Here is a 142617-nt window from a genome sequence, read left to right on the forward strand (position 1 = left end):
GATCTTCGATGCCAATAAATCCGCGGAATCAAGTGCTCACATCTCACAAGGGAAGGTTTTTAGGTGTTACACTCGGATTTCAAAAATTTTTTGCATGCAGGTAGGGAGGTCCCCAAATAGAAGAAAAAAATAAAAGTAGCGGCCCAAATGCATATTTGCGCGCTACGTGCGCTATTTTCGATGTTAGGTTAATTACTCAAAAATGCTATTTCCAATCGAATTCTTTACATTTTTTATTTCACCTAATGCACATTTATATTGCTTTGAATAATTTTGTGTGTGTGTGTGTGTGTATGTGTGTGCGTGTGTGTACTTGTGTGTGCGCGCGCGCGTGTGTGTTTAGAAAATACGAGCGTCTAATGTAATCTCGTGCCGCGCGAGCACAGTGCGCATAAAAGGCCCATTGCTCAAAAATGGTATTTGCATCGTAACTTTTTTAATTTTTTACTGCAACTGCCAATGCACACAATTTGGAATAATTGTACATTGCGCAAATCGTAGTTTGCTCTTTCTGCGTGATTTATTGTATGCGACTTTAAATAGATTTGATCAGAATCCATAACGAGGACATAAAAGATCTGGTCAAGGGAGGTTTTTAATTCTTTCGGTTTTAATTTTGGTTTTGATTTCTTTTTAAAGCGTTGTGCATTAGGTGAAATAAAAAATGTAAAGAATTCGATTGGAAATAGCATTTTTGAGTAATTAACCTAACATCGAAAATTGCGCACATAGCGCGCAAATATGCATTTGGGCCGCTACTTTAATAATTTTTCTTCTATTTGGGGACCTCCCTACCTGCATGCAAAAAATTTTTGAAATCCGAGTGTAACACCTAAAAACCTTTCCTTGTCAGAAGCGTTTCGTTTAAATGCCTCTTGTTTCTTCTTTTTTATCTTTTCTTTCTCTTTGTCCTTTTCTTGCGCGCTCCTTCTCTTGCTCTCTTGTATCTTCGCGCGCAGCACGCGCAAGGCTTTATCCGGTTAACAATCCCTAATTACGGGGTTCCTCATAACTAACTTGGTTAACGTGGAGGCTCTCCCTTTACTACCCCCCTCCGCCTACCGAACCGCGGTGCTCGCCTATCATCGCGATGGATGCAGATTAACCGGTCGCCCGATCTCTCTCTCTCGGGGCCTTCGCTTTAACTTCCCGGCACCCGGCTTCCTTCGTTCACCGTTCACGGCATTCGATTTCACGTATCCTGCCACGCCGCCTCTCGGAGAATGGACCGCCAAGTTTTAATAACTCGTTACAAAATTTGTTAAACCGAGGCGAATACAAGGCGTACACCATGCACCGCCACAGGGTAAAAAGGAAAGGCAACCACACAGAGATTTGACTTTAAAAAATCCGCAGAACGGAGGCTACAGGCTGTTTTTCTTTCCAGCGCAGCAGAATTTCGTAATATATCCTTTCCGTACTAACCGATTAAAATATTGTCGCAATGAAAATGCAAAGAAAAACTCACCGGTTAAACCGGATCCACGATTCCGCGAGCCACGCTCATATTAAACATTGGAAGAGCATCCTCAAGTCCCTGAAAGCAGAATATTAAAATTAAAATAAAATACATAACGTGCGCGTTTAATTACTTTCATTACGTGAATCTTTCATGTCGGCCGTTTCGATTTAGAAAATTAAAATTCACCTGACAAGGATTTACAAGAAAGGGCGAAACGCAATTCATGAAAAGATCGACTTCAAACAACTTTAGGTGCGGGATACGTGAAACGACCTGTACACTACCTTCAACGAGATCGTTTCGCGAAAAATCGCGCGCAAGCTATATTGCGAGACTTTAAGCTCCCCTTAAGACCCCGCGACTTTTAGAGGGCAGTTAAAATGTTGCAGTGATGTATTTTATGTCGCATTCTGGAAGGGAGGCAGCCACGTGAGATATTTGAGAATAAGGATATTATCGAGCCGCGGCATAATATATCCACCGTCACGCGCATGATGGTCCGCCAAAAATCTGCGAGGTGCATCGAAACGATCGTTACATTGCAAGAGGGTGTTATTCTCCAGCGTGGGCATTTTCGATCGCACCTGATCGCGGCGTGGCTCGCACGACGACGGCATCACGCATCCCGTTTATGAGCGAGATAAATTTCGGGTGGAGGGAGGGGGCCCGCTTTCCATCGCCAAGATTTAATCGGCAACAATGAGATAATAAGGAGGAACGGAGGCCAAATATAACGTTACGATATATAATAACGCGAGATTGTATTATATTATGGATATGCGCATAATGCGATGTCAAATCGCTCTCGCGTGGCGCACAGAATAAGATACCGTTTATTTATGCGATAACAACTCTTTCCCCGTTCGGACAGATTCTTCAGAGATATTTCTTACGAGAGAACCTGTTTAAAATGAGATTAAAACGAGCACGAATTCTTCTGATTAAATTAAATTAACTTGGATGACATCTCACATGTTCCATTAGAAAACTGTCTCTCTTACATATAATCACATGTATATAAGTATTTATATATTAAATTCACTCTGAATTTAAGTTAGAATTTAATTGCCAGTATACAGGGTGTTTCCTAAGTAAGTAGATAAACTTAAGGAGGATATTCCTTGGCTTATTTTAAGAAGAAAAGGTCATATAAACATATGTCCTAAACTGCTTTGTTTTCCAAAACAAAGTACATCACTGTTTTCGTTCACTTTTCGTTTATTATAGAACAGTTTGTATTATTGCAAATGAAACAAATGAAAAACAATAGTAACCAAAAAGAAAAATTATAACGAAAAAGAAAATAGTAACTAAAAAGAAAAATAATAGCATCACAGTAACTGCTGAAAATGTCCACCTGCAGCCATGATACACGCCTCGACTCTCCTTTCCATTGATTGACGTACACGCTCAAAAATACCTGGAGTGTTACGTATTCTTTCACATCCATCTATTATGCGATTTCTGAGATCTTCTTCATTTTGAATAGGTGTAGCGTAAATTAAAGATTTAAGCTGTCCCCATAGAAAAAAATCTACTGGATTTAAGTCTGGGGATCTTGCAGGCCATAAATGGTTTGGTCTTTGAGTACCTCGACCGATCCATCGATTGGCAAACTTCCTGTTCAAAAATTGACCATCCCCACTCCATCCCCACCGCTGTTGACTCGTACTGCAAAAGCACGCTATCCGAAAAGTGAACGAAAACAGTGATGTACTGTTTTTGGAAAACAAAGCAGTTTAGGACATATGTTTATATGACCTTTTCTTCTTAAAATAAGCCAAGGAATATCCTCCTTAAGTTTGTCTACTTACTTAGGAAACACCCTGTATATCTCATCGATAACACAAATATGTTCGTTTGATTAAAACAAGAATACCGAATCTCCTAACTGTTCCACGAGAGCGCATAATAAATAACCATTACGCAAAGATACGCATGTATTTGCAAATTAAGCATGCCGCTTGCGCGCGCTGTAATCGAGATTTTTCTCAACGTATCCGCAACGTAAATGCACGCGCAAATCTCTAATTCTGGCATTCATGCTTATCTCGTAATAAAGCCCAACGTACGCTCTCGTCCGCCCCCGCTTCGGGATCCACAGGGGGGAAGGACAAAATCGACGGGGAGCACGGTGGCCGGGAACAGGGGCGAGAGGAGGGGGCGAGGTGGGACGAGAGGAGAGGACGAGGAGAAACTTTGTGAGATGAGGGATGTACGGCGTGACGGTCTAATTGAGGCCCTCTTGATTGCATTTACACCGCCGCACGGCCTCCCGTATCTCCGGGTGTATCCACGGAATTCCTCCACCCTCCCCGGGCGGATCCGCGCGCTGGCCGTATCTGGCAAACGCCGCTTCGATCCTTCCTCTTCACCATGGTTCTTCGCCATCCTCCTCCCCCTCCTCTCCCTCCTCCCGCTTCGACCATTCTCGTTCTTACCTTCCTCCTTCCTCATCATCGGCCTGCATCATCATGCCTCTCATTTGCACTGGATGCACTCTACTCGCACCGTCCCTTCGTTCTCTCTCTCTCTCTCTCTTTTATATACACATACACACATCGTACATACACATATATGTGCATACGCAAATACGCACTCGCGCGTATCTTCTCTCTTCCTCTCGCTCTGCCTCCTGCTCTCTCCTGATCTCTCCCTTTCGCCACTCCGAAAGATCGTACCACCTCTTTCGCCGAAGTAAACCGCCGCGCCATTATATAAACGCGCTCATCGGCGTCGTCGCTCGGTCCGTGACCTTGAAGAGACGAGAAGCGCGAGGAAGCAGAGGAGAAAGAAAGAGAGACAGAGAGAATAAAGACTGTAAAGGAGAAGCAAGGAGAGAATGACGAAAGATGGTGGCAAGGGGGAGAGGGAGGGGCGGAGGGAAGAGGAGCCACGTATCATGGGATAATTTGTCCACCTGCGCGTGCAACAATCTCACCTGATCCGCCCGCTATCTTCACGATCTTCCACCTCTTCCTTCTTCCCTCTCGTGGCCGATCTCGTTCGTTGCTCTCGCGCCACCGAACATCGTATTAACGCCGCCGGACGACGACGACAAGATGCTCGATAAGCGCCCGCATCGATCAACGAACTAAACGATCCCTCTCACGGCAAAAGCGAACGTAAACACCGCGACCGTACGGAGGACAACGCGACACGACTACCACCAGTTTGAAGTTGCGCACAAATTCGGCGCACGTAACGTGATTGGTGCAGCGGCGGCGGCGGCGGCGGACTTTACGATAATTTCAGGTGAAACTAGTCGGACGTCACATCGATGATTTACGAGACGACACCGCGTTACCGCTTAACAAGAATTTGTCTCCCCTCGTACCTTCCTCCATCTCTTTCTCTTCTCTCCCTTCCTCTCTCTATCCCGGCACGTCGTCATTTTCGTAACGAATTACGATAGTCTGATCTTCGATCTATCGACCGATCGCCTCCATTACGCGCCGATATATCGTAAACTACAGGGAAAACCCCGAAATCCGGCGGAACAGGAAAATGAGATATACAGGGTGTTTCCTAAGTAAGTAGACAAACTTAAGGAGGATATTCCTTGGCTTATTTTAAGAAGAAAAGGTCATATAAACATATGTCCTAAACTGCTTTGTTTTCCAAAAAAAGTACATCACTGTTTTCGTTCACTTTTCGGATAGCAGACTTAAATCCAGTAGATTTTTTTCTATGGGGACAGCTTAAATCTTTAGTTTACGCTACACCTATTCAAAATGAAGATCTCAGAAATCGTATAATAGATGGATGTGAAAGAATACGTAACACTCCAGGTATTTTTGAGCGTGTACGTCAATCAATGGAAAGGAGAGTCGAGGCGTGTATCATGGCTGCAGGTGGACATTTTCAGCAGTTACTGTGATGTTATTATTTTTCTTTTTAGTTACTATTTTCTTTTCCGTTATAATTTTTCTTTTTGGTTACTATTGTTTTTCATTTGTTTCATTTGCAATAACACAAACTGTTCTATAATAAACGAAAAGTGAACGAAAACAGTGATGTACTTTTTTTGGAAAACAAAGCAGTTTAGGACATATGTTTATATGACCTTTTCTTCTTAAAATAAGCCAAGGAATATCCTCCTTAAGTTTGTCTACTTACTTAGGAAACACCCTGTATAATATGGCATGCATGATGAATTTTAAAAAAATGTGCAATGTCGCGACGATTTAAGGGGGGAGCCTGCTTTAGAACGCTGAAAATAAGGTATATTTTACGAATTGTTTTTGGAGAAACTATACAGCGGATCATTATAAAACTTTGATGCATTTATTAGTACATGTTTAAAGATAAAAAAAATTATTTTTTGATTTGAATATATCGCTTGTAGAGGTCGTCCTGGAGAAATCTTAGTGCAGCCGCGTCGCCGGCATTGCAAATTGGTGAGCATTCTCCTGCCTCCAAATTTCGTCTAAACTGAAAAATTGAAATATGTTCTCGTTATTTATGAATTCCCATCGTCGATGAACCAAAGCGAGAAGAAAAAAGTTGAAAAGTGCCAAAATGGTGGAGCTTAGAACACAAAAGTACGATTTTTAGGCAAAGTTTTTGAACTTTTTCATGCAAAAATAATTGTTTAACTTAATGTTTTTATGAATATTAAAGGTTCATCGACGATGGGAATTCATAAATAACAAGAAAATATTTCAATTTTTCAGTTTGGATGAAATTTGGAGGCAGGAGAATGCTCACCAATTTACAATGCCGGTTGCACTAAGATGCCTCCAGGACGACCTCTACAGGCGATATATTCAAATCAAAAAATAATTTTGTTTATCTTTAAACATGTACTAATAAATGCATCAAAGTTTTATAATGATCCGCTGTATAGTTTCTCTAAAAAAATTCGTAAAATTATACCTTATTTTCAACGTTCTAAAGCAGGCTCCCCCCTTAAGGGGCGAGAAATGTGTAACGAAAATCCATCTTTCGCGACCGCCGTTGATGCGAATCGCGGGTTCAATTTCGAGACCGCGCGCGTGAGGTTATCTTGCTGTACGTCGACGCGCCGTAAATCGCGCGTCACTATGAAGATTCAGGGACGATCGAACATCGGCCGAAGCGGACGATGAATGATGTACACGATGTATGTAATTAAAAGGAGTACTCACGGTGTCGTAATGATTTAAGGAGAGATGATTTAACAGGAGCGCATTTTCGTTTAATGACGGTGCGTCCGCCGCAATTGCATAACCTTCCGAAGGTTACCTTCGCACAAAAAATTCGGAAACGGCGAAACGACGTGAATTGGCGACGAGCATGCGTAGTGACCGCGAAGCGAAAACTCGCGGTATTGCGGTGATGTTTAAAGGACGAGAACGCGCGTTTTCGCTTGGCGAGATCCAATTTACGCAGCGCCGTTATAATCGCGTAGATCACGAATTCTGGATTCAATCCGAGCCCGAGCACGGATTTGCGCACGAAGGTAAGCAAAAAGAGTTCATTATTGGATCATCGTTACCGTCGTATCATTTTTCGCCGATCGTTCATCGCTCTTCTTAAGGCTATCATCCGCACATCGCAAATTGCAACGTAACCTTAACCCCTAACTTTCCGCACGACTGCATATACGAGAGGAGAATTTAAGAAACGCCCAATAAATATATATATCCGAAAATTTCAATGTGCCAAAAGACGTATATAAAGCAAGAATACATAAAAATGATATATTGAGTATGTTATTTAGATCTCGATAACGAATTCCTTAGAGATGATACTTATAATTTCTTCTATCATTACAGAGAACTCCATTTCTATAATATATTATTTAAATGTCTAAATTCCTGCGTGATTCGACGTTCGACAAATTCTATTTATAATAATCAAATAAAGTTTGATATAAATTTATATGAAACTATTTTTCAAGTCCATTGCTATAAAGCTGGAATTATCTCAAGATTATTTGGAAGAATATTGCTTGCCTATTTTATTCAGAAATAGTGCTCTTTCATAAACTGTAGAAAAGTATAAATTTTCTTACGCTGATCGAACTATCGTTCGATATAAATGAAGAGACACGGTAGTGTCTCACGCCAAGTGCAGGCGCGAGAACATAAACCATGCCAACCTTGAGGAATTATATTTCCTAAACATTTTACTTTGAGTACTAAAGAAAGAAAGAGAAAGAGAGTAGCTCTTACGTAGACTTTGTATGCAACGGAAATAATGCTAATAAGTAATTCTTTTCTTGTGCGACAATAGAATCTCTCTCGTGTAATTCGCCGGCATCTTCTTGAACGCAGACAAAGCACAGAATTCACAGAAGGTACGTGTGCACGCAAACCTGTTCGCAAGAGAGCTGCGGCAGTCAACTTCGACGAATAATCATCGGTACTTTACGCGCGTGCGATTATAATATTCGAGCAAAATAAAAATTCCATTCGACCAATCGGTACGCTCTTCAGGACTGATTGGTATACGACTGCATTAATTCGCCTCGGAAAGAGGCTCGGATTCGATTTGCACCGTTCGTTCGCTCGCGCGGGACATTAATCGAGAAAGGGAGGCCCGACCGGGACTTTCGGGACCTCGCGCTGGTCCCGTCCGGGCCCCGTTGCTCCCCGGACATGGCATAAAACGCGCAAACGCCGCCATTAGTTACTGGCACGGTCGCGGAATGCCATCCGGCCGGAGCCTTATTAAGCCCATTACGTCTTAATTTATTTCCTTATTTAAAAAAAGGCGCGGGCACGGCCGCGCCGCACGGCCGCGCCGCGCGGCCGGGCCCCGGAGAGAGGTAATGATATAATTCTGCCGCTCGCGCTATTTGCATTCGGCCGCGTTGGTGGGTGCGTAACTCCGCTGGTTACACGTGTACGCGTATACGATAAAGCTTACGTACGAGCGTCGTAGTGGTCCCCAGCTTTTTTCCTCCTCATCCGATTCCTCCGCTTCCCCCTGCCTCTCGACGAATAACACGTACGCCCACGCGATTGTCTCGTGACCCCTTTGATTCGCGAAGAATTGGCAAGTTCGCCTCTAAATTCGGCTGCCTCCTTGCACAGCTCCCTGCTCCAGCCGGCACTCAAGCGGATGCCACCTCGCGCAGTGGATATACTTAACCCCCTGCACCCTTCGGGATGTTTGTCATCAGCGATATTAGCCGGCGCTGCGTTATCTCGCGCGGGATTATTTATGCGGGGGTTTCAAGCCAAATTGGATTTCCAGGGGCATGAATAATTAATGAGACTTGATAATCTTATGCAAACGCGCGCAATAAGACACAATATAAAAACGGGATGTCCACGGGCGATAAATTGTAGACGTCGCGTAGATTCGGAGTCGGAAGACCGAATTGCCCTCCCCTCCGCCCCCGAAAAACCGTACCATCCATTCGGTTTCATAAAGGATGAAAACTATTTTAACGCATTAAAACATGTTGTCCTACCTATAATCTGTACTTTACATGTAAATTATGTGTATCGACTAAGTAATGAAAAGAGATATTCATAATCACTTTCTTAGTCCGCAAAACCGTAAATGTGTTCATTTTATTTCTAACAAGATTTGTGAGTCATTATTGAAAATCAAGATACAAAATACAGTACAAATCAAGATGCTGCACAAATTTATAAGACTTTTAAAAGATGTTTGGAAGAAGACATGACCACTGCGACACGGGCACGCCAAGTACTTCAATGTCGTCACGTGATAAGAGAGTATGCATGGAAAACAGTTGGACAAAATACTCAAACTGAATTGCTTCGAGGTACTTGGCTAGTTAACTATTGATTTCATATTTAGTTTTGATTTTTATAAATAGCAGTTTAAACTGTTCGTTGCGTACAAAGTGAGATTTTTTATGTACTTGGCGTACTTTTTTCACCTTTATAAGGTTTTTTTTAATGATAGAAGATGTCTCCTATTTCGCTTTTCTCCACTTATATCAGAATGGAATTCGCAAAAGCGCATCCGCGGAGCGCGAATGTATTGTTGAACGCAACACTCTCGGAGGGAAGCATCCCCGCGCGCGCGCGCGCGCGGTTCGTTCACACCTTGCGGTTTACGCCCTTACGGTGGGAAAGATTGCGCCTGGCCGTCGTGGCTCCCTCCGCCGCGTCCTCGTTCCGCAATTCGCGGTGCAGCCGTTGCCGTTATTAGCGTGAGCTTCAAAGTCAGCCGCAATCGCGCTGGTAATTTGCGCGTTTGCCCGGCAGTTCGCCGCCGCGCGGAATTGCGGCGTCGCGTTACCTCGCGCGATAACGCGCGACGCAACGTAAAACGTTCAGCCGACGTTCTCTTCGTCACGACCGCGCGAAAAATCGCGGGTAATAACGTGAGAAAATCGGACATACGGATGACGCGCGTCAGCGCGAACGATGCGCGAAACGATCTTCTGGCGTCGCGCTGTTTGTGCAGTTGCGTTCTTTTTCATCAGCGTTTTGCATCTCGCCGTCTTGTCGTTGCGATAATATATTCAAGGATTTTTTTCGCAAATAATGAAATCTCCATAAACGATCGCGTTTTTTTCAGCTCGAGGCGAACAATGTAAAGTGATGAACGGTAATTTGCACGGTACGTTAAGTAAGAGTTCGTTAATTAGCGCGGTATGACTCGGTTCACATAAACGAGAGGCTGTCGTCTCTCTGTAATTTTATTGGTTTACAAAGCTGCGGCGATTTATGATCGGTAGCGAGAACTTAAACGCGCTGCACGCGATTTATGGCGCTGCCAGTAAATGCAAATTTACCGACATTGTTGTCGATATTGTACCGCGCGATGCATCGTTCCACGCCGGTCGGGGCGCGCTTTCAAGATCGGATTTTCAGCCCCCCGACGACTCGGAGTCATCCATCACGATTGCGAGTGATCCGCGGCGCTCTCGAATCGGGAAGCCACTCCAATTTGACCATTGTCCGCCGGTGGCTTCTTGAAATTAAGCGTCATTGTTTAAGAGTGAATTCATCTTGATTGTCGATGACTGATGCCTCGCGGCGGCCACGCTTAGTGCCACGAGGATGGATCGAGGGTGTCCAGAAGTCGGGGCCACGGAATGGCGCACGGGTGTAAGAGGGGGGGCAGGCACACCAAAGACGGCGGAGACGAAGAAGAAGTGCCCACCGCCACGTGAGAGAGCTCTTTAACGAGCATCATCAATAACGCGTACCGACGTTGAGGGGGAAACAAAAAAAAACTTAGCACGTAGAGTCACGATCGCCGGACAGCCGCGTCGCTCGCTATAGATAGCGGTAAATGGTGTTAATTAGTAAATTTGATTTAAACCCAAATGGAGCGACCGGATAGGCGGACAAGTGCTGCGCGATGATGTACGATCTCTGCGAAATGTTCGGTCCCGGGCCCCCTTTGTGATCGTCCCTTTTGCCCCTCTCGCAGTGACGGGGATTGAGAAGTCGGTGAAGGATAACGTCATGCCTCCTCTTCCCTCCGCTTGGCTATTTGGAGTCCTTCGCACGAAACGTCCCATGATAAATCTGTGCACCAGCCTCCGCGTTAGATCCAATCATCTCGGTTCCGAGCGAAACGCTCGACTTGTTTAATCATTTCTGTCGTTAGTCTTCGTCGAGAGAACGATACGAGTGCTCTGCAACAGCCATTTGCTGCATAGTCCTCTGAAATCGCTTCATGAAATCTTGCAGTTTAAAGAAAGAAATTTTAATATCAATCTTTTTCAGAGTCGCGCTGCGGAACAGCGATGTAAATTACGAAAGATTAAGGTAAATTAAACGGAAACTTCTCGTGTGTGCATCGGCATGATGAGGAAACACGCGCGTGAAATCCGAAACTTTATGGTGCCACGTACCCCCCGACACTGGTACACCTGCAGGAAATTGAACTGCTGGTTTTATTCCGCGGTGATCTTTCGTGGGACGGGCTTGAATTTCGGTAATGACCCGTTTGCTACCGTAGGAGAAGGCGGAGGAATACGGATGAGAGGAAGGAGGAGGTGACGGGCGACGAAGGGGTTGAAGGGTAGAACGAAGGGAAATAGTAGGAGGAGGAACAGAAGAGAGAGAAATTCTCTCGAGGGGGATCAACTCGGCTACTCCGGCGGGGGCAGGGAAGCGAGTGCCCATTAATCGGAGGGCATTATCTCAATCACGTAAAACGGCAAAATTGCATTTACCTTTTTAAATGAATATTTGGCGGAGGACGCGCCGCTCGCCGGCGCGCTGCAGCCGCCCGCTAAGTTAATTTACCGAGGAATGCCGGGTAACGCCCTGTTCAACCTACCGGCAGCTGGACAAGTATTGTCCCGCCCCTGTGCGCAACCATGAGCGCGAGATACGTGCGTCGGCGGCGACGTGCGGGAAAAGGATTCTGCACGAATTACGTTGGTCGACGGATCCGCCAGTTCGCGGGTCGAAATTCGCCTCGTCGGCGAGGCCCCGCGATTTTCGTCGAAAGTAGACTCGAAGATGATATCCAGATTTTTAAACGCTGCTAACGCAACAAAATACGTGATGTAATCATAAATTACACAAGACATAGAACACGTGAGAGATATATATTTTCGATAAACTTTAATATTGAGATTCCTATTCAGAATTAAGAATTATTTTAAAGATTCGTTCGATCTATCTGTTCGATCGCGGTATGGGAGTCACGCGAGACTTGGCATCGCTCAGCTCATGTATGCACCGTTGACCGTCGTCGACGAGTAGAGCAATCGGGGATACGTTTAATTTGCCGGACGGGATATTGCAACATACTTCGGGGTCCAAGTAATTGACACTTTCTCGTGGCGGTTACCAATCTCCTGGAGCGATCGAGATCGACGTAACCGCGGCCCGCTCGTCGGGAATGACGGGTCCCAAGCGTAAACCGGACCCCGATTCGCCGGTTTGCTAACAGATCCCCGGGGCCTGCTCGTGATCCTTCTCCCCCCTGCCTACCGTCTTCTCCTCCTCCTCCTCCTCTACCGCGCGTCTATCTCTGTATCTGATAATTGGAACAGTAATTACGCGGTGATTAACAGAGATGGCTCCCGCGCATTGTACCTCCTACGAGAGGAGCCGCTATCTTCCCTCGTCCCTCCCTTCCAGGTTACTCATCGCCTTCGCTATTGCGTCCTCCCGTGAAGATCCTCCCTCCTTTTCCTCCCTCCCGCAGCCCTGATTAAGGAGATCAAAGATCAAAGATAGCCTCGTGCGTGAACACGTTGAGTTATCTCTTTCTTTCTCTGCAATCTTTCCGCTCTTTCTCGCTGTGCGGTCTTTCTTCCCATTTTCTAAATCCGCTGAGTCCGACTCATGCTCTGTTTCCCTCGGAAAATGTTTATTCTAGCTTTATTTGCTCAGTGGTCAGACATGAAAGTGTGAAACTAATAAGAAACCTTTTTAGCATGGAAAAATATCTAGAAATGTTGTTTAATCAAAGTATTGGGTTGTTCGGAAAGTTATTTCGTTTTTTCAAGGAAAAATGAAAGGCGGTTTTTTCATATTTAGAAAAAATTGTATTCAGTGATGTATTGGCCATTTTGTTCCACTACCTTTCGCCATATTTCTGGCAACTTTAAGATTCCACGCTCATAGAAGTCCTTCTCCTTATTGACAAAAAATTGAAGCAAGTGATTTTTGACGCCTTCATTTGAATCGAAGTTTACATTGTTCGAAGAATTTTGTAGAGACCGGAACAAATGGTAATCGGATGGTGCCAGATCAGGGGAGTATGGTGGGTGTGGTAGCACATCCCATCCAAGCTGTAAAAGCTTCTGGCGAGTGACCAAACTTGTGTGTGGTCTGGCATTGTCGTGATGGAATACGACACCTTTCCTATTCGCCAATTCTGGTCGCTTCTGCTTCATGGCAGCATCCAATTCATCCAGCTGACGACAATACACTTTCGAATCAATCGTCTGGTTGCTTGGTAGTAGCTCGAAAAATACGATTCTCTTCCAATCCCACCATACAGAAAGCATCATCTTCTTTTGATGAATATCTGCCTTGGATGTCGATTGAGCAGGTTCATCTTGCCTGGACCATGATCGTTTTCGCTTAACATTGTTGTAAACAATCCATTTTTCATCTCCAATTATGATTTGCTTCAAAAATGGTTCATTTTCTTCACGTTTCAACAATGAATCGCAGATGGTAATGCGTCGAATCAAGTCAATTTCCTTTAAATTGTGTGGAACCCAAATATCGAGCTTTGAAACGAATCCAAGGCGTTTCAAGTGATCGTAAACGGTCGAATTCGATAAATTTAACTTTTCAGCAATTTCGCGTGTTGTTATGCGACGGTTTGCATCCACCAGAGCCTTTATTTTCTCGTCATCAGCTTTAATTGGCCGACCTGAACGTGGTGCATCTTTCAAATCGAAATTTCCAGTACGAAATTTCGAAAACCAATTCTGACACTGACGTTCACTCAATACATCTTCTCCGTACACGGCACACAATTTTTTTCTCGCTTGCATTGCATTTTTACCCTTTCGGTAGTAAAAAAGCAAAATATTACGAAAATGCTCACTTTGATTTTCCATGTTTGATGTGATGCCAAAAAACAATTACTTGACAGATCGCAACACAATAAGATACTAAATGACGTCTGAAATGTCAGTTGTCAAAATATAAAACGAATTTGCCGCTTAGAGTAAGGTTAAGTATCGAGGAACGTGACTAACGACATCTCTTTGTGAAAAACGAAATTACTTTCCGAACAACCCAATAGAATGATCGGTCTTCCCGCCTACTTAACGCTGCTATAAGTTACGTCAATGCACCTCTCGAACGATTAAATAATTTTCTCTTTTCTACTAGACCAGTACTTTCCACTTTATTATCCCCTCTTCTCCTTGGATGCTTCTTCCTTACCTAACGAACGTTCCTTTTCTTCCCCTGGTAGAGACGTCTGAATGAAGAAAGGAGGAGATGTTTGACGATCAACCTCCCTTCCGCCCCCCGCCGGTGCGCTCACGAACGAGGCAGGGGCGAAAGCTGGACCCACAAAGTATCCGAGCTAGCTGCGCCAGCCAGGTAAGAACGGAATTGCTTAACCAAACGGGCGTGGCCGTAACTTGACCAGCCGAGTAACCCCTAAACGTCCAGTTAATTAGAGCTCGATCCTCTCGGATCTCCCTTCTTCGCTCTCGTCACTCTTTCTCTCTCCCTCTCTCTGTTTCTCCCCTCATCCCGCTCTTCACCGCCGCACCCTCCCACGATCGCGGGGCCTCCTAATAACGCGGGCCAGCCGTAATGAGGAGTAAACTAATTATTGGATGCTAGTTGGGCAGGACGATATTTCACGTTCTCGCTGACAGCGAGGCAGGAGCAACAAGGACATGGCTCGCGCGTTCCCGCGTGCAGAAAGAGAGAGGGAAACGGGCAGCGAAGGAAGAGAGAGAGAAAGACGAAGAGAGAAGGGGAGATCGAGGGAGCGCCGCGCGCTCGTAAACAGGTTAAAATGATGCCTAGGCGTTTTAGCAATTTCGAGAGCGAGAAAGGAAAACGGCGGATTCCTGTAATCGCGGCGTCTAACGCGCGGACGTGAATGCTTAGCGTCCTGCGCGATGCAACGACGTAACTAAGCAAACCGAGTGCACTCGGAGGGATTCGGTGCGCAGTCTCCGCGTCCCCTGTGAGGAAACATTTCTTCTCCCCGAGGCGCGGAATTATTGGCTCACCACGAGTGAAAAGTTACGGCACCCCAAAATCTCGGTAATTAATAAATTTACTGACTTTTTCAATCGATTTCTTTGACTTCTCTGCGAAGATTTCCGTTTATTCTCCGTTTACGCCACTGCCTAAACGGTACAACACACGGATAGTTGCGCGAGCGCGTCGCAAATGCGGAAATATCGTCGGATCGATGATAAATCGGCGTATTGACGATCGCTGTTCGGGAGCTAATCTCTCTCTGCGATATTCCGTGAGCGTGTGACGACCGCGGAATGTGTATTTGTTACAGGACGTTACTGCGGTTTATGCTCCTGCAGTCAATGATACCTTCGCGTTTATGCGTTTTTTTCGTCTGCCAACTCTTATAACATATTTCGTATGTTTGATCAAGGGTCGATAAGCCTCTCTGCGAGACTATGACGGAATACGAATAGAGTTTTAAACGACATCTCATATAAGTCCGACGTGGGTGTCGACGATCACGATTATCCCGCTGACTCGAGCCATAAATAAATCACGTGGTGTACGCAGAGTCTTAAAACCGTTACTATCTCTATCAGTTGCGGATTCTTAGATCAATTCTTAGATCACATCTCAGACACATTTAAGCTATGAAAGCGTCGTTTCTTTCGGATTGAAAATAAATGTTGCCTACATGAAATGAAACTGATGTCGCAAATCACCCAAGGTGTATCATGCGTCTCCCAAGATCACGATTCCCGAAATTTTCAAATTTTCCCATCGCATATTTCCACTGCCATTAAAACCTAATTAAATGAAGCGCGTTTCTTAATCCGGCGTTTCACGTCTGTCATTTGTAACAGCGATACTCCCGTCTCAGCGAGAGGGCCCCGTAGACCGCTAAAAAACAACCCACAGCTTCATTGATTTACAGCTGTGGATTTTTACTGCCTAATCTCCTCTCCGGAGAGGATCATCCACCGTAAAAGTCATCAGCGATGACACCACGCTTATAATCTGCTCTGACGAAAACACGCAGTTCGATAAATTAATTTTATCGCTGCTCGCGCGCTCCCTCCTCCACCGAGAGAGAGAGAAGTTCCTTACACGTCCGGTCCATAATCACGGTGTCCTGTTCTGATCCCGGACAGCCGAGGAGACGTCGGCAATAACGTCACCGATCACCACGGGCAATACGGCCGGCATCGACGAGATCGAAGTAAGAATGCGCGCTCGAACGAATGCTACTCAGGATCTCGGGCCTCGGGTCCAGAGATGAAATATCGCGCGGAACGGACCCAATAGGTCGGTCTAATAGGAATAAACAATGTTATGAATTTAAACGGCCCAGCTTGGCGCCACTATAACCCTATATTATCAAATTACGGGGGCCCTATGTATCGGGCCCCGCGAGGTGCACGCCTCGTGCGACCAGGATGCGCCATAAAGTCGGATGTTAACGGTAGGAACCCACGTCCCGCCACGTCCTGTCGTTCTTTTAGAACCTATTCGCGATGCGCCACGGGGGGCCCCGGCTTCGTTGTAGCCCGAGGCTCGAGAAAACGACGATAAAGGAGGCTACGGAGAGCGACGCTTTCCGTAAGCACGCACCGAGTGTGCGACGACGGGAATTTCGACGAAGTAATAGTCGCGAATTATCCGCGATTGTCGCGGGAAGCTCACGCGATGCCATGGCGTAATATCAGCTCGTATTGCAGTGCTTTATACGGCGTTGCAATAACGTGGTAAATTTTGAACGGCTGCATAATGTTTTTTTGAACGTTACTAAACAGAAATTCGAATATGAATCGCCTTGGAACTGATGAATGCAAGCATCTTACGCAATTATGTTTAAGTTATATAACTGATTGATTAAAGATGGTTCATACGTTGTTTTCACTTATGAGATCTGCAGATATTGTACCAAGGAAACTAACAAAAAACTTAAACACAAATTACAGCAAGTCTTTCAGCAAGGGATATAAATATTCGGGCATTCTTCAGCCATTAGCGCCAGTCGATCGTCAACCATTGGAGCGTCCAACATATCGACTTGCGTATGTTTGTGCTCACGTTTGATTCCCCCGATTGAGTCACACATAGCTCACGATAATTAACTCGAAGGGGCCCGTTCGAAGTCTCTCGGGACTCATCGAACGACAACGAGGATGCCTTATATCGCCGTCTGTGGAATATTAAGAGGCACTCAGAGGGCCCGCCACTTTATGAATATCGAATGAGGGCGAGCGCGCGGGACTATCGCGGGAAAAGCTTTCGGTTTTATAATAAATTGGGACCGGAGAAAGAAAGACGAAAGGGGCTTCTTGAGATAGGAGGGGAGGGAAGGAGAAGGAGGAAGGGGGGGCAGGAGGACGCGATCTGTTCGGTAAAACAGTCGACTGGCTGCCGATCGTTAACGAGTAAAGAATGGTAATATTATGCCCGGCGGATGCGAAAGGATCGAGGTTCCACGCACCCCGAATCAGCTGCTCGAGGGCGGAGACGGCACAAATCAGGACGAAACAGTCGGATCGTCGGATGGATTAATTATTGACCGCGGGATCTCGTTTGTCGTTATCCGTCTCTTACAAGATTGCTGTAATTCTGTGTAAATAAGCTCATCGGCATCACAAACGCGCTCGTTCGGCTCGTAGATTTTATGTGAGTCGAGGCGCTTAAAATGTCACGAATTAATATCTCCAGAATTTCGAACGTTTACAGATTTCGAGAGAGAATGACCATGACAATTGTTATGTCGATTATATGATCGATCATTACAACTTTGCTGCAGACACAATAAGATCACGAGAATTATTATTGCTGTCACATTATTTTAACAGACATTTGAATAACAGACTACTTTTGGTACATATAAATGTCAAAATAATATTTATGTATGATGACAAATATTTCTTGATTTGTAATTTGTGTGTGCAGTGAAGTTTAGAAAGTCATCACTTTGCAACATCGAGTGAGAGCAAATATCCGAGCTGTTATTAGATTTCTAGAGGTGTAAAGACAGGCTACAAGTTCCAGCAACACTCGGATTATATATACATATGTAAGTTTTATGTCTCGACCTCGCCCATCGGTTTCCAGCGAGGTCAGGTCGCTGAGAGTCGGTTCGTCAAGCCGGGTTAACTGGACGGCCGATTCTGTCGGACACGCCCCGAGAAAGAGATCGCGTAGCTAGGGCCGATGGGAATTTTAATTTAATTAAGACAGACCCGTTATTAAGAGGCACGTCCGGCTGGTTGATTAGAATTCCACCGAGGCTGTCCGGGATCGTAAGTCACTCGCGGATTAGCAACAGACAGCGCGTGCGAGAAGGCATGATGTAGTATTAATTTATGTAAGATTAAGGTTGAACCCGACATGCACAAAGCTATTTTCCCTCTCTCCCTAATCTCCGAGTTACACGTGATATTTCCATGATTCATGAAATCAAAGGAAATTGCACTGCAGAAACTATTTTTTCAGCACGAAAGTCATGTTTAGCGAAATCGCGTTGCGATCTTTGTAAAATGGATAAGGATTGCGATAAAATATTAAGACGCTGCTGGAAGCAAGCTTAATCATCCATTTTTAGTATGTGTGTATTTTTTGTTTGCAATTTTATGATCTTGATCTTTTAGACAACAAGACTCTGCCTCAAGACCACCCAGCGTCTATTATTTCCGGCCATTTTGATTTGGATGGTCGAACTGTTAGCATTTGTTGGCCTGCCGTAATTTCTTTAGCTCCTCTGGCATCTTCACGATCCTAATTTAATAACCGTGGCGGCTTTCCACGTTGTCATTGAGTCATTACCGAAATCTCCTCTTGTGGACGATTTTCAAGAACCTCCTCGGATAATTGCGGCGTCACCCACCAGAAATCATCGAGTCACCACAAACTGACCAGCAAATTATTATTATGTGTCCATTATGGTACGGAAACTTTGGGCCTTTCTCAAATTTAATTTGCTGCCTGATTATGCTTCATTATGTTTCATATGTCTCATACTTCAACATCAATCATGACGCTGATACTCCCTCTCTTTCATGAGCAATCTCATGTAATATTCTCTACACAACTGACTTAAAATCATCTTTTAGGGCCAGCACTATTTTGCATGTGACTCTTTGATCCATCTTGTTTTACTACATCACGGACGAGCTTATGATACGAAGCACAGAATATTAAAAAGGCAACGAGCGAAACAGGCAGATAATATTATAGACTCAAGTGTGTGCGACGTGGTAGGGAAGGAGATTTCGAATAATTTTATCCAATTATACTGTAACGGCCAGTTTTGCATTGGCCGGTCCAACAAAATTCCCGAACGTCTCGTGGCAAAGTGGTAAGAGAGAGGAATCAGGCGGGAATGCAATTAGCATAACAACGGACACGATACTCAAATAATTCTCACTCCGTCCGAAACGTGCGCTTCAGTGAACAATAATGCGCGTTCTCTCTCTCTCGGGGGGGACTCTCATTTTATTTATGTGTTTGGTGAGGCGACACGGCGTGTGGGTGTCGAAGCCCGGTGAGCACCACGGGAGCTCGCAGCGGCAACGCGCCGCGCGCTCCCGCGGACGAGTGGTAGCGTGAGCGGAGAGATCCGCACCGAGATCCGGTGTGCACGATCGTCGAAGGAGACTTAGGTCTTATCCTGCGGCTTGCATCAACTATCGCTAGTTCACAATGTGACGGGATTTAATGACTTGATGTCTCATAACGTATGACCAAGAAGTTGCAACCTCCTGCAAGTGGCACATCGGTGATCCTCCTCGAGATACATCTTAGAATTAAAGATTCTTGAAGAAAGGAATTATCTCTCCAACGACAAGATACTAGAATTAATATTTACATTTAACTATGCTCAATTATACAACAGTTTATATCGTTTTTTATATTAGGGGTGTGATTTAGTTTTGAGGGTTTTTTTTGCTCAAAAACGCATGTATTTAAATATGATAATGAATGAATACCTTAATCAAAATATTTTCCTTCCTTTTCTATAACTTTTTCCCATCTTTCTGGCAAGAGATCGATTCCACCACGATAAAATCACTCTTCTTTTCAGTTGATCCATTCGTCGACGAATTTTCGCACTTCTTCCAAATTATGAAAGTGTGTATCCTCTAAAGCGTGTTTCATCCACCGGAACAAATAATAATCGCATGGAGAATACGCGGGGTGCGGTAAGACTTCCCATTCAAGCTCTAATAGTGTTTCTTTCACTGATAACGCAACGTCAGGTCGAGCGTTGTCACGAAGAAGAATCACTTTCCGTCGTTTACTCGCAATTGCTGGTCGTTTTTGGTCCAATGCTTGCTTCAACTTGTACAATTGGTGTCGATAACGATCAGCCGTGACAGTCTCATGCGGATTTAACAGCTCATAGTACACTATCCCACCAAATACGGAGCATTACTTTTGAACCGTGAATATTGCGTCTCGGAGTGGATGTTGATGGTTCGCCTGGATCCACCCATGATTTTCTGCGTTTCGGATTATCAAAATAGATGCACTTTTCATCCCCAGTAACAATCCGAGACAAAAGACTCTTCTTTTTTTGCCTGGCGATCAACGAAATGCAAATGTTCAACCGGTTCGCAATGGCACTTTCCGATAATTCATGTCGAACCCATTTCCCTTCTTTCTGAATTTTTCCCATTTCATGTAAATGTTTCGTAACTGTTGTACGATCAACATTTAATGCTCTGGCAAGTTCTGAAGTGGATTCTGTTGGATTTTCGTGCAATAATGCTTGCAAATCTGCATTTTCAAGCTTTCTTGGTTGTCCCGAGCGTTCTTTGTCCTTCACATCAGTATGACCACTTTTAAAGCGTCTAAACCAGTATTCACACGTCTTAATTGATGGGGCAGAATCACCACAAGTTTCCACAAGAATTCTATAACCGTCAGCGGCAGTTTTGTTTTGATTAAAAAACAAAAGCAACGCATGTGGAAAATGCTGTTTCGGAAGTTGCATTTTTACGATGATATAATAAACACGACTGTTATTGCATCTATTGCTATAATGCTACTAAATGTCATGGATAATGTCAAGACTGTAAGAAACAACAGTTATCGGAAACAGCTATTGGAACAAACTGACACTACGGCCATCTGTTGCAAAACCCTCAAAACCAAATCACACTCCTAATAAATTCATTTAACGAACTTGAAATATTGGATACGAATAACTAAAGGGATTGTGCTTCTATATTTAGGCCGAATGGAAGGATTATCAATTATGAGTCCAACGGGAATATCGATGAGAGAAGTCGGCACATATAATGGCAGGTTAAAAGAGTACCAGCTGTAAAGTGTTACACGCGCTACAAAGAAGCAGACGGATAAGGTCGCGCTCGTCTCGTCGATATCACCTGTCGTACGACGACTTCCTTTACGGCCCGCGTGCCCAGGTCCTTCCCTGTGACGGTCCCCTTACGGAGGGTACCGCTGAGCCGTGAATCATACCGTGGATTTGTTAGAGCCATCATCTCCGGTTTGCAGGGGCGTGCATTTGAATAGGAACGACAGTCGTGCATCAGGAAGGTGAAGTCGTAGGAAGAGAGAAAGAGAGAACGAGCGCAAGAGAGCGAAGGGGCGGGAGGGGAACATTCGACTGGCATCGTAACGCGAGGTACCACTGTCCCCTTTATATCCAGGAACATAATCTCACAAAGTTATTGGCCCATTCGGACCTCCTGCCTCCACGAGGCACCGGCTCGTTTCTCATTCACGTGTCCGACAGCGTTACTTTGCGCCCTCCAGTCCTCCCTCTCCTCGCACCCTTCAACGAGCCTTCTCGTCGCGCACGATTCCAGCTTTGAATTTTCCCTTTTCTCTCCGTCCTGTCGTTTTTGCACTCGCCGTGGGACACGCCGATGACGCCTCTACAAATTTGATTTGAGTCGTCGAGGGAGAAAAGGAAGAAGAAGGGAGATTACGAAGATTGCGAGTGGAAAACGATGGACGTGCTCGGTAAACAAAAGTGTCGCGAAACATTTCCAGATTGCTGTCGCAAGCACGTGCTAATTTATATGTATAATTATCCCGTCTTGACGTCGATGTTTTATATTTGTTTTTAGTTTCGTCACTCGAGCATGTTGCACGAAACAGCGATACATTTACATCGAAAAAGTGGAAAATGATAAAACTGCCTGAAAGAACAATCTCCAAATTCGAATTGAAGATCCGATTACTAGATTATATCTAGCGTGACAAGTTCTCTCAAGAACACCAGCTCGAGATTAGTCAGGAAATCCAGCAAAACGAGGGAAAACGCGGGGGAGCCCGAGACATGGCGCGTAATATTCAGCGATTTGCATAAGGAGGAAAAAAGGGGTGGCAGAACCGCGGCAATTCTCGCACCGCCCATCGCTGCGCGCTAACTCGATCCTCCGGATTCGCAAAACGGGCGCTCTCGCGATTATCGATAAACAATCTGACACCCCGCCGCGTACTTGGAACCATTTCGCGCGTGTGCCAGGGTGCTCCCGCGATAACGATCGCGCCGATAACCGAACGGGCGTTCCTATCGGGAGCACGCAATCCTCAGTCCTCGGGCCCCCCCCCCCCCCGACTTGCAGGGCGAAATTCTTGGGAGGCGGTCGCGCAATTATCGCGGCCGCGGATAAACGGTCCTCGCGCACACCTTCGGATCCCCGCTGGGCGTTTAAAATCAATTTCGTACTTCGCATCCGTGGAGTATCTGCCGGATCTCCCTCTCTTCGCGAGGAAGCGCCTCTCTGTCGTCGGGTTGAAACAATTTCTGCATGTTAGAGCCACATTATCGTGAGTCACACATTTGCCCATTCTCGCGGAAGACGCAAACACCCAGAGATGGCGTTTTGCGCACGAATGCTTATGAACGTAAAGACGAAAAGGGAGAGATACTAGTCGTTAGATTTCGTTGTTTCTCATTAACATACGAGACTTGTATTAATATCGTGGATCTGCCGTGTATAATTTTAACGATTAATTTTTTTATCTTGTCTTTTTTCCATTAGAAGAAAGCGTAAGCTAGCGCTGCCCATGGCAGCGTGGCTCCTATTTCGTGTTTCGCGAACAACGCCGCCGGCGCACAGCGTTGGCTACCGAATGACGGGAGAAATTAATCAAAACAATCATCCTCGAGTCCCGGGGCGGCCGCCGAAGCCTGTCATTTACTCCCTCGGAACTCTTCCCTCTTCCACAGTCCTTTCGCACTCTCGTCGTCCAGTTCGACCGCTGCTATCCGGTAGCCGGTCGAAACGTCTTACGGCCTTTCGGGGAGAATCTACGAGACCGCCATAGCCCCGAGGATGAGACACGAGAATGAATTTCAAATTAAGGGATCGACCGTACCTACTGTGAGCGAAATTTCGGCTTGAATAGTAGCCATTCTCCCCGCAACAAAGAAAGATTCGATGGCGGGATAGAATATGGACTTTAATAAGAAGCTGGAAACTAACTGAAAACTAGAGAATTCAACATTTCCGAATCTTTCTTAAATATTTATATCATTTTAACCAATTTATAATTGAATTATAACGACTCGAGGAATTTGCGTATTTGTAGAGACTTTTCCTGTTAATTAATATCTTTTAAAATATTACTAATTGTTTCAGAAGTATTTTAATGTTCTGATACCATCATTCCGAGAACGAGTATGTTTTCTATGATTCCTAATGATCATGATGATCGTCAGTAACCAATTGCCGTTGTTTGGGTGAGATGCATCATCTCATTCTCACAAGTGATGCAGAAGGAAGAATCTCGCGGGAGAACCGTGCTTGGTAACAACAGTGTGTCCGTCATTCCGAGAGAAATTGCGATTGGGCCGATCATCCCGCGGCGGGGTAATTCGGTCTAATTCCGCGGCTGCCCGGCGATTTCGGCTATCTGGCCGTAATCGGCTGGGCCGAGCCTCGCGCGCCCAGCAACCGAGCCCATAATGGGATGGAATTAAGAGGAGACGTGCCCTTCGCTAATCTATTAATTCCTACATGCGAGATTACCCGCCTGGGCGTCGAGGGAAACGAGTTTTCACGAAACTGGTCGCGGCCGATATTCCGCACGACTATCCAGCATCTCGCACCTCTATACAGGATGTTTCATCCCGCGACAAACTGAAAAGGGAACCAAGTACTCACTCCACAAATCGCTTATAAGCTTGTAAAAAAGTCATGAATTTCTTTCTTACAAAGTTCTTTGTAAGTGCCTTTCAGACGCCTAAATTTAATCATCCAGCAAGATTGTCGTTGATAAAAGAGGAATGATATATTGGGGTACCAATTCGTTCTCTTAGGAACTGCCACTAGTGCTCTTTCCCCTTCTTCGTATTGCATCGAGGCACCTTTTAAGTGAGTATATCAACAAAACTCTCGAAAGCACTCAGTATCAACTCAGTTCGGCCACAGCTTAGGTCTACATCACATTCCCGGCGCTTCATATCTATAATCCGGCAACTGGCAGAGGCTCTCTCGCAAGAAGAGCGAATGAATCATTGGAGGAATGCGGACAGGTACGGGGACCGAGTCCCTTACCGTCCGAGGAGAATGAACATTTGTCCCGCATTCGCTTATCACCGCTACCTATGGCGTTCACCCCGCGTTGCAACGAGCGAAAGCATACATTTCCGGCACTCGAGAACCAAGAAAAAAGCAGATACGGAGAGAGAAGCAAAAGCAACATTGAATATTTGCATGGAGGACATGGATGATTCTGAAATTATTAATAGACACAAGAGAAGAATCCTTTTTTACTGCAAAAAAGGTACAGGGTGTCCCATGGGAAGTTGCTGAAAGTAAACGATTGGTTCTCTCCTCCATGACTTCAGAAAGGGTCTTACGGTTAACGGTCGTTCATCTGAGTGTCCGCAGTTTTATTCTGGTTGTGGTAGATGCAAGTCCGTGCGCGTCAAAATGAGTAATCTGACGACGGAAGAAAAGATTTATTTTGTCGAGTGCTTCTTTTCCAGAGGAAAAGTTTATAGCAATGCTTACAGGGGGTTTCGTACTAAATACGGAACACATAAAGTTAAGAGCGAAAACACGCTGAAAAGGTTAGAATTTATTATTTCTTTAAACGTATGGGTTACGTCACTCCATTTTTTGGCAATAAATCTGCATTAAAATAATGTTTTGTGTTATTTTTATCAGAATTATCGATAATTTTATGCAGTATGGAACTATCCAAGACCGTAGACATGATCTGCCAGGTCCTTCTGTGTCCGTAGCTGCAGAAGAAAACATTGAAGATATTAAGAAGTATTTTGAAGAGAATCCAAATTCTTCCATTCGGAAAGCTGCCCAAGCTCTTGAAATATCCAAAACAACGTTACACAGGATTTTAAAACATTTCCTGAAAATGCATCCCTATAAACTAACATCGCATCAATTGCTAACCAAACGCGCTATGACGAAACGTGTGGAATTCTGCAAGACGATAAATGGAATGTTTGAAGATGGAGAACTTGATGCAAAATTGATAATTTACACGGACGAAGCACATTTCTGGCTAAATGGTTATGTTAATAAACAAAATTATAGATTTTGGGGGTCGGAAAATCCCAACGTTTCCCTGGCTAAACCTTTACATCGACAAAAAATAACAGCATGGGCTGCGATCTCGGTAAAAGGAATTTATCTGCAATTCTTCGAATCAACAGTCACTGGTGAAAGTTACAAGCAGCTTCTCGAAACACAATTCTTCCCTCGTGCAAAAAAAAGAGGCCTGGTCAGAGGATTTCATTTCATGCAGGATGGAGCGACACCACATCGAACCCAGGAGGTCTTCGAAACAATCCATAAAGTTTATGGCAATCGAGTCATCGGTCTGGGATACCCCAAATTTGCCAGGGGGGGGGGGGCTAGAATGGCCACCGCCGGATTTAAATCCATGTGACTTCTTTCTTTGGGGATACATTAAGAACCATTGTTATGCCGGAAATCCAGAAACAGTGTCAGATTTAGTAGTAGCTATTAAAAAGGTCGTCAGCAACATTAAAGACGACATGTTAGAAAAAGTTTTCACAAGTTTTCGTAAAAGAATTGATTTTTGTACAAATTCAGATGGTGCACACTTTGAAAATATTTATCATTAGCTTACTTGATTATTAGCATATTTTTCATTAATAAAATAAACTGATATACAAACATTTTGCTAAATTTTATTTATACCCATTAAAAACTACAGACTTTCCTCTTTCCAACGCAATTTTTGTTTTTTCAATAACTGCATACGTTTAAAAATGACAGCTGAGTAGTTTCAGCAACTTCCCATGGGACACCCTGTATATTCTAAGATTGTTGTTTCTTGCAGAACGGATTAGAAGACGGAAATAAATGAGCTTTAACCATGACGTTAAATCAAGGTCTTTTCTTTGTCTTTTTCGTCTGAATGTCCATTGCACGCTCTAATTAGCCTCTCCTTTGCGCGCATGGATAAGAATTAAATAAAATATTCACTGCAAGTTATTTAAGAGTGTTTACCATGTTTAATGCCAGAGAGCAACAAGCATTAAGAGAAGATATCTGCTCCAATGTTTGTTCAGGCAAACTCAGCGGCAAAGTTTACTGAGTCCAATTGAAGGAAGGACTCTCGAGGCACCTCGTACGTTTCAACAGCTATTACTACTCATGCTAACGCAAAACGAGATTGCATGCGAGATTCCAGCGGCTTTTGCAAATATTTTGTCTTCGTCAGATCCATGCGCGTGTTCATCGACTGGTTTATTTGCACCCGCGTGCAAATGAAGCGCACCGAGTGACAGAATTGCCAGTAAGCAGGCCCAACCCGCCGAGCGACAATTTATAGACAATTTACAGCGTGTCGCTCTTCGAAAACGCGTTCGCGGCGTCGAATCGCTAATGAGTCGCGCTAAAACACGCAGCGTTATTGCCGCGAATCATTGCCGGCGTCTCGCCGCACGCTATTATCAGGCGGAGCCTTGTTGCCCGGGCCCGGCGCGGTTTTTCTTTATCGCCGGTTTACCGGGGCGCACGTACGCATCCCAGGAACAATAAAAGAGGTCTCGGCGACGGAATCGCGCTACACCCACGTCGTAAAGACTCGAACTGATTAAGCGCCATGGTGCGCCCCGGCGCGTTAATCTTCAACGCGGTCCACAGAGTAGAATCTCGAGAATCCGGCCAACGGAGACGATCGGGGAATCAGCGCGGTCTTCAATCGAGCATTTAGACGCCTCGTTATAAATTCTCGAAAAGTGCCCCGTACTTTTCTACGGAGAACGACAGATTCCTCCTGTCAGTCGAAGCTAGATAAGAGTCGATTCAGTCATTATTAAGATTCTTTTAAGATCTTATTAATTTAACTTTGAAAGTTAAAAGTCTCCATTTTCAATTACGTATGGTTGTCATTTAAAAATTATTGTCACCATGACGTGATTAAGAATTATTAAACGAAATTAATTTACAGCCTGGAGCCACCAGTAATGTCTTGGCCCGTCACTAAGTGTGTTTTACTCAAATTGAACTATGGTAATTAATGGTTAACGATGCGTGGCACCGATGAAGGTAAATACCGAGGAACGCGTCGCTGTCCCTCAACGGCATTCCGCGAGTATCAACTCGAGCGAGTGCTTATGCAGAAACGTGCTCGCGCAAGTAAAATTGCCGACATTTTTCAAGCACGAAACGAGCGATGGATAAGAGACAGAGCGGAGAGAAAAAGAGAGGACAGCGAGAAAGAGGGCGAAGGAGGAAGAGAGCATAGTATTTTCTTTTTCAAACCTGACGAGCATCAAGAACTCTCTCTCTCTCTCTCTCTCTCTCTCTCTTTCTCTCTGTCCCTGTCTCTGTCTTGCTCTTCTTGAAGAGCAGCAATGCCGGAGTACGGACAACGGATCCGGCGCTGACGCTCATTACGATGATTGGCAGATTCAATTAACGGCCGACCGGGCTCCACCGCGGCGAGGTCGCCCCGGCTTAACCTCGGCTAAATATTATTAATAATAATCAGCTCATTACCGGCTCCATTAATTATCCGTGCCGGGTACACGCGGGTAGCGCGCCTCCAGGAGCGCACCAGATTCGAGGGCCGCGTGCGCTCGTCGATATCCAGCCGAAATAAAACCCACCGGTGGTCCGGGGGGGCAGAACATTTCGACATTAACGCTCGCAGCACTTCAAGTCACGCTGCTGCACGCGGATCGGCACTCATAATTCGGCGTCCATTAAACCGCGGTCGTTATCGTCATACGGACGGCGATCGGTGATCAAACGTAGTTCCATTAGCGTGTGCTAAACGACTCAGAGGATGCAAGGCCATCATCAACACTGCGATGGCGGTGATCTACTTTGTCTGATCCATGAAATGCTTGATCCTCATTGTGAACGGGGAAAGCCGACTCACCCCATTCTATTAGAATTAAAACAAACTTTATCAATTCGGTCTGAGTTCAGATGTTCACGAGGTTGATTGGATTCACTTCAGTTGTTCGTCTTCCTGCAGTGTGCTACATAATTTTGCATGAAAAATGCAGAGGAGAGCACGTGAAAAGTTGTCGTTGGCGTCCCACGCAGGTGATACCGCGAAACTCACCCTTACGATGATTCTCCTAAAATGGGACGCGGGAGGCGGCGACGGGGGGACGGGTGGGGCGTGCAATATTAATCCATTTAACAAACTCATTATCGATGAGATATATCGGGCGTTTACCGTGTGCGGCGGCGGCGCGAACGCACTCCACCTATCCCGGGGGAACCCCGGCTATATTAGCGGGTTAGCACCCCTGTGGCTTGATTTACGAGCGCGCGCTAACGAGCCCCGGCCCGCATCAGCCACGAAGAGGAGGTGGTGCAGGACGATGCGGCAGCACTTGGGCGCGTTGAAGAGCACCGGCTTACAGCACAGCGCGGGTCATGGGCGTCGCTAAACTTTATTTGTCAAGATGACCGAAAAGGCAAAGCGAGGGAGAGCGACTTGTGACCACCGCTAATTTTGAAAAGCATAATACACTACGATTCTTTTAGCAATAATTTCTTAAAGAAATTTCAACTTTCAAGCATATCACATATTTACTAAAATTTTTGCTATAAGGAACTATAAAAAATTCTCTTACTTATTTCGTTTAATTCATAGATCCCTCTCTTTCTCTGTTATTACATCCTAAAATATAAAATAGACAAAAATATAATACTAAAATATAATAATAAAAAATATAAAAAAAATGTAATTACAGCACCACTTTTGTCTATTTTATATTTTAGGATGTAATAACAGAGAAAGAGGGGGATCTATGAATTAAACAAGATAAGTAAGAGAATTTTTTATAGTTCCTTATAGCAAAAATTCTAGTAAATATGTGATATGCTTGAAAGTTGAAATTTCTTTAAGAAATTATTGCTAAAAGAATCGTAGTGTATTATGCTTTTCAAAATTATTTGTTGAAAAATTTGAATAGTTACACTTATTGGAGTTGGAGTTACTCAAGAGATAACCGATTCGGTACATGCGATATGGAATACGCGTAAATGAGACATCAAGCGACTAATTTGATACATATCAACTCAGTACTATCCGGTATACACGGAAAATATTGTTAAAAAAATCTAATAGTAGTAAATTTCACTCCGATGCAGCGAAACTAAAAAAACAGACGACGTCTTAATCCTAGCACAATTAATACGTAGTTCACGTGCATCTCTAGTTTTAGAACCACATTTCACACTAGCAAATTTAGTGTGTCGGAAGTTATTTCGCAATAACACCGTTCTTCGTTTCGTCCATTAAACAGATGCAAAAAATGTATACTATCAGATTATTATATGTGCATACTCGGTATGAGACCATTAAAGGATAACAAGATACGTTCAGGATCACGAAGCAATTAATTCGGTCGACATATCAATTCTCCGCTCGGTACGAATTTATAAAGACGCTGCGATTTCCATTATTAGCGCTTAAACGCATCTCGCCGAGCCAAATTACACTCGCCGATCGGGCCGATGCGCGCTCGCGCGCATCGCGCACATGTATTTGTACATTCTTCCATTATCCTGTATCATTCGGACGCAACTCCGGCGCCGGACACACCCACGAGGTGTTAACCGCTTCTTGCACGCCCCAATTAACCGGGATCGATAAGTTCGGCGGAAGATATTTCCCCTTGATTGCGTCTCATTTCACCGGCCATATAAATCGGGAAAAAAATGAAATAGTATACGCGGCTTCTCTTCCCGCGTCACGACCACCTCGCAATAAAGAGTTCATCAGCGGATTCCCGCTTTGTCGTACTCGGAAATCGAGTTTCTTCTTCAGCGTGCCTCCGGAGGGGCACCTCCACGGCGGCGCCCATGATACGCCGCCGATACGTGGCGAACGGATGCATCGGTTGGCGAAAGAAAGGCGGACGAAAGGGGGTCTCCGTTCCGACAATATGCCGACTGGCTGGAAACATCGAAACGTCCGACACTGCCGGCCCCCGGCGGCCTGATTGGGCCGTATTTGGTTGTAATTAAGGCACCGGCGGCGGCCATTAGCGGATTGCGAAAACGAACAACATTGTCCGGCGCTCATTGCACGTAAATCAATTCGAGCATGTCCCCTGTCCTGTTCTCTTTCGGGGACCTTCTCGATCGGACTGCTTCTTGAGACTCTCCTTGGGCCTCTCGCTGCGCTAGGCGGAACTTCGTACATCGCGCCAGGACGTTGAGCAGAAAACTTTTCCTCTGCACGTTGACATTTTCCAAGCATTCTCGTTGCATTAACAAATTAAAAAATAAAAATTAAGCAACAGTATGTGTGGAATGATGTATCGCGATGTAGACATTATTCTGTGGGAGAGTTTCTTGTGATTTTCCAATTAATTAAGAAATTTGTTATTTACCTGCGTGGGGGTGGATTGTGCGTACTCGCATGCTCATGCCAATGGAAGAGCTGGCCAAAATTTATTTCGCCAAGTCAGCAAGGTGGTGTTGCACGAAATGCTGCTGCCGCATTGAGAGACGAGTATTGGCAACAATACCCCTCGCATAATTGGCGCTATGGGCGCCCGATGGGGCCACCTCGCACCGGTGCGGACCCGGAGGACTGCCGATGCAGGATGAAGAGATTTACAATGTTCCCGGCCGTAAAATAATCAATAAAATCTGCGCAATGTAAAGAAACGGACGTGCGGCGGTGATTTAGTATGCGGAGTCCCGCCGTCTCCCTTCTCACCGTTCTTTCCTCGGGGTAGTTTTCTGCGGTCCATCTTTAAGGCCCAACTATACGACGAAAGATGAGTTCTGAGAAAAATTTGGCTTGACTGAAGCTTAATATAGTGAAAAATCTGAGCCAATTAATATAATATCGTCTAGTATATTGTCAATAGTTGAGCAATATTGAGGAACTATCCAGCAAGAATTAATATCTATATTCTATAGAATAGAAAATTGTAGAAATAAAACAAGTCACTTTAATATTATGATTCCTCAAATGCACTGAGCTTTGTAGCATTGACATAGGAATATATGGACGGAGCCTTTTACGAGGGGAAGCTGAGATTAGCGGTAAGAGGAGAGGAGCACTGGCACTTCGTGTAACTTCGGCTGTTCGGGTATGTTCGGTTCCGCTAGTGATATATATATACAGGGTGTTTCCTAAGTAAGTAGACAAACTTAAGGAGGATATTCCTTGGCTTATTTTAAGAAGAAAAGGTCATATAAACATATGTCCTAAACTGCTTTGTTTTCCAAAACAAAGTACATCACTGTTTTCGTTCACTTTTCGTTTATTATAGAACAGTTTGTGTTATTGCAAATGAAACAAATGAAAAACAATAGTAACCAAAAAGAAAAATTATAACGAAAAAGAAAATAGTAACTAAAAAGAAAAATAATAACATCACAGTAACTGCTGAAAATGTCCACCTGCAGCCATGATACACGCCTCGACTCTCCTTTCCATTGATTGACGTACACGCTCAAAAATACCTGGAGTGTTACGTATTCTTTCACATCCATCTATTATGCGATTTCTGAGATCTTCTTCATTTTGAATAGGTGTAGCGTAAACTAAAGATTTAAGCTGTCCCCATAGAAAAAAATCTACTGGATTTAAGTCTGGGGATCTTGCAGGCCATAAATGGTTTGGTCTTTGAGTACCTCGTCCGATCCATCGATTGGCAAACTTCCTGTTCAAAAATTGACGAACTGCTAAGCTAAAGTGGGGTGGAGCACCATCATGCATAAACCACATTCTATTTCTGAGCATGAGTGGAATATCTTCCAAAGGTAGCTCATCTTCAAGAAAATGTAGATACGAAGCACCGTTAAGTCTCAAGGGAAGAAATACAGGACCAATCAAAAAATCACCAATAATTCCCACCCATACATTAAATGCAAATTGAACCTAAAAGTGAGATTCTAATATTGCATGTGGGTTTTCATCACACCAAAGATGGTTATTATGGAAATTTACGATAGCGTTTCTCGAGAAATTAGCCACCATCCCCACTCCATCCCCACCGCTGTTGACTCGTACTGCAAAAGCACGCTATCCGAAAAGTAAACGAAAACAGTGATGTACTTTTTTTGGAAAACAAAGCAGTTTAGGACATATATGTTTATATGACCTTTTCTTCTTAAAATAAGCCAAGGAATATCCTCCTTAAGTTTGTCTACTTACTTAGGAAACACCCTGTATGTACGATGAGTTATTGTGTTGTGTCGGAATGTAGCAATCGCATTAATGCAAAAAGGAAAAATTGGCAATAACGTATGAAAGAAAATAATGGTCCGAAAATTTCTTTTCATCTGTAAGTAAAACATACAATTGTAGGTTATACACAATGCCGGTAAAACGTTTCAGATATTGTTATGTGTTTATTATTATTTAAATTTATTATTATTGTGTTAAGAAAGAATTTTGGCTTGTTTATTATTATATTCATATGAGCAATTGTTCGATATATATATATTTCTTTTCCATGTCTCATTAAAAAAAAAATTTCAGAATTCTAACTTCCGGTCTGAAATTTTTTTTTAATAAGACATGGTATTTTTTATTACGGATTCGGATTCTACGCGAGAAAACATGCAACTTTTGTCTGAAACATTTTTTCGTATCTCTTTTAGTTTTTTAAAAAATCGACTGTATAAATTTAAATGGGCCACCCTGTATATATATATATATATAGTCAAATCGTATATATTAATATTAAATATATGAATTATAATAACAACTATAAATGAAAAACTGTTATCGAACAATTGTTTATATGAATATAATAATAAACACATAACAATATCTGAAACGTTTTACCGGCATTGTGTATAACCTACAATTGTATGTATTTTACTTACAGATGAAAAGAAATTTTCGGATCATTTTCTTTCATAAGTTGTTGCCAATTTTTCCTTTTTGCATTAATGCGATTGCTACATTCCGACACAACACAATAACTCATCGTACATGTAATTTCAGTATCATAACTTTACAAAACTTTATCAAGTATCATTCGGGCGATGTCGAGAACCGCCGAACTCGCCCGATTTGCCAGCAGTCTCTCCTTACCGCAGATCTCATAACCCCCCTTGCCTAAGTTCGTAGCATAGGCTCCGTCCATATATTCCTATGTCAATGCTTTATAGTTACAAAGATTATTCTCGTTGGTCAAAAAAGAAGATATATAGCATGTACGCCTTTTGGTCTGGGAATCAATTAGAGAAGAATTCGATGCGGGAGTCAATGGCACATTTTGAAAAAGCGCGTTGCCTCGTAATCGTGCGCTAATTCATCAACGCGGTCCATTTGCGAGTGTAAAGTCGTCCAAATGATCCCGCAGCTTCGCCACGCAGCTAATAGGCGTGGCTCTGGCTATTTCGAGCGGTGCGTATCTCGGTTTTACGAGACGCTAAAGGCACCGTGACTGATGGCGGAGCCAACTAACAAGCTCTCACGAATAAGACAAAGACGTCTGACAAATTTTGATTCTTGCTCATCTGTTGCATCTCTACAATATCATTAGGTATATTCGTACGAGACATTCATCCGCGATAATCCTTAAAAAAAGATTTCATTATAATCATTAGTGCAATGTTCTTAATAAATAATTCCTCAACATTTCCCCGAGAAGACTCTTATCCCTCTATCCTCCCGTATCTGGCGGCACTGCGAAATTTTCACTCACACTTGCGATTGTTAATAAAAATATAAATAAAAATAATACGAGCACGCCGAATGTGAGTAGCGCCTTAAATTTCCTATGGGAAATACAGCGTGATTCGCCGCGGGGTTTTGCGGCGGGAGCCGAGTATGGTGACGAATTTACGAGCTCCTTACGAGCAGAGGCCTGCCTTGTTCGTGAGCACGTAGCGGGCAATAAAGTATGAGGCCAGAGGATACTCGAAACAATCGGGCCGAGAGAGGGGGCAGGATCTATCTCGGCTCGAAGAGGCCCGGATCAAATTTAGAATTGATTTACGAGTGATCGCTCGCCGCGGCGCGACCCCCGTTTCACCCTTCGCGCAGCCGGGACGTCGCCCGCTCGATTTGCAGGGGGCAACGGTCGCTTCGGCAGTGAATTGGCGGATAAAATTGGGAAACCAACAGACGGGCGATACGCGCGCGTTATTACGCCGATCGGCGATCGGTTGATTTAGAATGCTCCGAAAGAGCCGGGACTATTAAAGCGTATTGGCAGATTTAAAGCTTCGAGGGGCCCTAAATGAGATAAGGATCTCCATTGTCGAAGGTGGATGCGAGTGAGAGATAATGAAACTTAAATCTCAAACTTTCTACGATAATTAAGAAGCCTCACGAGATCATTACGGGCAGAAATACTCGCCATTCTTTTTGCTTGAAGTTATAAATTGTCAATAATAGAAAATACGTTCTCTTTGATAACAAATATTTTAAAAAGTGATTGAAACCCAGCAAACACAGTCATATAACAATGATATTGCCACAATATAACAGAATGTAACACGCGATATAACATGTTCGTTACATGTAACGTATATGTTAGTTGTAATTTCCCACTCAAACGAAATTGCAGTAATATAACAATAATATAACGTGTTACTAAAATGTTACTTAAATGTTATATAAATGGAATATATATTATTTATTCTTTCTTCCTCTCTCTACAACCACAGGTGCATGTTTAATTTATTTTCTTAAACGTTATGTACAAGTTCGTACTTTCCTCTTATTTATTATTCGTTCAAAAATATACCACTTCATCGTAGAAATGGACTTACGATACAAGTTGTGCCCTGCCGTGATCACCGTTCCTATATATATTTTGTATTATATTTTCCATGCGAGAAACGAAGCCATCTACCGGACAACTCGACATCTGAATGTTAAAAATGATATATAACATAGACATAATATGCAAATATTACAGTTATACAATATCGCATATTTCAGTTATATTACTGTTATATTATTATAACCAATGTATAACAGAGCCATATAACAGTTTTATAACGCAGTTATATTGCAGTTACAAAGTAAATTATGCAACCTTAACATTAATAACATATAACAGTTGTTATATTACGTGTTACTTCTGTGTTATATAATAGTTATATTTTGCGTTTGCTGGGAATAATCTCATATTTGCAGAAAATACTTTAAAGGCTGCATGAATCTTCTCAAGCGACCGTTTGGATCGCTCATTGATGAAACCGCCATTGGTCGCGAACCGGTAGAAACAGCCTCACGATAATAGTAGGAAACGTTAAAAAATCTCGTCGTGAAACTCACGTTATTACATATCGCAATAAGTAGAGAAAGTAAGAAACACCGTGGCGGGGATGTGTTATTACGGACTTGAGAGCGAGAGAGAAATGTAGAAGAAAAGCAGAAAGAGAGAAAGAGGGAGGGAGATAGTGAGAAAGAGGAGGTGAAAGAGTCGTGAAGTCTTGTTCGTTTTTGCACGAGCGAGTTTCTCGCTGCCGATTGGCCGTTTTATTATGTGGCAATTAAACAACATGGTGCCCGACGCGACTCGTTCGATGTGTTTGCTTAGCGCGGCGCTAGTCGTCGGATCCGGGACATTCTCTGACCGGCATTGAAATCTCCGATTACACTCTCGTAAAGTACCTGCTTACGCATATAACAACCATATTTATATAATAAAACGTCAAGCATTTATATATTTATGTTCGCTTTTTATGAGCAAATGTGCAAGCGAATGTCTCTGAGACATCGAAGAATTTTTCCAAATACCGAGAGATCCTGAAATTCCTCGAGGGAACGTCCGAGTCGTTGAAGAGTTTTATTGAACACCGAGAAACTTCGAAATTCATCGTGGAAACCTGTGGAACGTCGAAAAATTTTCCTCGACACTAAAAGACTTTGATATTTTGCAGTAAGAACTTCTGGGACGTTAAACAATTGTTTTGAATATTGAGAAATTTATCATGAGAACTTCCGGATAGTCTAGAAGTTTTGCCAGGCATCGAAGAGTTTCAGAATTTGTTGAGAAATTTTCTGAAATATCGAGAAAGTCTGCTAGACCGAAGGACTCTTGAACATCGAGGAAGGTTTTTTAGATACCGAGAAACCCTGAAATTTGTCATGGCAGTCTGTAGAACAAATTGCTAAACAAATTGATTACACGAACGCGTAAGCAAATGAGCGAAGTATGGGACTTTCAAGATGTTCAAAGCGCCATTTTGGAGTTTCAATACACGAGGCACAATCGGCGTCATTTATTTTCATAGTTTATAATATCACAAGATCAGGATCTATAAAATTATTATAAATTACTCATTCTAAGTATTTCTGTCGAATGTCGGATTAGAGAAAGTCGACGTCGCTTGTTTGTAAAGTGGATTCTCCCCCTGAAACATATATTCGCATTGACGTTTCGGTAATCTCACTTATCATGTATTATACGGAAGAATCGGAAACAATGGCGAATTGCGCGGGGTCTTACCCTGTCCCATTTGGCGAGGGCGCGCTCCTTCTCAAACCTGACGTATTCTCTCCTGTCGTGGATCATCGTGACGATCTTCCAAATGAGGAGAATCAGGAAACCGATGATTACGGTGCTGACGACGACGCCCAGCGCAACACCTACAATAGGAGAAAGTGGATTCTAGTCTACCTTGTATTATATCTCTTCTCGCGCGCTCAATTGTATGTCAGCACGACCAACGCACAATGATATTATGTCGCTTTCCGTCATACTGTCAATCATAAATGTGAAATGCCCAGACAAGAGGGTAGAACAATCTTTGAGAAATATTTAGAACAAAAATCATTGAGGATATTCGATTCACAGTAGGTAATTGTTGACACTAACAACCGCACGGATGGCCATTCATCAATTACTTTTACAAAATTTTAATCATCCCGAGCAACATCCTGCTACACGAAATTAAATACTTTTTGAATTTTGTTAGACAGGATGTATAATCATGTGCTTTGACAGGGCAACGAGATGCATATTATGTATATCCTGACACGCACAATTAAAAATTTATAATAATATGTAATGATACGGCAAGGAAAATTATACCAAAAACGTTGATGGGCTTCGGACAGGTTTTCTCCTTCTCCGCTTGGATCTTGAAGATTTTGATATCTCCGCCTGTACCTTCTCTGTGATATTGATATTTAAAGACGAACGTGCAACCTGCATCACCGGGTGTTCGACATATGCGGGCGCCAGTCTGCTCGTCTTTCACAGGATCTTCTTCGACAACGTCGACCTATGGACGTAATAAACGTTGCCTCGTCGCAAATTATTAATCATCTTCGCGTGCAGCTTGCAAAGTTGATCTTATCGCATCACAAAGAAGCTACTAACCGTTTCGATTTCGTGTACGCACACGCACTTGCCGTTATTTGCGTACGGTCCTGTCTTGTGCACCGTACACTCCACGCAATTCTTCAGCTCTTCGCATCGTTGTCCTGGACACAACTAAACAATATATCGCCAGAAAATAATCATGTTACATCATTATATAATTATTTCATAATTATCAATACTTGTCACTCAAAATTCTGAATTTTAAAGCGCTAAATGTCGTTAGAATGATATTCTTTAAATATATATTATGCAATTATCGCAAAACTCAAATTAATTAAAAATAAATGTAGGTGATATTTCAGCAGCCAAGAGAACTAAACACTCGAATTGATTTTATTCTTGACTAGAAATCTTTGCAGATGTCTAATCTTAACAAACTTTAACCGCGAGCGCACGTATCGCAATGTGCCATATATTTAACGCTAAAATGTGTGTAATTAATTAGAATGAAAATTTCAGTAAAAATATCGCTTCTAGAATTTTTTCAGATCGATAAACGATTCCTCCGAGAATTCTTTGCATGGATTTTCCTTGGCACTCACAGGGCACTCCTCGCAGTATTGTCCAGAGTATCGGATGTTTTGCAGTTCTTGGCAATGGCAATTACCGCAGATGCAGCGACCGCGTCCGCTGCAAATTTCAGCGTTTCCGCCCGGCGGCATGCACGTGCTGTTGGTCTCCTTACAGTCGCACGTTTCGCCACTCCATTCCGGCAGGCAATTGCAGGTACCGCACTCGCACTTGCCGCGTCCGCCGCAGAGCTTAAACGGACAAAGGGAAGACGAGATCGGCGGGTGTAATGCAGTACAAAGGCGTGTAATTTGTCCTACCGCCCTTATAAACGGCGCCGCCGCTCCCGCTCGATCGCCGGGAGAATTGCCGCCGTGCAACTTCCGCGCGAATTCGTTAAAAGCGACTATCCAACCGAGAACGCGAAGAAGTACACAGGATAATGGATAACTTCCCTACCTTCCGTTTTGCACGTGTAATTCCTTATCGCCTTTAGCGTTAGTGTAATTCGTTGCGTACGAGTATCTTTCGGTGAATAATCTTAAGTCTAATTTTTATCACGAGATTTTAATACGTCATATTTCTGCTCGATATAATTACCCGAGACAATTTCTATTGTAATAAGTAAAATAACATTTATTACGTATTTTAAAATAAAACCATTTAATTTATTAGGGGTGTGATTTAGTTTTGAGGGTTTTTTTTGCTCAAAAACGCATGTATTTAAATATGATAATGAATGAATACCTTAATCAAAATATTTTCCTTCCTTTTCTATAACTTTTTCCCATCTTTCTGGCAAGAGATCGATTCCACCACGATAAAATCACTCTTCTTTTCAGTTGATCCATTCGTCGACGAATTTTCGCACTTTTTCCAAATTATGAAAGTGTGTATCCTCTAAAGCGTGTTGCATCCACCGGAACAAATAATAATCGCATGGAGAATACGCGGGGTGCGGTAAGACTTCCCATTCAAGCTCTAATAGTGTTTCTTTCACTGATAACGCAACGTGAGGTCGAGCGTTATCACGAAGAATCACTTTCCGTCGTTTACTCGCAATTGGTGGTCGTTTTTGGTCCAATGCTTGCTTCAACTTGTACAATTGGTGTCGATAACGATCAGCCGTGACAGTCTCATGCGGATTTAACAGCTCATAGTGCACTATCCCACCAAATACGGAGCATTACTTTTGAACCGTGAATATTGCGTCTCGGAGTGGATGTTGATGGTTCGCCTGGATCCACCCATGATTTTCTGCGTTTCGGATTATCAAAATAGATGCACTTTTCATGCCCAGTAACAATCCGAGACAAAAGACTCTTCTTTTTTTGCCTGGCGATCAACGAAATGCAAATGTTCAACCGGTTCGCAATGGCACTTTCCGATAATTCATGTCGAACCCATTTCCCTTCTTTCTGAATTTTTCCCATTTCATGTAAATGTTTCGTAACTGTTGTACGATCAACATTTAATGCTCTGGCAAGTTCTGAAGTGGATTCTGTTGGATTTTCGTGCAATAATGCTTGCAAATCTGCATTTTCAAGCTTTTTTGGTTGTCCCGAGCGTTCTTTGTCCTTCACATCAGTATGACCACTTTTAAAGCGTCTAAACCAGTATTCACACGTCTTAATTGATGGGGCAGAATCACCACAAGTTTCCACAAGAATTCTATAACCCTCAGCGGCAGTTTTCTTTTGATTAAAAAACAAAAGCAACGCATGTGGAAAATGCTGTTTCGGAAGTTGCATTTTTACGATGATATAATAAACACGACTGTTATTGCATCTATTGCTATAATGCTACTAAATGTGATGGATAATGTCAAGACTGTAAGAAACAACAGTTATCGGAAACAGCTATTGGAACAAACTGACACTACAGCCATCTGTTGCAAAACCCTCAAAACTAAATCACACTCCTAATACTTTGTTTTAGGCATTAGAAGTTATTAATCCTCTTTAGTTAGAGCTGAACTAAGTTTTCATTGAAGAAAACACTAAGATTTCATCCTCTACTGTCACTTTAAATATCACACGAGACACGAGGATATTTTGGAAGAATGGTATTATATTGTTATCTATCCAATCTCTTCAGATCGAGAACTACTTACCTGGCCACCGCTGCGTTTGCACGAGAAGTTGTCGCACTCGCAATACTTGCCGTAGAACATTTCCTGCGGATTGTGCGGCCGTTTGTCGCAGTCGCAGACGCCGCACTTGCATGTGCCGCGGCCGCTGCAGATCTCGGTGGTCTGATTGTCTGGTTTGCAGTCGGCCATCGAGATCAAGTTTCCGGCGCCCATCTCATTCCCCTCGCACTCGCACTGCTTGCCGTAAAAACCAGGATTGCAGGAACAAATGCCGCACATGGACGTGCCACTCTCCTTGCACTCCGTAGCGTTTGGTCGAAATCCCTGTTTAATGAATGGCAGTTTGAAATCCGATACGCGATAAAATGGTCAATTAATTGTATGCAAAATGCAGAAATATCGTATTGTTAAAGGCATCACGATAAGTTTTTACTTTTGCTATTAGCAAAATTTTTCATGTAAAGTACTATGTACCGGATGTCCTTGTCTCTCACACGGGCAATCGCAGATCATCTCCAAATCGATGATCAAGCTCTCGTTCAAGCCACGGGGTTTGATCTCCACGGTTTGACGCCAATCCTTCGGATCCTTGGGACATTCCACAACCTGGTTTCGGATTAAACTATTAATAATCAATTATTTCGAATCAACGAAGCTGTTGGTTAATTAATTCATATACCTTGAGCACGATTTCAAACTCGATAACATTGCCTGTACGAATTCCATCGCATTGCCGCCGTTCTAACAATTCTCCCGTCTTGTTCAAACATCGAGAGAAATATTTAATGTCGAGCACCTTTGGTGCCGTGTCAATCAGCACCACCGAGTCCACTAATTTCTATAAATCATCGAGTCTTGTGACATATACTAGATAAAACTACGTTAAAATTAATAATTACTTATCAGAAAAATTTATATACAAGAGAATTTCATATAAAATGTGTAATGCGTATAAAAAAATTATATATGCAAATATGCATGATTATTTATAACAAGTATTATAATAATATCTTACTTCATACTCCTTCTTCACTAAGTCGGCAACGTTTTTCGAGTCTTTTCTCAAAGTTCCTGTGGACGATCCACTGATACGCCGACTCAATCGCTGATAGGTTCCATTCTTGTGATCAGGCACGGCGAATATAATGCTCATGTCGTATTCACGCGCTTTTCTGTTCAGCTGGACGAGCAAAGAAATTTCAGCTAATTAAATTGATTCATCTTACATTTCTCATATAAGTAGGACCCGCGCGAAAAGAAAATTTCGTCCACCTGGGAGATCGACGGGTAATCCTGTAGAAGTGAGTGAGAGTAAAATCCGCTCTCGTCCAAGTGGCATAAGCAGTCATTCGGCTCGATTATCCCTGCAAGCTGAGAAATCGTGAATCTTTTCATCTCGCAGTTGCGGCTCTCATATATACTCGGCTACGATCGGTTTGCATTTCAAATGGGCTATCTCGCCCGAAGCACGACCGGGGCTTCGCATGATTCACGATCAACGTACTTTACCGTCGCCGGCGATATGGAACACCGCGTCGGTCGAGAACACGATAAGGTGACGTGCTTTTTGGCGCCAGCCGATTTTCTTGGTGCATACCATGACCTGCATCATCGCGTCCAGCCCGCCTTCGGGACCGTCCAAATTGCCCGATATCGGCGCCGCTTGTACCTGGTCCTAAAATACAGTAAATTATTGTCTCTAACAGAACATTAGGAAGCCACCCAGCTAACAATGTCTAATTGAACCAACAACGTTGTCTGGCAAAACTCAGTTATTGCAAGGGACAAAAAATATTTGACATGTTTATTTAATTATAATTTCGAAAGAATTTTACCGTTTGCTTGCATTTATTTCGATACTGCTATTAAGAAATTAATCGATAAAGTTAACTAGTACAAAAATTTATTTTTCTTTATTTAAATTATCTTTGCACGGCAATAATTACCTTAAATAGAGTGACATTCTCTGTAAGAGGCATCTGATTTTTATAATTGTAGGGTGGTGCACATTTTCCAATGTCCAACGTGCAGGGAGACTCCAATCTAATATAAAAAAGTCAATCAAATAATAAACAAATCTTTCTTGTCACTTTCTGACAACTTTTCTTCTTTATAAAAATCTCGATGGCTATAATTATTTCTTTATTTTTAATCCAAAGCTTATTGAATTATCTATATTCATATAAGATAGTTGATATAATGAGTATATACGTAATTACTTATCAGGCTGCGTGTTAGTCATCGGTAAAATGACCTTGTCTACGAAACTGCCGAAACCGATGCGGAAATTCGACGTGAGGTTTAGCATGGTCTCCGCCAATAGCGATCCGAGTTCCGACAGATCATTTCTGTACGGCTCCATGGATGCAGACAAATCCATGAGATAATACAAATCCACGGGGTAATCCTCGGCTTGGCTGTATCTCAGCGTCAGGCGATGTTCCTCTCCTATTTAATGTTTAAGATAAATATTGCAAAGCAGAAAATGTGAAATCTTAATTTGACCAATTTTTCTCTCACCTCGCCTGAGACGCAACTGCATCCTTTGGGGTTGGACTTGCACTGAGTTCTTCTTGTCGGAGGACAACGGTAGATCCTCGAGAGTCTCCTCCGTATTATTATAATACACAACGTCCGATTCTGGACACCAAGAACGGCCTTCCTTCAAATATGTCTCTCTCGATACGCAACGTAGTAAAGGAACGCTCGTATTCTGCCCGGATGCCTTGCAAAGTAGGGAAGGAAAAATTATCAGGTATACCTTGACTAAATTCTGATATACAACAAACCTAACTAAAGCCAAGCACCTTTTTTCTTTAACATACTTGGCGCTACAAAGCACGCTATTATTTATCATAACTGAAGCATTTAGATGCACTCCTCGACCTTTCTCGTAAAACCGTGAGACTGCATGAATTCCATTCAATCACAAGTGGCATTCTTTTTTCAGATGTGCGTTACTAGAAATATTGTTTCATCAATCATTAGAGATTAACAAAGAAAAGAAAAAAAAACAGCATTCGTTATGTTAAACACATGCGAGTACGAAACATGAGTCACGATAGCACGAGTGCGCACGGGATGAATCACCAGCAGTGGAGCGAGGACGTCGTCGCCGGGTCCGAGGCAAACGAAAAGGCGTAGTCGCAGGTGCGCGCACATCCTCTCGCCCTCTGCCGCGGATTTCGCTCCAGCGAGAGAGCGAGATCCACTCGTTAACGGTGCTTAATAAATATTCATTACCGTCATGGAGCACCATGCACAGCGCGGTGCTTGCAGGCAGCTCGCGCAGCTCTGCTGGGACTCGCAAACCGCCTCCCGGTCCCGGATGCGCCGCGCGGATACGGGCGCGAGGTGCTGCATCGCCATCAGGAACAGAAAGAAGCACCCCGTCGTCCAGCAGCGTGTCATTATTTCGCCGTTAACGCCAACGTGCCTTTGACGACGACGAGGCGACGCGCGACGCGCCAAACGCCCGCGATCCGAGAGGATACTGCGGCATCCCGCGGAAATGACTCCACGATAAAACCACGGCGCGGTACTGCGTCATTAAGTAATCGCACGTTCCGTCTTCCTCCTGCGGCGTTAATTATATCCCGGACCCGATGCGATCGAGTTTTCCAGAACAGCAAGCCTAATTCGACTGTAAATTCGACTAAATTTCGTTGAAAGTTATTCGCTCGCATTGAGCGCGTATACTTCGCGCACCAAGGGATGAAGAACGAGAAAATAGGAATGAAGGGGAAGCAAGTTTTTTATAAAAATCTCATACATGGATATGAATATGTTTGTATCTATATATTTAAAAAGTTATCAATTATATTACATTATTATCATAAGTAATTTGGAAATATAAATATTGTATGCAAATTATTAAATTATTCAATAAAAATTACACTCGAAAATTGTATTCATGTATGTCCTGTGTTAGATTTAGAATTTTCTACATCATTATTTTATATGAATGCACTATAGTATATGCATATACAGGGTGTTTCCTAAGTAAGTAGACAAACTTAAGGAGGATATTCCTTGGCTTATTTTAAGAAGGAAAGGTCATATAAACATATGTCCTAAACTGCTTTGTTTTCCAAAAAAAGTACAGCAATGCAGTATCATGGCTGCAGGTGGACATTTTCAGCAGTTACTGTGATGTTATTATTTTTCTTTTTAGTTACTACTTTCTTTTTCGTTATAATTTTTCTTTTTGGCTACTATTGTTTTTCACTTGTTTCATTTGCAATAACACAAACTGTTCTATAATAAACGAAAAGTGAACGAAAACAGTGATGTACTTTTTTTGGAAAACAAAGCAGTTTAGGACATATGTTTATATGACCTTTTCTTCTTAAAATAAGCCAAGGAATATCCTCCTTAAGTTTGTCTACTTACTTAGGAAACACCCTGTATATCTTTAGTACCTATCAAAAATGTTTGTGTAGTATTTATTTCTTTATATTTTAAATTTCAATATATTCAATATCGCATTTCTCATTATTCAAATTTAAGTTTTAAAAGACCATTATGATGCCATCTGGCAGTTCAACAGCACATTATCAGCGTTTAGCCTCACCAGTCCGTCGACAGATGGCACGTAAGATACAAAGAAATTTCGCAGCGTTTCCTCGTGAAGGGCGCGCGTTCCCGTCGCATCGGCGAGGTAGAAAACTGGAGCGCTGCAATGGTCCCAACTCATCGTCGTTGCAAACAGCTTCCGTTATAGAACATAGAGCGCAAGTAGAGGAGGGGGCAGGGGGGCGTATCGCGGAGTGGCTTGTTCGTCAGGTGACGGAGTACTTTTTCGAGGCAAACCGTGATATGCCGTCCCGTCTTTCCCGCGGCTGGGTATGCGATACGATCTTCTTCTTCTTCTTAGTGTTCCATGGCACCCGATCCCTTTCAGGTTCGATATGGCCAGCAGCAAAGTTGCGCGGTGACTCGGACCCAGTCAGGTTGTCCAACGTACAGTTGTTGAATTGACTGCGCGCGGAATAAGAAGGGGAAGGATTAAGGAAACAGTTGGGCAGATTTGAAAAATGCAACTAAAAGCCGGCATAACTTGGCGGGTGGATCATGCAGCAAAGGAGTTATGTCATTAAAAATACGATGATACTGAGGCTGAATAAAAGCAATCAAAAACAAAGCTCTATCTCGGTATAACGGACGATGCAAAATCACATGGTTCATATCCCGACGTATACGCGATACGATGACCGGTTATCGGGATGCTCATGCACGTCGAGGGACCAAACGTTGAGCGAAGGTGGCTCGAAGTGGGATTCGTGGTCGCGCGGCATGCGCCGCACATGCGTGGAAATCTAGTGTCTTTTTTCATGGAGGCGGTGGGTTGGGATCCCGCGTGCCACGCGGCGGGCTTTGTTGGTACGATTGCCGGGGCTTGCCGCGGGGCGTGTGGGGTCTCGGCTATGTCGTAGCAGAGAGAAACCTGAGAGGGGCCGGGCCGTCGTTTTTCTTGTAACCGTATTACCAGAGAGAAGCCTGAGAGCGGTCACGCTCGCGTTTTAACTGTAACGCCTCAAACGTGGACATTGAAGTGATTGAAGTGATTCTGTCTTTATTGCTCACTGAATATTGAATAAAGATAGAATGACGCCGCGAGCGTTGGGAGCGTCAAGTGGAACGCATATGTCCACGTTTGAGCGTTACAGTTAAAACGCGAGCGTGACCGCTCTCAGGCTTCTCTCTGGTATTACGCTCCCGTACAGTGGCGCCAACTGGATCCATCTTAGAGCCGGCGGAACTACATGCCAGATCCACTTTCAGTTCGTGTGGTAAAACGACGGTTGATTCATGTTCACGATAGATCCATAATTGTGGATCTCAAAAGTACGGAATATTGTGGAATATTTATCAATGTTGTATTACATATTATTAACGCGTGATCTTTTTTCATTGTAGTATATATTATAGACGCATATATATATATATGGTCGTTTTAAATATGATATTAAGATATTTATTATTAGCCAATGAAATAGTATAGTATGTATGTTTATATTTATATATATTTATATTGCTGTGTATATAATATATACTAAAATGAAAAAAGATCACGCACTAATAATATGTAATACAACATTAATAAATATTCCACAATATTCTGTACTTTTGAGATATAATGAGTGGCAGCCACAACTTTTTTGAGCTAACTGAAGCTGAAATAATTATATATACAATTATATATATATATATATATATGTATATATAATTGTATAATTATTTCCACTTCAGTTAGCTGAAAAAAGTTGTGGCCGTCTATCATTATTTATTAAAATGTTATTAACGAAATACGTTTAACGAATACAATATTATCTTTCAAACCATGTACAATTTAATACGTTATAAAATTCGTAGTACATTTATTTATTCTTATATATTTGCCATTATATTAAAAACAAAATAAAAATCTGTTTATAATTATTATATTTTTATTACAGTGCCGAAATAGAAATTCACTTAAATATTCTGTAATGTTCTATAAACTGTTTTGGGATTACGCTGCGACGAATTTTTCCGCGTGTTTCACGCTAAGCGCGTTCAATATATGGTGTCTTATCGTTCTTCACAAGTTATTATTCGTGACAATCGACTGTATTTTTCTTTATTGTTTGGCAATCCCATCAAATAGTCTGGCGATCACATTGGAACGACGCGCTATCTCACTGTAATAATTAAATATGTATTAATCGTAAAATACGAGGTATAAAATATTTCTTACTATCAGTAATATAGTTTTATATATTACTGAATAAACATGCAGTATTTAAAAAATGGAAAGGAAAAAGATAGGTGGTCCTAGGATCGCGTGATCGAAGCGTGTTCGATAGCGGCGAGCAATTAGAAGCGTCGCGGCAAGAATCAAAGACTGACGGTAATACGTAAAGTGATATGTTTTTCGCTGCGGGAAAATTTGGAGCGACCGCTCGCGCTTGCCGCAGCGCAGTATATATTGGGTTGGCCAAAAAGTAATTGCGTTTTTTTCCAATAGATGGACATACATATCTTGAAATGTAACTAACTTCATTCTAAACCGCAAATTCATTATGTAGGTTCACAACTCACAGTTCAAGCTTGTTTTAGAAAAAGAAAGTACACGATTTCGTTAACAATTGTTTGTTTGCCGTCGATTTCAAAATGGAAAATCAAAAAGAACATTTTCGTCATATTTTGTTTTATTACTTCCGAAAAGGGAAAAACGCTGTGCACGCTCATAAAAAGTTATGTGATGTATATGACGAAGATGCTTTAAAACTGCGGCAGTGTCAAAATTGGTTTACTAAATTTCGATCTGCAGATTTTAATGTGAAAGATGCACCACGCTCAGGAAGGCCAATCGAAATTGATGATGACAAAATAAAGGCACTGATCGATTCCAATCGGCGGTTAACGACACGAGAGATTGCTGAGGATCTTAACATATCGAAATCGAGTGTTGAAAACCATTTAAAACGACTTGGATACATTAGTAAGCTCGATATTTGGGTACCACATGAGCTGAAAGAAATTCATCTCACTAAGCGTATTGACATCTGCGATTCTCTTTTGAAACGTGAGGAAAATGATCGATTTTTGAAACGTATGATAACAGGCGACGAAAAATGGATCGTCTACAACAACGTCAAACGAAAAAGATCGTGGAGCAAGCGTGATGAACCTGCTGAAAGCACTTGAAAGGCAGATATTCACCAAAGAAAGATTATGCTGTCAGTCTGGTGGGACTTTAAGGGTATTGTGTATTTTGAGCTGCTTGCAAGGAATCAAACCATTAATTCAGACGTATACTGTCGTCAACTGGATAAATTAAATGATGCCATCAAACAGAAACGTCGAGAATTGGTGAATCGCAAAGGTGTTGTGTTTCACCATGATAACGCTAGACCACGTACAAGTTTGGTCACTCGTGAAAAATTGTTGCAGCTTGGATGGGACGTGTTACCACATCCACCATATTCGCCAGACCTGGCACCATCAGATTACCATTTGTTTCGTTCTTTGCAAAACGCCTTGAATGGTAAAACCTTTACTGCTGATGAGGATATCAAATCGTTCTTGGAATTGTTTTTTGCTGAAAAAGACAAGAACTTTTTTGAGCGCGGAATCATGAAATTGCCTGAAAAATGGCAAAAGATAATCAAACAAAATGGACAATATATTGTTTAATAAAGTTTTTGTTTCCCATGAAAAATTCGCCTTTTATTTATATTTAAAAAAACGCAATTACTTTTTGGCCAACCCAATATATACTACGATGAAAAAAGATCACGCGTTAATAATATGTAATACAACATTGATAAATATTCCACAATATTCCGTACTTTTGAGATCCACAATTATGGATCTATCGTGAACATGAATCAACCGTCGTTTTACCACACGAACTGAAAGTGGATCTGGCATGTAGTTCCGCCGGCTCTAAGATGGATCCAGTTGGCGCCACTGTACGGGAGCGTAATACGGTTACAAGAAAAACGGCGGCCTGGCCCCTCTCAGGTTTCTTTCTCTCTGGTCGTAGTTTTAGCGCGAGACCAGCTGTAGTTTTCGGTCGATACTATAAGTCCACGTATTGTAACCGCTGGCCGGATGGCGATGCCAAGGCCCTCTCTTTTTATACAATAAAAAAAAATCGCAGCGTTTCCAATAATTCTCAAATATGAAAACGTCTCATTTTAGTTTACTTCGTCTTTTGAAACACTCTATTGTGTATTCTTTTCCAAACATATTTATTTAACAGTGACATAAGTATACAATTATACGTAATAATCTCCAAAGCAAATCATAAAATTTCCTCCTCATTTAAATCGGCCTTTAACTCCATAACAGTGACTCTCATATTACACTATCTGTCATTTCAATTCCCCTCGATTTTTCTCAGCAAAATTCTGCGCTGCCTTGGTAACATATTCCTGCGTATTTCAAATTCCAAAATAAACAATGAATATACATTTATTCCCTCGTAGCAGTATTCCATCGTAGATTTTCCCTTTACGCGTATTTCCTTTTGAAATGAGAATCCTCGATCTTCTTAACCTAGTTCTCATGAAGAACTGCCGTCGCCCGATGTGTCCCGATTGGGTACGATCCTAGCTCTTTCGTCACGAGTGTATATACGGTACGTGACGGAACGAGTGTACGTACGTATGTATGTATGTACGTGTTTTCGTGACCGAATCCATTTTCGTGTGTACTATTACGCTGACAGATGACCGACTATCAGCAGCCGACGATCCCGACGGAGTGAGGACCGGTGCGAGCGGCTCGACATGGAGGCAGTGCCAAGGTTGCCGATGATATGGTTCCAAGTGAAAGTCAGCCCGGAACCCACCACTTTCGGACCGAAGCTCAAACAGGTACGACACGGGTTACGTCCGCGAGTTTACGTCCACGTATCTCACTCTGTCCAATTAGTCATCAGCGCTCGATCAGCCGTTGTCGCAAGCTCGCGCGAAACTCGCGCTGATAAGAGCGATCCGCGCGATTACGAGCGTCCCCCAGATATCTGAATCGTCCGATGGATCTGCCTCTGTTTACCACCATTCTATTATGTCGTTTTCATTTTCTCACACCGTTCTCCTCCGTTTTTAGTACATACGAGACTTTTACAATGAGGATCCGGAGTCTTACAGCAATGAGATGCACCAGCTGGAGAGCCTGCGCTCGATGGCAGTGCGACCACCCGTTGACATGGCGGGCTGCGTACTCCTGAAGAAATATTACTGCCAGTTGCACTTCCTGCAGAGCAGGTTTCCCATGGGCAAGGATGGCGTGGCCGCAGTTATATTCACATGGTACAACTTTCGTTTTCCTGCATTATGTTTAATTACGTGCAAAGTACTGTGTGTGTATTCAGCATTTTGCTCAATGTTGATTTGATGATCCGAAACAGTCAGTTGTACATAGAGTTATATGTCTGCCAGTTTTGGTGTCTATGATATAAATTGTGTCCTTGCTTTTCAGGCGAGACACGTACGCGAATATGGTGTGTTCGATGGCCAACATTCGTTTCGAGATGATATCCATTCTGTATAACATCGGAGCGATACACAGCCAATTGGGTGCGCGTACGGAGAGGAACAGTGCGGACGGCATGAAAATGGCGTGCACTCATTTCCAATGCGCAGCCTGGGCGTTTGAGCACTTGAAGAACAGCTATCCTCAGCCGTCCGGCGTGGACCTGGCACCAGAATTGATGACCTTCATGCATCAGCTTTGTCTGGCGCAAGCCCAGGAATGTATATTGGAGAAGAGTATGCTGGACAATCGTAAGCCGACCATCGTAGGTACGTCTTCGATCATTCAATTGTCAATTACGCCGATCAGTTCTTGTATTAATTGCTTAATACCGTTATATTGTACAAGATGTATGTATTGTGCAGCGAAAGTCGCACGGCAGATAGTGGATTACTTTACCATGGCGCTAAACACGCTGGAACAAGGTGGCAGCGAAGATGGGACCGTATCGGATACTGTGGGTACCAAGATATACAAGGTAAACGGACAATGCAATTATTTCTTACTTTTATAAACCTAAAACTGTTTCTATTAAAAACCTTAAGAGACTTAAATATAATAAGTACACATTTGTTACAGAGTTGGAAACGTTACGTCAAGTTTAAGAAGGCATACCACTTGGCCGTCACGTATCTTTACCAGGGCCTCGCTGCTGAAGAGCAGAGGAAAATGGGAGAGCGGGTAGCCTTTTACAACGCCGCGTTAGCGTCTCTCAATGATGCACATGCGATCTACGACTTTGCGAACGTGAAAGAAGAAAAAGCCGCAGTGGAGGAATCGCTCACCTTCACGAACGACGTGATAGAAGGCAAAAGAAAAGCGGCTAAAAACGAGAATGAGTTTATCTATCACGAGGAAGTGCCAGAAAAAGAAACCTTGCCCACGGTGAAAGGCGCTTCCTTAGTTAAGGGAATATCGTTCAATATTAATGATCCGGAGGTGTCAGGGCAGGATATATTCGCGAGGTAATTATATTTTATATATCGTTTTAGTATTTCTTTTTGATCTTTTTATTAATGATAATTTAAATTATTTTAATTTGTATTGAAAACGTACAGGTAGCATGAATAAAAAAATTACTTTTTTCTTTATAACTGTTTTTTTTTATTTTGATTCGTAGATAGTCATAAGTAAAGTTTAATTTGAAAAGATGCTGTGTAATCATATATTTTTAATTTAATTTAATTTTATAGATTAGTTCCCATGAAGGTACACGAAGCTAGTTCTCTCTATTCCGAAGAGAAAGCCAAGATATTGCGTTCTGTGGGAACGAAAATTGAAGAGAAAGATCAGTATCTCAATACTTATTTGACTTCTTTAAAATTGGAACACATGAACCTGTGGGATCTTGATGCGCAAACTCCGGAATGGGAATGCTTGCCCCTACCAGAAGAATTAGTCGAACGATGCGCGGCGCTCAACGCAAAACCGAACGTCATTCAGGATCTGGTAGATATAATGGGGAAATTGTCCGAGACGAGCCAAGATGTCGAGAGAGTGTTGAAAGAAATATCAAAACTTCTGTTGGATGAAGAACAGAAGTACGAAAATGAAAAATTGTCATCTAGTTTCATTAAAAGCTTTAAGTTAACATCGTTTACACACAACAGTAATTAAGAAAAATATTGATAAACTTGATTTTTTATAGAGAGAAGCAATACCAAGATGCAGTGGGCAAAAGGCCACCGTCGATAGTGGCAACAGATTTGACTAGGGAAGCTAAAAAGTACGAGGAAGCTCACAACAAGGCCTCTGAGAGCAATCAGGCTCTTCATAAAGCAATAACGATGCACGTAAAGAACCTAAAAATTCTCTCACAGCCATTGGCTGATTTAATGGCGCATGTCCCGTCACCGAGCACATATCTCTCAGGTAAGTTTTTTCCCAACGATATTGAAATTAATTATAATAATATAAGCGATTTATTGAAGCGGTGCTCGAGATAATGCCCGTTTGTTCATTTAGATCAAAGTTCTGAAAAGTCTCAGAGTGCAAGGGAAATAGAAAAAATGCATACGAAAGAACTGAAACGTATTCTAAATAAAGTGGACGAAATGCGAATGCAGAGGCTCGACTTGCACACGAAATTACGAGACCAGATCGCACAGGATGATCTAACACGCTTATTGGTCACGGCGACATCTGAATCCGCTCCTTTGGATCGTCTGTTTGCAGATCAGCTTGGCAAGCATCAAAGTTTGGTGAGGGAAACGAATTTCGTATAGTACTTTCTATATTTCAACACTCAATATAATCTAATCGTAAAATTGAATTGGACAGGTGAGCTTGATAGAGCAGAATCTTGCCGCGCAGGATAACATACTGGCGGCTTTGACAGACGTGTACGCACAGACTGCCAACGTGCGGAAGAACGTCGATGAAGTACTGAAACGCAGAGAAATCACGGTATCCTCCTTAGTAGCGTCGTACGACGCGTACGAGGACTTATTGGCGAAATCGAGTAAAGGTTTAGAATTCTACCGGAAATTGGAGATAAATGTCTCGAAGCTATTGCAACGAGTCAAGAGCACGTGTAAGGTGCAGGAAGAGGAGCGAGAGCAAATACTCGCGCAGGATAACAAGAACACGTACGAAAAGACTGATACCGTACCATCCACTTATGATCCGGGACGTACTCGATCCAGTAACGGTCCGAAATTGAAAGACTACTTGAACAGCAGGGTGGAAGGCGGCACCGGTTATCAAAATCCGTACTATAATTTGTACAAGGGACACGCTGCGACGATGCAGATGGACTCGGTAGCGAAATCATTGGTGAGCGACGTCGCGGACAAGATGCAATCCCCAACGGTGGCTGCGTCGGAAGTGCCCTCCTCGTCCGTGAAATCGTCGCAGCATTACTATTCCGCGACATATGCTGATTATAGAACGAACTCGTACGCGTACGGTGCTCAGAATTACTACGAAAACCCGATTGCCAGCAGCACCCTGAACCAGAACTACCTGCCGGCCAGCAACACGAACGCCGCGAACATCTACCAGCAACCAGTCGCGCCGGCTGCGGACGCGTCCGGTTCGAACATGCAATATCCCGCCAATTCCTACCTACCGAACGGACAAGCTCTACCCACACCCGCTGCTGGACAAGAGAAATTCCGCACTGCTACGCGTTCCAACTATGGTGTCTCCAACACCGCTCTGCAATATGATGCTTACCAGTCTCCAGCGGGCTACGGCAGCTATAATATCGCGACGCCATATACATCTAATCAAGAAAACTCTGCTATTGCTGCTGCTGGGATCAAGGGCGCAACAACGGAGATACCTCCAAATCTTCAAAAGGTTCAAACAATACCGCAGATGCCTACTTCTACGATCAACGCCGCGAGTAGCGGCGGCGCGGCGACCAATGATCAGAGTCGAGCTTACGGCGTTGCGCAATCGGGTCAGCAGAGAACAGCTTTGAACCAGGAGTTGCCTCTCGGTGGCCAAAGTGCCGTTAGGCCTCAGACACTGCCAACGAAGGACAGCACGCTGATGCCGAACTACTCGCTGCCTCAAACCGGCACTCATCCTGCTGACATGGCGTACCCGCAAAACTATCCGAGTACCGCGTATTATAGTCCAGCAGACCCGCAGACCCAGCGAGTCCCGTATACTCACGGCACGTATGACGCGAGCACGGTCGTGCCACCAACGCAGTACGCGCAATCGCAGCAACCGGCCGCGAGCAATCAGCAGCAACCCGTGCCGCACTCGGTAACGCCAGCGAATGAAATCGCAGCGGCGTACTCGGCATCGAGCTTGCACGGTGTTAATCCTGTCCAGTATCCGCAACAACCCGGCGCGGAACGGAGCAAACACAACTACGCGGACAAAGCGTCGTGCGGTTACGGTACGACGCAGGTGAATCCCGTCGCGTCGAATTACCCAAGTACTTATCAGAATTATCAGGCTGGCACCGTGACCGACACGCCGTATCAGCAGGGCAACGCGTTACCCACGGACGCGTCCAGTACCTATGCGTATTTGAACAGCTCGAACAGCACGGAAATGATACAGAGCCACGTGAAGTCGACCACGGTGCCGAGTTACACGCAATCGTATCAGTACTCGCATCAGGGTCCCTACTCGGGATACGCGCAGTATCCGAGTTACTCGCAGGGTCAGAGCTATGCTTACATGCCGAGCGCTCATGGAACGAATGCGATGGCGTACACGTATAATACGGCTAATCAAGCGCAAGGCTACGCTTACGCACCCAATTCTCAAAACGTGCAGACTACTCGAGCGTTGGAAGCGACCGCCTCGACGACGACGGTCTCTGACGTCACGGCCAGCGGTGTTTATCAGCAGCAAGAAACGAACGCGAGGTACACGAACGCGGGCAACAACGCCGTGGTCAGTCAGACACCGTCCTCGCAATACAGTCCAGCGTACTCGCCTCAAGCGGGAAGCGACACGTATTACACCACGCCGTACGGTCTTCAAATGCAGGGTCAAAGTACGTTGTATCTTAGTAATAATCTCACCGTTATTTGTTCTTACATATTATTGTTGTGCCCACAATGTAATAATTCGTCACGTTTCAGCTGGCTCGGTCACAAGACCTGAGAATTATACCAATTACAATCAGACGTACATGCAGGCGGTCAATAATGGGACAAGCACAACGACAAGCGCGAATCCGATGAAGCTCACGACTAAATCCGACGAACCGAAATCAAACGTCGATCTTCTTGCCGACCTCGACATCACCATAAACCATGCACCTCTTGTGCCAGAGGTGCGACCTCTTTCCACCGTGCAGAAGAAGGAGGAGACTGATCGATCTACAGAAAATGGCAAAGCAGAAAAAAACGAACAAGAGAAATGTCAAAAGACTGAACAGGAAGCGACAGCTTCCACCGAAGATAAAAGTGACCACGAAAATTTGCAAATCGTATGGGACACTTGGTACAACGACGTTCAACCGAAGAAAGATCCTCTTGGAGAACCGGCAACGTTGCAAAAGTTCGTTAACGACGTGGAGAAATACGAGAAGTTTGTAGATAGTTTACTTGTGAAGACACTAAGCGGAGCTACGAATCTTGATATCAAGTGGAAGGAAGTTCAAGATTTCGAGGTAGGGTCCAAAACAATTTTATTAATATTTTATGGATCCTAAATGTTTAATAATCAGATATGTTTTGTAAGGATATGTTTCAAGGAACGAATACGTACGAGTTTCACACAAATTCTTTTCTTTAGGAACGAGAAAATGGAAAACAGTCGAGCACCGTGGCATTGGCTCATTCATCCGAAAACCGAACAGTGGATTGCATTCCGTATGATACTACAAGGGTCCAGATATCTTCATCGGATGTCTCGTCGTACATAAACGCATCTCACATCATGGAAATCACACAGTGGATACCTACAGCATTTATCATTACCCAGACACCTTTGCCGGACAAATTAGATGTATTTTGGACGATGGTCTGGGAACAGGAGAGTGAAGTTATTGCATGTTTGGCGTCCGATGCTCAGGTTTGTGACTATACAAAAAAATACGTATTTTCATAATGCAAATTTAGAAAATGAAAAAGAAATATTAGGGGTGTGATTTAGTTTTGAGGGTTTTTTTTGCTCAAAAACGCATGTATTTAAATATGATAATGAATGAATAACTTAATCAAAATATTTTCCTTCCTTTTCTATAACTTTTTCCCATCTTTCTGGCAAGAGATGGATGGATTCCACGACAATAAAATCACTCTTCTTTTGAGTTGATCCATTCGTCGACGAATTTTCGCACTTCTTCCAAATTATGAAAGTGTGTATCCTCTAAAGCGTGTTTCATCCACCGGAACAAATAATAATCGCATGGAGAATACGCGGGGTGCGGTAAGACTTTCCATTCAAGCTCTAATAGTGTTTCTTTCACTGATAACGCAACGTCAGGTCGAGCGTTGTCACGAAGAAGAATCACTTTCCGTCGTTTACTCGCAATTGGTGGTCGTTTTTGGTCCAATGCTTGCTTCAACTTGTACAATTGGTGTCGATAACGATCAGCCGTGACAGTCTCATGCGGATTTAACAGCTCATAGTACACTATCCCACCAAATACGGAGCATTACTTTTGAACCGTGAATATTGCGTCTCGGAGTGGATGTTGATGGTTCGCCTGGATCCACCCATGATTTTCTGCGTTTCGGATTATCAAAATAGATGCACTTTTCATCCCCAGTAACAATCCGAGACAAAAGACTCTTCTTTTTTTGCCTGGCGATCAACGAAATGCAAATGTTCAACCGGTTCGCAATGGCACTTTCCGATAATTCATGTCGAACCCATTTCTCTTCTTTCTGAATTTTTCCCATTTCATGTAAATGTTTCGTAACTGTTGTACGATCAACATTTAATGCTCTGGCAAGTTCTGAAGTGGATTCTGTTGGATTTTCGTGCAATAATGCTTGCAAATCTGCATTTTCAAGCTTTCTTGGTTGTCCCGAGCGTTCTTTGTCCTTCACATCAGTATGACCACTTTTAAAGCGTCTAAACCAGTATTCACATGTCTTAATTGATGGGGCAGAATCACCATAAGTTTCCACAAGAATTCTATAACCGTCAGCCGCAGTTTTGTTTTGATTAAAAAACAAAAGCAACGCATGTCGAAAATGCTGTTTCGGAAGTTGCATTTTTACGATGATATAATAAACACGACTGTTATTGCATCTATTGCTATAATGCTACTAAATGTGATGGATAATGTCAAGACTGTAAGAAACAACAGTTATCGGAAACAGCTATTGGAACAAACTGACACTACAGCCATCTGTTGCAAAACCCTCAAAACTAAATCACACTTCTAATATATATCACGAAATTATATATTATATATTGTTACGTAGCTCTATATACATGCAATATCTTTTTATTGTAATATTGTTCACACGTTCTAATAACATAATTTCTTTGTAGCTCAACGCGGAGCTATATTGGCCCATAAACGAAGAGAGTAATTTAGATATAGGCAATTTCACGATTTCGCTAAAGAAAATAGTTAATCATACAACTTACATTCAACGGACGCTTTCCGTGCAACACAACAAAAAGAAATCGGAAAGAATCATTGTACACATGCAGTTTCTCGTGTGGCCTTCTAAGTAAGCTGACGATGTTTAACAAATGAAATTTTTAAGAAACGCGTACAATTGCGTTAACACGTTTTACTTTCCAGCGGTTTTCCAAGTAGTCCTGGAGCTCTGCTGGCATTTTCAAGCGATGTGATGACGGAACAAGCATTACGACGTTGTTCACCCAAGCCCGTAGTTGTACATTGTTTGGACGGCGGCTCGCTGAGCAGCTTGTTTTTGGTAGCAGCTGCAACAGTATGCCACATTCGAGCGGGTTGTGGAATTATAGACGTGCCACTGGTCTTTAAAGGGCTTGCAAAGTGTCGCAAACAAGTTGTGAATAAAGAATCGTTGTTATTTGCCTATAGACTAGTATTGTACCACGCTCAAGATATTTTAATGAAACGTAAGCAACTGCAATTTCTGTCGTAAATATTTCAAGGAAAACTACTCCAATAATATACTCCTTATTTCCGTCAGGCGGCATTTTGTCATCTACTCGATCCACATTTGAAAATTTTGACGGATTTAAAGGGAACAAGGAGAAGACATTAAGGAAAGTGCAGTGCCACCCATCGGATGATTTTCTTCATAATCTCGGCGTGGGAATGCACCGTACTGATCCCGAACAACAAGGTGTGCAATTATCGAAATTATTTATCAATCAATTTATAATGTAAATCTTTTAAGCAGCTCAGCATCGCTGAGCGTTATTTATTACTTAAATATTTCAGAGTATTTCTAAATTACTTTTATTTCAGGGAAAACACAAGCGACAAGTGACACCATGTCAAGTAAAGGTTCAACATCATCGCAAGAAAAACCTAATGGCGGAGTCATCGATCCCTTGAGTCAGTTGGATCCTTTGTGGTCTATTAGAAGATAATTACACAACGCTAGGAATGTAAATTCCTCTATGCAGCTTTAAACGGACGATTATTTAAACGAAATAGCCATTCCTATCTTTGTTAAAGTGATTGAGAAAACACCGATATAGAATTTTTAAGATAGCTTGTATAAATAATGTTATATAATGGCATAATAAGAAGAGGTAATATCTCTCTAAATTAGCCTTGAAATAAAATACATTTATTCAAGTATTTGCTAATTCTTAAGTTTTAACGCGGTTTTACAGTCTGTTAAATATATAGAATAAAAAATATAAAACACATGCCTCCTACTTGTATTCATTCTCATATTTATACATCTCAATTGGCCTAGACAATGTAATCTAATTACATTGTTTTCCCTTCGTTCCTCGATATAATTAGGCTGTAATGTACGGTTAATTCATTTAGATAAATTTAAAGTATCTTGCACTCTTACTTATCGCTGTTAATAATGTAATGTTAAACTTAAACGTCCCTGACCATATCTCGTAAAAAAAAAACTAATATAAACTATAATATAAACTTTATAAAGAACATTTTTTACTCAAAATATTAATTTTACGCATAATTCTTGTACAAATGAAAATACTTTCGATAATATATTTGCTCGATAATGCAGCGATATTGGAGGCGAGAAATATTTGTGTGACAGAACATATATTCCCTCTTATACATATACTTAACGAATAGATACTAATATTTATAAATGAATACGGTGTCCCAAGTCATGTTATCCAGTACTGTGACTCAGCAGACCAGTACGCCGAAATATACGCCGAACGTATGTTGCAAAATTACCATTGCAAACTTGCAATAAGTTGCGACACTTAGATTCATGTCGTTTATCTTTTATATCTCGTTTATAAAACTTTTCTAAATGTCTCTCACGACGGCTGTCGCGAAAAACTTGTTCGTGAAAAAAATCAACGTGAATAGCGATAGATTTATCAAATTATATGGCAATAGATTCTTGACCATACTGGATGCATCCGAGTACTTTAAGCTCCTCTGTTCCGTAGATCTTTCACTTTGTAAATTCGCACGAGCCAGTGCTCAGTCGTGTACGCCTCTTCCAATGTGTTCAACTCGAAGTCCTTGTTTCCGATCTCCATATTCCTTACTCTGTCGTAACCAGACGGTTTGCCTAAAACCGTTTTGATAAAATGAGCATTGCGCCGTAGATTTTTGTAACCCGATATAACCTGACGAAGCAAGCAGTCTTACCGCCTTCGGTGTAAACCTGGCCGAATCTGTAGTAACACATTTTGTACATGAGACAGTTGAGCAAAATTGGAGATCCTTCCTTGTCAACTCGAAATTCGCCCGCGGCGTTATAATAGTCCCATTCGGTTATGGATTTCCCTTTCTCCGTGCTACCGCCGATGCGCACCATCCATAGGAACTTGTTTATGTCTAATCAACATGCAAAAAAAAAGTAAATTACTAAATCGTTTTTTAGTAATACACAAAAAGCGCACGTGTAATTTCAGGACTGGTTGGGGCGATCGGCTTTTAGCCGTGAACAGTGGCAGTCTGAAGATCACAAATCGATTGTTACGTTCGGATTACACTCACCATCCGAAGAGTAGCCGGTGAGCCCACCGAAAATTACGAGAACGTAATTGACATCCAACTCTCTCATAATTTCGTAAGCCTTTTCCTCGGAACTAGCCATCGCCTGGCCGACTCTTGATATGTGCGTGTTATTCCATGTGTTATTGTCTACTAGAATGGTACGATTCGCCATTGCGGTTATCTGATAGCCGTAATCCCACCAGGACATCACTTTAGCATTCTGAAAAGAATGAAAACGTTTTTACATCTCAATATATCTTAATTTTCTTCGATTTTCAATCTATGTTTACATGCACATCTATTATTCATGGTGTTCCGGTAACTCAGTAATCCGGTACTCGACCGTTTGCGTATGAAGTATAAAGAAACGACACTTGCCTCAGGTGTATTCATGCGCAGCCAGTAATATGCTTCTCTAAAATCATCAAAAATCATCCGACCACCGTCGGGCGACCGTGCAGACAATACGATGCTAGGCGAGCTATAAGCTTCTGCCGTAACCCATGTGCAGTGGAGAGTATAGGAAAAGAAGAGTATACACATCACCACGATGAAAAATGTGGCGATCTAAAAAGAAAATATCAATTTTGATTAATAATCATTCTTGACTCAATATATTACTCAATATTATCTTCTGCGTTTATATATTTAAACGTATACTTTTTAATTATTAATTATGCCTTCAATACATCTGTTAACAAAATATTAACTTCTAACTCACTTCACTCCTCAAGACGTAGTTGCTTTCGAACTTTTTGGCTTTCTTATCGACAACCTTTCCAGTTTCAACTTGTTTCATATAAGTGACTAACAGAGAGGAAGCTGCAATCCCACCCAAGATGCACATTACTGGAGCGAGTACTAACATTAAACGTACCATCACTCCCTAAAATATTAAATGAACACTATTTAAATATTGTAGAAAAAAAACAATACAAAATAAATACATGTCTAAGAAATAATGATCTACAATATACAATGAAGAAACATCTTATAATGTAAGATATGTGCATTTTGTAAGCAGCTATGTGAGTGCCGTAGATATAATTTTGCGTTTACTTACAGCAAAGTATAAACTGGTAACTCCATACAAAATTAGGAAAATATTTGAGTCCGTTAACTTAGAAAAACAGAAATATAAGCCTGACGGGAACAAAAACACGAGTATTTGTAGATCAAAGTAGAAGGAACTCCACGACGTCGGCTGATGTTCCGAAACTGAAGCAATTATTGGAATGTGATTTTTCGCGTAGGATGGATCAAGCAGCGAGTAAAAGCGGCCGGTCCATGGTGATATTTTTCCTTAAAACAATTCAGCAAAGCACACACATGGATATCATGAATGAAATAACACATTTGTACATTAAACGAGGAACGAGCTAAAAAAATGTGCGATCCATACCTGTGATGGTTAAAACAGCACCAACTGTACCCGATATAGTGACTACTACAATTAGGAGGGCACGGAACAGTGTTTCAAACTCCTTCTGGGACAATTTGCTTCGCAAGTAATCCACCAGCGCGTGTATCTGGCAGAGGCCAAAAACGCCCAATGCCTAAAAATAAATAAAATATGATTTCTAGTCGTCTAATGCGAGTATCTTTAATAGTGCATTATGAACACGGTGACACTTACAAGCATGTGCTCGGAGCTCTGGACAGGTTGAAAACCAACGAACGAGATCTGCATGGAGAGAATCGTTCCTAAACAGTACAAGATACTGTACGCGATGTATATCCTATGGGAGAATCTGCCGGTCACCATTAAGGTCAGTACGTGCAGAGGGATCAGATTGATCAGAAAGACGTATCCACCCCACGAAGACACCATGTAGAAGTACGCCAGCGCGGAGCACGTTGCCCAACATATAGCGCCCGTTTTTACAGCTTTGATCCACATGTAGTACGTGAATAGCATACAAAAGATCGCTATGCCCTCATTGTCGTAAGATCCGGCAACTGATCGAGATATGTATCCGGGTACAATCGCGATCATCGCGGCTGCGAATAGGCCTGACGCAGAATCCTGCGAGAGCAAAATAAACATGACAAACCATCGCGGTTTGTTTCGAACGGTGAAACTGTACCTTCAACTCTTTGGTAAGCAGATAAGTGATAATTGTCGTTAAACTGGAGAACAATGGAGCAAGGAAGACACAGATGTTGCGTATGTCCAATGTAATATTCAGCAACCATGACATACGATACAGCGCCGCTGAGGTGACCATCAGACCAGGATAAATCGTCCCTGAAAATTGTTTTTAATATCAAGTTTTTTCCTGAGAAGCGAAGTATTGTATCGAGCTTTGCTGATGCACGACAGGTACCTCCTATTATCCTGCCAAGCGGATACCAAACACGGTCATCGAACCAGTTATGAAAGCTGTAGAATCCATTTTCGGCTAGATACTTTGTCGTGCGATAATTGAAGTAGGGATCAAACTCGTGGATAACACTTTCGAATCTTAGCACTGAGAATAAACGTGTTGCAAATGCTGTAAAAAAAATAATTGGACAAGGTTAATCGATTCTCTGTTCTCTGTTGACGTAACGAACAAAAAGTAGCAATAAAATTACACTTACATAAGATTGCTGCCAGAGAGAGCACGGACAACTTTAGCAGCGTCTCTTGTTTCTGCCCTGTCATGCGCAAACCTCTCGCTTTCACTAACGATACCATATTGACGTTGAGGAACGTACAATAATTCCAAACGAAATAAATCCCGTATCTTATAACGTCAACCTGCAAACAAAATGAATCTTATTTGAATTTGAATTTTCATGAACATTTTTTTATAAATATTGCATGTGGCGCTATCGATTGTCAAGAACCTTGTGTCTAACGTACAGAGCATTTGGGTAATTACAAGCATTCGAGTAAATTTAAAATATTAAAAAAACAACGGGCGATTTCAGATATCCAAAAGCTAAGCACATGTTCGTTATTGTTTAAAACAGGTTAGAGTTGCATGACGAGTAAACAACGGCGCGCGCGTGGCTAAATTGATGCAACGAAGGTCCCGCATTAAAATAAACGCGCGTTCTTAATTCCGCAACGTCTAACGCGCTATCGGAAGGACACATGCATCCTCAAACGGGCCCGGGTAAATCCATCATTGACCACGTACACAAAATTACCGGCCGGTGACATATGTACTACACGTCGAGTCACACATATTAATCTTCCGTATCGTACGTGTGCTTAAACGACGCGTTAATAACTGCCAAAATTTCGCGTGAAACTTACGGAATTACTATACAACAAATGCGCGAACACAATGTGGCCATTTAAAAATTATTAACTAAGAAATGTCAGGCAATTCCAAACGCGCGAAAAGGCATAGATCACGACCTACACGACGGGGCAGTTTGAGAAGAAAAAAATTAAAAGCTACGTCTACCCGGTCCGGTTGACGTTTCAGCATACTTTCTATCCTTTTTTTTCTTTCAAGTAAAAGAAGGAAAGAAGTGGTGCTTGCAGCATTTGTAGCGCCAAATGAATCGCATATTTGTGCGCGATTGCAGCGTCATCTGTAAACGTGACATTGATAAATATTAGCATCAAATACAATACATATCCCTCGAATATCTTAATATTACACAGAGGCTCTTTCTGTAATTTTTAATATTAATTATGACAAATTATTTTTCAAGGTTTTGACGCTATGCGTTTACAATAATAGGAAGTTTGCATGAATCGTTAGCGTCAATACACTGTCTTATCTTTAGAACTGATGTTCGATGTTTCTAACCATGACTCCGAGACTCCGAGTTTGCACGATTTGTTCCCGCCAGAGAACCGGTACTGACCGGTACTTGTGTCTTGCACGATATTAATATAATTGTACTGCTCTTAATTATAACGATTCGTTTCTTGTAATTTATTGTTTATGTAACTTCGTGTCTCTAACGTAAAAAAATGTCCGAAGGTAATTACCATTCAAGCGTATTTTGTAATATGTCACACATTACGCTTAACCTCCAAAATAATCTTGTGCATTGTGACGTTAACGAACAATCTTTCGAAATTGAATCAATGTTAAGTAATAATGTTGAAACAACATCGCATAATTAAGAATTAAAGTATCCTCGTTTTGTATTAATTGGTAGAATAATAATTTATATACTCTTCGCATGAGCTATATGCACATGATATCTGAAAGATATAACTTTTGTCATAATATATGTTGATATATTGACATTTTTATGGTATTCTGTAGTCTACATTAATAAAATCTCAAAATTTATATTTCTTTTAATACGTCTGCATTCACAAACAGTAATTTTGTATATAAAGAAATAGTTTTGTTTTATATAGACAAGGCAGCAATAACAGAAGATATGTGGACTCCATATAAGGAATTACAAAGTCTCGTCGAGAAGTATATAATATCAGTTCCTGATATTCAAGACCCACAATATCATGAGCTTACGGAAGCTTTACGAAATCATAGACAGAATTTTCTTACTATCTTAAAAAATCCGGTAAGCGTACCTTTTATAATTATTATTAGATGATTGATTAATTGATACCTCATTATTCAAATTTTTTATTCAGATAATATATACATTTACATATTCTGTGAATATTAATATAAGATATTTTATATATTAGCCAAAAAACATGAAAAGTCGGGAGGAAATTAGAAAAGGAGTTACTGACGGTATAACACTACCTGGTTTGGGTCACCAAATATTATCGAAGGAACTAGTGGATGAGACTCTTATCATATCAGACATGTATGACTTGAATGAATTCATGGCACTGGATCTCCTTTGTACGGCTCAACTTCAAATGCCGCATCATCCTGGATTAACGCGCGGTTTAACGGCTGTCCTCCTTTACTACGATGGAAGGAAAGCACTGACATCAGTATTGAGAACATTGGTACACACTCGCATCGGCCACAGTTGGGCAGTGGATGCACCAGTCGCACTTACCAGACACATTACAGACTATACAAACAAATTGCAAGAAGATGGCCTGTTGAACAGGATTTTATCCCTATTGGAAGAAATGGATCCTACTAAGGTATCGCATTAAGAAAAAGGATTTTGCAAGATGTTATAATATTTTATTTTTCACAAAAAGAACTGTAGAATATTTGTAACAATAATTTTAATTGTCTTATGATTTATTTAAATGAATATTGTTTTAAAATAGTGTTAAATAATATCGATTTGAAGAGTCAAAAAAATATAATAATAATATATGAAAATAATGTCTTCTGTAATTCGCTAATCAAAGTTCATTTCTCTAATAATAATTTTGTATAGGAGCAAGATATGTTGCAACAAAATAGAGCATTGGGTGGAGCAAAGCATCATCAGATGGTTATGAAACTTTACAACGACACGCGACAAGACCTGGCCGATATCTTGTACTTATGGTCTGCTCAGTCGTCTCTACCGAATGCGATTCTGTTTCGTCTGCTATCTATACTGCAGACACGCCAAGTAGAGTCCGAAGCAGGTGAAGGAGGACCTGACAAAGTTACACTTGCGCTCATTATGGCGGTTTTGAATTCGCTCAATTTTAGCTTCCTGCACAGTCGTGAAAATGGCGAAGGTGCGTTGTAACGTTCTATCACTAGCATTTCAATGTGTGTAGAATTCTTTATGTAAATTATATATTTTCCGTGTTTCAGAATTAATTAATTCAATGCCGTTAATAGCAGAGAGGGAAGCGCTCGAGGAATTGAATCAAAAATTAATATCGACCAACATAAATTGGGAGAGCGCCGGATTGCGAGGAGTGATACAGTTCGCTTTAGCGATAGCCATAGTCACGATCAAGACGACTAGCACTCAGTTCCAATCTCAGAATATCACCACGGAGGACGAGATCTTGGTAGAGGCGGCTCTCTCTAACAAAGCTTTCCATTTTATGGCCGAGGTCTTGTTCAAGAACAGTTGCATACATTACGAGGAGTTTTACGTACGTTATTTCCACACGTTGATTTCCGACTTCATATTGCTGATGCCTGTCAAAGTCAAGGAATTGCGCAGTCGCGCCGACGAGTCCATGCGCTTGATCCAAGCGTTTCAACAGGAAGGCATCGAACCTCCGATGAATCTAGACAATCACTTCGAGTATCTAATGTTGATGGTAGCGGAATTGTATAAGAAAGATCCGCTAAAGTTGAATTTAGCTATGGATTATTGGTGCCATCATACTGACACGAGTCACGTATCAGCTCCTGCGTATATCAGTCGTCTGCCCTCCAGGCAAGTTGCTCTGTTCAAATTCATACGACTCGCCGGCGAAATATTGCCAGCAGGTTTGTTCGTTCCCTACATGAAGATGATCGCATCTCTAGCTTCGTCGCCGCAGGCAGCCAGACACGCGTTCAACTTTTTCAAACCCAATGGTAAGTGCAATTGTACAAATAAACTTGTGCTGACTTTATTATTTTCATAGGGAAGTTACAATAGAATGGACGCGCGTGTGTTACACAGGAACATCCGGTTCAGCAACAATTTCATGGGACCACTTCTTCAACTCGTTGAGCCGATACTATTACAATTTGAGGCAGGAATTGCCTCCAAGTCAAGACACAGTGTACAGGCAAAGGTGTCATCCGAAAGGAATCATGCCTCAAGAGGTCAAAGGTCTCGAAGCAGTGCTGCTGGTCGTCCAAGTAATAGCCAGAAACGATGAAATGTCGAGAGTGGCGATATGTGATCATCCAGGTTGGAAGGTCTTGCCGTCCCTGATCGGCTTGGTGAGCTGCGCGATGCCGATACCTCTGAAGGGCGTGCTAATAAGAACTCTCGCATCATTGGCCAGATCCCCAGAAAGCTCGTCGAGTGTTTGGCAAAGTTTGGAAGCCGCTCAGATTCTCTCTACTATACCAACGACGAGCAGCTATCAGCCGAGAGGCGTGCAAACGGAACTGGAAGAAATTGAGTCCCGGAACGAGGAGTATCCGTTAACGCGCGCCATGTTAGAACTGCTCGATGTGCTGACCGATTTCCCGATACCGCGTTTGCTGGGCGTGGGTCAGCGAAATCCCGGATTCGATCCATATTTACACTTTATCATCAACACCGTCTTCCTGAGATTTCACACCCGCTCGTACAAGAATCCTGCCGAGAAGTGGGAGGTCGCGGAAGCTTGCTTGAAGATATTCTCGAAATTGATAAATCAGTACGAGCCGACCGCTGAAGATTTTGTTGGCTGCAAGGTCGAGTTGCAGGGTGGCGAATCGACATTAGTCAATTCAGCGCCGGGATATCATTTGATGACGCAACTGCACACTGCATCCGAGTTGTTGCACGTGATTCTGTACATTCTGGATGAGGGCTGCCATCACTTCGATACTTACGACGGTTTCACGGGTAAAAAGCACCTGGAGAATTGTAGCCTTTACTGCTTGGAGATACTGGATCGCGGACTGAAGATGCAGAACAACTACATGGTGCAGTTAACGGTCATACCGTCCATGAACAAAATTATAACCGGACTGTCGCGTTTGCTGCTTGGCGTGAATCCCCGCACCGGCAAACCGGATCACATGATCAACATTGTCAAGTACGTCTCGTACAACTCGTGGCTACCGAAACAGGCGTTTATCGCTGTTAGCGTTATCCACGGCGTGACCAACGAGCCTGGAGCGGATTCCGACTTGCTATCGACATTTACGGCAACTTCAACTTTAGCGACGAACATCAGACACGGCTTCGTCGAGTGTCTAGACGTGGACGTGGTTTTGGAAGAAGACGACGAGATGACCGAGCAAAGCAGGCTGCAAGCCGGGAATTGCAAAGAGAGAATTCTATTATTACTGATGCACAGTATCACGCGGCCCGCGCCCAATCTCGCGCATTACCTGCTTGGTTTCGAAACGACTAAGGACATCAAGAAGACCATTATCCAGCAACCGGGAATCCTAGGATTTCCACGTACCTGTCTACATTCCATCCTGGGCATTCTAGAGCAGTCCCTCGATCGCGGCCGCGACAAAATAACCGAAGCTTGCTACTGTTATCTCCACACATTAGCGGCTAACAGTAAAACATCGACGCCCGTTCTCAGGTTCCTACGCACCACAAGCAATCAGGACTTTGTGCAGAGGCACTTGTCAAAGTTACCGTTTCAAGGTCCAAACAGATCAACCGAACTCGGCTGCATGTCATGGCTGTTGAAAATAGCGGCTATTGAATTGCGAGTTGCTGGCGGTAGTTTGCAGACCTCTCTGATTCAACGGTTGGTGGGAAGTTTTAATCAAGAGAGGGATCAGATCGTACCATCCCAGAAGCTCTTGATGGATCTGCTGCATTACATCGACTTCCAACTGTACTTGGAGCCCTCTAAGTCCTGGGAGTTCTTTGATCCGTCGCAAATCGAGGTGGTACTAGGTAGGTGTAGCACTCCCGTCGCGCTGCTGGGCGGTCCACGGCTCATTGATATCAGAAAGCTGCACTCGCTGATCACCGAGGAGCTAACGGTGACGCAAAGCAGCGCGACTGCCACCCAACGTAAGCTCATGCAGCAGGAGGTGAAGTCCATTCTCGCGCACGCGTTGAAGAAGAATCAAACTAAGGTCCTGTCTTACGCGACCGTTAAGTTCGTAGAGGGCTGGTGCCAGACTACGGAGATACTCTTCTCCGTCGCAACGAATCAGCAACTGCCAGCGACTCAGCGGCAGAACCTCTTGTTGAATCTTTCGCATGACTTGCTGCAGAAGATGACGTCCTGTGAAGCGTTGAGCGAAATCAAGACACTCGTGTCTGGCACGGTCTTGATGCTGCTGGTAAATCTGCGAAATAGCTTCGTGATCCAGTCGGACAACGAGTTAATGCCGTCGTCACCGTCGAACACCACCATGATGAAGATCATCCTGAGCCACATCCTACAGTGGATCATAAACGCCGGTGCCTCCTCGCAGAAAGTCGTGACCCATCTTTACGCAGCTCTATTGAACTTTTTGAGCATCGTCGGCTTAGAAAAGTCTGAGCACGTCAGCACGATCGACTCAATATACATCAGCCAGCTGGACAACTCACTGAACCGACTTATGCCCGTGCAGGAACGCTCGCAGCGTTACGCGACGATCCAGGTGATCAACAGTTTTGGTAATCAGCTGATGGACATTCTGTGCCACAATTGCTCAGGCGGGCATGACGTGTGCAAGATGCTCGCGTTGTCCTGCCTAGACAAGATCCTCGAATTGGATTGCGACAATGCGTGGATGATCTACTTGGCAAGCAGGGGCTATCTGAAGCATATGATCGATAGCTTATTGGAATCGGACAATCTGTTGCGCTGTATGTTGCAGCCGGAACCGCAGACCTTGCGGCCTTTATACTTATACGAAGCGAAAATGGCGATCTTTTGTAGAATGGCGTCAACGAGATTTGGCGCCGAGAGCCTCTTGGAGAACAAGATCTTACTCTGCATGTCCAGCATGTGTGTGTTCGATCATCATCCCGACGTGCACATAGGCTTCGAAGGTGGCGATTACTCGTTCATACCGTCAGTTGGGCAGCGATATCAGCAGATCTTCTTGCCAGCTTTGTATCTCTGCGACGCCCTGTTCACTACTCTGGGAACGGAAAATCAATCATGCGCCGTGCAAGTCTGCGGGTTTCTGCAGAGTCACAGGGACACTGTAGAAATGGCTTTGAGAAATGCGTTTTCGCATGCCAATGTACTTTTCTTGAAGGAAGTCGCCTGTCTTACCGGTGTAATATCCAGATCCGCCAACATAGGTCTGTGTACCTTCACCTACATGAGTTATTATTTCATATTTTATGCGTTTATGTTATCATAAATACAATCGCTTTTTTCAGATATGTACAAATTAGTGGATGAGGAATTGGCGAAGACAAATATAGATGATTATAAATTAGAGAACAGTACTGGAGTGAGAGAATTGCGGGCGCACCTGTACCGGCTGCAGAAACTGATGCTGTCACTGCTGCACAAATTTCAGTTGCAATCAATTCCGATGAATCATAATTATCAGCAGACTGACGCAAACCAACAGTATATCTCTTGCATACAGATAGTCGCCAACATCATGTTGTACACGCGTAATCAAGTATGTCTTAAAATATTGTATAGTATTATCATTATACAGAATGATCCACTAGAAACTAGTCTATCTTGGGATTTCCATTCCATTTGTATATAAATCATCTATCTGTAGAGATTTTTATATCACGTTACAAATATATCTTGCATCCCCATCTTCAGATGCAGCACAGCTGTATGGATCAGAAAATACGGAACGTCCTATTTGATCCTCATTTAACTCCGAAACCTGGAGGGAGACAGGACAAGATAAAAGATACGTCTGGAGGAGTGCATTTAGGCATGATAGTTGAACAGCTGGTTTCTGCAACAAACTTACTGCATACAGAGTTACCACATATCGACTCGCTAATAAAGAAGGCACAAATGGTAACGGACATGAGCACGACAGAATTGAAGAAGGTCAGTATCTATTATAGGATCAATAAAAGCTCTGATCTAACTTGCTCCCATACATAATATCGCAAAAATTTTAAATAACGATTAATCTTCTTGGCAGTACATGTCTGGAAACGAGGTAGAACTCGATATAGGGAAACAACGGCTGCTCGTGGAGCAACGACTAAATCGTTGGGTGAAAGATAAGCGACAGAGCATAAAGTATTGCTCTTTCATAATAGAGCATGCTTTATACATTCTTTGGAGTCACTTGGACTTTTATACCATGCAAGTAATATCGCGGCAAACTCAAAGGGTACATGGTGAGTAAAACATTCAACTTTTGATTATGAAAGATAGCGATGTTTATAGCGTGCAACTTTTAGTTCCTTAATATTGTAATTTGTCTGCGCAGTATCTTCAGGTGGTGTTGATGAGAGTATGATAGAGTGGAAAGTCTCGTCAGAAACTTTGATGGAACTGAAGCAGGGGCTCGTTTCCACATTTAGTGATACCTTTGTCACACAGTTACTGGATACGACGCACAGCGAGTACGCGACAGTGGACCGTAGCTTCATAGAAGCTCTTATCAGACGAATTAAAAGATTATTACAGTTTATAATTATAAAGTGATAAGGAATTAACGTTTGCGTTTTTTAGCTTTAAATACATATTTTTTTATTCTGTTACTTTGAATACTCTCTACTCGTCGTCAGCCGTCACTTCGTTACGCAGAATATGTGTGAACAATATTCACTATACTGTTATACAAATGTTACGAACATGTGTAGTGAATTGATGAAATTATTATTTTATACTCGGAATTACTTATTATATATAACAATCGATTTTGATTTACCTATGTAAATAAACTTACAGATAAAAAGATTAGATAAATGTATTTTTTATTTTATTCTCTTTTCGGTCTATCTTCTTGATATATATGTAATAAAATACATTCTTGGAAAATGTTAATATAATTTATCACAAGAGTAATATAAATAATGTAATATACACAACAGTTCTATGTAAAAACGGAGCAAATAATGTTACATCTCAAAATACATATGTATTTTACAGTTTTCAGATATATACTATATATACATACACATTCCTGTGTGATCATGATCGTGATATTCATGAAGGAATCCTTCACTTTATCCATTTCAAGAAGCAATTACCGCCTCGTCCCATGGACCATAAATATTATCTTTGTACTTCTGGCATCTAATGTACCATAGTGGACAAATAAAGTGAATAAATATTACAGCAATGATAAAAACGTATGAAAACGTTTGCGAGACAAACAGAAGTAGATATATGGTACCGACAGTTAGGACGGCCGATATAACAATTTTGTTATTCATTTGCGATAATAAAAACGGTAACAATACAAAACACTGAACTGAAACCGTCAGAAGGGAGAAGGCGTGTGATGGGGATGCCAGTCTGGAAGCTAACATTAACGAGCCAAAAATTGAGGAAGTTATCGACAAGGAATCTGACAGTGAAATCTGTGACGATCCATACTTGCTGAATATCAAGTGGGTCAAGAACATCAGTATTGTCATGGCGTATATCGTGTCAGTACTGATTGTCTCGGTCAAAGTCTTCAAAATTGGCGATAATACGTAGCCGAATGTGAGGAATATCAGTACTGTCCATAAGTCCTTAGTTAGTTTTACAGATCTCTCGGGTACTTTGACATTGTAAATAAAATAACCAAGAATCGTTAACACGCCTCCCGATACTGCAATGATATCTGGTGTTGTCCACTCGTTATTTAACCAAATAAATATTATTACAAAAAGCACCACAATACTCAATTGTATAGTTATACTAGCTCCTAAACTGATCGCTTCCATTAATGTCACATTATTGGGTTTTACATTCTTGCGCAATTGTTCTAAGAAGGAACTGTCTGTATAATTGTCCGGCAGGCCGTAATTTTCGTAGAGATTTTTTTGCCACTGTACTTCTCTCCTCATATCGACTAGGAACGGCTTCGACTTTAAAGTTTTTAATCTCGTGTTGTACTTGCAGTCCATAACCGATTCCTGGTATTTACACTCGGTGCGACACTGCAACATATAATTTATTATTTCTGCATTCGTATTAATAATAGTGATCAATAATTACAGAAAATATTTACTTACTGCTCCACTTGAGAAGATCAAGTAACGATGTGTCTTTACTTTGCATAAAATGCATCATTAATATAGATATTAATATATATAATTAATATATATCAATATCACAAGTGTGTGTATATATATCATACTTCACGAAGTTCGACTAATCTGCAATATTTGCATTGTTTGACACACACATTCTCTCTTTTTTTGTTGCTTCATAACCTATATTGGGTGCTTCCCATTTACGTGACATGGAAACTTTTTATCGACAGCGCCGGAAAATGGGCGCAGCGGATTAGTTCCAACAGCAAAAGTGGGTGCAAGCGGCGTCTACGGCAGTCTGGTAAAACGGTATCAAGTAAAGGTAGATTCACACAAATTTGCATAAGCGCATAAACAGATGCATAAGGAATTTGATTGGTCCATTTTCTTATGCACATGCTTACGCGTGCTTATAGACCAATCAAATTCCTTACGTATCTGTTTATGTGCTTATGCAAATTAGTGAAATTCTTTGACTATATACCTATGGACTGCTACGTTGCCACTTAGGTAATGTAAAAGACGCGATCCAAGATCTCAGCGCACCCACGTCCCAACGGCCAAGCCAAGAACTAATAGTCGTACACATACCTTTGACTGAAGCGTTTGTTCTGCGGTTTCATGACGCATGTGAGGTGTTATAAGTGACAAATTTTAAGTGAAAACAAAATGGTTCGTTATTGTTGTATCAAATCATGTACAATCACACGATACAAAGCCAAAACAGGAATACAAAAATCGTCTCGAAATAAAGAATTCACACTTGGTTCCTTAAATTCTCTGCGATTATCGGTCCGCAATTCCGATGGTTGATGATGCACAGATCCTTGAATCTGAAAGGTTTCTCCTTACTTACTTACGAACGGACGTCGATTAATCATTGAGGTCATACCTCATACAATAACGAGCACTACAGAAAAAATATTTAATGTTTATAGAATAGAAAATAAAACACGCATTTCAAAGAATGACTTTGCACGTAATAAGAAATATAAATGTCCAGAATCTTTTTACCAATTTTGACGCGCACGTATTAGATAATGATTTATTAGAAAATCACAAACATAAAATGATAAAAACAATAATAGAGTTTTATTTAAAAATAAAGTTATATTGGTTTGGCAAAGAATTGACACGTAACTTACATGTAAAATATGTCCGTAAAGATTTTACAAAACTAATTTTGTTCAAAGGGCAGTAAGTGTAATCTATTAGGTTGGCAAATAAGTTCGTTCGGTTTTTGCTTCGGTGCAACTTCTTTCCAATTCACTCTTGTTTTTCTCGATACTATCGCGCAACTTCAGAGTGCATTTAAAAGTACATGTTTCACATAACCTTTCTGTAAATTTTGGTTTGACTAACATCAATATTGTGTGTGCTGCGTAGCTGTAAAAATGGAAGTAAATAACGTGCATTATCGTCATATTTTGCTCTATTATTTCAAGAAGAGCAAACGAGCTGCAAAGGCTCATAAAAAGATATGCCGTGTTTATGGAGATGATGCCTTAACAGAACGCGTATGTCAAAAGTGGTTCACCAAATTCCGTTCTGGAGATTTTGACGTCAATGATGCGCCTCGCTCCGGTCGCCCGATCGAGATTGATTCAAGTAATGTCAAAGCTATCATCGATAAAAATCCATCCCAAGCACTTAATATATCTCATATAAAGCGTAGAAAACAATTTGCGCCAACTGGAATACGTTTCTCGGCTCAATGTGTGGGTGCCGCATGAATTAACCGAGGCCAACTTGGCCACTCGCATATCCATCTGTGATTTGCTGCGGAAACGTCAAGAAAACGATCAATTTTTGAAGCGGTTAGTGACAGGAGATGAAAAATGGGTCGTCTATGAGAATGTAACGCGGAAAAGATCATGGGGACACAGCAGCGAGCCACCACAAACAACCTCGAAGGCAGGATTGCATCCGAAGAAGATCATGCTCTCCGTATGGTGGGATTTCAAAGGTGTCACTTACTACGAGCTGTTACCGTCAAGCAAAACAATTGATTCAACCATATACTGCTCGCAGTTAACAAAATTGGACCAAGCACTCCGCAAAAAACGTCCAGAATTGATAAATCGAAAAGGTGTGTCTTCCACCACAATAACGCCAGACCTCACACATCATTGACAACTCGGAACAAATTACTCAGTCTTGGCTGGGATGTTTTGCCTCATCCTGCGTATTCACCGGACCTGGCCCCTTCCGATTATCATTTATTCCGGTCGTTGCAAAACTCTTTAAACGGAAAAATCTTCAAGGATGAAGAGAACGTCAAAAGACACCTGGATTGGTTTTTCGCCGATAAGCCTCAGATGTTTTACGAACGCGGCATAATGAAGTTGGTGGAAAGATGGCAAGAAGTCATCAATAAAAATGGTCAATATATAATTGATTAAAATTTATTTCGTGTATCAAAAAAATTGTATTTTATTCCACCTTAAAAAACCGAACCAACTTATTTGCCAACCCAATATATATATATAAGCCAAATACCACTCACTGACTCATCAACGTGCAGCCCGAACCACTGCATCTATCGACTTGAAATTTTAAGGGTATATTCCTACTAGTACGTAGGTGCTCACTAAGGGTGGGTTTTCCGAAATTCCACCCCTAACGGGTGAGAAGGGGAATAAAATGTGTTTTTATTTAATTCTACACATAATATCGCGGGCGAAGCCCGCGTGACGGGGGATGCTAGTGTATAATAAAACTGATTTCTAGTCTCTTAAGATTACGTTTTTATTTTCTTAATTTTTTCCTTTCAAGTATACTTTATTGTACTACATTCTCATGTACCTAATACTTTATTGTAAGTAAGAAAAGAATTTGAAGTTATTTTGCAATTTAACATGAAAAGTGCAACAATTTTACTGTTCAAAAAGCATTAAAAAAATCATATTAATACAATGACCATGAATATTTTGTTTTATATTGCAGTATAAGAGAATGTGAATATTGTATTCTTAAAACAATGTTCACGAAATATATGATTATTAGTTCTTGGTTTGGCCGTTGGTACCTGGTGGCGCTGAGATCTTGGATCGCACAATGGCTGCCCATTGGCAGTCCATAGGTATATAGTCAAAGGTGAAATTACTTTAAATTTACTAGTGAATTATTATTAGGGACAAAAGCTAGGAAATTTCTCGAACGGTTCACACGGGAGGACAGCCCGACACACTGGCGGCGGACTTGACAAGTTTTGCTGCTTTTGGTGGAATTTATTTTCAACATGGCTGCTACGAGAAGATTGCAAAAGGTAATTTGAAAAAGCATCGCGAACCAGGCAGAATAGTAAGACGAAACTGGCGCACGACAATCAATTACGGACGAGTTCTTTCGCGATCGGTCGTACTCGGTGGAGATGGCGATCTCGGGGGGCCGCTCGCGCAGCGATCTTCTCATTTCGCTGCTGACATTGGACTTTCCGATCATGTCGCTCATAAGATTGATAACTCTGCTATTACTCGTTTCTCAGGCCTGTTTTATACGTTTCACGTAATCGCAAATAATTTCATCGTTGCAAAGCATTTACGGGTTGGAATTAGTGCGACCTGAGTGTGACGTGCACGCCTGCTGTAACACTTGATTGACCATCGCGCTCTTTTTCCAGGAGCTCGGCGACCTGAGGGCGTCGGCAATGAAAAATTTCACGAACATCCAAGTAGACGAGTCCAACATCCTCACCTGGCAAGGCCTCATACTGCCGGTATGTTTACGTCATCATTCCCGTAGTTGGAAGATAACCTACAATACGCATGGACGAGTGCAAAGTGCACGTCCATGAGTCTTGTGACTCATCCGATTTTCCTTAGGTTTAGCCTTTCGCATTTTTCACGCTTGGAATGAAACGAGCGTGGCTCGTGTTTTCAAGGAAAAGAGAAAAGAGTGATAGGAACACGATTGCAAGAAAAAAATAACGAACACAGCAGATGCTCGTACTTGACAATGATGTTACTTTAATATGGATTTAGATTTACATATCATTTTCTTATCTGTCCGTATTATCTAATCTATTCCAAATGCTTCTGGATACAATTAATTCAATCTATTTTTCATTTATTAAAGATTTCTTTAAAATATGTTGTGATATTTCAAGATATGCTGAAAAGATCCTAATAATAAGATTAAGTGCTCGACTGATGATGTCCAAGTACTATACACGTAATACGAGAATATAATGCTGATTATAGATTCTGTAACCTTCATATGCAAAATATTGATTATGTTTTATGTAATAGCATATTATTTCGGAGTATCAATTTTTATGTAGAGAAAACGCATACTTATCAAAGCATATTCTAATATCGCTCATTACTGTATTCATATATATATATATATTAAAATATTAAGTAATATGGTTTATATGAATATTAAATACTGTAGCATTATAATTTATTATAATTTTCATTAACTGTAACATCTATTTATACAGAATATTTTACAATATATAATGAGTGCTGTGCTTGCAATATATATTAATGAAAAAAAGTCAGAAATATGTGTTTTTTCTATAGGACAACCCACCATATAACAAAGGTGCATTTCGCATTGAAATCAACTTTCCTGCAGAATATCCTTTTAAACCGCCAAGAATAAACTTTAAAACAAAGATATATCATCCAAATGTAGATGAAAAGGGTCAGATATGTCTACCAATTATAAGTGCTGAAAATTGGAAACCTGCTACAAAAACAGATCAAGGTCAGTCGTTTTAGATTTCGTTATTTCAAGTCGAGAACGATTTAAACATATTCTGGGAATTTGGATGTAATTTACTTGCCCTGTTCCTTGCAAAGAGGTCTTACGCAAAACAAAATTCTGTTTAGAATAAGAGAAAATAATGTAGAATGTTTTTTTAATTGCAAATACACTGTTTACACTTGCAGTGATCCAAGCGTTAATAGCCTTAGTGAATGATCCCGAGCCCGAACATCCATTGAGAGCAGATTTAGCTGAGGAGTTCCTCAAGGATAGAAAAAAATTTTTAAAGAATGCCGAAGAGTTTACGAAAAAGCATGCCGAGAAGAGGCGAGAGTCATCATCTTCTAACGAATAACCCCGAGTGATTAGCTTTACTCATTGCCACTATTACCACCACCACCACCATCATCACCACCACCACCACGATGCCTGTCGCGCGTCAGCTGATTCAAACGCAAGCCAATGTATACCTGTCCGTTACAATCCCCGTGGAATCTCATAAGGTTCAAGTTGAGATGACTCTGTACAGTATTGGTTAACACCGACGAATATGAATATACGCAAATTGTAATGTTTATAAGAAGTGGGATGAACTTTCCAGAGTACAGTAAATTATGATAAATAACTCTGTATTATATTGTATACAATTTATATACTTGAAGTCATGCGCAGTTATATCTTTGATTCAGAGGATCGTTACATTCCAGCTTGAACTTGTAGGAATGTACACGATGATGAAAACGGTTTGACATATAGCCGTCAATGATATTTGTCAGATGTAGCAACCTATATAATACAGTATATATATATATATATATATATTAAAGTACATAATTTCCAATGTCATTTAAGATGTTAATTTATAATCACATTTGGAGAATAGCTACCGCTTTATAACTGTTACTAATATTAAGACTACAACTAATAAAAAAGTCGACTATGTTTGCTCTCAATTCTTCAATTTTTTCAGTTAACGCTAATGTAATTCGATCTTCGATTGTAACGTATTAATTATTAATTTTTACTCGTCATGTGAATTTAATATTTTATCGATTCTGCATTAAGTTATTTTGAAAGTATTGTTTAACGATGTTTCCTATTTTTATCTTCCATTCTAAATAGTTGCATTTTCGATATTATTTCGATATTCAAGTGTTTCTTAAAGTTTTGCTATTTGTACAGTTCCTGTACAGAATTGTCTTGAATCGCTTTGATGTGAAAACCGCTTAATATAAAATTTGCGTCATGTAGCATTCTCTTGCGGCAATTACCAGGAAAAGTAGGGATCGAGACATTCAAACAGCGGAGCATCAAATTTGTTCTTACATATATACTGATAACGAAAAGAGTAGGCACCAAGATTAAATATAATCAAACGAATCGAAAAGGAGTCTAGTCACTTTTGTAATTTGATTATTGCAACTTTCAATTTCCATAATGAATTTAAAGGGCTAAAGATTAACAACGCTACGTAAAAATTACATATTACGTAATTATTGAAAATAAAATTAATATTTGAAAATTAATATTTTTTTCCATGTCTTTAGGATATTTCGATGTGGGCAAACAGATTATTACAATATCTATGTATTACTCTATGTATAATCCTACATGTATAACGTAAATTTAAAGTCTCGATCGCACTGAAATGCGATATGTCTTCTTCGTGCTGTGTGCTGTGTCTATTTCATACGTGTATAAGATTAAAAGCTATGGTCTCAGACATAATTTATCACACTGATATGCATTATTTCTTTCATTCAATAGATTTTTATGTAAGAATAATTTCAAATTTTTCTTGCTGCGCAGTGTTGTTTCCTATTTACACTTCTACAATGTTTAAACATTTGTCAATTTATGGTGTCATTTTGAAAATTGTATAAAAGAGCTAATAAGAAAATTTTAATTTTATAGCTTTTTTTATATTGAGACATGTATGAATAAACAGATTTTATAAGATAGTAATGATTAAAAACGTTGCATAAAACAGAATTCCTCTTGAAGAACACATTGAATGTTGCGATGATGTAACTTTAGTAACACGTAAAAATTATTTTTATTTTATGACAATTACAATAATGATGTGAAATTATATTTGAATTGCTTTCGTACAATTCTACAAATAACTTTTGCCCAAATACTATACCCAGATTCTCAAGACAATAAAGCATATCAGAATAAAAGTCATCATAATCGTTGGTGTATCTCAAAGACTGTAAGAACATTAATTGAATACTATCCGTTACACCTACTGGACATAATTCATTATTAATATTAAAACTATTGAGCGCAGGTATTATATTCTTACCTCAACTGATAAACTTTGCAATCCTATTATTGTAAATCTTCACAAGTAGCTTCAGCATTTATTTTAGAATTATGAATGAGCATGATCACTTATGTATATCATATATATGTATATATGATATCCGTTTGGCTGTAAATATATATTATTCTGACATAGTATATATAATATATGTAAAACACTTTTCATGAGGGTAATTCGCAGGTAAACTGGATATTTTATATTTGCTTGGCGTATTATAGATTTGTATAGAGAATAAATGTGTATTGGGTGAATGTTTCAAGAATAATAAATGCTGTTATAGGATTTTAATTTTATTCAATTTCATGTAAAGAATGAAACCTTCACTTAAATATTAAAACTATAATCATTAAATTCATAAATAACGAGTGTAATGTATGTGTATATATGCGCATATGTATGCACACACGCATATAAATGTGAAAATAAGAGTACATTTCGTTTATCTCGCCGTTTTCTCGCGTGTTTATATTGAAACTCAGAAGTTTATTAAGATCTTCATCTTTATTTCAGTTCATGCGCATATTTTATCCTGTTAACAAATTCAGCATCTCTTACAGATTCGTAGATCCCATTTTTGGCATACTATAATAAATATTCCGTATTGTACCAAATCAGCGATCGATTAAACTGCAATGAAATAATTGAAAAGCTAGGTGGAAGAGGTGGAAGCTGTCAACTACTTCTTTTAGCATTGAAATTTATACATTTATTATTATAAGTTTGAAAAACATACTTAAATGGATGTGAAAAATTAGTAAAGATTTTTTAAGGAACATTCGAGGACTCGTATCCAAAAATTCAGCTAGCAAATGGAAATTAACATTTGTGTCAAACAATTTGGATGTCTTCCGTGTATATATATAAGAAAGTAAGCTTATATTTTATATTTAGTAACTTTATATTTAGGGATGCGGAGTGCATAGACGTTAAAAAAAGATATTAAATTGTTGGAAATGAGACAAGTATATTCTTAGTTAATACATTCACATGGCTTATTTACATATATAATCGATAGACATCAACGTAAATAAAACTGTACGTAAATACCGTTTCTCTTCCTAAATTCACGATATATCCGGATAATATTTATGTTATGTCGTAGACAATCACAGTCTTACAAGTGTAGAAAAGTTCCTAATTGCGGTATTATCAATACGGATCGTAAAGTTCTTCAATAACTTAACTATGTTTCGCATAATTAGAAACGCACGTTAAACTAAAACCTAATTTAGAATACATATTTATTGTAATGAGTGCTCACTGGTGCTCACATACGTTAACATATGGTATCTTTATACATGTGTGTAAGAGTAAAACAAATGCGAATGTAATTGAAATATAAAGTGTGGGGAAGAAGCAGATACAATATTTACGATTAAACTCAATACACTATTCCAATTTAAATCTAAATGTGCATCGTTTTTTTTGTTTTTTTTATACGTACATCGACCTTTTCCACCGAACTAGTCAATTATCAGAAGAATATCTTGCCATTCATTTCAATCGCAGGGATGTTCCGTCGCAACAAGCGTAAAAAAAGTATTATTTCACTCAGAAATCAAATCGTTTTTGCACACAATGTATAACCAATGTGTTAATTTTAATCGCAAAACTGATGAATTCTTGTCTGCAAATAATATATGTTTACAAAGAAAAATAATATGTAAAAGATAATAAACATCCTTGCAGTTCTCAGCTTCCAATATCAAGTAATACAAGTCCTATTCCTTGTGGTATTTGTTTTTTCATTAATTTGGATACAAGATTACAAGAAAGATTAAAATTAAACCACACATTCGTAATAGTAGACACTATAATCGGTAACATTTCCGATCATGTGTACCTCCTACAAAGAGCAATTTTCATAAATTGTAAATTTGAACTGAATATATACTTTTGATTTGCATCATCCGAACATTAAAACTTTCTGGAAATATTGTTTCCTCGTTGGTATGGAACATCCCTTGTACATGGATAATTCTCAAACACGAAATGAAAGTAACAACGAGAGAATAACAGTTATGATAGTACAAATGATAATGGTATAATAATAATGACAGCGGATAAAGTATGAAGAATCATCGATGTAATAAGAGGATATATATTATTACAAATTACTTACATGTTTGTACACATCCAATATTTGAATTCAGCATTAAGCAACGTACGTATATACTTTTCTGTAAATCGTAATGTAAATCGTTATTAATTCTGCAAATATTAACGACAAATTTTTGCGCAATGGCAAATTTCACGTACCGATCTTCCGGTGTACGGGCCAAGTACTCTCGTTCAATTAAACCTTCGATACGTTTCTTAATTATTACAGGTGAAGGCAAAAACCGACCTCTAAGCTGCTCCGTCACTTCCGTTACAAGTATGTTATGCTAGAAGAAAAAGGATTGCTATTATTAATTCTCGATAAATTATACCTTGATATTCTGCAGAGCAATTCATCATTTGCAAAATGCAAGTCGATGCACTGGGCGAGCAATTTTCCAATTCTCGAAAAAAAAAAGAAAAAAAAACATTTCAAGAGTTACGTACAGGCATACGTTTCCGGGCTTTCATAATCCGCACGATAGCCGCTTCGATTTCGTGTTTTCGGTCTTCATCAACCTTGTTGCGTGTCTCTCTTCTCTCTGGCTCAGACTCTCCTTTCGCCGCTACGGTCTGGATCTTTACTCTTGAGAGAGCGATACAAACAATGAAATATATTCCAATACGTAAGTTTATATAATATTGCGTAGAAACCTATGTCAATACCTATGTAATTTGCTAGTAAAACTGTCGTTCACACAAAAGCAGTGCGAAGGTTCGATTTCCTTGGTACGAGGGTGCTTAAGTAAAATTCTTTGCGTAGCTTTACCCATGGCGAGAGATTGTAATGCTCTGACCAAGTCCCTCTCTGGAATATCGGTTTCACCTTGAATTTCCTACACAATATTCATACATATATACACATATGTAAAAATTGTACGAAACATTTTAAATCTTCATATAATGGAACGTAAGAGATTAATCGACCATTTAAGCTCGCAATGAGAACTCACTTCGTACGTCAGCCTCTCCCTTTTATTGAAGAGCATTAACACGCACATTTGATAAGTGGATACTTGTATTATGTGTTTCCGCGGTGTGCTACACGCGCTACTTCGTTGGCTCACTAGACTGCCGCTCGCGCAGCTACCATTTCCGATAGAACACGAAGACGAAGGCGTGTCCAAGCCACTGCAATTGCTCTCTTCCCTTCGCGGTCCATGGAACATAGCATTCAGATCTGCGGAGCCTGCACAAGAATGTTTTTTATTGCACTCCATGTTACCATCAAGTGTTTCGACAAATTGGATGGATGAATTAAAAATAGGTAGGTAATAAAAGAGTAAAAAAAACATTACATCGTTAAATGTTCAGTATCGAATGCTCTAATTACCTAATTGTGGTTGCAACGTTAATTGCCGACCACTATGTTTAGCTAGATAGAAGCGCCGGAAGGCATCAAAGGCATCGCGTGGCGCAGTGGGCATACTGCACTTCGGAGTGGCTGATTGTGTCGGCCAGAAACCGGTCGTGAGCACGCGGACGCTTATATCCACTCCATGTAGATTTGTCTTTGTGAAGAAAACAGCAAAGGAATCAAATATAATAAATATACAGATGTATCAATTTGTTACAAACTGGTTTAGGGAATATTCAAAGCGTGTTCGAGTTATACTAAAATCTTTAAACAGAAATACATATACAACCGCGTACGGTGTGGTAAGCCATTTAACGCTCTCAAAAATATTTAAGTTTTCATAGCACGTACACTACTCTCATTATTTCGACACTTACACCGGATGTAAGAACGTGATCCTTAAATTCATCCATGACAGTGTTGCTGAGTGTTATATCCTTAAACATGCCTTCCAACTTCGACGTAAACTGACATCCGCATTCAGTCTGAAAAAAAGAACAGAATTGGGAACGTGGGCATTATTAATTTCTTTCACTGTAATTCGCTTACTACTCTCTAATTTACTTAGAAATGCACATTATATCATTTGATCTTACACATAATTTACGAAGTTTGTATTTTAACATAAAATTTTAACGTAAGAACAGCTTAAAAATAGAATTTATATAAATATGTATTAATTGTTGTCTAAGAATTGCCAATTTTTTACACGAAATTTAATATTTAAGCAAGCTTGTGATCGTTCGGTACACAAATTCCGTACAGTATATTCATTGTACCTGGATTCATTAGTCTCGACGCAGAAAGCTCTTACCTTAAGCTTAGATATCATATTCTTCTCGCTGTCATCCGAAACAGATTTATTCAACAATAACCGTTTGGCGAGATGTTGCTTGTAGTATCGTTCGAACACATCCTTCTCTTGTAAGAAGCGGAACAGAACCATAGTTTTATCCAGAATACCTTCTATCTCCTGCTCTGTCATCTAATAGCAAATAAATCCACGTAGTCACACGATGTGCAATCGTAATTGCAATTATGACGAAATTGCACGTGAATTGACGCTACTAACCCCTTTGACACCTTTCTTGAGTTTGTCGTCGATGAAGAGCGAGAGATACTCGGGACTTTTGGGATTCAAATTAAGGAAGTACTCGAAATCCGATGCTATCGTTTGCTTGTAATTTTTATCATTATTGAAAGAGTAATGTAGAAAATGGTCGAAGCGATCCTTCAGGTCTAACAGATTTTGGACGTAAAGAACGGCGTTTGTTGTTGATTCGTGCTCCTCTTGCACCAATGCGCGTCCCTGCTCTCTAAGGAATTGAGACACACAGTCGCACACGGTGCGTAATCCGTCGGACACTCTCGAAAACAGTTTATACATACAACCAAGATCTTCCGTTTTCTGATTTTTAAGCATGTGTACTACACCACTGTTTTCCATCTATTCAAGCACAAAAGTGACGAGAGTTGGCATATGTAGGACACATTAATGCATAATTTTCATCGATTGAAATTATGAACAAGGCCATTAATAAAGAAATATACAGTAACGTACCTCAACAATGGTTTTCATGTGGATTTTGATTAATTCTTCTTCTACAACTTCCACTATTCGCGATTCGGTAGATTCATCTAAATAGTGTTTCGCTCTTTCGGATTCCTCGCAAATTCTAGCTTCGACCTTCTTTATGTATACCGACGCGCTATTTTCTCCCAGAAACTTTTGAGATTCCATCTGAAGAAAATAATCTTGTTGAATGTGATATACGGGCGGGCGTTTCCTAAAATCGCAGATCAAATATACTCCGTATACCGGGGGGCATTTACCCTATAAAACTCAGCACTTTGTTGTAAAAAAGGCCTTTCAAAATCCTCTTCGTAAACTTGACGACTGTTAATGCCGAGTAACATTAACATTTGGCAGGCATTTTTTATAGCGCTACGATCTACAACTTCTCCTCTTCTCTCCCTCGCAACCATACCTAGTAATGTTTCTCGTAAATGATCTCTGACACATCCGTATCTGACCACCTGTAAACAATTGTAACGAGAAACAATATTAAATTCACACGTGTACTCTCAATTTCATAAAAATAAATGTAAGATAATGACGATAAGAAATCATGTTATTTTTTATCTTTTAAGATTTACATATCTAAGACATTTTAGTGCAGATATAGATTACAACGTTTGCGAATTACCTGATCTCGAAAAATAATTAGTCCAAGATTATACACATTGTCTACATCATTCTGTTGAACGTACACTCTGTCCATGTACATCAAGATATCCCTGATCATCACCATCGATGTCTGATGATCGTTCCAGGCGAGATTTAATGTTTGTAAAAAGTTATTATGCAGAGATCGAAGAACATCTTCTCGTACTTTGTTTTCGAGGTGGTGCGTTACAACTTCCTTTAATCCTGTATACAAGCGTTCACCGTATTTGTGAAGTACCATCGTGTATGCATTGCGATAAAGTTCTTCAAAACTGAGGCCAGAATTATTCTTCTTTTGTATCTCCTGGATAGCACTTTTCAGTAAGGCCCAAATGCTCTCCACATACTTCTCGTCCATAGTTGTCTGCCAAAAGAAAATGTAATTAATAAATAAGCTACTAAGTGAATAGAACTAAAATATATCTATTAGCCTTTTATTTAAAAAATGTCCTAACAAACGGCTAACAATAAAATATATTTAAAATTAAGTCACAAAGGGAGATAACAAAATCACGATATTACCTGCTCCAACATTGTCAGGGATACTTTAAAGATATGTTTGTGTAAGTATAATAAAAAGAGCGAGAAATATAAAAGATAATAATTCTCACAAGGGTATCACGAATTACAAGGGAATTGCTTTTGTGCATTAATCTTGGCCCAGAGATTGTTTCACCCACTCTGCCCCTTTCTTGCGTACCATGATTTTCACTTTGATAATCCATGATTTTGCTTTTTTATGTACAAATTTGTCTTGAATGTTTGCTTTGTTCAATCGTAACCTTGATTACGAAAATATATTTAAAGATATACTTATTTTCAAAAATGTTTCTACATCAATAACAAAATTACAACAGTAGATCTTTCCTCTCTTCTAATTTCTCAAATTTTACGTTATACTTTATTACGTACACACGCGTTTAGATTATATGTCGTAACATGTCAATTAAATAAGCATCATCAGTTACTTCAAGCAATAAAAACCTTAGTTTGACACATATCTATTATAATTAAGTACAAACAATAGCTGTTTGTAATATGCGTATTATTAAGCAGTTTTCTTCATCAAATCATTATTATGTTATTACAGAAATAGATAATACCAATCTAATTTCTGTATCTATATAACCTAATTTATAAGAATTGAGAAAATAAAGCTGGAAAATAAAAAATAATATATGTTTTCATATGCAAGATGTTATGTGCAAATCACATATAAAAAAGACATTGTGTATATATAAAAAGATAGATTCTCTTGATACTTAATACTTTATACATGTCAATTGTCATATAAAATCATTATTAAAATCATTTTACCTTGTAGTGGTATTCAGTAATAACATGTGAGATATTTCTAGCATTGGAAATTTGACAAAGTCTGACATTTAAAAATTTAGCATGTAGCATGACATGATTATGTGATTGCTCCCTTTATGACAACTGAGAAACTTTTTTTGGAGGTTACTGCTATGGTAACCATTAATCATTGTAGATCCACAGTTATACATCCAAAATATAAATAATGTTTAAAAGAATATATGTACTCTCCAACAACAAATGCATCTGTTACATGCTTGCAATATTATTAAAAAACTTTAAGATTAAAAAAAAATAAAACTGCACAAATATCAAATTTAAATAATATAAAGATATAAAAATACACAAAAATCACATTATAACATAAATTGATATAATTAAAAAGATATCAAATATAAAATAGTATTAGTTCTGATATTAACTTAAATCATATTGACAGATAAGAAAGAGGAGAGAAAAGAAAGAAAAGAAGAGAGAGGAAACACATCCTAAATCTGACACATATTATCATCTACTCAAAGTGTTGTTGTAATTACTCCAGCTGGTGTTTAAACGAATCAACAGGAGCTAATTATTGGATACGATTACAACATAATTTCCAAATTAATATGCTCATAATGTTAAATGAACAAATCAAAAGCATTAATAATTTCGCGTTGAGCGAGAAACATTTATTCGAAATAATTTCTGTAATGAATTATTCCTATTTATTTCCAAATAATTAACAGATTTTTCAAGCAGAATCTCGAGCATCGGTATGCAACACCAAAGGTTATCTCTCTCTCTCTCTCTCTCTCTCTCTCTCTCTCTCACTGATTATGAATTTTATGCAAATTATCATGCATCGTGAAAATGCATGGATTACAAAGTTGCATTGAACGCACGTTGATAAGAACGCCACACACACACACATACACGCACACGATCATGGAGATGTCGTGCGCAAAGTATACATATGATCCGCAAGTAATCGTAGGGATGTCGGTGCAAGGTACGCATATCGAAATATCGGTGCGTCGAATGCCGCGTTCGCGGAACATGGCATTCCTTCGCGGAGCTCTGCAGTCGTCGGCGATACCACGGCGCGATAGCGCGACCTCCGTAGGTTATGGGATTATGTTTACGCAGCGCGCAGAATGCGCCGATTCGCGCGACCGTGCGAACAAAGACGCGGAATAAACAATTGGGACGGGGCGGACACGCGCGCGCGGAAAGGAAGGACGCAGAAGGAGGCGGCACGCTCGCGCGCTCCCACCGGGAGACTCACCGGGAAAGCACGTATGCGCATTTTGCTCTCCTTCTTCATCAGGGCACTGCTCTTCATCATGTCGAATTTGCGCGTCCCCTCGGCGCGTCCTGCGAGCGATCCTCTGTCCACCTCGAATCAGCGCGATCCCCGGGCTGCTGCCGCTGCTCGCCGCAATGAACTGCGCGCGGCGCCGTCCAACATCGACACCGCTGTGCTTCCTTCCTAAGCGTCGCGTGCGTTGCTCATTTAACTCGACGTCGACGCGTCGCGTCCGAGAACGGCGGATGCCCGCGGAGCGACACCGACGTCGCTGCGAGCGAGCGGGAGCGCACTCGCGACGTCGACGACGGCGATGGCGATGACGACGAGCAACGGTCTCCTCCTCGTGGCCGAACACATTTAACGACGCGTCACGGCGTCCGTCTTCCTCTCTGCCCGTCCGTCTCTTTCTCTCTTCTCTTCCTTCTCCCTCGGCTCGAAGAAGCGGAGCGCTCTTCCCACTTTTTTTTTCGGCCCGGCGAGCGAAACTTGGCCGAGGCTGAAGAGCGATAAGGCGCCTCGCGCTTTTGACGATCAGAGAGAGAAAAAGCGATAACGACGACGGGCCGCGGGGGAGAGTGGGAGGGAGGGAGGGAGGGAGCCGGAGAAGAAACGAGTGCGACAGAGACGGATGGACGGACGGACGGAGAACGAACGGTCGAGTCGAATGTATGGGACGTCGCGGCCACGGGGGAAGATATCGCTTCTGTCAACAACCCGAGGGGACCACCGATCTCTTTCTTCTTTTTTTCTCTCTTCTATCTCTCTGTTTCTCTCTCTCTGTCTCTCGCCACCATGGGAGAATCAAGTTTTGGTGGCCGTTCTCAGCCGAACTCAGTGAAACGATCGCGAACGCGAGTCCAGCCGCCCCAGCCGTGACATAATTGGAGAATCCGGTATCGACGGCACCGCACTCGATGCGAGTGCGACACGGAGGAAATTCTCGTTGCGCCAACAGTACCGTCACCGTTTTCAGCAGGACTATCGTATCGCGAAAGACGAACAATACCGACGACGCATGAATCACGACTACACTAACGGCACCGCGTAGAGGGTAGAGTACCTCAAGTAAGAGCGTTGCTTGATTTTTGATTGGCCCTTCAATTCGCCATATGCAATGGGGAAATGATAGAGGGAAAATTGAATTCATTATTGTTTACTGATAAATTATTATCTTTTTTTTTGAACAATAAAGAAATAATAAATAGATAATTCTTTGATAGACAAATTATCAATATTATGTAAAAATATAAAGATATACAGGGTGTCTCATGGGAAGTTGCTGAAACTACTCAGCTGTCATTTTTAAACGTATGCAGTTATTGAAAAAACAAAAATTGCGTTGGAAAGAGGAAAGTCGGTAGTTTTTAATGGGTATAAATAAAATTTAGCAAAATGTTTGTATATCAGTTTATTTTATTAATGAAGAATATACTAATAATCAAGTAAGCTAATGATAAATATTTTCAAAGTGTGCACCATCTGAATTTGTACAAAAATCAATTCTTTTACGAAAACTTGTGAAAACTTTTTCTAACATGTCGTCTTTAATGTTGCTGACGACCTTTTTAATAGCTACTACTAAATCTGACACTGTTTCTGGATTTCCGGCATAACAATGGTCCTTAATGTATCCCCAAAGAAAGAAGTCACATGGATTTAAATCCGGCGAGTACGGTGGCCATTCTAGCCCCCCCCCCCCCGGCAAATTTGGGGTATCCCAGACCGATGACTCGATTGCCATAAACTTTATGGATTGTTTCGAAGACCTCCTGGGTTCGATGTGGTGTCGCTCCATCCTGCATGAAATGAAATCCTCTGACCAGGCCTCTTTTTTTTGCACGAGGGAAGAATTGTGTTTCGAGAAGCTGCTTGTAACTTTCACCAGTGACTGTTGATTCGAAGAATTGCAGATAAATTCCTTTTACCGAGATCGCAGCCCATGCTGTTATTTTTTGCCGATGTAAAGGTTTAGCCAGGGAAACGTTGGGATTTTCCGACCCCCAAAATCTATAATTTTGTTTATTAACATAACCATTTAGCCAGAAATGTGCTTCGTCCGTGTAAATTATCAATTTTGCATCAAGTTCTCCATCTTCAAACATTCCATTTATCGTCTTGCAGAATTCCACACGTTTCGTCATAGCGCGTTTGGTTAGCAATTGATGCGATGTTAGTTTATAGGGATGCATTTTCAGGAAATGTTTTAAAATCCTGTGTAACGTTGTTTTGGATATTTCAAGAGCTTGGGCAGCTTTCCGAATGGAAGAATTTGGATTCTCTTCAAAATACTTCTTAATATCTTCAATGTTTTCTTCTGCAGCTACGGACACAGAAGGACCTGGCAGATCATGTCTACGGTCTTGGATAGTTCCATACTGCATAAAATTATCGATAATTCTGATAAAAATAACACAAAACATTATTTTAATGCAGATTTATTGCCAAAAAATGGAGTGACGTAACGCATACGTTTAAAGAAATAATAAATTCTAACATTTTCAGCGTGTTTTCGCTCTTAACTTTATGTTCTGTATTTAGTACGAAACCCCCTGTAAGCATTGCTATAAACTTTTCCTCTGGAAAAGAAGCACTCGACAAGATAAATCTTTTCTTCCGTCGTCAGATTACTCATTTTGACGCGCACGGACTTGCATCTACCACAACCAGATTAAAACTGCGGACACTCAGATGAACGACCGTTAACCGTAAGACCCTTTCTGAAGTCATGGAGGGGAGAACCAATCGTTTACTTTCAGCAACTTCCCATGGGACACCCTGTATATAGTTGTGATTTTATTTGTTAAAATAATTGTTTAAGACTTGGTAAATTATTTATTTTTAGATGCAGCTTTTGTAAAATGTCGTATATTACTTTCTAAGTTTTCTTTATTTTTCGGCTCTCATCTTTGTTTCGATTATAGAAATGAATTTAATAGCGCGCCACAGCTTTCCCCATTAATGGCGGACAGGGTCCATATTCTTATTAGAGGTACTCTACTCGAGGATCGCTCGTCACGTTGGAACATTCAGGTCGAGCTCGTTCTGCGCATGCGCAACAATTTGGTGGCAATATTTGAAAGTATTCACAAAATGAAGGACCACATTGAACCGATCATGAAGAATATGTGTGATGTCCGACATTATTCGCCGTTTGATGATAATAAATTATAATTTATACTTCTGAAACAATTATTGTGCGATTATTATATTATCTCAATTTACTTCATTATCTTGCTCCATTATTTCATTTTATTTGATCCTCTTCATTGCACATAAACATCAATTTAGCAAGAATAAATGTGGAACTTAGAAACCTTGTGGTTTTTTTACATCAAATATTATTTTACTTTTATTTTTACTATCTACAGTGAATATTGAAACCAACATACATGTATATAAATGTATCCAATCTACGCATGATATTAAAATCTGTATTTAAGGATCGGTTATAAAATAGTACTGTACTTCGTTTCAAATATTCTTTGGAGATTTTATCACACCTCGTATAAGTTTAATAAAAGCGAATTATGAATCTTCAAATTATATAAAAAGAGACTCGAGTCTCTCAAATCATTATTAGACCTCAATCTGGCTATAAATATATACGTGTGCTGCAATTACGAGTATTTAGTGATATAAACTAGTGATAAATGGAATGTTCTACAAGATGTATAATAATAATGATAATGACAATAGCAGAGAGAAGCCTGAGAGCGGTCACGCTCGCGTTTTAACTGTAACGCTCAAACGTGGACATATGCGTTCCACTTGACGCTCCCAACGCTCGCGGCGTCATTCTATCTTTATTCAATATTCAGTGAGCAATAAAGACAGAATCACTTCAATCACTTCAATGTCCACGTTTGAGGCGTTACAGTTAAAACGCGAGCGTGACCGCTCTCAGGCTTCTCTCTGACAATAGTAATATAAGTATTGATACATCACAGAGTTCCATTCACTTATCAATAATTATCATTACCATTAAATGTACCGTAAATTTGAGAACAGTCCGTAGAATCAGCTCATTCCGAATACGCTTAACTCTGGGGTCGTCATGTATACTATCGTTACGCCTATAATGCCAATAGCAACCGCTAAGATCCACAGGCTCCACCTCCTCCCTCCGTTCTCTCGCGATTCCTTCGAGCTGTCGTGCTTATCCTTCCTCTTCCGCCGTGGCTTGAATTTCTTCTCGAACTTCTCGATCTCCTCCCGGTTGCGTAATTCCTCCGCCTCTCGTTTCTTCGCTATCATCGCTTCCTGGGCCGCCTTCCTCTCGTTTCTCAATGACTCGCACACGTCGTCGCAGTCTACGTTAATCCGCTCCTTCTGCAGATACGAGCAAAGGAAGTCCCTCTTAATCCGTTTGCACTTGCACCACAATCTGACCTTCTTGTTGCAGTCTTCTCCGCCTTTGCATCCTCCCGGATGACAATCGTTGACGCAACGGTGGCCGCACGAGTACTGAACAAAGAAACACATTATGGTTCTTGTTTAGAGAAATCAGAACTTACGTGTATCTTATCGCAGAGATATATTAATTACGTTTTTCGGACACTGATTTCCGCACTTGAGCAACTCGTCACGTTCCTTACTCGTTGCGGACGTCAGGCTGACGCACTGGCGGTAGAGGGTGCTGATACCGCAGTGGCACATGATCCGCACTAACTGCTTGCACGGCCTACACGGCGCTGGATGACAGGGTTGCGGGCATGCGTGCGTACAGCCGGGTGGCCGCGCAAACAGGCACTCCTTCTCGCATTCCATGCACGAGGTGCCACCGTCGAATTCCGCGTTGGACGTTCGTACCTTGTGGCAGGTCAATTCGCAGGTGTGATTCTTACAGGGCAGCAATCGGCCGCAGGCTCTACCGCACGAACTCGGTCTCGACATGTGACACGGCCAGGGGCGCGTCTCGTGATCGCCGAGGCAGGTCACGGGCACGGAAACTTCGCACGGTGGACACGGTAAGGTCTTCAACTCCATGACGTCCTTCGTTGGCTTCTCCCAAGGGCCGGCAGGCTGTGCCTTCATCCCATTCGCTCTCGCCTTCACCCAGACCTTCGTGTGGCAAGTGGCCGGGCAGGAGTGGCCGCATCTCTTGTACGTCATGCCGCAGATCTTTTTGCACGGCGGGCAGGGCCCGTGGTGGCACTTGTGCGTTTCCCTCTTGGGGTGGTGGCAGATAGGCGGAATCTTGCAGGACTTGTTGCACGGTGGCGGCCTGATCCTCTTCTTCGTGCCGCATGGTACTGTTATCTTGCTGCCGCCGCATCGGCACTGTATAACGTCCGTTCTCGTGCACGGATAGCAGGGACCGCTGTGGCAAGGCATAGCGCACTTGTGCTTGCGGCACTTGAGCGTGTTCTCGCACGTTTTCTCGCAGGGATTCGACGTGTTCCTCGACGTGCAATCGCAGCACTTGCGGTTGCACAGGTGCCTACCGCACAGGCGCATCTGCGTACACTTTTTGTTACAGTGGAACTCCTTCGCGCAGGCGATCTCCTTCGTGTAACCGCCGCATCGGCACGCCTTCGTCACCACCTCCAGACACTGGCCGCAACGATCCGCGTGGCATCTCATGTTGCACAAGTGCGAGCCGCAGTCCAGCAACTTGCCGCAAGTGTCGCCGCACGTCGGCACTTGGTGCTGCCTGCACGAGACGTCGTAGCGTTTCTTTCCGCATGGACAATACCTGTTCTTCTCCAGAAGACAGTTGCCGCAATCGCCAGGCAAGTGGCAAGTGCTCTCGCAGGTGTGCACGTTGCAGGAAAATTTTCCTGTTGCAAGGTTTGTCGCAGATCCATGTACCCTCGTAGCAGCTGCCTTCTGCTTGACTACTCTTGCAACGACATTTCAGCAGCATCGCCTCCATGCAGGGCGGACAGTCGCCGCTGTGACACAAGTTCTTGCAAGCGTGAGAGCAGGAGTCGTACTTCTTGTCGCACACCGTCCCGCAGCTCCAGTTCTTGGCGTTGCAACGGCGCGGCTGCGCCGGTAGCTTGTCGCAGTAGCACTTGACCGACACCATTTTGCCGCACGGTGGACACGGACCAGGATGACAGAGCAACACGCACCTGTGACCGCACTCCGGTTGCAAAGATTTGCCGCAGGCCTCGCCGCAGGAGTGCGGGATGATCCATGGCTGATACGGCGGATCACTAGTTTTTTTACAGAAGCATTCGTACGATCTTGGAATCTGATCCTGCTCATATTCCATGCGACACTTTGGACTGCAACATGAGTATATCGGATATGTACTCTATTAATGAATAATTTCTATTTATTTTTAATAAATTAGTAATTATCAATTTATTCTGTAGTTTTATTAACAGATATTTTTACATACTTCATTTGGAAGGTGCCAGCATACGTACCATGCCCAGATGGGTGCGATTCCTTTAGCCCGTTTGTAACTCAAACTGTCGTTGATCCAGTGCAAGATACAGGGCATGTGTAGAAATGCGTAACACTTGTCGCAATTCCATATCTGTAAAGTAATTGAATGATGAAATTTAATATTATATATAATATTATGTTTAGAAAGAGAGCAATATACAATTAAGTATTTAATAACATTACATATTACGATATACAATGCAACACAAATGCTACATACTGGATCTGTTTTCTTAACGGTTGATATGCATATCAAGCAGACAGCGCTACTGGATTGGAAGGAATTGACTAAATACGATATCACTTTTTCCGCATCTGTGCCTTGTCCTTGATACGCTAGCAATACTTTGTCCACAACATTCTGAATGTCGTCTTCGTTCGTTTCATCTTCTTCTTCGCTGGACAAGTTCAGTAATGCATTAGCCTCCAAGTGTCTCTCAATGGACAATTTATTTTGCTCCTGAGCTCTCTTGAATTTCTGCATCTTGTTCTAAGATTTTACATCATAAATGAATAACACAACTCAGAAGGCTATTATCGCAATTATAACGTTATACGTATGAAGATAATATTCTGTTCACGGTACTCGATATTAGAGAAATGTTGCTATCAGTAATTGAGTAACAAAATATATCTTTTGTGATTCATAAAATACATTGTATTTTAGCAAAAGTACTTACCTGGTACTTAAAAGTATGACTCTGGTACTAATCCGCTCGAACAATGGGTACTTGCAATAACCGGCAAATTTATTCGTTTCTTCTTGATACCGTCAGGATATAATTATTAGGTACATATAACCACATCATCTTGATGCTTACCAAGCTACTCTACTCCTTTCTGGTTTTCGTCCCTTTTATAGCGATAAACCGTAATTAATTGTTGTTCTTAAAGCATTCTTAATAAATACTTTTTTACCACTGAATGCACATAATTCTATTTATTCATTATCACGTACGCACATTGTATGTCCAGTACATATATCCACGTAATCGTCAGTAATCGTTGAAAAAGACACGCACATGTGCGAAGCAGAGAGAGATAAATATCCATAAATATCACACACTGATTTTACCACGCATCGCAAGGTGTCGTTAAGATCAAACAATGGTACTTTAGGCACCGACAGTAGGTAAAAAGTCGACTGATATTAAAAAATTGTTTTTTTTATAATCGAATTTTATATTCAAGATTGTATTCATGTAAGATGTTGTTCAATAAAATAAGATCTTAATATAAGAATGGACTGTAATTATTTTTGTTAACCATTCATAATTGTTTTGACTTTTCTTATTTTTTATATGAGTCTTACATTGCCATTCGGTGTTGTAAATAATAACATTTACGTGCGCAAAATGCTGCAATGCAATTTTAATAACACTTGTAGTGAAATTAACAGAAGAGTTTTATGGGTTCCTTATACTATAAAATCTTGGGAATTTATATATCTAGGCATTTATAAATCACTTGTTTTACATGGTATAAATTGTGCTTGTGTAATCTGTAAAAATACAAATATCAAACGTTACTGTAGATAACGTGCGTAACACTAATCTCAGAAGTGTCAGACTTACATTTACATCCTAACTTCAGTGGCAATGAGATCGAACACTAAAGCTACGTTTGCGACGTTAAAATGTTAAAACGTAACTAGTGTAGCTGCAATATGCGAAGTAAATTTGTGCTTAATCTAATGTTGAACCGCATAGTTCGCCCGTAACAAATACATGGTATATTTTGTATATGTCGGACGAGGCACTTGATACAATATAATTAATAATTGATACAATGTAATTAATAATTGATAAACAGTATGAATTATATATTGAAGGGAATGTTGCATTGAAATTTTTTCTACAGTATAAACTTAGATTTCATAAACATAAAGTATGCTATTAACAGATGTTTGTATATATATATATATGTAATACAAATGTATAATATTCACAGAAATATATAATACATATATTATATGCATATACTTAATTACATAACTAAAATTGTGTGCACGATCATTTTCGAATGAGGAAAGTAGAGTACCTAAATAAAAAATGTTTCTTATTTTGTGCTTCGTTTTTCTTTGTTATCTGCTACAATAATGTTTCACTATCTTACAAATGCACGATTACGAAGTGCACTTAAATTTTTTTACAAACGTGTATTAACCTTGTAAAGTAATATAAAATATCTGATATTTACACACAATACATATAAAATATATAAATGTTTTTTTTCATTCGTGTAACAAACATTTTGTTCTTATGGACGGATAGTATTCACCTCAAGTGTTAAATTAATTGCTTAATTGCGTAAAAGCTTTATACTTTTACTTTTATAATAAGAAATATTAGAAGTCGATCATTAACTTAATGATCTTATATATGCAAATGGCATTGTCCTACAATCACATCGTTTAAAATACAAATGGGACTAAATAAGTTTTGATTTGCAGATACATATTCACATTTTAGTAAATATTGCTAAACAAATTTGCACAATATATTAATCAACAGTGAATAGAATTTTGTCATTTATAATAAATACCTAGTGGTATCACGTTAATTCATATGCAATTGTAATGCATATGTTCAACTATTCTTTCACATTTCGTTATGCAATTTCCAAAATTGTGATATTATTTTTTGTATCTTTAAATTTAATTTATTGACATGAAATTTGTGAGAACGAATAGTATGATTTTCCTTTAAAAAAACCAACATTAAAAAAAACCTAGGTATAAAAAAATAAATAAAACTGTTGTCAATGTGTACTGGTAACTTAACTATTAGACGGCCGTTTGCGGTACTCCCTGTACTAAAAGTGTCTTGCTTTTAGCTTTCGGCAGTGCGGTTTGACTCATCGTCTTCGTTAGTTTGGGTTGACCATTAGGCGAGCTTGTAACGAAACCTTCCGACCTCATGTCCTTCAACGAGACGTTTGAGTTGCTTCGTAATGAGGGTGTAGAGCTGAACTTCCTATTGTGCGCTAAACGTTCTTGCAATCTCGCTTCGTTTTGACGTGGTATTCTAGACTTCACTGTCGGTACATCGCGATATTCATATATATTCTCCTTGGACGAGCGCGTTAAATTCTCGATTCCCTCGGAGTGCTCATCCTCTCGTACCATCAGGATGTCTCCGCTATAGTAGTGATCGGATTGTCTGTAAAATGGATAATATAGATTAATACTTATCTTATGCATTTGGATATAAATTGCACAAAATTTATATATGCATTTTATTTTATTTTTATATCTCTGCTCCTTCTTTTATAAAAATTAGATAATAATATTATATGATTATGTAATAACATAATAATATACGTAATAATTATATAAGTGACACGTGCAATTAATAAAGCATATATGCGCGACGTAGGCATATTGTGCAAAAGTGTGCATAAAATATTTTCTATTTTCTAGATGATATGTAAATACCTGCACGCATCCTATAAGCTGCCTTTGTTTTGCTAATTTTAAGCGAAAACAGTGTTAATTAGCGATTTTTCCTCTCAGGAATGGTTACGTAAATATAGAATAAAAAAATTCTCCAGTTTGTCAATTTTTGTATCCGTCAATACCAGAACCACTCACCGCATGCGCTACCGTTCGGTGCAGCGAATCAAGCCACCGAGATAAGCTGATAGTCACATGGATCATTTGGTTCTGTTTACCTTTCCTTACCTTTTGGCGTTACGCCAAAGCATGCAGCACACCACGGAAAGTACGAGCAGCAGCAGGCACGCCGTCGACATCGACCAGAACGCGATTTGAAGCGGTTGTTTCGGCTCCCACCAATACTGTAACACAGAAATTATATAAATACGATTGATGTGACGTAATAAGAACGTGACTGTATATTGTGCCGTTACAGTATCTTACTTCGGTGACAGGAGGATACGTGGGAACGAGGTGGCCAATAACAGTCGGCAAGTACATAGACCAAAAGGCGCTCTCCGTTTGGCGATAGTTGATCTGGATCGAGCTGTTGAACGTCGTGTTGATATTGAGATAGCGCAATTGCCCGTGACGGGCGAGGTCAAAATGCAATCCCAAGATCTGCGAGGGCGTCGGATTTCTGGAACGAATAAAAAAATTAGCTTGAAATCTGCGAATTTTGACGGGTCGACAGGTCGAATCATCGTTCACTAGGTACGCACCCGTACGTTGCGAAATTAGAATACGCCTGCATGAAAAAGTGGCTCATGTTACGATCATTGTCCGTCCACATGTCTCGGTTCAGCTTGAACTTTTGCGGGAAGAATTCTGCGTCGATAACGACGTTCACGTTACAACATCTTACTTGATATAAAAATTAATTACTCTTAAATTGCAAATGTGTAATAAAGGAAACACACCAACATCCATGAACGGCGCCCCTGTTAGCCAAAGAAGCTCCGTGTCGTGAGGCACTCTCATCCATTGCGGTGAATTGAGCGCTTCTATCGAGGTGTTTAGGACGTACAGGTAGGTCGGCACGTGCCTCTCCACCAATAGCTTTGCGATTTTGTCGTTCGGTGCGACGTAATGGAAATCGGACAGAAGCTAAAAATGAACAGTAACAATCGACATATCAATGACGTGTCACGGGAATTAACTTCGTTATCCCCTCATCACTTACACTTATGAACTGATCACGTATATGCGTGACGTTTTTCGGATCTGGCCAATAGGTGTACATGTACTTGATCGCCTCGAAAACGCCATGCGGATTCAGAGTGTAGTTGTACTGAAGAACTAGTTCCCAGACCTTTTGATCGAATAAGTCAGAATCTATTATGTACCGATTTCGTGCTAAGGTAACGTTGTTCTCTGCAAAATGAAAAGCGATAAATAGCACATAACACGACACAAGTGCAGCAATTTACAGTAACGAACAGTGGTCTAATGAACCTAAATAATGCATAAAGAAGCATCAATTGAACGAAACTGGAATTAACGAAACGATTGCCGACGTACTTATGATAAATGCCGCTTCCTGCGTCGTGACGCCGGCCATGTACGCTAAATCCTTCCTGTACTTGCGAGCCTTGATGCTCTCCTCCGGTTTCTCCGCGAAAAAGTGCCAGTCGGACATCCTCCAGTCCTCGTACCAGGTATCCTCCGGTATCGTGAAGTTGAAGTCTAGCACAGGTGCCCACGGGAACATGCCGACATGTGGTTTCAATTCGGAATTGCCCAACTCGAGGAAACTGCGTCCGTCCTTCAGGCACTGCACCAGTTTCCAACTGCTCTCTATGCTGCAACCTAGCGACTCCGCGAAGACTCGCGATGTGTTCTGCGCTCGGTACTTGTCTATTATCACCGCCCAATCGGCTAGCGCTGAGCCTGACTGCGCTATCACTTTAGACACCATGTGCCGAGTTCTATAACAAAACGAAAAAAAATTACTTTTAATTGAATCGATCATAGAATTCAATGATAGAATGATTGTAGGACTGATCAATAACAGAATTGTAGGACAGACTAAAAATTGTCGAACGTGAAATGTTTATGCGAATTACCTAGGCGCGACCATTAATAATCCTGCGCTGGCTGCTCCAGCACCTGGTCCGAAGAGCGTTATAGCCTCGGGATTACCATTAAAAGCCGCTATATTGTCGTAGACCCATCGTAATGCCATAGCTTGATCGAGAATACCATAGTTGCCAGGGCTATTCTCATCGCCGGTACTTAAAAATCCTAGAAAAGAGCGTCGTGGAAACGATTAATCGGTATTTACATTTTAAGTAATTCTTGAAAAGAAACATTTATACATTTATTTCCAAACAATAGAAAAATCTTTGAACATTAATCCACTCACCAAGAGCTCCGAGACGATAGTTGATTGATACCACTACAACATTGTAAAACGCGGACAATATATGAGCCGGGAACAGGTTACTGGCTCCGTGAGTGAACTCGCCGCCATGTATGTAGAACATCACCGCGTACTTGTGTGCTAGTCCAGAAGCAACCTGGCAAGATCAATCTCGTTGTTCAATCAGATTATTTAATTGAGGTATACGCTTATCCCTAAGTACGATTATACTTACCGAGGGTGTAAAGATATTTAGGTACAAGCAATCTTCATCGACATCTCGCACACCTTTGGTAGCACCAGTATATTCACTGGGTTGTGGGCAAGCCGGCCCCCAATCGACTGCTTGCAAAAGTTGCCACCCTCTAGAAACAGAAATAAATTATACATTTCCTTAATACAAATATGTCACTAAACGTTAGGTACGGTGGAATATTTCTGCATGAAAAATTTCTATTCTTTAATAATATTTACAGATTTGGATAATTCATCCTCTGAGATATTTTATATCTACCTGTGAGGCCTGGGAGGTTTGAAACGACCTTCCCTGGTAGGCGGTAAGGCATAAGGTATGCCCAAGAATACATTGACAAGTTTCGTGACTCTTTCCACCGCTATGTTCCAAGGTCTGTGCCTCGCATGGGGATCGTCATACAATTGAACCTTGAATCCTTGCACTTGACCATAATTTGTATTTACCAGCACGTCTCTGTCCCTAAAGTGCTTAGAATCCGGTCTTTCTTTTCCTTGAAGATCTTCGCGCCAACCGCCCAATATTCCTGGTAACGGAAATCTTGGCGTCGTACCCTTTAAAATAATTATTATTTAATTAATGCTCTTACTAAATCTGTGTTTGGCAATATAACAAATTTCTTGACAAATAAAATAAGATTGTTATAAATTATATCACTTTACCTCTAAGAAACTAATAAACTTAATAAATTAATAAATTGGTCAGAATTAATAATCTATAAAGTAAATTCAGAAGCAGCGATAACATGATTTCTGAAGAAATTATTAATTTCCTGATACGTTTTGATTCATTTATAGTATAAATTATGACAGGGTATTCGATATTTAATAATGTCTCCTTATCTCTTTTAAATTTATCTAATTTTGCACTTAAATATCAGAATCAAAAGATTAAATTAATTAATAAAAAGTGTCTTAAATATTTCCTCACTTCATAAAGGTACCGATCTTCAGGAGCCCTCGTAGGTCCTCTGTAAACAGGGTCCAGGTAGCTGGGCTGATAGCCATACCTCCTGTCCTTGTACACGTAGGTTCTATAGCCGGACACATCTTGCGGCACGTACACACCGTCGCGATTGTAGTATCGGCTGCCGGACGAGATGGAGTCCTGGGCAAACGCGGCGGCAGCCGTCAGCAGCAGGCACGAGCAACAACGGACAACGGCGGCGCGTCCCACCGCGGACCCGCGCTGTCGTCCACGCGCGGCCATGTTCGCGCGTGCGACACGCGCGCGGAGCGGCTCTCGTGGGCGCGCAGGTGTGGCCGAGGGCCGCGTATGCGTGCGCGCGCGTCGCGTCGAGCCTCCGACGCGAGGAAACGCTGCGCTGACTCGCTCACGGACGCGGAGCGGGTGAAAGCGAGAGTCCTTGAGCCAATTCAGCGATCCTTGATCGACGATCTTGCTGGATCAACCGTCGATTAATATCGAAACAGGAAATCACAGCGGGACGAGCCGAGGCGTCGCGTGATCGTGGTTGCCTGTGCAGATCGTACACCTACACCCGTGCGAGTAGCTGGAGTCCTCCGGCACGCGCTCGCGCCGTGTTCACGCCGAGGACCGCGAGCGCTCTCGTTTCACACAGCAGGCACGCGTTTCGCTGCTACGAAACGTCCTCCTCGTCGGGTCGAGCGCCCGGAAGCGTCTCCGCACGGCCAACACCCTGTATCGTTCCCCGTCGCCGCTCGAACGCGGTCGCTTCGCGCGCACTCGAGGTGGCTTCGCCGTGCGTCGTCTATCGTCGCACGCCACGCTCTGCCCTCCTCTCTCGCTCTCCCCTTCCGCGTCTTTCCTCCCCTCGTCGATGATACGAAATGTCACGATCCGTGCTGCAAGAAAGCCCCCAAGGTGGATTAATGAACGGAGAACGAAAGCGAAAGGCGACAGCGTGTACTTACGATAACTATACGAGTTATCGTTAAAAGAAATAGTGCCCAGCAAACGCAAAATATAACTATTATATAACACAGAAGTAACGCGTAATATAACAACTGTTATATGTTATTAATGTTGAGGTTGCATAATTTACATACCGTATATTGACAATCTATAACCCTTATCGCCTTTCGTGATACATCGATCTGTCTTCTTGCATAGCACGTAACACTAGATTCATTCTGCACATATGTGGAAACACGAAATTTACTTATTGTGAAAATATTTTTATCTGCAGATATATTATTTGACAAATATGTGACAATTACGCTTATCTCAAGACATATCGATACTCCTACCCAAGGAACACACTGAAGTCAAGAAAGAGTCAAAATGACTTTATTTTGATTCGAAATAGCCATGATTTTCCATGTGACGAAAATTTGATTTATCATGATATCATCACATACGCTGCTCAGTGACGAAAAAATGATCGATTTTACGCTGGCCCTGCAAATTTATAGTAATGTGAAAATGATTTGAAAATGATAAAAAATTCTCAAAATTATATATTCCCGTCAAACACGAAATATAACTATTATATATAACACAGAAGTAACGCGTAATATAACAACTGTTATATGTTATTAGTGTTGAGGTTGCATAATTTGCATACCGTATATTGACAATCTATAACCCTTATCGCCTTTCGTGATACATCGATCTGTCTTCTTGCATAGCACGTAACACTAGATTCATTCTGCACATATGTGGAAACACGAAATTTACTTATTGTGGAAATATTTTTATCTGCAGATATATTATTTGACAAATATGTGACAATTACGCTTATCTCAAGACATATCGATACTCCTACCCAAGGAACACACTGAAGTCAAGAAAGAGTCAAAATGACTTTATTTTGATTCGAAATAGCCATGATTTTCCATGTGACGAAAATTTGATTTATCATGATATCATCACATACGCTGCTCAGTGACGAAAAAATGATCGATTTTACGCTGGCCCTGCAAATTTATAGTAATGTGAAAATGATTTGAAAATGATAAAAAATTCTCAAAATTATATATTCCCGTCAAACACGAAATATAACTATTATATATAACACAGAAGTAACGCGTAATATAACAACTGTTATATGTTATTAGTGTTGAGGTTGCATAATTTGCATACCGTATATTGACAATCTATAACCCTTATCGCCTTTCGTGATACATCGATCTGTCTTCTTGCATAGCACGTAACACTAGATTCATTCTGCACATATGTGGAAACACGAAATTTACTTATTGTGGAAATATTTTTATCTGCAGATATATTATTTGACAAATATGTGACAATTACGCTTATCTCAAGACATATCGATACTCCTACCCAAGGAACACACTGAAGTCAAGAAAGAGTCAAAATGACTTTATTTTGATTCGAAATAGCCATGATTTTCCATGTGACGAAAATTTGATTTATCATGATATCATCACATACGCTGCTCAGTGACGAAAAAATGATCGATTTTACGCTGGCCCTGCAAATTTATAGTAATGTGAAAATGATTTGAAAATGATAAAAAATTCTCAAAATTATATATTCCCGTCAAACGCAAAATATAACTATTATATAACACAGAAGTAACATGTAATATAACAACTGTTATATGTTATTAATGTTGAGGTTGCATAATTTACTTTGTAACTGCAATATAACTGCGTTATAAAACTGTTATACATTGGTTATAATAATATAACAGTAATATAACTGAAATATGCGATATTATATAACTGTAATATTTGCATATTATGTCTATGTTATGTATCATTTTTAACATTCAGATGTCGAGTTGTCCGGTAGATGGCTTCGTTTCTCGCATGGAAAATATAATACAAGATATATATAGGAACGGTGATCACGGCAGGGCACAACTTGTATCGTAAGTCCATTTCTACGATGAAGTGGTACATTTTTGAACGAATAATAAATAAGAGGAAAGTACGAACTTGTACATAACGTTTAAGAAAATAAATTAAACATGCACCTGTGGTTGTAGAGAGAGGAAGAAAGAATAAATAATATATATTCCATTTATGTAACATTTAAATAACATTTTAGTAACACGTTATATTATTGGTATATTACTGCAATTTCGTTTGAGTGGGAAATTACAACTAACATATACGTTACATGTAACGAACATGTTACATCGCGTGTTACATTCTGTTATATTATGGCAATATCATTGTTATATGACTGTGTTTGCTGGGTGTTAGCATTATAGTCTAGGTCTTGTACGAATTTTATATCGATCGATAGAAATGATTACGAATTCTAAAAATATTTTTATTTATTGTAATAACTGGTGCGTAATTTGTAACACTGTAAATTAAAAGTAAAAATGTCTCGATACCCATACAGCACAGAAGCTTGCACCAACATTGCAGCAACGTTGCAACGTTGCAAATTGCAATGCAACAGTACAAAGACATTGCAGAGATATATATCCGCAAAATACCAGCACACTTGTAGCAACATGACATTAATATTTCGGAAACATTGCACAATCAAAATTTGTAATTAATTAATATTAATAATTCATTTTATTAAAACATTGGAGTCTTCCTATCCTAACGAGATTCGTCCAAATCTATTCGACCAATGATGTGTGATGGCCAGAATCTGAGCTCGGTAATGTATATGTGCATGCGGTGTTTGTCTCTTTCGACTATCTAAAGAACATGTTGGTTGTACGACGCGAGCATCATTCTAAAAGAAAGTAGTTACGTAAAAGAAAAAGGTAAGTACTTTTTTATAATATTATGTCTAATTATAGCACTTGTGTGCTGTTAATCTTGTATCTATTAATTATAATAGAGAATCACTCTATTTGCCTATCTCACGGTTTATATCACTATAACTTCAAAATTATGGAAATTCATTAGAAAACTGCATATTAATAGTTGTAATATTTTTAATAACTTTTTCTGTTATAGAAGCTGTTCGTGAAATACACAATCATGCCACTGATGCAGAAATTGCTGAATGCGTTTCCAACTGGCTTGCTCAAACTCCGGTTAGGATTGAGAGATCAAAGTATGTCATTTTACATATAATTCTATACATACTTGCAGTATGTATATTTTTATGTAATTTTATGCTAATGTATGAATTTTAATTCCTATTTTATTTTTACAGGCAACATACAAACAAAAACGAAGAAGATTCAATTATTTAATTAAAGGAAAAATATTTTAACATAATTAAAGAAAAAATAATATCTCAAGAAGAGGATTTTTAAGTTTTTTTTTATAAAGAACAGTTACTTTTTTATAACAAAAATAGAGAAAATGTTTATTTCATTTTTTATTACTATTGTTATATTACATATAATTGTCTATTTATGTTAATAAATAAAAATATTGAAGTTATATAAATAAAAATATTTAAAGTATATAATAATGAATAATTATAATTATTGCAAATTCATTACATTGCAATATTATTATGACGTTTCGTTGCAATGTTCCGAAAAGCGGACATTTTCACATTCCTGCAATCCCATAGCAATGCTGCAGAAACATTTCGCAGTGAATTTGCAATGTTGCTACGTTGCGGTGGAAGATTCCTGCAATATATATGCAATCTTTTCGTGCTGTATGGGTAGTTTTGCGAAGGAAGCATTTTGTATACGAAACATCGCTTTGTGCATTAAACTATTATCTATTATCGAAAATATCCTCTATTTTACTGATCAGCAAAGATCAAATTATAAATATGGAGTTATTAATTCACTTTCTATCGAACTTGACAATAAATAATGCGCGAAATATAATATACCTACACGTCGCCGTAGGAATATAATTTTACAGAAAAAAAGACTTACGGGCCGCATGTAGCTACTTCCACCGCTATTAACCGACTATAACTGACTATAACTGTGTCAGTAGTACCTTAGTCACTACGAGAAAAGGTGACGTGTGTATCGATACGTCAATCTTGCTCATTCAGAAAAACGCACCTTCCACTATCTCCTTACGAGAGACGGAGATTAAGATCGTTTACGTTGCACGCTCGAAGCCAGGTGATTTGGACGAAAATGCGCGTAAGCTCGATACGCAGCACGGTGCGCTCACCTACTGTTTGCTGACTACGGTAGGTATAACGTTGCAAAGGGCAGTGGCCGGACCTTACTGAGCCGTAATGATGTCGTCGCGTGCACGTACGTCGCCGCAATGGGTCGGCAACGGGCCGCCCACGCGCCCGACAGCAACGGCAGTTGCGAAAATGCGCCGGATGCGCATGATGTGCGGAAGAACGGGAGCATTGATGAAGGGGCATAGGGTAAGCAGCATATTTATGGGATTGCGTATCGAGCGAATTGCACCCGCGGTTCGGCGTTTTCATACCAAGCGAGGTCCTTGAAAGCGAAGTTACACAATTATAAGATATGATAGTGTAACAATTATGTAATGATTTATACTTGCGAATTAAATTCTGCGGCAGAAGGATGAGGTTCAGACAGCACGTAAATTATGCTATACTTGGAACCTACGAATAGTTAAAAAAAATGTTATTAAACTACTAATTTAGTTTTTAAAAATTAATGATTATTAATTATCATTTATATTTAAAATAATGAGAAAGGCTTTAGAATAAAAAATTAATTTTATATTTTATATTAATTTTATATGTTATAAATATATATACATTTTCCGGTAATATTTTCTCGCAAACAATTGATATGATTTCTCTCTATTTAAATTTTATATTTTTCAAGCTTTTCGAATTTATCGTTTGAGTAAATCAAATATTCAGTTTTATTTATCAGAACCGCGAATGCGTTAAAAAGTTTTTACTTCCTTTTCTATGGTTTTATTGGTTTGTGGTTTGTTTATGAATTTGTGGTTCAGATTTTCAATTTCAAACTTTTGAATTTTTTCGCAGAAAATAATAAAAATTAGTGAAAGTCATGTATGAGAGAACGGATGGCCTAACTTGCTTTCCTTCCCTTCCCCATCGCCAATTTTAATTTATACACGCCCTTGCAAAAGAATGTCGCGTGAACGGATGTGTTTCACAATGAGCAGTTAGCTCGTGCAGCTCCATGAGCTTTATCAGCTATAGTTTTACCTGATGCGAGATTAGATATTAAAACCACGGTGATGGGGATAATAAGTGTACGTATTACGAAGCCAGGCATTCATGACATATTTTATCATAAATGCGACTATCTAATCCTTGTTGCTTTCTTGCAAATGAGATTTGCAAATTAGACCGATAAGACCTTTAGTCGGAAAGCTACGCACATTCGGTACTAAACACAGCATTAAATATAAAATGAGATACTGAGCTTTTATGCGCAATAAAATGAAGTTATGGTTAACATTCTATATAATTTTATAATTGTCACCATTTTACTTCAAAATATAGAATAAAAACTGCCTCGGCGTTCCTCGCGTATGAATCATGCGTCTCGGACCTCAGTCTTTATGACTCACGAGTTTATCAGCTGAATTAAGTATTAATCATTCGTCAGTGGAGCAAATATAACATAAGGAAGTGCGAAATGCGAGATTCATCGTAAGATTTAGAAAATTGTCAATTGGAACTCGGAGTACCACCAGCATGCGAAAACATTAGATCGAGACTTCGAAATGAGAGACATAAATGAGATTTAATGACATTTATTCCTATAATAAGGCTTTAAACTCTACAAGAAACTTATTAACGGATACAGCAGGAAAAATCGTGTAGGAAAGATTCTGCGAATGACTGTCACTTACGGGAATACGCATTCCGCCGAATGCCGCACGCATTCTGCTATGCACCATGATGAATACGATTGCGGCGATGAGTCGCAAATTCGGAAGATGAATAATTCAAAGACGACCGAAAGACAGCGAGCTTATAGTCCTAATCCGTACAGCAGCTTTGTAAAAAAAAGGAAGAAATTGTAAGAAGCAAGCAAAAGAAAGAATCTATGTTTTATATTAAATTTTATAAAAAACTTGCAAAAATTAAAGAAAATTTCTATTATTGATTAGTTTTATTAATGTTTCGGTTGCCATAAGGTTCAAGTTAAGAATAACTTGAAATCAAATCAACGTAAGTAAAATATCCAAAATAATGGACGCAATTGGTCATCATTCCCCTCGATATATTCGATTACGATTAGATTGCGTGTGATCAGCCAATGAATTTTCGAGATAAATATTCCAGTGTGATGCCGAACGGCTGGTTATTGGAATAAGAGTCCCATGGAATTTTAAGGCTCAATAAACAGAGGAGATATCATAAAGATATCGGTTGATATTTGAAGACACATATTATGAGGAAAGCACACTCGCATCGCGCCAGCATCGTCCTAGTGATGAAGCGAATATATCTCTCCTCCCGTTCTCATTTTACTCCCCCGCGCGTGTAAGTTCTTCAATTTACCGTAATTGGTGAATTTATTATCGTTCCACAGATGCAACTTCGACTATACGCCGGTACAGTCCCACTGAAGAGTCAAGTAGCTTTAATTACGGCGAGTTGCCGCGCACTGTCCTCTCTTGGAATCATTAAGCTAGCTGGAGCGGGCTGGTCTGAAATAACATACGGAGATAAGTCGTAAAATGATACTGTAGCAAATAAATGATATAACGTATACCGTGGAGTCGCAGTTTTTCAAATTTTGACTTAAACACATTTAACCCTTCGTGGTCACTCGGGGTCCAAAAGACCCCAACGAAAGTTTAAGGCTTTATATCTTTCTGTTCTAAATTGAAAATTAACTTTTTACTGCCATTTACCGGTAGCTTCAAGTACTCTTTTTCCGTTCTAATGCTAGGTATCGCCCGCAGCGCACTAGTATAGAAATAGCAATTATTCAAATAACATTTCCCGCGTGCTGGGGTCTTCCGAACCCCCTGTGTGACCAACTTGTAATTTGGTATCCAAAATTTGGAAAATTTTGTTTTTGTGATTTTCGCACATATTATCTGTGGAAAAACGTAAGTGCAAGTTTAAAGACCGAGTCATTTTTTTCTACAAAGGTTATAAGCATTTATTTACACTTATAGATGGCATATGATTTACGGAGTCGTGAGTTTCAAAATTCCTTGTTGAATGACATTGAAAATACAAATAATTATTAACAATACTTGTAATAATAATAATGTTCTATGTTATATAAACACCCAGATAGCAGAGAGAGTTCAAAAAGAATTCACTTGTATGTCGCCAATTCTGAGTTCATTTTCAGATGCAAAAAGAATTCTAAGAACTCTTTTTGCATCTGAAAATGAACTCAGAATTGGTGACATGACAAATGAATTCTTTTTGAACTCTCTCTGCTATCTGGGTACACTTATTTTTCCATAATTGTAGATTTTATTTATCTCGAAAATGATCCACTTTAAGTCTGAAAATAAATACCTTTTTTGAAACGTGCATTATAGTACTATTTTTTAAATTAAAGTATTACATCTCCACAATATGACCCTAAATTTCTATCGCAAAATAATAAAAATTTAAAAAGTTATAATTTGTTTAGTGAAAAACTCGGTTTTTCACCATTTGTAAATTCGTGAATTGTTTTAGTTATGTTACAATTAAAATTTGCATAAAAAGCCTATTTCTCTTTGTTATACAAGCTTTCAAATTTATTATGTAATTTTGTAATTCAAATTGGATGAATAGTGTAAACACGGCAACCATTTAAAGTTGGTGGGGTCTATTGGACCCCATGTGACCATTACGTGATTTTCTAGAAGTGTGACCACGAAGGGTTAAACACATTTTTTATATATTATTATGTACACATATAAAAAGAATTAAATATGAACAATGCTTTTGTGATCTGTTAGAAAATAAAATTGGAAGATAGAGATCTAACTTGATACTTGAAAAATGATATATTCAGCTGCCACGATCGCACGCTTCAGTTCTTGAAACCTGACTTGAAGCAGAGGTGACAGGACACTTGTCCGATTTATAATAAAAAGAAACTCTGGAAGACTTCTTTTACGTCACAGCCAGGGGGTATTTTTATATCTTGATTAGATTTTACACGCGAGTGTCATTTATGACAAAATCGGACAATCGGACGGATTTTCTGGCGCGGAATTTCCACCAAACCACTCGGCTCTCGGCGTGTCCTCGCTATTGTCGTAGATCGTTTCGCGGTCTGGCGAAAATTTGCATCTCTATACGGGAATAGTCGAGCTGACATAAACCAGTTTATCATACTAACTTTTCGAGCGCGAAAACGTGACACGTGAACGCGATCAAATTCGCAACGACATTCCGCAGCACGCGGATCGTTTCGATTGTCATCGCGTATTGTCGGCTTTGTCGATCGGCTGTGCGGTTGACACGCGGCTGATGCGCGAGAAATCAAAATGTGCTGGAAAATGCAAATGCAAATGCAAATGCAAAACGTACGACTACCAAAGATGATCGTCCAGATTCGTCGTCCGCCACGACGAAATCTATAAATGGGCGTCATTTACGCTCGTTGTTCATGCCCTGTCGTGCGTACATCCCTTTTTTGTGGGAACCTGGACATCTCTCTCTCCCGTGGCGCGATTCGAACTCGTGGGAATAAAGAGTCGCCGACCTGTGTCAAGTGCAATACGCGACGCGGCGCGCCGGTTCGTTTATCTAGCTTATTTTCGTCGCGTTCGCAGAGGCGCGAACTAGACGTACGAACTTCACTCGCGCGTCATGAGATACGCGCATGCATGTGGTTAATGATACGCGTGTTTAGACTTAAGTATCTCAACTGAACGCAACACGCGCGTTGCTATCCTTAACCCTTCGTGGTCACACTTCTAGAAAATCACGTAATGGTCACATGGGGTCCAATAGACCCCACCAACTTTAAATGGTTGCCGTGTTTACACTATTCATCCAATTTGAATTACAAAATTACATAATAAATTCGAAAGCTTGTATAACAAGGAGAAATAGGCTTTTTAAACAAATTTTAATTGTAACATAACTAAAAAAATTCACGAATTTAGAAATCATGAAAAACCGAGTTTTTCACTAAACAAATTATAACTTTTTAAATTTTTATTATTTTGCGATAGAAATTTAGGGTCATATTGTGGAGATGTAATACTTTAATTTAAAAAATAGTACTATAATGCACGTTTCAAAAAAGGTATTTATTTTCAGACTTAAAGTGGATCATTTTCGAGATAAATGAAATCTACAATTATGGAAAAATAAGTGTACCCAGATAGCAGAGAGAGTTCAAAAAGAATTCATTTGTCATGTCACCAATTCTGAGTTCATTTTCAGATGCAAAAAGAGTTCTTAGAATTCTTTTTGCATCTGAAAATGAACTCAGAATTGGCGACATACAAGTGAATTCTTTTTGAACTCTCTCTGCTATCTGGGTGTTTATATAACATAGAACATTATTATTATTACAAGTATTGTTAATAATTATTTGTATTTTCAATGTCATTCAACAAGGAATTTTGAAACTCACGACTCCGTAAATCATATGCCATCTATAAGTGTAAATAAATGCTTATAACCTTTGTAGAAAAAAATGACTCGGTCTTTAAACTTGCACTTACGTTTTTCCACAGATAATATGTGCGAAAATCACAAAAACAAAATTTTCCAAATTTTGGATACCAAATTACAAGTTGGTCACACAGGGGGTTCGGAAGACCCCAGCACGCGGGAAATGTTATTTGAATAATTGCTATTTCTATACTAGTGCGCTGCGGGCGATACCTAGCATTAGAACGGAAAAAGAGTACTTGAAGCTACCGGTAAATGGCAGTAAAAAGTTAATTTTCAATTTAGAACAGAAAGATATAAAGCCTTAAACTTTCGTTGGGGTCTTTTGGACCCCGAGTGACCACGAAGGGTTAATAGCTTTTGTTAGAATGCACCATTCATCTTCGTGCGTTTACGTTTGCTGTTTCGTTAGTTTGCCGCGTAAATACGCGCTCTTTTACGCAATAATGAGCGTAACGTGGCACTTATTACTAATTACTGTAATCAGTGAAATAGGTACTTGCGCCGCCTTATCGTGATAATTCATTAACACTCGCAATAATAGTCTTGAATAAATAACTTATACAAATATCTTTATAAAGTTGATAGAAAATTCATTTGATTATATCGGTTACGCTTGGTTTCTAACTTCGCTTAATCCTATCTTAGTAATTCTCCTAGATCGATCGAGATCTGCCATGATTTATTACTATCTAGAATCAGAGGGCTGTCTTTATAGTCTATTCTTATATAACGAGATAGTTTGGAATATACCTTTTATAATACAGCTATCTGATTGGCTAACCAATATTTTAAAATCGTATTTAAGCCTAATACAAGAACGGACTATGAATCCTGTTCAAATATTATAGAAATAATTACATGATTACACAAACCTGCTAAAGAATCGCTTATTTCAAGACAGCAATCTCTTTTTCTCTCTTTCCATGGTATAAGTGTATAATTAACCAATAACATATTCTCTTAATTAATGTACGTGAATGATGAAGAATTGTGAGTTAAGTAAGTTTGTAAACAGTAGTTCGAACCCGAAAGATGTATATACACTCGAAAGATATAAACATGGCTATTTTCCCCAATCCAGCAAGTATTGTATTATTGTTTAAAATTCTCTGAGTCGTTGGGCATGCCTGGCATTGATCACAATATTATTACGACAAATCGATTCCGCTAATCCTTTGGTTGCAAGTTGGACCAAAAAATTTAACACACCTCTTTTATATTTCAATATTAATATATTTAATATTCCAATATAATATTTAATATTCCAAATGTTTTCTACTCCAATTTTGTGGCATAATTATCACAGTATAATTATCACGTAAACGTGATATATACAAGTGTGCGGAAAGGTCAACGTTTTCAGTGCTCAAATTTGGAAAATTTGGAGCAAAGCTTAAAGGATCGGGGTTCGAAGTACCCACCAAAGTCCAGCGGTGGGGTGGTAATAATGGTGGTGCAGTCCAATGATACCGCTGTGCACGCTACATTATACACCAACGCGCGGGCATGGAGTATCAAGAGTGGGGGTGGCGAAGGCGCGTACCCTCCGCGCGGGGCCTGCTTGTCCGCGTCGCTGGCGCGGTCCGTCACTCGCGAGCGCGTTGCCACTGCGGCAGCTTCGGTGCATCCTGCCTGCTGCGGGGTTCGTTTCGCGCCTGTCTCGTCTCGAGTTCAGAGTTGTTCCTCCGAAGGGATTCTCGCGGCCGAAGGGACCACCGAGGACCAAGAACGATTTTCGAGTTTTCACGCCGGAGTAAAACCGTAACTATCGATACCGATCGCGCGGCAACGAGATCGCCTGTGATCACGTGACCGCGGTCCTTTGTACTTTCGTACTCGACGATTGATTGGGAAGTGCCCTCGCGCAATCGCGGCCCGCGCGGGGAACATGTTCTGAGATCGAGGGTACACCCACTTCGACCTTGTCGCCGTTTCTCCTCGACTTGTGTGATCGAACACCGGAAATCGAACGGAAAGATGACGAGCGAGTCACTGGCGCGCGAAGTGGACGCGCACATCGTCACCATCCTCTCGCGGCTGTCGGCGCTGCGGGAGAACAATGCCGCCGACAACGTCGCCGACAGGAAGACACCGATGTCCATCGAGGTACGCAGTCTGGAGTTGTGGCGAGCGGTGGCCGTCGAGTGTCTGGCGACCTTCTTCTTCGGCCTGGTGGTAGCCGGCGCAGCAGCCGCCTCCGCTGTATCCGGAAGCGGGCTCTCTGTACTAGCCACCGCTGTGGCTTCCGGCTTCGCCATTGCCGCGATTTCGCTCATCTTTAGTCATAGGAGCGGTAAGAATGTTAACAATTTAATACTCTTCTATTTGCCGGTTGGTCGACGTTACGTGTCATTTGTACACGTTAATTTCTTTATTATTATATTTATAATTATACAGGGTGTCCCGGGTTTTAACCGACAAACTGCGGGAGCATATTCTACTAGTGGAAATAAGAAAAAATTCTTATATCGAGTTTGCTTAGAAATGCTTTATTACAAAGTTATAAACCAATATTGAAAAGAAATATCAGATAAGTAACAACGGATTTTTTCACAAAAATAAAAATTATCTACGCAATGATTTGGTGACGCATTTCAAAATGTTGTCCTTGCACATCGATACAAGCTAGACATCGACGTAGTACAGAATTTGTTACGGTACGACATTCCTGAAAATTTTGTTGCATCTCAGTAAATGAATTTGTAATTCGTTGCTTTAAATCTATCTGGTACTCTCCTGTTAGGAAATCTACGTTGATACTCTCGTACGGCAGCTCGTGCATTTCCGTCACAGAATCCGTACACGAAATGAGTATCAGTGTATTCCTCATTTGAAAACACTTTTGGCATTCTGATAGTAATTGCTAGTTCACACGACGATTGAAATCTAATAGCTACTGTTGTGAAAGTAACAATCATACTGAATCGTTTCAACATAGTGAACATGAATACATGTGACTACACGTAACATAAACATCTTCGACCTTCCAAATTCTACACTATGTTCCGTTGTTACTTATCTCATATTTCTTTTCAATATTGGTTTATAACTTTGTAATAAAGCATTTCTAAGCAAACTCGATATAAGAATTTTTTCTTATTTCCACTAGTAGAATATGCTCCCGCAGTTTGTCGGTTAAAACCCGGGACACCCTGTATATATTGGGTTGGCCAAAAAGTAATTGCGTTTTTTTTTATATAAATAAAAGGCGAATTTTTCATGGGAAACAAAAACTTTATTAAACAATATATTGTCCATTTTGTTTGATTATCTTTTGCCATTTTTCAGGCAACTTCATGATTCCGCGCTCAAAAAAGTTCTTATCTTTTTCAGCAAAAAACAATTCCAAGAACGATTTGATATCCTCATCAGCAGTAAAGGTTTTACCATTCAAGGCGTTTTGCAAAGAACGAAACAAATGGTAATCTGATAGTGCCAGGTCTGGCGAATATGGTGGATGTGGTAACACGTCCCATCCAAGCTGCAACAATTTTTAACGAGTGACCAAACTTGTACGTGGTCTAGCGTTATCATGGTGAAACACAACACCTTTGCGATTCACCAATTCTCGACGTTTCTGTTTGATGGCATCATTTAATTTATCCAGTTGACGACAGTATACGTCTGAATTAATGGTTTGATTCCTTGCAAGCAGCTCAAAATACACAATACCTTTAAAGTCCCACTAGACTGACAGCATAATCTTTCTTTGGTGAATATCTGCTTTTCAAGTGCTTTGAGCAGGTTCATCACGCTTGCTCCACCATCTTTTTCGTTTGACGTTGTTGTAGACGATCCATTTTTCGTCGCCTGTTATCATACGTTTCAAAAATCGATCATTTTCCTCACGTTTCGAAAGAGAATCGCAGATGTCAATACGCTTAGTGAGATGAATTTCTTTGAGCTCATTTGGTACCCAAATATCGAGCTTACTAATGTATCCAAGTCGTTTTAAATGGTTTTCAACACTCGATTTCGATATGTTAAGATCCTCAGCAATCTCTCGTGTCGTTAAACGCCGATTGGAATCGATCAGTGCCTTTATTTTGTCATCATCAATTTCGATTGGCCTTCCTGAGCGTGATGCATCTTTCACATTAAAATCTGCAGATCGAAATTTAGTAAACCAATTTTGACACTGCCGCAGTTTTAAAGCATCTTCGTCATATACATCACATAACTTTTTATGAGCTTGCACAGCGTTTTTCCCTTTTCGGAAGTAATAAAACAAAATATGACGAAAACGTTCTTTTTGATTTTCCATTTTGAAATCGACGGCAAACAAACAATTGTTAACGAAATCGCGTACTTTCTTTTTCTAAAACAAGCTTGAACTGTGAGTTGTTAACCTACATAATGAATTTGCGGTTTAGAATGAAGTTAGTTACATTTGAAGACATGTATGTCGATCTATTGGAAAAAAACGCAATTACTTTTTGGCCAACCCAATATATATTTTTTTAAGTTAATTATATCTCTAAGAGTTGTTCGTTTTCAATTTCTTACGGAGAAAGCGATGCCCCTCGTGTATTTTTAATTGGTGTCTAATCTTTTAAGCGCCAAAATAAAACTTTACAAACTTCAACCAATAAAATTCTCATTTTTGCAACAAATTTTATTACAGAAATGCGTGCGTCTGCAAAACGGACGGAGATTTGCGCCTGTTTGCGAATCGTCCGATGAAACGTTTCAGAGGATAATTACGCGAAGGGTCGCGAACTGCTCGAAGCAAACTATCCTCGTTGCGTCAATGATTCTGTTCCTTCTTTTACGTCCGCGTCGTTGACGAGCAAGCGGCGGGCCCTCGCGAGTTCTCTCGATTGACTCGTTAAACGATTACGCCCGCGGCCGATGTGGGATATTACCGTTTGTGCGTGCCTATCGGAACGCATGTGGACACTCTTGGAGTACGTTCCACCGGCACGCACAATGCGCGACGTCGCGACGATGCCTGGATAAACTTTCAGTGCTCGTACTACGGGAAACCCGATCGCGCGTCCGTTGCTCATTCATTGTCGCTTGAATGGAGCACGCGCGCGCGAATTTAGCCTCGTCGCAGTCCACGCAGCGGGATCGTTTGCCTGATTGAGCCGGGCATTAATCTTGTAATTCACGTCGCGGAGCAAATTAAATAGAGGCGAGAATCGTTGCTCGAGAGGCGTTGACTTAACGTTTCCCTCTTTCTTATTCACCGTGTGGTTCACTGTAAATAAACCGACCGCTTAAAGTTATTGTAACTCGTTGTAAGCTGGCTCTAAGTGTCAATATTTATAGATTTAACTTCTCGGTTTTTATATAATCTGCTTTGTAATCAAAATAGAATAAAATGTGGAACATTTAAAATTGAATTGCTTTAGGAGCGAGCGATTTATCGATTTAATTATCCCTCGCGGAATTGATCAGTTTTATAAATCTTGCGCAAAATCAGCGGAAACTAAAAGCCGCTGCTTGAAGAAAAAGCGTCGATCAATTGCCGAGATCAAACGGCAATGTGAGAATATAAAAGAATCGCACAATCTCTGCCCGTTTATATCTTTGATCCCTTCCCCCTTCTTTATACGGAAAACCTTTTGCAGGTGGACATGTGAATCCAGCGGTCTCGGTGGCCTTTGCTTTGTGCAGACGGATTTCCCCACTTCGCGCAGTACTCTACATAGCGGCACAATGCGGTGGCGGTATAGCAGGGGCGGCGATGCTTTACGGGTAAGTCCCATGCTGCTTCTTCTTCTTCTTCTTCTTCCAGAACCAACGGATCTTGCTACTGAATAGTTCAGTCAGTGTTGCGCAAGGTTGGCCGGGGTTGTCAACGACCGTTAAATAAGTGCGCGATAAGTGCATGTTGAAAGATTCGATATCGACTCGCTAGAAGATGCTCCAATACCGTTACTCAGTTGGAGTTTCTAACACACACACACATACAAAATAATTGAAAGATTGAAATTATGTAACGAAAGTGCACAGAAAAAAAGTGTCACATCAAAACTTATATACTTGTATATACGCAACAATATTTATAATCTTCGTAAAAGAATTTAATAATCTTGAATTTCAACTATATTATAATCTTATTTCAATATTATAGTTGTCACCTGAAGAATACAATATAATTATTTTCTCGACTAGAAAATGCGTCAAATAATAACGGAATAAGATCGTGGGCATGGAGGTAAGAGACGTATTTCCACGTTGACGGGATTATATCTTATATCTATTATTTATTATATGCACAATTATCACACTCTACCAAATTGTTAACCCCCACGCGAAGACAGCCGCGCGATGGCAATCTAAACTGAACATAACGCACAACGCGAAAACAGTTTGAAAATATGTTATTTTCTATTTAACATTGTTTCCTTTCTATTCAAGAAAATTATTCTTAAATAATAAAAATATATTTTTCTTGATTGAACTATACAAAATTGCTTTATTCAAAAATTGTTTTCTTCGTTTAACGTGATATAATTTCATTATTTCATTTTAGTTGAAATTCAAGATTATTAAATTCTTTTACGAAGATTATAAATTGTTGCGTATATACAAGTATATAAGTTTTGATGTGACACTTACTTTTTTTCTGTGTGATAAATGCGCTACGGTACTCGTCGTTGCAACTATCAAAATAGTACTTTACAATTTAATAAATCTGAGTTCGCTACTTTTAATTCAATTTCGCGATAAAAAGTAGCATTAGACACCGATCGTACGTGGCGTATAAGGTAGCATGGATTTCTCGTTAGCATTTCGTAATATAAAGGGCGGAATGAGATACACTGCTCCGCGAGGACAGCTGCTAGATAGGAGAACCAGGAAGGCATGTGACCCGTCGAAAGCCGGGCCCTGAATTTTCTTCCAAGTGTTCGTACAGTGGGCCTGGCGGCCCAGACGAGTTTCGAGCACGAATAATATTCCGCCACCGTGATTTTTATTTCGCCACGCATGACAGCCAACGCATTCTTTCGGTAATTCCGCGATGCGTCTTAAATGAGATTTTTCTTTTACGGCGATACACGCTGTTAAGGATAACGAAGCACGTTCCATAGCTATAAATTTATAAGGAACACTCGAATCAGACTGCAGTAAAAATATGCGTGTATACGTTAATAGAGGCCTACCTGGTTTTTATTGCACTTTTTTGTTGCAAGCACACGCAAGCCATAAAATTCGATCGTAAAACTCGAAGGACCCGATTTCGATCTTGTGGGCAGGGAATGCATCTCTCTTGCGACCATGACTGTAGATAAGTTCCTTCAACGTGGAACAGCTCGTATCGCACAATGCAAACAGTTGAGCTTATAGCGGTTTTATCCTGATGCATTTCTTATGCAAACTTGAAACTGTGCTGGCACATTATGAATACAGACTTTGGCGAAAATATTTTTATGCAATACATTACGCAATATAATTACAGTGTTATTTTATATCATGTCACGACATATCGACATATATAAATTCAAAATGTAAATGTCTTAATATCTCACTTTTCGAATTTACGACAGTATCGACCTTTTGATCGAATTGCCAGAAAATTTTTAATTTCTCTCTTACGAGAATATTAAAAAATTCAATATATTTATTGAATTTTTTAATATTCTCGTAAGAGAGAAATTAAAAATTTTCTGGCAATTCGATCAAAAGGTCGATACTGTCGTAAATTCGAAAAGTGAGATTTACTATAAGATCTTATTATAAGAAATCTTACTATGAGATGTTTCTTCTATAAAAATAAATAAACATGATCCGTTATGATTCTACTTTGAAACATGGATACGCTTATCTCTGCGCACACCTTATGATACACGAAAGGGCATACATCTCTGAGCAATTTCCAAATCGCTCTCGATACATGCAAACCAGTGCACGTGCCTCGATCTCGTCCGTGGGCAGACGGCTTCCATCTCGAAGGGCGAGAAAAAATAAAAAGGGGAGGCTGTACAGACGCGCGCTGGACCAGAGCAGGCAGCGCATCATTCGGGATAGCGCGAGCAAGCAGCTCTTTCGGAGCGGCAGCTGAGAAAGCTGAAAGAGAGGCCGAGGAGAGATGAAACATAGCGAGAACGATGTCGCGGACAAGATGAAGGAAAGAAGAGAAGGACAGTACGAGGAATGCCTGAGATAACTGTATCATATGCCTCTTTAATTAGCGAAGAGATACTTAACAAAAAAAGCGTGAGCTTCGTTAAAAGATCGAGAACTCTGAAAATTTTGGAAGCGATATTTATTTATTTTATCTCCTTAATAATTAAGTGAGAAATATGCAGGCACGTTGAGACGCTAAGGTTCGAAGGAATGCAACAGGTTGGTACAGGTCACGGGATAAAGAAGATGGAGATTGGGAAACAAAGAAAGAGAGAAACGTCGAATACATGGAGAGAAAAATTATGAAAATGTTACACCCTAATAAAGTATAATTATCGAATGTTGTTGTGCCGTTTGAACGAGGAGCACGTAGAGTTACATTCATCTTGCGCAATAAATCCCGCCGCTCAATAATTGAGAAGGAAAGGTGGAGCGTGCTAAAGCGCTCGAAGGAATGCGAGAAGTTGGCACGAGGGCAACAGGATGAAGGAGATCGAAACCGGGCGAGGAGTCGAACGAAGGAGACGAGAGGAGAGGAAAACAGAAAAAAGAAAACAGGAGCGTGCAGGAGGACGGAGCAACGAGAGCGGGAGTCGGGAGGAGAACCGAAAGAGGCAGCGCGCGACGAGTGGCGGAAAGAGAGCGACGAAGATGGCCTGGTGGCTCGGGTTTCGTGGCTTCGAGGACCAGAAGAAGTAGCGACGAGAAGGGAGCGAGGGAGGAAGGCAGAAGGAGGCAGAAAGAGGCACGCGTAATTGGCGGGCGAGGGAGAACCTCGGAAGGCGAGCGAGCACCTGCCTCTCGAGCGCGGCCCGGAGTCCCGGCGGCGGTCCACCGCCTCGCAGCTGCCGCAGATGTTTCCCCCGTGGACCAAAAAGGATCGCCGCGAGGAAGAGGAAAGAGGAGCGCACGCGAGGCGGGCACCGCCACACGATGGAGCGGTAGACGAGGATAATGAATACCCCGTGCGCGCATCGCGAGGTGGGACAAGTTTCACGGCACTCGGGACCGGGAGCGGGCGGTAGAGCAGGATCGGCCGATCCGTGAAGGAGGACACGCCACGAGCGATCCGTGAACGCCGAGCAGATGTTCCCGCTGTTGCGGGGATCATTGTCCCGTTCTTCTGCCGTCGCGGCTCTTTTCTTCTCGCCGCGGCCGACGTGACGTGCCGCGACGAGTACGCGGTTTTACTTTCGTGTCGCGTGTCCTCGCGCGATCGGCGCCTGCTAGCGGATCGCTTAGGAGAATATTAAGAAGAGCTCTTCTTCTACAACAAGAAATTTAAGATTCTACGTGAGAATCGAGGTGTATCTCTTGTACCTTCTAGATTGATACGTATCGTCGGATTTACTGGCTCCGGAGTTTACATTAGCTGCCGGGCATTATTAATATTAATGAGTCATGCCTCGTAGGGGCAAGTAGCACGCGAAAGATATCCTCTTATCCCCCTTTTACGATTTTCGTCCGCAATCTGCTATTTATCTACCATTCGATATTCACGATTCATTGTCTTTTATCGTGTGTGCGATTTCCTCTAATTATGTACATCGACGTTCAAAATTTTTATAGCGCGTTGTGTCTCGATGCGCGTGGCTACTCCGTCCGTTCCGTGCGAAACAATGATGCGCCCGCTATCTCGTCCTCCATCTCGTATGACACTTGCCCCCGATCACCCTCCGACCACCATATGACCGCACAAAGAGGTAACAAGTGCGCGATATGTACCGAAATAATAATCGAACAATACTCTAGTTAACCGGACGGGACCAACGGGGCCCTTTCCCGAGACGTCTCGAGGGAATACCGCCGAGCCTGGTACAGAAAAAAACGCCGGGGTGTGAGATCGAGAGAGAAAGAGAGAGAGAGAAACCGACGACGGAGAGTGCACTTGCATCTGTTGCGACTCCGCCGGCGGGTGTAAAACACGCGTCGTGGCGTTTTCCACATCAGGAACGGGGGGTTGAAACCGGGAGATCCGGGAGGGGGAAGAAATTGCGGGAAACCCGTAGGGTAGATTTCGGTGCCCCTATCGTCCACGTTCTTATCCTCTCGGTGACTGCGAGCGCGAGGTAATAAATATAAAAACCGTCCGGTAAAAGCCCAAAGTGGCGCAACGCAGGGTGGAAAAACTAGGGATGGTCGGACAGAGAAAGAAAAACTAACGGGAATTGCAGCTACGAATTTAACTATCCGTGAAGAATTTACTGTCACCTCTCCATTACGCGTATCTACAGGATTTTTCCATTACTACGCCGGCGAGGGAGCGATTTTTTATTTGCTCGCGCGAGAATGACAGAAAGAATGGTCGCGTGAAACGTTTCATAACTATAAATAAAAACTATCGCGCTTTAAGAGCTGACGCTTATCTCGTGCCGCAGCAAACAAGGCGCGTGCTTTTGAAGAGTCCCTTAAAATTTTCGTGCTCTTAGAATCTCTTTAGGTAGCAATGGAGATGAATAAAAGTGACAATCTTCAATTTGAAAATGCCATTTATATCTTTTTGTGTAAATTTACAGGCACGTCAGAGATCGGCTTATTGAAATATTAAATACGTGCACCAGATAAATGAGGACGATACAAATATAGAAGTCTCTTTTCGGATGAATTCAGTTTTCTCTCGATATCCTCGATCGATCGTAGGTAGACGTAGTTCCGCGCCGCCGAAACTTCCGCCAATAAAGTTCGGCTTATGGCTGCGTAATCTATGCAGGGCGAATATTTCCGCTCGAATATTTTCTGCTCCGAAAGTCGAAACTCGCATTCGGGAATGACTCTCGTTACCGCACTGATAAGAGCCCTGAAATCATGCAGAAAGAAAAAGATCGTTAGAATTTGTGAGAAAATTATTTTAGGTTTTCCTAATGACTTTAAACGAAAGATACTTGTCAAGAAATCCTGGCACAACTTTTATGAGGTCTAATTCTCTCCTTTTCTTTCTCTGAATATCCCCTTGGTCTCTTTTTCTGTTTTTTTCTTCTACTTTAATTTCTTCAATTTCTATTCAATTTGTATAAACATTTCAGATTTGCTGCAGTCACGTATTCAATATTTTGCATTAGCAAATTAAATTATTGAAATTCTCTGTATTCGAAACATATGAAGATTAGACCATTGAAAAGCTCGCACACAATTTTGCTTAATTGCCTCAAACACTTTTGAAAAATCGAAGAAACCAGTGGTTGCAGGGTGGTTCAAGTTAAACCTATTTGTCAAGGGTGTTCCTTACCACTACCACGAAATTGAGGAAACAGCTGTGAGGAGGCAGGTGTGTTGTGACGTCAGGCAAGACACACGCAGTACGCGTGGCGAACCGGATGTCCAGGAACGAAAACAGCTTCGCCGCATGATTCTCTCATACTCGTACATGTCTGTGCACCACCAGGCTGGTGGTGTATCTCTTTCTTTGATCATCGAGCTATCGTTGCTATTTATCCGAGATTAATGAACTTCCACGAACACGATGAGCGCAATCTTTTCTTGATCCCTTACTTATCCCTAATTTGACAGGTGTCGATTTCGCACCATATTACATTCGATAAACGCAAATACTTGATCGACGCGTGATACTATTATCTTTCATTTTTTGACATAAGGAGAAGTATTATAAGATTAAATGTCTTGATAATCTATAAATCAAATAAAAATGGTATATAGAGGAAGATTGAAAGAACATTATTTCGATCTCGAGAACGCGTGATTCAGTTAGCTCTTTTTTAAATAAAGTTTTTCTTAAAAGACATAAAATTGGAAATTTAATATTAATAAATTATCATTAGTAATGTTCTTTTTTGAAATTATATTACAAAAGTTATTTATATAGCTTGTAAAGAATGAGAAGAGAGATTGTGTAATGCAGCTGCTTATGGGGTTTCATGATTTAGCGTGATACGCGAGCAATCATTTCGGCATGTGTTATATTATCGGGATCTTCTATCAACGGTTCGAGGGATGTTTGCGTAAAGACGATGGAAGGATGATAGAGGTTCGTCTTTCAGCTTGAGGTATCCTGCAATCAGGAAAGCATGATTTATATAGCAAGGTTTAGCTACGACATGCAATATGCTCGTCTTGAAAGATCTCAGATATTGGAGTTCTTAATCCGTGCTTCTCGAAAAGCCTCTCATATCGTCGAGTTGATCTTTGCGAAATTCTCTTATGCTTTCGTTTTGCAATGATGCTCGCGTGTTTTCTACATACACAATTATACAGCTTGCAGAATTTAAGCAACTTCTTTTTTTAAAGTTTGTCTCTTTATTAGCTAGACAAATTATTCCACATGTCAAGTTTAATACATAAGTAGATAACATGCCAAAACATTTATTATGTTTATTTATTATTTATTTATTTATAATTATTATTTATATGAGAATTCCAGGAATTATCGAGACAATTATTCGGGATATTGGAGGAATTAGCGCATAAATTGCGCTTGATTGCGCGTTCCAGTGAATGAGCGCAGGGACCGCATACATGCACGCGTGCAATTATATTTAATACTCTTAAAAGAATCAATCTCACAATAAAACGTCGTCAAGAACAATTTGCGATGCAACCGGTATGCGGTTCTCAGAATTGCCCGTTTTACGGTATACTCGGTTATGGCAACGTTACAATCCGCATTATTCTTCATAATGATTTTACGAGTGGTCTTCTTACGTGACGAATGTAGGAGAAACCGGCCGAAAACGCACGAAAGCCAGGTGGGTCAGGTAGACCGATCTCGACAGGAATGCTTTATACCTGCCTGAAACGCTTTTTATCGAGGAGGGCGACGCGAAAGCAACGCTCTCGCGGGCGTTACAGATTTCTTTCTTTAGCTTTGGATCCGATCGAGTTTTATCTTTCTCTCTTTTTGATATATCATATTTCTGATGATTCGTATCATGTTAGTACAGTACCGAGATTAAGGTATTTTCCAGTTGATTCTTCTCTGGAGCGATAATAAAACTTCATTCTTGATGAATGAAAATCAGTCCATTTAAACATATTAAATTAAATACAAGAGTATTTAAACATATTAAATAAGATACCTTTTATTTTTCGAATAATTTACAATTAATTATCCTCGCTGATGGTTTTTAATAAATTTGTTTGAATCTGCATCTTCGTGATATTTTTATTTTAATTATCTTTGGCACCGAGATAGACCATCTGCGTGAATTCTGGGTGGGTATCTCTACGAATCTACGGGAAACACTCATTATCTATTTGCACATGTAGAACGAGTGTGAAGAGATGCTTTATATTTTTTAGTACGTGTTACCGCCTCTAGACTAAACAAAACGTGAGTGCTCTCCCCGTGCTTGGAAAAATAAATTTAAAGCGCAGTACGTGAGAACTGCACGAGAAGTCACGTTTAATTTTTAGGCACTCAATATTTTATAAGAATTTTATGCGAAAGTATGATAAAATTTATAATTGTTTATATTCAAAACTGTCTATTAATCGTAGCTATCGTACAATATTTTGTCAGATGCGATTTTGATTCCGTAGAATGTTTAGTGTCAGTAGGACGATATAATACTTGCAGATCAAAAAACCGTAAACTCCATTGTAAACTCCAGGATCCGCCAACATCGGTAGATCCTGTGAATAGAAAGGAAGAGCTTCCACCGTTAAACGGGCCCGGTTCGAGTTAGATCGAGCAGAGTAGTAGGATGCCAACAGATGGTCGCAACCACGTGTTCGTTTTCAAGAACCTTTCCATTCCTTCCCTGCGTGGCACTAGATTGGATGCACGCGTGCATCGGGTTTTGTACTTTAAAATTGGCTTCGTGACATGGCTAGAGTACCCTGTGCCCTATTTTAAGATATCAGAGATATCGACAAAAAGTCTCGACGGAGCCAATTCTACGTCGCCTTACGATTTTTTGAGCATCAAACATGTTTGACGAAAGTTTATTCTCGTTTAATTTGGATCATTTTTATTTAACTTGAGATAAGCATTTGAGATAATTAATAAAATAAATTCTTGAGAAATGGGACATTTTTTTATATTATCGTATTGAATATTATCGTTGACTATTCGCGATTATTATTTATGATTAATAACTTAATGCACATTATATTTAATGATTCCAGATAACGATTCTAGATAAGAATTCTTGCAAAATGAGTTTCCGAATCCTTCGTTGTACTGCATTAACGCAAAATTTATTTAATGCGATCAAATATTTTAATGCCAAATATTAATATATAAATATGAATGATTAAATGCATCGTTGGATTAAATTACGACTCGTGCCGAAATTAATATTATGCCCGGTAGAGCATGGCTCGCGCGGAGCACGAGGAAGCCATCGAACGTCACGCGGGGTTGATCGTATGCGTTTCCGTCTCGTTTCTTTTTTATTCTCTCGGTATTATTATATATCCTTAAGCATGTCCGGCGCGCGGATAGACGTCTTCGGGGGCCCGGAGACGTAGAACATCTGCCGTTGTCGACGAACCCCTCCGACGGTGCCCCCCGACGAAGGAGAATCATTTATGGGGTCCTAAAGCTTCTTTGTGATGACGACTTACGCTATACGACGCCCAAAAAGGACCACGGAGGATTCCTTTTGTGCAACATGTGGCTGGCACGTGTATCCCCGTACGAATGCGCGGCCAGCGATTTATGCAGGATCTGTGTAGGAAAGAACACGCGATTCGCTCACGATCGCGGGCAGCTGCGTGGTCCTCCGCATATCTAAAAGGTCAATAGAATTCTTGCATCCCTATATCTATATGCGAACCGAGACCCTTAGATCATGGTCACCCATCGTAACATACGTTCGTTGAGTGAATGGAGACACAAAATTTGAAGTAACTGTATAATTTATATCAATTTTGATTTATATCTTGTATTAATTTAATACTTTAGTGCATCATATTTGAATAATTTAATGTCACATTTGATTACATTTGATAACATGTGATATCTCTCTGTGATTTTAATGATTCTGTGTGTAATTTTAATGACATTATAATTTGGAATGTGATACATAACGTTGCAATTAATGTGCTTGTTTTCACGTGATGTAATAATTACTTGAAATAATAGTTTTCTGTTGTGATGTAATAATTACTTGAAATAATGGTTTTCTGTTGTTAATGTACCTATTCAAAGACTGCAGCCAAGCTCGCGCCAACAGTCGCTTCGAAAGGAGTGTCATTCGCAATATTACTTCGGAGGCGCTGCAAATGACTGCACTGCTTGCTCTGTCAGTTCGCTCCCTTTCGCTGTCTAAGGGATACCGACAATTATCCCTCGACCCCACTACTTCCGTAGTATTACTACCTCGCAGCTTAGTACGCCGCTTTGTCTGAGGTTTCATTTAATCCATGCAACTTCCTTTCCTCCGTGCGTACTAAAAATATCACTTTCACTTTATATTAGGGGTGTGATTTAGTTTTGAGGGTTTTTTTGCTCAAAAACGCATGTATTTAAATATGATAATGAATGAATACCTTAATCAAAATATTTTTCTTCGTTTTCTATAACTTTTTCCCATCTTTCTGGCAAGAGATCGATTCCACCACGATAAAATCACTCTTCTTTTCAGTTCATCCATTCGTCGACGAATTTTCGCACTTCTTCCAAATTATCAAAGTGTGTATCCTCTAAAGCGTGTTGCATCCACCGGAACAAATAATAATCGCATGGAGAATACGCGGGGTGCGGTAAGACTTCCCATTCAAGCTCTAATAGTGTTTCTTTCACTGATAACGCAACGTCAGGTCGAGCGTTGTCACGAAGAAGAATCACTTTCCGTCGTTTACTCGCAATTGGTGGTCGTTTTTGGTCCAATGCTTCCTTCAACTTGTACAATTGGTGTCGATAACGATCAGCCGTGACAGTCTCATGCGGATTTAACAGCTCATAGTACACTGTCCCACCAAATACGGAGCATTACTTTTGAACCGTGAATATTGCGTCTCGGAGTGGATGTTGATGGTTCGCCTGGATCCACCCATGATTTTCTGCGTTTCGGATTATCAAAATAGATGCACTTTTCATGCCCAGTAACAATCCGAGACAAAAGACTCTTCTTTTTTTGCCTGGCGATCAACGAAATGCAAATGTTCAACCGGTTCGCAATGGCACTTTCCGATAATTCATGTCGAACCCATTTCCCTTCTTTCTGAATTTTTCCCATTTCATGTAAATGTTTCGTAACTGTTGTACGATCAACATTTAATGCTCTGGCAAGTTCTGAAGTGGATTCTGTTGGATTTTCGTGCAATAATGCTTGCAAATCTGCATTTTCAAGCTTTTTTGGTTGTCCCGAGCGTTCTTTGTCCTTCACATCAGTATGACCACTTTTAAAACGTCTAAACCAGTATTCACACGTCTTAATTGATGGGGCAGAATCACCACAAGTTTCCACAAGAATTCTATAACCGTCAGCCGCAGTTTTGTTTTGATTAAAAAACAAAAGCAACGCATGTGGAAAATGCTGTTTCGGAAGTTGCATTTTTACGATGATATAAACACGACTGTTATTGCATCTATTGCTATAATGCTACTAAATGTCATGGATAATGTCAAGACTGTAAGAAACAACAGTTATCGGAAACAGCTATTGGAACAAACTGACACTACAGCCATCCGTTACAAAACCCTCAAAACTAAATCACACTCCTAATAATTAGAGGTATGTCCAGTAATTTGTTATGTGCCGACATATTTTAAAGTTACGAGCGGAGACGTGGCATGTCCCAGATTATTCTTTCAGATTGTACTACAGTATTTTATTCTTCAGAAAACTTTTTCGGCAATAATACTGATTGTTATGTTTCCGGCGCATGTTGTGGAGATAATGGAGATGCATCCAATTTTGCACGCCTCAGTGACAGCCGAAATTACATATTTCATAATGCCCCCGAAAGGAAAGCGAACGGGGCAGGCTATGCGCGTAGGCGAATTTCTGCTCGTACTTTAATCAGCGTACGCGCTTCCTGTCTCCACCTTTCAAACTCTAAACAATGCGCGGAGGGCGGAATTGTCGGGCGACTTGCCTCGTCCGGGTATGCTTCGCTCTCCTTTCAGAGAATTCCTGTGCTTTGTTACGCCGGGACGCACACCTCGCGCAAGAAACCGCATCGATTATGAAAGATGAGAAACTCGAAAATCGCTGGCCCCCAGGTACCTGACCCCGGCGACACGCAAGTTTCTTGGGGGGCGAGAAAAGGGAACGCGAAAGATAGTAGGCGGACGCGCAAGGAACCCACTGACAATGAACTGGTCGAAGAATCGTACTGATTATTATAATGACAAATTCACAACACATCGAATGGAATGATGAATTGCTGGTCAGCAGATAATGCACGGGAGGGATGCGCAACAATAACACCGGCGAGTAATAATTTTAACTTTGTGACACGTGTTCACGCTGGTCCCGCGATGCTCGGTACAAGTCCGATCACGTTCATTAATGTTTGGGGAATGTATGTTTAGGTATATTTTTTTCTAAAATACTTTTAAGAATCTGTGTGACATTAATGTATTATTAATTTAAAAAAGTATGATCCTTTTTTAAATATTTTATACTTTTCAAATAAAAAGTCTCTTTTTCTGTATAAATTTAAATATCGCAACGAATCGACGCACGATTGTCCGATATTGCTCGCGACGAAACCGAATCCACCGTGATCCGTCCTTCGTCGACTCCCCCGTAACGACTTTACGGTTCACGCTACGGCCTGATTTCACGGTCTGACCACGGCAACCTCAGCATCTGAACTTTCCCATAGCCAAGACTTTATAATGGTATCGGAGTGAACGCGCGCATCATCTCCCTTTGAGCTTCCGTCGATTCTACCGCGATCGTCACATGTGCGATATTCCTCGTATGTACGAGGGGATCTACTACGGAGCGGTTTGGAGTGTCCAGAATCAGTGACGAAGTGGCGACGGGGCGGACAGAGCGGACCGGGACCGAGGGGGTTGATCATGTCTCGACGAGGCTCGAGAAGGGGAGATCGTGGTCCAGTATGCGGAAGGGGGTATCAATAGCTCGTTAATCGCAACGGAGGGTGGATCCGGGACGATACATATCCCGAACCCCCGCCCTCCCCCCTCCCTCGTTTCTCCCTCCGTTGGATTGAAATTTATTTAAAACGCGGTGCACCGAGGTGCCCCTGGGGGTTTGCACCGCCGCGTCCCTCTCTTGCTCTCTCTCTCGCCCCTCGTGTGAATCGCGTAAACGGGGCACAGGTTGCACCGGGGTGCTGGCTGCGGCTCTCGAGTCAAGTGCACGCGAGATTAAACCCTCCTCCATCGCGTCTCGCCTGGACGACCGCGCGCTTTTCATCGCGCCCGACGAATCCTGAGAACGCGCCTGCCTCCGAGACCTCGTTGTCGAACTTCTCCCACGAGGCCGCTGTTCGTACAGCGCGTGCACTTGGCCCGCGTCTTCTTTTCACGCGAAACTGCTGTTCCTCGCGAAAGCTAGCAGCCAGCGACATGATCGTGTCACGTGCAAAGTGGGCCAGGAATGCAGAACGTCTTACTGTCATTTCATGTCGAACTTGTCTTTAAAGCGAAAGAAGTAACTTTCCAGTATCTTAAGGGGGGAGCCTGCTTTAGAACGCTGAAAATAAGGTATATTTTACGAATTGTTTTTGGAGAAACTATACAGCGGATCATTATAAAACTTTGATGCATTTATTAGTACATGTTTAAAGATAAAAAAATTATTTTTTTATTTGAATATATCGCTTGTAGAGGTCGTCCTGGAGAAATCTTAGTGCAGCCGCGTCGCCGGCATTGCAAATTGCTGAGCATTCTCCTGCCTCCGAATTTCGTCTAAACTGAAAAATTGAAATATGTTCTCGTTATTTATGAATTCCCATCGTCGATGAACCAAAGAGAGAAGAAAAAAGTTGAAAAGTGCCAAAATGGTGGAGCTTAGAACACAAAAGTACGATTTTTAGGCAAAGGTTTTGAACTTTTTCATGCAAAAATAATTGTTTAACTTAATGTTTTTATGAATATTAAAGGTTCATCGACGATGGGAATTCATAAATAACGAGAAAATATTTCAATTTTTCAGTTTGGATGAAATTTGGAGGCAGGAGAATGCTCACCAATTTACAGTGCCAGCTGCACTAAGATGCCTCCAGGACGACCTCTACAGGCGATATATTCAAATAAAAAAATAATTTTGTTTATCTTTAAACATGTACTAATAAATGCATCAAAGTTTTATAATGATCCGCTGTATAGTTTCTCCAAAAAAAATTCGTAAAATTATAATTATACCTTATTTTCAACGTTCTAAAGCAGGCTCCCCCCTTAAGTCAGTTTCAGTATCTTGCTTTTCAGCTTTGATGAAATGGGCTGAAACGTCGGAACCAAGTTAACAAAACAAAAACGCGGCTTCAATCCGAAAACTAGAACTGATAACTTTTCAGAACTGTTTCTGTTATGTAGAATATTAAACGTAAGATTGATTGTGTTAGATTGTATATTTTCTCACAGATAATAGAGTTTGCAGTCCCATTCGTGAATCAAATTACACGAAAAATGCGGAGACTGTGCGTGAGAAACGGATGAAAAGGAGTTCTCTACGATGAAAACGACGCTAAAGAGAGAAAGTGGAACGCAGTCATTGCTCCGTTACTTAAGTTGCTTTATAAGAAACGACGCGAGAGATTAAAGACCCGATGCGCGCTGTCAGCGGCTGTTGAAAAGGCTAGCTTTTATCTGGTTAATTGTGAAGAGAATCATTTTATACGAAGGAAAAGCTGGAGTCACAGAGAAAAAATTATTCAAAAAAGGAAAAAAAAAGGCTATCTCGTTATCGTTCTCGTGCATTCGCACGTCGATGGCAGCGTAACGTATTCACGTGGGAAATGTGCGCGCTGCAGCAATTTTTCGCAGAAGAAGTAAAAATCCGCTTATCACGCGGGGGCGCACGCGTGCAAATACAAAAATGCTGCCGCGCTCCTCCCCCTTTCCTTTATCCGATCAGGGACTCTCGTCCGTTGCCGCGGTTGATCCCAATTGTGTGGTCATGATCTGCATTTCTGATTTCATCAATTCGCTCTTGTGACATGTTCGCCTCGAGCGGAGAATGGACGGGAGGTAAGGGCGAATACGGTGTCATTTGCATCGCCGTGCACGATATCGAGGCGGGATAGTTCGTGTTTGATGACGAGGAACAATATGAGGGGCGGTTAACTCACAACTCGAACCTAGCATTTAACGACAGGATTAATCGCGATCGTGCATTTGAATGGGCCACGAGACAAAGTTGCGAGGGGGACGACACGTACAGGTGTATCCCCGTGGAAATTTCGGGGGTAGGTGTTACCCAGCGAATTTCAGTTGCAGTTCTGTCAAGGTGTTTGAAGAGTATCAGTTCTCATTTTGAGAAGAGATGGAATGAATCGATACCGTGCGGAACAAATTTATAATTAAAATTGGGAATGAAAAATACGCCCGATAAAAATTAAAATAAAATACTGTCTTGGGCAATTATTGGGAATGATATTCATTAATATGATGTTAAAGTTGAGACTGGGGATAGACTGACAGCTTCTTTTAAACATTTCACGAATTTATTCTGATTTTATCTTGACGCTGAATAGATTAAATGTCAAGATTATTAAAATCACAAGGTATCTGTGCAATCGTGTTTTCTTCATGCTGCGGATAAACTTCGACATTGATCGCAGAAACGTCTGGCACAGGAGACGATGCGAAAGACGTGATTATGGTAATATCATTGAAACCCTTGTGAATACTGTAGTCGAAGAATCTCAGCTTGAGAAAATCACTTGCACAGTCTATGCATGTATAAACAGCACGAGTGACAAAGCTTGTTATAAAGGTGTAGGAGATATAGGCGAAAGATAGAATCAACATCATAAAATAAATGTAAACTTGGAAAAGTTAAAAAATTGTGAAAGCAGAAAAAAGTAATCACTCTTTCATCGATTTTTTTAATCGTAAAATTATTGTATTAGAACATGGCAATCGACTATATTTCACCAAAGAAATGTTAGCAAAGAAGCACGAGTTCAAAAGTGTGTGAAATGTGACTACGAACGACTGCGAGATACGTGTGGAGGTCGCGTCTCTATGACCCCATATGATTATATGGACTGAGAAAATCAACGAGAATTATATGCAAGGGAAACGTCACGAGAGAGGAACATCGGGGTTACATTTAAGGGCTCGAGGATGCACCAGCTAATATAAACATTACACCACTGGGACCAACTTACCGCAGGGGGTTTCTATGCGGGGTGTGTGTCTCGCGGCACGAGTTTCAATAGGAAAATCATCGTATATTATATCGCGTTCACATAACTCGTATATACTGACGTTACTATCATAGAGGAGACCATATGTGATCATTTTTGCTGAAGGATCGATAACTTTTCTTTGCTCTAAAGAAATACTTTCTATCTTTTCGCGTTTCTGAAATATTTTGCAATGGCGTTACATATAATGGATTGCTATAAACGCAATTTTTGATATGGTCAACACATGTTTAAGCAAATTAAAGTTAACTAATATATACAATTATTATATTTAAGCATATAATTAAAAATATCTTAAAAATTGTTATTTAATTTTAACCAAAAGATTAATCGAAGATACCAATAAATGAAATTGTATTAACAAATAATTAAATTATTTTTTAATTAATGTATATTGATTTTTTTTATTTCAGAGTCGCTTCACCGAATACGCAGACTCTCACATCCCCTGGTCGATTAGGAGGCCCAATTGAAAGGCTTTCAGTTGAACTAGCACTGTCAGTGTTTATCGTACTAGCCCATTTCGCTGCAGCCTCGCCTAGATCATTGCCACCTGTGATTTCCTCGAGGGCTTCCGCAGTTTTGGCCGCAGCTTACACGGCAGCCACTCTTGTTGCTGTAAGTTTGTTTTCTATCACTTTGTATTGGTATCGGTGCAATAAAAAACGATTTAATTCAGTAAAAAGAAATGGCACAAACAGGATACATTAATTTCTGAAGTAATTCATAATCAATCGATGAATTTATCTATTATGAATCTTCTAATTATATTTAATACCAATTATATATAATACTATATAATACATTTGAGAAATTTATATTTCAAAGATATCAAGATAGTTAACATTTCATTGTGTTTACGTAATAATAAAAAAATATTATAATTAAGTTGTTATTAATAAAATATTTGCGTTTCTTCGCGTATTAAATTAAATCCAGCAAATGTTTCTTTCTGCATTAAGCAATCGCAGCAGACGAAAGAGGAAAAGAATGCTCCTTTTGCTGCAATACGCATATTTAAATGAAAGAACGGCCCTTTTTTCCGCTTTTTGCTTTCTTTTCCGCTGTGCATGTTCTCTCTTGCAACCGCTCTCTGACCAAAAGCATCTCTCGAGCTCTCTCCGATCGGGCCGACGTCCGCATCTTTAAAGAGCACCTGCCGTTGAACGGGAGAGAGGAGTGGGGTCGCGCGGAGAACGGTGGGCACAGGAAGGTGAAAGAAAGAACTTGATCCTGGACCCACCTGCTCCGGAACGAGTGTACAATGCATCCCAAGACGAAAAATGACGATATTATCGTTTTACACGTGTTGAACGTCGACCGGCAAAATCCAACAAATTCACTGCCCTTCGGCGCGAAATTCCTCGCTCGTCCCTTCTCTGTCCAGTGCGCTGAAACTGAAAGTATCGCAATATATTCGCGCGTGTACGTGGAATCGAATTTATATTCATACTGGCTTCGATTATTATATCTTTGAAACTCCACATCACCGTGATACTCATTGCTATCAATATTTTTCAGAGTCCCTTCTTGAATCCAGCGCGCGCATTGGGTCCGGCCTTTGTCATGAACCGCTGGGACAACCACTGGGTGTACTGGGTGGGCCCGTTGACGGGGGGCGCCGTGGCTGCTCTGCTGCACGAGTACGTCCTGAATCCCAAGCGGACGAAGGATTCGCGCGAGGTGGACGATGGCGACAACTCCTCTATGAGATCCGACGAAGACACCTATGACGACCTGGACAAGCCAAACGGGCCGAAATTCCCCGGCGCGTACGCGACCTATCGTCCGGTGGCCGGAGCATCCTCGTCGATCTATAGTGCACCGCCGTCTGCGCTGGAGCGCGTCGAGTCGATCTACGGTGGCACCAAGTCACTCTACTGCAAATCGCCGCCGTTGACGCGCGCCAATCTGAACCGCTCGCAGAGCGTCTACGCGAAGTCAACATCGGGCCCTCGGGACGGCTTGATGATCCCAAAGCCGGGTCCGCTGGTGCCGGCACAGAGTCTCTATCCGATCAGATTGGGCCAGACCGGCTGCCAAAACGGCGGTGCTACTCGTGAGAACCAAGCGGGGCCAGGCGCTCCGCCGAGTCAGTCATCGCAGAACCACAACAGCACCAATCAGAACACGCAGAATCAGCTGCAACAGTGCACGCAGAGCATCTACGGCATCCGCGGCATTTCCACGAGCCTCAGCACTCGGGAGAACGGCATCTACGGGGTGTCCACCGGCTCCAGCATTTACGGTCGCGCACCGGCGCCGCCGCCGGGTAGCCAAAGCTCGCAGCAATCTGGTCAGAGCGGTCAATCCTCGATGCAGAATCATCCACCACCACCGCCGCCGTCGCAGCAGCAGCAGCAGCAGCAGCAGCAGCATCAGAATGGACCGCTGTCCAGCAACTCGGACACCGGGGCGAACTCCAGACGGCCCGAGAGCATGTACGGTCACGTGTCGAGGCGTAGTGACGATTCCGCGTACGGCAGTTACCAGAGCTCGACGCGAGGCAACTACGGCAAGGTCCCCGGGCCACCGGGCCCGCCGCAATATCGTGACCAGGGTAGACCGAGCCCGGCCGGGCCGCTTCAGCAAAGCCAGAGCGCGCAGAGTAATTTCCAAAGAAATTCACCGAATCCTCAATACTGACCATAGGTTGAGAAGTCGATGGATCGCCCATACTGCCACGATTCGTGCGATCGGCGAATTCGCCTCTGCATCGAGGAGTTATGAAGACGAAGTAGCGCTTCAGTGATTATTTCGAAAACCTCGCGTTTCAGTGAGAACTTTGCTCTCGGAACGCGAGAACTCGTTCTGGCGAGTTGGAATGCTGCCACAAAGTGCCATTCGCAGCGGTCAGCTCCGTTGGAATTCATTTTTATCTTTATGCTGCTTCGTTCTGCATCACGCAGAAATATACTACCGTACAATGCCGTTCGCGCTCGATAATAAGGCGCCGTTAAGACTTGAGACTTGTAAATAGGTAATAGATTAAGATACGTATGTTAGATTTAAAAAAATGTTTCTGCGCGACAAATGTCGCAAGTAAACTGCATGATTCGATCGAGAGAAACTTGCGCCGGTGTTTTATAATATCAATTTTGTAATCGGAGACATACATGACGTACACACTGTATATTGCTAATAGGCGCGAGCGAGAAATGGGGAAAAAATCGAGGTATGCCGAAGAAAGAAGCTTTATCTTCGATGAACTCTGCTTAATTTCAACAACATGAAATCAGCGATCGATCTTTGAGGTGGTTTATGTATATCATTGCATCTAAGTGTAAATATTTAACATGAATATTTTAATTTAATATGCTCGTATTGAAAAGAGAATATTAATTTTATTTGTATCAGCTGACACTTCCATGCTAAATAATGACTGCATAGAACTGATTTGGAGACTTTGCTCGTGCGGGACAATGGCACATTTTTGCGACGATGGAAATAAGCAAAGAAAGTATTACTCGATGAGCAATATTCTGTTTTATATCTCTTACATGTCGCTAGCAAATTACAACGAATATTAAATTGACGATGATGCCAGCTGATTAACGACATTTGTGTATAATCTGAGTGTTAAGGACACGTACACGCACGTATAGTTAAATTTTGTTTCGATGAATATTCTTTCAAAGAATAATTGCATTTTGTGGTATATCAATTATAATATTTTCATTTTAAAGTTTATAACTCAATTTTAGATAATATAAATTATTTGTTACAACAAGCGGTATTCCAACTATTCCATAATTGTCTATCGCACACATTTATTAAAAGTTTATTTATGACACGTAATCACCAAATAGAAATTTCGAAAACTCGAAGTGAATTATATATACGTAAACTAGCTATCAGAAAGTTATTGATGTGAACGCACAGAAATTGTATTATAGAGAAAGAGAAATAGATAGTTAGATCTTTTTTTTGCATAAACATCATAATTTGTACATACATATTATGTGTATTTATTATAATCTGCATCATGACGTAGTTGTAAGTTTTGATAATTGTTATATTCGTATAAATATGCATATATTTCTAATATATACATATTATATAAACTTGAACGTGCAAACATTATAATATGGAATATATTAGAAAATATCGACAATAAATGTGTCTATACAAAAATGCATGAAGCGACTTGTTAATTTTCTGAAATATTGTGTCTATATACAAAAACAAATAACAATTATTATTATACACGTAACAATTTTTTCGAATACTGTACATTGATGTCTATATCTTAAATTGACAGTAGCGAAGACGTATGTAGTACTGCGAACAGTTCTGGCAAAGAAAAGAAAAATATTTCAACGAAACATACAAAATCTAGAGACTCATATTTGAAATCTGCATGGATTAAAAAGGAAGAGGATATCAGTGATGTAAATGATAGTCCTGGGGAAGAAAGAAGAAGGAAACCAAAGGACCATGAAAATTTCGTTCTTCATCCGAACTTTCACAAGGAAAATTATTGATTGTGTTCTCTCCATCTCCATTGACTCTAGATACAGAAGCTAGTATCTAAATCGGCATCAATCACATTGTGGATAAATCATACTCTCCAGCAATCTGCAGCCTTCTAAGTAGTCCGACTTCAAAGTACCACAAATAAAAGGAAACTTACTCCATTCATTTATTTCTGTTAGGTGGCATCTAATTTGCTGGCCAACTTCTACCTTATCACCTGGCCATTCTTCCATGTTGTATTGTTTTGGAATGGATACAGTAAACATTTTATGTACCAGCATTATAACATGATCCGCACCTGTTTTATTCACTATACCTGTAAATCAGAAGCTAGTCAAGATCTAATTTATTTACAGCAAATAGTAATAATCAACGGAAATATAATTTACCTTTTAAAATGCATCCAACTGTTGGTCGGAATAAATAAAAGTCTGCTTCCACATCAACGTGAATGAAGGGGGAATCATAAAATGTATATCTTAGATTGCTAAGCAACTTGGGCTTTTTGAAGTCAAGCACAAAGCCTTCCAAACTAAAAATATAGACAATTATAATTAGAAAAAGTAAAGAATTATCTTATAAAATTTCATTTCAGCCAATGTACATATACAAATAATAAATCGATAATAAGAAAAATGAAACATATTCCTGAAGGTTATAAGATATTTACGTTAATAATAATTAAAATAGTAATTAAAATAGTTATTTTTAAAATTCTCTGCATGGTTTATGAATAAAGTACAAGAGATAAGTACGTGATATTACGCACTCTCTGTCGTATGTATTCCGAAAGGAATCTAAAATGCTGTTCAAAGCTTTTCGCACATCATTAAAATGATATGGATGACGCGAGGTGTTTGGTGGTCCTTTGAAAGTACACATGGGAATCCTCATCTTCTACGAGTCCAGTAAGCTCCAAAGTAGTCCACTTCTGGTTTGTGTTCGTTTCACTTGGAGTAGTACTTTGCGTATTCATTTTATTTCGAGAATTTTAATTAAATAAAAAAACAGACGATATATATGTTATAAATAATTTTCACTTTCCTCGGAACACGAAGTTGCGCGGGAGTACCGCGTTATATTAGGCTATATATCGTTATACGGATTTGTTAAAAGTGCCAGTGGTGTCGATGTTAAATAAGAGTTACATTAATTTATATTATTAAAATCTTGAATTATTAAACATAGTGTGAACACATTTTCGCGAGAATAAATACGTTTTGTAATTAAACAACATTACTAAAAAAAAGCAGTATTAAAAATTACTCCTCGTAGAACTCGACAGTCATTGATGAATTTCAAATTTGTGAAAAATATGCTGATCGCGCAACTACTGCCATCTGCGAGCGTCACGGTCGTCCAATGGCTTATCGACTTCGTCGTGACTAGGGTCACCATTGGCGGTCGGCTGCATTCGCGCGTCTCCGGTTTACGACATCTATATAAAATCGACCTAAGGGCTACTTCCGCCTCACTCGATCGCTCGCAATCGCTACGCGCGCCCGATCAGCTGATGACGTAACACGGGACGAGCGTGCTGGACAAAATCGTTGCGTGCGGTCGTGCATCGTGCGCATTCGTGGCGGTGGTGGTGGCGGTGGTGACGGTGTGGGCACGAGGCGAGAGCTACGGCGTAGGAGATAACCCCGCGGTAACCCGTTTCCGTAAGCCGATCCGCGCCGCGTCGCTTCGCCCCGCGTACCATTCGCTGGCGTTGTCGCGCTTCGGGAAAACCGCCCGCGAGTCGCTGGCTTCGTCCCCGCTCAGCGGGGGTGTGCAGGCAGAAAGAGAGAGAGGGGGGGGGAGAGAGCGCGTGTGCGTGAAAGCGTACGTAGAAAGAACGAGAACGCGAAGAGCGAGAGGAGGATCCGGAGTCCGCCAGGATGAGCGTCGACGCGTACGGACCTAGCAGCCAGACCCTCACGTTCCTCGACACCGAGGAAGCGGACCTGATCGGCGCGGACACGCAGGGCAGCGAGTTCGACTTCACGGACTTCACCCTGCCGTCGCCGAGTCAGACCCAGGCCTCGCAGCACGACGCGACCCAAACGCAGTCCAGTCAGCCCATCCAGGTAAGCGAGGAGTCGCCGAATTGCGCATTGTGTACGTCGATCGTTCGTTTCTCCGACACCCCCGGACGCGCCGATCTCGCGGCGTGGAAGATGCCGTCGGCGGGCGAATCTCTCGCGGCCACGCGGCCTAACCTCGCACCACGCGTATCGAATGGTATGGCGCGGTGCAATTAAAGCCGACCATATGATAATATAGATTCTCCCCCTCGTGCTTTATCTCCGTTCCCCGTGACGTTCCTCGTTACCGCGAAGCGCGAGAATCCTTTAGCGCGCTGCACCGACGCGCGACCTTGATCGCTCGCTGGAGAAACGCAAAGGATTTCTCCGTCGCGCACCGCCCGTCTCTCTCGAGCCAGCTGGGAGTGCGAGGTTAGGTTAACACTTGCGCCAGTTTCTCCAAGGTTACGCAAGCTGTTCTCGCATTCGGATGAAATAAAGGAGAGACCTCAGAGCGAATGAAAAAGAATACGAATTACAGTATCTTTAGTTTGAAATCGAAGCGATATAAATAGATCGAATGGTTTAAGTGTGTGTAATATTTATCTCGTTGTTTGATAAAATCACTTTTTCTCCTTGGACGAATGAGAGTCGGAGATACAGTAGTATTATCTCAAATGTATGTGTGTCGATATATATGTATGACATAATATAACAATTCCTTGCAGGGATTGCAGCATAAAAAAGGATTAAGTTTCTCTCCTTTTGCTGATTTTATCCTCAAGAATAATTGCTGTTTTCTTATCAAATAATTGTTTTTGTTTCCCTCAAAATTTATCAAAACTTTATCCTCAACTGGATTATTCTGTATGCTGAATTTATTAAGAATTCGTTGTTTTAAGATTGTCTGCATGGAATACTGACACGCTACTGCATTTGTTATTCAGGTTAATGGAACGAATGGTAGTTCAGCATTGGACTTGAAGATCTCTGGGGCAGCCCAGAGTCTCGCTGAGTTGCAGTTTGAAGAGGAGGAGGAGGAAGCGTATTATAATCGTGATTTGCCTGACCATGCATGTAAATACTGCGGTATCCACGAGGCATCCTGCGTGGTTCTATGCAATGTCTGTCGCAAGTGGTTTTGCAACGGACGCGGTAATACATCAGGCTCACACATTATCAATCATCTTGTCCGTGCTAAACATAAGGAGGTCACTTTGCACAGGTGATTCATTAAGATAAAGTTATATTTATCAAATGTTTAATCGATTTCTGTTATGAATTTTCGCGTTATGGAAGTTCTTGAATATTGTTTATTTTACAGGGATGGTCCTCTGGGCGAAACCGTTTTGGAATGTTATTCCTGTGCCACGAGAAATGTTTTTGTACTGGGCTTTATTCCTGCAAAGGCCGATTCCGTAGTGGTGCTGCTTTGTCGGCAGCCGTGTGCGGCGCAAACTTCCTTAAAAGATATGAACTGGTAAGACTGAATACTTCTGTACACGTACACACACACAAAGTGACGTATCTGTGTATGTAAAATTGTATGCACACAGATCTCTCCCTGGTATGATTAATAATGTATTAAGACTTCTCTTTTTGGGAAACTTACATAAAAAAACTAAATTGTCAAAAACCATTTAGGGATCAGGAACAATGGAAACCGTTGATCGAAGATCGTAGCTTCCTGGCTTGGTTGGTAAAGATCCCGTCCGAACAGGAACAGTTACGAGCCAGACAAATCTCCGCGCAACAAATTAATAAATTGGAGGAGTTGTGGCGCGATAACGTTGACGCGACTTTCCAAGATCTCGAGAAGCCCGGCGTGGACGAGGAGCCGCAGCAAGTTTTGTTGCGCTACGAGGACGGGTACCAGTACCAAAATATTTTCGGACCACTCGTGAAGCTGGAAGCGGATTACGATAAACGCCTGAAGGAGTCGCAAACGCAAGAGAACATCGAAGTACGATGGGACGTCGGATTGAACAAGAAGACCATTGCGTACTTCATGCTGGCCAAAACGGACGGTGATATGAAATTGATGCACGGGGACGAGCTCAGACTTCGTTACCTGGGTGAGCTTCACAAACCTTGGTCCGGCATTGGGCACGTGATTAAGATTCCCGATAACTACGGGGAAGAGGTCGGGATCGAGTTGAAAAATAATTCCGGCGCGCCAACGGAATGCATCAGTAACTTTGTCGTTGATTTCATTTGGAAGAGCACGAGTTTTGACCGGTAAGATTCTCTCTCTCTCTCTCATCGCGTTATTTTGTTATTTAATTATGATTATTATTTTATCTTTTTATTTTATTTTATCTTTTTACAGGATGCAGTCTGCATTACGCAAATTTGCTGTGGATGACACATCGGTGTCGGCGTATATATATCACAGATTACTCGGGCACGAAGTGGAAGAGGTATTGTTCCGTTGTCATCTCCCCAAGCACTTTAGCGCGCCAAATCTGCCAGACCTGAACAGATCGCAAGTATACGCCGTTAAGCACGCGATCCAACGACCGTTATCGCTGATCCAAGGACCGCCCGGGACAGGCAAGACCGTGACGAGCGCCACGATAGTCTATCAACTGGTGAAGCAGAATGGCGGTCCGGTTCTTGTGTGCGCGCCTTCAAACACCGCTGTCGATCAGTTGACGGAAAAGATACACAAATCGAATCTGAAAGTTGTACGATTGTGCGCGAAATCGCGGGAGGCCATCGACTCGCCCGTCAGCTTCCTCGCGCTGCACAATCAGATAAAGAACATGGAGACGAACACCGAGCTGCAGAAGTTGCAGCAACTGAAGGACGAGACGGGCGAATTGTCGAGCGTCGACGAGAAGCGCTATAGACTTTTGAAGAAAGCGGCGGAAAAAGAGCTGCTGGAAGCAGCCGATGTAATTTGTTGCACGTGTGTTGGTGCTGGCGATCCACGGTTGCATCGGCTGAAGTTTCACTCTATTCTTATCGACGAGAGCATGCAGGCCACCGAGCCGGAGTGCATGGTGCCTGTTGTTCTGGGTGCCAAGCAACTGATCCTAGTCGGAGATCACTGTCAATTGG

At 41.0% G+C, this 142617-nt stretch overlaps 13 protein-coding genes and 1 long non-coding RNA gene across 23 annotated transcripts in view; 6 read left to right on the plus strand and 8 right to left on the minus strand.

Annotated features, from left to right (window-relative positions):
• Positions 1 to 36627: 36627 nt before the first annotated feature.
• On the minus strand, positions 36628 to 44392 carry LOC105283389 (integrin beta-PS). 4 transcript variants are annotated; one of them, XM_011346114.2, is made up of 15 exons: positions 43617 to 44392; positions 42894 to 43098; positions 42593 to 42821; positions 42320 to 42416; positions 41878 to 42048; positions 41646 to 41744; positions 41389 to 41553; positions 41053 to 41211; positions 40848 to 40979; positions 40395 to 40697; positions 38314 to 38532; positions 37769 to 37882; positions 37478 to 37670; positions 36893 to 37032; positions 36628 to 36797 (listed from the first exon to the last, which is right to left on the minus strand). In XM_011346114.2, the coding sequence occupies exons 1-15, from the start codon at positions 43782 to 43784 to the stop codon at positions 36729 to 36731; spliced, it is 2463 nt and encodes an 820-aa protein (XP_011344416.2). In that variant the 5' UTR covers positions 43785 to 44392; the 3' UTR covers positions 36628 to 36728. The 4 variants fall into 4 exon arrangements, with proteins under 4 accessions (XP_011344416.2, XP_011344418.1, XP_026831325.1 ...); XM_011346116.3 differs by having other exon boundaries at positions 42894 to 43333; positions 43452 to 43734; XM_026975524.1 differs by having other exon boundaries at positions 43181 to 43733.
• Positions 44393 to 44790: 398 nt separating this feature from the next.
• Positions 44791 to 45260, minus strand: LOC105283387. Its single transcript, XR_894669.1, has 2 exons — positions 45171 to 45260; positions 44791 to 45084 (listed from the first exon to the last, which is right to left on the minus strand). It is a non-coding gene; the product is annotated as an uncharacterized LOC105283387 (long non-coding RNA).
• Positions 44864 to 45516, plus strand: LOC105283388. The gene is made up of 2 exons (XM_011346113.3): positions 44864 to 45218; positions 45277 to 45516. The coding sequence occupies exons 1-2, from the start codon at positions 44898 to 44900 to the stop codon at positions 45346 to 45348; spliced, it is 393 nt and encodes a 130-aa protein (XP_011344415.1). The 5' UTR covers positions 44864 to 44897; the 3' UTR covers positions 45349 to 45516.
• Positions 45517 to 49111: 3595 nt separating this feature from the next.
• On the plus strand, positions 49112 to 58651 carry LOC105283385 (tyrosine-protein phosphatase non-receptor type 23). The gene is made up of 15 exons (XM_011346109.3): positions 49112 to 49741; positions 49977 to 50179; positions 50349 to 50671; positions 50768 to 50880; positions 50982 to 51367; positions 51596 to 51943; positions 52051 to 52274; positions 52368 to 52603; positions 52683 to 54867; positions 54956 to 55488; positions 55614 to 55892; positions 57327 to 57511; positions 57586 to 57887; positions 57962 to 58117; positions 58243 to 58651. Exons 1-15 carry the CDS (start codon positions 49655 to 49657, stop codon positions 58365 to 58367), a joined length of 5685 nt encoding a protein of 1894 aa, XP_011344411.2. The 5' UTR covers positions 49112 to 49654; the 3' UTR covers positions 58368 to 58651.
• Positions 58552 to 63321, minus strand: LOC105283386 (dolichyl-diphosphooligosaccharide--protein glycosyltransferase subunit STT3A). 2 transcript variants are annotated; one of them, XM_011346111.3, is made up of 12 exons: positions 63194 to 63321; positions 62530 to 62689; positions 62274 to 62441; positions 62034 to 62194; positions 61583 to 61972; positions 61349 to 61502; positions 61010 to 61248; positions 60668 to 60832; positions 60325 to 60513; positions 59947 to 60166; positions 59596 to 59784; positions 58552 to 59515 (listed from the first exon to the last, which is right to left on the minus strand). In XM_011346111.3, the coding sequence occupies exons 2-12, from the start codon at positions 62624 to 62626 to the stop codon at positions 59370 to 59372; spliced, it is 2118 nt and encodes a 705-aa protein (XP_011344413.1). In that variant the 5' UTR covers positions 62627 to 62689; positions 63194 to 63321; the 3' UTR covers positions 58552 to 59369. The 2 variants fall into 2 exon arrangements, with proteins under 2 accessions (XP_011344413.1, XP_011344412.1); XM_011346110.3 differs by having other exon boundaries at positions 63075 to 63317.
• Positions 63322 to 63672: 351 nt separating this feature from the next.
• On the plus strand, positions 63673 to 70996 carry LOC105283383 (nuclear pore complex protein Nup205). Of its 2 annotated transcripts, none has more exons than XM_026967970.1 (10): positions 63673 to 63875; positions 64250 to 64431; positions 64562 to 64978; positions 65224 to 65515; positions 65595 to 66317; positions 66406 to 69660; positions 69742 to 69992; positions 70148 to 70387; positions 70485 to 70686; positions 70779 to 70996. In XM_026967970.1, exons 1-10 carry the CDS (start codon positions 63866 to 63868, stop codon positions 70994 to 70996), a joined length of 5790 nt encoding a protein of 1929 aa, XP_026823771.1. In that variant the 5' UTR covers positions 63673 to 63865. The 2 variants fall into 2 exon arrangements, with proteins under 2 accessions (XP_026823771.1, XP_026823772.1); XM_026967971.1 differs by having other exon boundaries at positions 63866 to 63875; positions 64265 to 64431.
• A 19-nt stretch (positions 70997 to 71015) lies between these two features.
• On the minus strand, positions 71016 to 72825 carry LOC105283384 (phosphatidylinositol N-acetylglucosaminyltransferase subunit C). The gene is made up of 2 exons (XM_011346108.3): positions 72520 to 72825; positions 71016 to 72444 (listed from the first exon to the last, which is right to left on the minus strand). Exon 2 carries the CDS (start codon positions 72409 to 72411, stop codon positions 71530 to 71532), a length of 882 nt encoding a protein of 293 aa, XP_011344410.1. The 5' UTR covers positions 72412 to 72444; positions 72520 to 72825; the 3' UTR covers positions 71016 to 71529.
• A 2875-nt stretch (positions 72826 to 75700) lies between these two features.
• On the plus strand, positions 75701 to 79870 carry LOC105283381 (ubiquitin-conjugating enzyme E2 L3). The gene is made up of 4 exons (XM_020033006.2): positions 75701 to 75808; positions 76163 to 76258; positions 77067 to 77253; positions 77439 to 79870. Exons 1-4 carry the CDS (start codon positions 75782 to 75784, stop codon positions 77606 to 77608), a joined length of 480 nt encoding a protein of 159 aa, XP_019888565.1. The 5' UTR covers positions 75701 to 75781; the 3' UTR covers positions 77609 to 79870.
• A 167-nt stretch (positions 79871 to 80037) lies between these two features.
• Positions 80038 to 87910, minus strand: LOC105283382 (cullin-3). 3 transcript variants are annotated; one of them, XM_011346105.3, is made up of 14 exons: positions 87851 to 87910; positions 85247 to 85630; positions 84873 to 85076; positions 84601 to 84780; positions 84112 to 84486; positions 83854 to 84024; positions 83417 to 83524; positions 83016 to 83193; positions 82636 to 82871; positions 82349 to 82518; positions 82130 to 82268; positions 81842 to 81969; positions 81705 to 81762; positions 80038 to 80164 (listed from the first exon to the last, which is right to left on the minus strand). In XM_011346105.3, exons 1-13 carry the CDS (start codon positions 87908 to 87910, stop codon positions 81738 to 81740), a joined length of 2358 nt encoding a protein of 785 aa, XP_011344407.1. In that variant the 3' UTR covers positions 80038 to 80164; positions 81705 to 81737. The 3 variants fall into 3 exon arrangements, with proteins under 3 accessions (XP_011344407.1, XP_011344408.1, XP_026823773.1); XM_011346106.3 differs by having other exon boundaries at positions 80069 to 80209; XM_026967972.1 differs by lacking the exon at positions 80038 to 80164 and having other exon boundaries at positions 80527 to 81762.
• A 3195-nt stretch (positions 87911 to 91105) lies between these two features.
• On the minus strand, positions 91106 to 95420 carry LOC105283378 (NF-X1-type zinc finger protein NFXL1). Its single transcript, XM_011346098.3, is given in 8 exon segments — positions 91106 to 91574; positions 91875 to 92338; positions 92420 to 93652; positions 93654 to 94107; positions 94252 to 94364; positions 94494 to 94763; positions 94954 to 95003; positions 95095 to 95420. Coding segments are annotated over 5 exon segments (2511 nt in total). The 5' UTR covers positions 94758 to 94763; positions 94954 to 95003; positions 95095 to 95420; the 3' UTR covers positions 91106 to 91574; positions 91875 to 91891.
• Positions 95421 to 95620: 200 nt separating this feature from the next.
• On the minus strand, positions 95621 to 102070 carry LOC105283379 (neuroligin-2). 2 transcript variants are annotated; one of them, XM_011346100.3, is made up of 13 exons: positions 101255 to 102070; positions 100586 to 100878; positions 100307 to 100436; positions 100075 to 100228; positions 99776 to 99953; positions 99231 to 99637; positions 98893 to 99083; positions 98630 to 98816; positions 98432 to 98537; positions 98154 to 98349; positions 97956 to 98071; positions 97710 to 97741; positions 97257 to 97434 (listed from the first exon to the last, which is right to left on the minus strand). In XM_011346100.3, exons 1-13 carry the CDS (start codon positions 101531 to 101533, stop codon positions 97400 to 97402), a joined length of 2304 nt encoding a protein of 767 aa, XP_011344402.1. In that variant the 5' UTR covers positions 101534 to 102070; the 3' UTR covers positions 97257 to 97399. The 2 variants fall into 2 exon arrangements, with proteins under 2 accessions (XP_011344401.1, XP_011344402.1); XM_011346099.3 differs by lacking the exon at positions 97710 to 97741 and having other exon boundaries at positions 95621 to 97434.
• Positions 102071 to 113330: 11260 nt separating this feature from the next.
• LOC105283376 (neurogenic protein big brain) lies at positions 113331 to 137205 on the plus strand. The gene is made up of 4 exons (XM_011346095.2): positions 113331 to 114029; positions 117313 to 117439; positions 133483 to 133687; positions 134591 to 137205. The coding sequence occupies exons 1-4, from the start codon at positions 113714 to 113716 to the stop codon at positions 135713 to 135715; spliced, it is 1773 nt and encodes a 590-aa protein (XP_011344397.2). The 5' UTR covers positions 113331 to 113713; the 3' UTR covers positions 135716 to 137205.
• On the minus strand, positions 136977 to 139025 carry LOC105283377 (DNA-directed RNA polymerase I subunit RPA43). Of its 2 annotated transcripts, XM_026975340.1 has the most exons (4): positions 138315 to 138892; positions 137935 to 138077; positions 137703 to 137861; positions 136977 to 137362 (listed from the first exon to the last, which is right to left on the minus strand). In XM_026975340.1, the coding sequence occupies exons 1-4, from the start codon at positions 138437 to 138439 to the stop codon at positions 137319 to 137321; spliced, it is 471 nt and encodes a 156-aa protein (XP_026831141.1). In that variant the 5' UTR covers positions 138440 to 138892; the 3' UTR covers positions 136977 to 137318. The 2 variants fall into 2 exon arrangements, with proteins under 2 accessions (XP_026831141.1, XP_011344398.1); XM_011346096.2 differs by having other exon boundaries at positions 136977 to 137861; positions 138315 to 139025.
• A 185-nt stretch (positions 139026 to 139210) lies between these two features.
• Positions 139211 to 142617, plus strand: part of LOC105283375 (regulator of nonsense transcripts 1) — a 5276-nt gene continuing 1869 nt past the window's right edge. The window contains exons 1-5 of the mRNA XM_020033008.2: positions 139211 to 139617; positions 140502 to 140779; positions 140879 to 141034; positions 141199 to 141792; positions 141884 to 142617. The exon at positions 141884 to 142617 is cut by the window's right edge and continues 1869 nt beyond it. Coding sequence (XP_019888567.1) covers positions 139429 to 139617; positions 140502 to 140779; positions 140879 to 141034; positions 141199 to 141792; positions 141884 to 142617 — 1951 coding nt within the window. The 5' untranslated portion in view covers positions 139211 to 139428. The remainder of the gene's footprint in view (positions 139618 to 140501; positions 140780 to 140878; positions 141035 to 141198; positions 141793 to 141883) is intronic.

Source organism: Ooceraea biroi, chromosome 2, assembly GCF_003672135.1.
Source record: "Ooceraea biroi isolate clonal line C1 chromosome 2, Obir_v5.4, whole genome shotgun sequence".
Taxonomy (NCBI): Eukaryota; Metazoa; Arthropoda; class Insecta; order Hymenoptera; family Formicidae; genus Ooceraea; species Ooceraea biroi.

Bases quoted from the DNA above. Each gene is read 5' to 3' on its own strand.
- LOC105283389 (XM_011346114.2), bottom strand. From the start codon at position 43,784: ATGACACGCTGCTGGACGACGGGGTGCTTCTTTCTGTTCCTGATGGCG. The intron at 41,554-41,645 runs GTGGACGAAATT...TTGCTCGTCCAG, and splicing joins ATTACCCGTCGATCTCCCAG to CTGAACAGAAAAGCGCGTGA. The intron at 41,212-41,388 runs GTAAGATATTAT...GATGATTTATAG, and splicing joins TAGTGAAGAAGGAGTATGAA to AAATTAGTGGACTCGGTGGT.
- LOC105283388 (XM_011346113.3), top strand. From the start codon at position 44,898: ATGATGCCATCTGGCAGTTCAACAGCACATTATCAGCGTTTAGCCTCA. The intron at 45,219-45,276 runs GTATGCGATACG...GATCCCTTTCAG, and splicing joins CCCGTCTTTCCCGCGGCTGG to GTTCGATATGGCCAGCAGCA.
- LOC105283385 (XM_011346109.3), top strand. From the start codon at position 49,655: ATGGAGGCAGTGCCAAGGTTGCCGATGATATGGTTCCAAGTGAAAGTC. The intron at 57,512-57,585 runs GTAAGCTGACGA...TTTACTTTCCAG, and splicing joins TTTCTCGTGTGGCCTTCTAA to CGGTTTTCCAAGTAGTCCTG. The intron at 57,888-57,961 runs GTAAGCAACTGC...TATTTCCGTCAG, and splicing joins TCAAGATATTTTAATGAAAC to GCGGCATTTTGTCATCTACT.
- LOC105283386 (XM_011346111.3), bottom strand. From the start codon at position 62,626: ATGGTATCGTTAGTGAAAGCGAGAGGTTTGCGCATGACAGGGCAGAAA. The intron at 62,442-62,529 runs GTAAGTGTAATT...TTTTTTTTACAG, and splicing joins CTCTCTGGCAGCAATCTTAT to CATTTGCAACACGTTTATTC. The intron at 59,516-59,595 runs GTAAGACTGCTT...AAACGGTTTTAG, and splicing joins CCAGGTTTACACCGAAGGCG to GCAAACCGTCTGGTTACGAC.
- LOC105283383 (XM_026967970.1), top strand. The intron at 64,432-64,561 runs GTAAGCGTACCT...TTTATATATTAG, and splicing joins TTACTATCTTAAAAAATCCG to CCAAAAAACATGAAAAGTCG. The intron at 65,516-65,594 runs GTGCGTTGTAAC...TCCGTGTTTCAG, and splicing joins CAGTCGTGAAAATGGCGAAG to AATTAATTAATTCAATGCCG.
- LOC105283384 (XM_011346108.3), bottom strand. From the start codon at position 72,411: ATGGACTGCAAGTACAACACGAGATTAAAAACTTTAAAGTCGAAGCCG.
- LOC105283381 (XM_020033006.2), top strand. From the start codon at position 75,782: ATGGCTGCTACGAGAAGATTGCAAAAG. The intron at 76,259-77,066 runs GTATGTTTACGT...TTTTTTCTATAG, and splicing joins GGCAAGGCCTCATACTGCCG to GACAACCCACCATATAACAA. The intron at 77,254-77,438 runs GTCAGTCGTTTT...TTACACTTGCAG, and splicing joins TGCTACAAAAACAGATCAAG to TGATCCAAGCGTTAATAGCC.
- LOC105283382 (XM_011346105.3), bottom strand. From the start codon at position 87,910: ATGATGAAGAGCAGTGCCCTGATGAAGAAGGAGAGCAAAATGCGCATA. The intron at 82,269-82,348 runs GTATTGACATAG...CGCTCTCTCAAG, and splicing joins TTTACTAGCAAATTACATAG to AGTAAAGATCCAGACCGTAG. The intron at 81,763-81,841 runs GTACGTGAAATT...TACGATTTACAG, and splicing joins GCCCGTACACCGGAAGATCG to AAAAGTATATACGTACGTTG.
- LOC105283379 (XM_011346099.3), bottom strand. From the start codon at position 101,533: ATGGCCGCGCGTGGACGACAGCGCGGGTCCGCGGTGGGACGCGCCGCC. The intron at 99,084-99,230 runs GTACGTCGGCAA...TTCATTTTGCAG, and splicing joins GGAAGCGGCATTTATCATAA to AGAACAACGTTACCTTAGCA. The intron at 98,350-98,431 runs GTGCGTACCTAG...TATTCGTTCCAG, and splicing joins TCTAATTTCGCAACGTACGG to AAATCCGACGCCCTCGCAGA.
- LOC105283376 (XM_011346095.2), top strand. From the start codon at position 113,714: ATGACGAGCGAGTCACTGGCGCGCGAAGTGGACGCGCACATCGTCACC. The intron at 114,030-117,312 runs GTAAGAATGTTA...AACCTTTTGCAG, and splicing joins CATCTTTAGTCATAGGAGCG to GTGGACATGTGAATCCAGCG. The intron at 117,440-133,482 runs GTAAGTCCCATG...TTTTTATTTCAG, and splicing joins GGGGCGGCGATGCTTTACGG to AGTCGCTTCACCGAATACGC.
- LOC105283377 (XM_011346096.2), bottom strand. From the start codon at position 138,439: ATGAGGATTCCCATGTGTACTTTCAAAGGACCACCAAACACCTCGCGT. The intron at 138,078-138,314 runs GTGCGTAATATC...CTATATTTTTAG, and splicing joins CGGAATACATACGACAGAGA to TTTGGAAGGCTTTGTGCTTG. The intron at 137,862-137,934 runs GTAAATTATATT...TCTGATTTACAG, and splicing joins AGTTGGATGCATTTTAAAAG to GTATAGTGAATAAAACAGGT.